The sequence below is a fragment of the Gossypium raimondii genome, chromosome 1, assembly GCF_025698545.1.
Source record: "Gossypium raimondii isolate GPD5lz chromosome 1, ASM2569854v1, whole genome shotgun sequence".
In the NCBI taxonomy this organism is placed as follows: Eukaryota; Viridiplantae; Streptophyta; class Magnoliopsida; order Malvales; family Malvaceae; genus Gossypium; species Gossypium raimondii.
In genome coordinates, this window is record NC_068565.1 from 3,562,102 (window position 1) to 3,685,742 (window position 123,641).

At 32.4% G+C, this 123,641-nt stretch overlaps 14 protein-coding genes and 3 pseudogenes across 23 annotated transcripts; 12 read left to right on the forward strand and 5 right to left on the reverse strand.

Annotated features, from left to right (window-relative positions):
- Positions 1-3,520: 3,520 nt before the first annotated feature.
- LOC105776288 (potassium channel SKOR-like) lies at positions 3,521-4,266 on the reverse strand (annotated as a pseudogene).
- Positions 4,267-8,787: 4,521 nt separating this feature from the next.
- LOC105776256 (rust resistance kinase Lr10) lies at positions 8,788-9,909 on the reverse strand. The gene has a single exon (XM_012598830.2). It carries the CDS (start codon positions 9,835-9,837, stop codon positions 8,809-8,811), a length of 1,029 nt encoding a protein of 342 aa, XP_012454284.2. The 5' UTR covers positions 9,838-9,909; the 3' UTR covers positions 8,788-8,808.
- Positions 9,910-16,213: 6,304 nt separating this feature from the next.
- On the reverse strand, positions 16,214-20,750 carry LOC105776233 (rust resistance kinase Lr10). 2 transcript variants are annotated; one of them, XM_052629810.1, is made up of 5 exons: positions 19,906-20,750; positions 19,107-19,186; positions 18,972-19,001; positions 17,053-18,192; positions 16,214-16,506 (listed from the first exon to the last, which is right to left on the reverse strand). In XM_052629810.1, exons 1-4 carry the CDS (start codon positions 20,688-20,690, stop codon positions 17,054-17,056), a joined length of 2,034 nt encoding a protein of 677 aa, XP_052485770.1. In that variant the 5' UTR covers positions 20,691-20,750; the 3' UTR covers positions 16,214-16,506; position 17,053. The 2 variants fall into 2 exon arrangements, with proteins under 2 accessions (XP_052485770.1, XP_012454236.2); XM_012598782.2 differs by having other exon boundaries at positions 19,107-19,213; positions 19,906-20,749.
- An 8,642-nt stretch (positions 20,751-29,392) lies between these two features.
- On the forward strand, positions 29,393-34,231 carry LOC105776306 (C2 domain-containing protein At1g53590). The gene is made up of 12 exons (XM_012598890.2): positions 29,393-29,760; positions 29,883-29,957; positions 30,405-30,548; positions 30,779-30,874; positions 30,962-31,093; positions 31,287-31,439; positions 31,536-31,577; positions 31,736-31,784; positions 31,927-32,019; positions 32,104-32,287; positions 32,570-32,693; positions 32,809-34,231. The coding sequence occupies exons 1-12, from the start codon at positions 29,635-29,637 to the stop codon at positions 33,937-33,939; spliced, it is 2,349 nt and encodes a 782-aa protein (XP_012454344.1). The 5' UTR covers positions 29,393-29,634; the 3' UTR covers positions 33,940-34,231.
- A 198-nt stretch (positions 34,232-34,429) lies between these two features.
- LOC105776346 (ubiquitin-conjugating enzyme E2 36) lies at positions 34,430-36,902 on the reverse strand. Its single transcript, XM_012598948.2, has 8 exons — positions 36,740-36,902; positions 36,483-36,510; positions 36,301-36,387; positions 35,863-35,921; positions 35,319-35,360; positions 35,157-35,230; positions 34,860-34,957; positions 34,430-34,759 (listed from the first exon to the last, which is right to left on the reverse strand). The coding sequence occupies exons 1-8, from the start codon at positions 36,773-36,775 to the stop codon at positions 34,722-34,724; spliced, it is 462 nt and encodes a 153-aa protein (XP_012454402.1). The 5' UTR covers positions 36,776-36,902; the 3' UTR covers positions 34,430-34,721.
- A 3-nt stretch (positions 36,903-36,905) lies between these two features.
- On the forward strand, positions 36,906-41,630 carry LOC105776316 (phosphoacetylglucosamine mutase). The gene is made up of 12 exons (XM_012598915.2): positions 36,906-37,023; positions 37,262-37,289; positions 37,534-37,614; positions 37,714-37,976; positions 38,299-38,418; positions 38,519-38,661; positions 38,742-38,990; positions 39,356-39,774; positions 39,855-40,030; positions 40,512-40,608; positions 40,753-40,967; positions 41,059-41,630. The coding sequence occupies exons 3-11, from the start codon at positions 37,554-37,556 to the stop codon at positions 40,911-40,913; spliced, it is 1,689 nt and encodes a 562-aa protein (XP_012454369.1). The 5' UTR covers positions 36,906-37,023; positions 37,262-37,289; positions 37,534-37,553; the 3' UTR covers positions 40,914-40,967; positions 41,059-41,630.
- Positions 41,631-42,450: 820 nt separating this feature from the next.
- LOC105776331 (persulfide dioxygenase ETHE1 homolog, mitochondrial) lies at positions 42,451-45,790 on the forward strand. Of its 4 annotated transcripts, XM_052629893.1 has the most exons (10): positions 42,453-42,640; positions 42,730-42,901; positions 43,007-43,135; positions 43,328-43,435; positions 43,801-43,935; positions 44,607-44,648; positions 44,757-44,816; positions 44,896-44,949; positions 45,359-45,383; positions 45,495-45,790. In XM_052629893.1, the coding sequence occupies exons 2-10, from the start codon at positions 42,776-42,778 to the stop codon at positions 45,587-45,589; spliced, it is 774 nt and encodes a 257-aa protein (XP_052485853.1). In that variant the 5' UTR covers positions 42,453-42,640; positions 42,730-42,775; the 3' UTR covers positions 45,590-45,790. The 4 variants fall into 4 exon arrangements, with proteins under 4 accessions (XP_052485850.1, XP_052485848.1, XP_052485853.1 ...); XM_052629888.1 differs by having other exon boundaries at positions 42,452-42,901; XM_012598924.2 differs by having other exon boundaries at positions 42,453-42,901; positions 45,498-45,790.
- A 302-nt stretch (positions 45,791-46,092) lies between these two features.
- Positions 46,093-71,918, forward strand: LOC105776391 (60S ribosomal protein L18a-like protein). Of its 4 annotated transcripts, none has more exons than XM_052629901.1 (4): positions 46,093-46,571; positions 70,034-70,106; positions 70,766-70,880; positions 71,624-71,918. In XM_052629901.1, the coding sequence occupies exons 1-4, from the start codon at positions 46,331-46,333 to the stop codon at positions 71,678-71,680; spliced, it is 486 nt and encodes a 161-aa protein (XP_052485861.1). In that variant the 5' UTR covers positions 46,093-46,330; the 3' UTR covers positions 71,681-71,918. The 4 variants fall into 4 exon arrangements, with proteins under 4 accessions (XP_052485861.1, XP_052485860.1, XP_052485859.1 ...); XM_052629900.1 differs by lacking the exon at positions 70,034-70,106 and adding an exon at positions 47,285-47,357 and having other exon boundaries at positions 46,098-46,571; positions 71,624-71,880; XM_052629899.1 differs by lacking the exons at positions 70,034-70,106; positions 70,766-70,880 and adding exons at positions 47,285-47,357; positions 48,025-48,139 and having other exon boundaries at positions 46,101-46,571; positions 71,624-71,862.
- Positions 49,579-51,750, forward strand: LOC105776354 (cytochrome P450 72A15). Its single transcript, XM_012598960.2, has 5 exons — positions 49,579-50,044; positions 50,123-50,340; positions 50,428-50,672; positions 50,749-51,124; positions 51,210-51,750. The coding sequence occupies exons 1-5, from the start codon at positions 49,762-49,764 to the stop codon at positions 51,642-51,644; spliced, it is 1,557 nt and encodes a 518-aa protein (XP_012454414.1). The 5' UTR covers positions 49,579-49,761; the 3' UTR covers positions 51,645-51,750.
- Positions 61,109-74,510, forward strand: LOC105776361 (cytochrome P450 72A397). 2 transcript variants are annotated; one of them, XM_012598973.2, is made up of 5 exons: positions 72,338-72,792; positions 72,872-73,089; positions 73,177-73,421; positions 73,498-73,873; positions 73,959-74,510. In XM_012598973.2, exons 1-5 carry the CDS (start codon positions 72,510-72,512, stop codon positions 74,391-74,393), a joined length of 1,557 nt encoding a protein of 518 aa, XP_012454427.1. In that variant the 5' UTR covers positions 72,338-72,509; the 3' UTR covers positions 74,394-74,510. The 2 variants fall into 2 exon arrangements, with proteins under 2 accessions (XP_052485843.1, XP_012454427.1); XM_052629883.1 differs by lacking the exons at positions 72,338-72,792; positions 72,872-73,089 and adding an exon at positions 61,109-61,133.
- On the forward strand, positions 61,223-62,553 carry LOC105786659 (cytochrome P450 72A397-like; annotated as a pseudogene).
- Positions 74,511-78,511: 4,001 nt separating the features above from the next.
- On the forward strand, positions 78,512-80,750 carry LOC105776386 (cytochrome P450 CYP72A219-like; annotated as a pseudogene).
- Positions 80,751-85,654: 4,904 nt separating this feature from the next.
- LOC105776370 (cytochrome P450 72A397) lies at positions 85,655-89,180 on the forward strand. 2 transcript variants are annotated; one of them, XM_052629874.1, is made up of 6 exons: positions 85,655-86,100; positions 86,182-86,399; positions 86,492-86,736; positions 86,808-87,183; positions 87,269-87,643; positions 88,741-89,180. In XM_052629874.1, the coding sequence occupies exons 1-6, from the start codon at positions 85,818-85,820 to the stop codon at positions 88,915-88,917; spliced, it is 1,674 nt and encodes a 557-aa protein (XP_052485834.1). In that variant the 5' UTR covers positions 85,655-85,817; the 3' UTR covers positions 88,918-89,180. The 2 variants fall into 2 exon arrangements, with proteins under 2 accessions (XP_052485834.1, XP_012454439.1); XM_012598985.2 differs by lacking the exon at positions 88,741-89,180 and having other exon boundaries at positions 85,663-86,100; positions 87,269-87,819.
- Positions 89,181-92,150: 2,970 nt separating this feature from the next.
- LOC105776378 (cytochrome P450 72A15-like) lies at positions 92,151-94,393 on the forward strand. Its single transcript, XM_012598996.2, has 5 exons — positions 92,151-92,544; positions 92,627-92,844; positions 92,973-93,217; positions 93,301-93,676; positions 93,804-94,393. Exons 1-5 carry the CDS (start codon positions 92,262-92,264, stop codon positions 94,236-94,238), a joined length of 1,557 nt encoding a protein of 518 aa, XP_012454450.1. The 5' UTR covers positions 92,151-92,261; the 3' UTR covers positions 94,239-94,393.
- A 1,258-nt stretch (positions 94,394-95,651) lies between these two features.
- On the reverse strand, positions 95,652-96,758 carry LOC105776400 (hypothetical protein). The gene is made up of 3 exons (XM_012599033.2): positions 96,603-96,758; positions 96,029-96,148; positions 95,652-95,941 (listed from the first exon to the last, which is right to left on the reverse strand). Exons 2-3 carry the CDS (start codon positions 96,120-96,122, stop codon positions 95,799-95,801), a joined length of 237 nt encoding a protein of 78 aa, XP_012454487.1. The 5' UTR covers positions 96,123-96,148; positions 96,603-96,758; the 3' UTR covers positions 95,652-95,798.
- A 4,369-nt stretch (positions 96,759-101,127) lies between these two features.
- On the forward strand, positions 101,128-104,030 carry LOC128039852 (uncharacterized). Its single transcript, XM_052628554.1, has 3 exons — positions 101,128-101,529; positions 101,650-102,590; positions 102,959-104,030. The coding sequence occupies exons 1-3, from the start codon at positions 101,128-101,130 to the stop codon at positions 104,028-104,030; spliced, it is 2,415 nt and encodes an 804-aa protein (XP_052484514.1).
- Positions 104,031-110,996: 6,966 nt separating this feature from the next.
- On the forward strand, positions 110,997-111,621 carry LOC105776450 (defensin Ec-AMP-D1-like). Its single transcript, XM_052629910.1, has 2 exons — positions 110,997-111,068; positions 111,341-111,621. The coding sequence occupies exons 1-2, from the start codon at positions 111,014-111,016 to the stop codon at positions 111,511-111,513; spliced, it is 228 nt and encodes a 75-aa protein (XP_052485870.1). The 5' UTR covers positions 110,997-111,013; the 3' UTR covers positions 111,514-111,621.
- The last annotated feature ends 12,020 nt before the right edge of the window (positions 111,622-123,641 follow it).

The following is a 123,641-nucleotide window of genomic DNA, read 5'->3' on the forward strand; positions in this document are numbered from 1 at the left end:
GAAGAAGTCATCTTTTTCCCAATTATGCCATGTCATTCTCACTCATATGCCCTAGGTATATATGCCAAAGTTTAGTAATATCATCATCTGACAAGGAAGAGGATGCGACAGCTGTATCACCAGTAACAATAAAACTTTGCAAAACATATAACTTTGCAGTTTTTCTCTGCCATTTCATTACAACGAGGGAACCTTTGGAAATCTTTAAAAACTCCACTTTCAGTTGTGTATTTGTACCCTTTTGAATCAAATGCACTCAACGAAATTAACTTTCTCTTCAATTTTGGAACATGTCGTACGTCACTAAGTGTCTGACAAGTCCATCAAACATCTTAACTTTAATTGCTCCAACACCTACAATTCTACATGAAGCATTATTTCCCATCAAAACAACACCTTCAAACACTGTTTCGTAAGTTGTAAACCAATCCTGATTGGGACTCATGTAGAAGGTGTAGCCCGAATCAATGACTCACTCCTCGCTCACTTTAGAATTGTAGATAGAAACGACTAAAAGTTCACCATCGCTGTAGTCTTCTACAACATCAATTTTACCAAAATTTTCTGGTTGTTTTCCATTTTGATTCGCAACCTCCCTTTTGATATTGTTTTGTAGCTTATAGCACTCAGATTTAATGTGCCCTTTCTTCTTGCAGAAGTTACAAGATTTACCTCTGTTTGAAGACTTTGATCTACCTTTAGATTTACCGTGAGGATTCCATTCTTGTGTCGTTCCATGATCATTATCAACATTCCGATCTTATCTTCTATGAACAATGTAACCCTCTCACTGAGAGTTAGTTTTAACTACAAGATGTTTCATCTTATCATATAAGGTTAAAGAATCATAAACCTCATCAATTGTGAGAGACTCAAGGCTATATAAAATGGCATCTCTAAAGGTTGAATAAAACGGGGACAACAAACAAAGTAGAATCAACTCTAGATCTTCCTTATCATACTGAACCTCCATGGCTTCCAAGTTTGAGAGAATTTCTTTAAACATTGTTAAGTGTTCGTGCACAGACGCACCTTCCTCCAAACGATGAGCATAAAAACGCTGCTTCATATGCAGCTTGCTAGTTAGAGTTTTTGACATAAATATTTGTTCCGACCTCTTTCATAATCTAGCGGTGGTATTCTCCTTTATCACATCCTGTAAAATTTCATTAGACAAGTGCAGATGTAACTGTGTTAACACGTTTCGATCCTTGCGGTTCTTCTCTTCCACCGTCAATGTTGAAGGCATCTTATCTATCCCTAGCAGGGTTTCCTCTAAGTCTATCTGTGCAAGAACTACCTGCATCTTTATCTACCACAACGCGAATCTGGTTTTGCGATCCAACAGCGAAATTTCATACTTCAAATACGCCATTACCGTGATTGAGATGAACAAATCGAAAGCTCTGATACCAATTTGTGAAAATAGAATGTCGATAATGATAATATATCACAAAGAAAAGAGAAATAAAAATAAAGAACACACAGATTTTTACGTGGAAACCCTTTCGAAAAAAACCACGGGCAGGTGAGAAGAAAATTCACTATGTAGAATTCGAATGATTTACAAGAGGAGTTTCGACTATATCTATTTATAGGTTGAAAAAACCCTAATTCTAATCAAAGTCAAATATATTATGCTAATAAATGGTAAATATATTATACTCATAAATATTAAATCTTCTAGAAAGAAGATATATTTTGTTTAACTTGACTTGCAAGCAATCTCTTAGAATTTGGGTCACAAAATAACATTTTTAACCATACTGAAAACCATTTTTAATCAAATATAAGTACTTAATATTTAATTAAATTAAAAGAAAAGAGATCAATTCTAAAATTATGTATGGACTTTGATTTAATTTGCAATTGTATATATAAATTTTAATTTGGTGTAATTATACACGTGTAACTCTAATTGTGGTTCAAATATATACTTGAAACTTTAATTTTAATTTAACCATAAACATTTAAAGAAATAAAACATCAATTTATTTTTATATTGAATAAATATAATTATTTAAGTGTGCAATATATAAATATAAAATGATGTTATATCAATAATTGTGTTAATAATTTATAAGAATTGGATCATATCAAAATTTCATATATAAAATTATTAAAATTTATATATAGAATTGTACATTAAACCCAGTGCATGTATACATAATTAATAGATTGTACATAGGAAGTAAGTTTTGCTTAGTGTAATATAACTGTCATTCAAGATTACGCATTCATTTCAGACAAAGCACACCATTTGAAATTCAAGTTTTGATTCAGATTCTTTCTTTTCTTTTTTTAATAAAATCTCTATGAAAGTTTTTATTTCTTTAATTCCTTAACGGTAGTGATTTTAGGTTATGGAGAAAAGGAGTGAAAAGTTGTGATTTTTGTGGAAGTGGGTATTTTTCTGTTTTAATAGTTTTAGAAATGGGTTTGATGGAGATTTCAATAATGCTTCATGTTGGATTAGTTTTGTTGCTGCTTTGGATGCTTTCTCAATTCAATCTTTGCCATCCACTTGCTTATTTCCTGTCTCTCGTCTACCTCTATTTGGTAATTCATTCATCTTCTACTAAGAATAAAAATTGAATCTTTTTTTCTTTATTTTTGAACTTGGATTGAACTTTTTTGTATTGTTTTTGTTACAAAAATTCCTTTTATTTCTTTGTTCATCAAAGGTTCATGAAATGTATGTGACGAGATTGAGGAAGAAATTGGAGTTGGAGGAAATGCACAAAGAAACTAGACATGTCAACAACAAAACAATAATGCCAACTGTAATGGGCCAATTTTGGCCTAGACCTAATAAACCAAATTAAAATAAAAAAATAGAAATCCAATTTTAAATGTCCATTTACATTGGGCCAGCAAGGCCCAAATCATAACCCAAACCAACATTAGCCCAATACCCAATTACAAACCCAAGCCCAAAACAAAACTAAAAATTAAAAACCCCTAGGCTGCAAGCCTTAGCCGCCGCCTCCAACTACCTTCAGCCAAACCGACTGCCGCCACTCCCCACGCGCAGCAGTCACGCACAACCTCCCCCACGTACACCTCGCCTCCAGCTAACCTGCGCAACAAATGGCAAAACAGACGCAAAAAAATTGCGAAAATTACAAACAGAAAAGTAGCGAGGCAACAACAATCGCAAATAACAGAATGTAAATAGCTTTTTGATTTTATTTTATTCGGCTATATAAAGCCTAATAAGAACTGAAATCGAGCAGAGAATTTGGAGGAAGAAAGAGAGGAGAAAACAGATAACAAAATTCTTCTGTAATTCGATAACCTCCTTCCCATGCAGCACTTGCATATTTCAAGCAAAAGAAAACATAACAAACAGTAACTAATACTCACCAAAACGCACCGTCCAATTAACAACTAAAACTCACCGTTTAACTAATACCCAAAACTCCCCGTTTTCAGTAACTAAATCAATTTTAGCTAATTCTTTTTCCTGCTATTATTCTATCCCGTAACAATACTCCCTCCCACAAACACATCCTTGACCTCAAGGATGAAGATGAGGAAATTTGGACTGAATAGCAGATAAAGGCTCCCATGTTGCATCTTCCAGTAACTTGATCAAATTCTTGTTGCCACACATCTGGGCTTCATCAAGTGGAGTGTTTCCCCATCTGTCTTTGGAAAAAAAACACTAGCCCCAGCCTCTACCAAAAGCTTTACCATGATATATAAGCCTTCAGAGGCAGCTACATGAAGGGGGGTTCAATGGTCGTAATCTCTAGAGTTAGGATCAACTCCATTAGACAAAAGCCTTCTCAAAAAGTTTGAGTCCCCCTTTGCCACTGCCGTACACAGATAACTACCAGTATCATCTATGTTTAAGGAAGCTCCTTCTTTAATTCGTAAAGCAGCAAGATTGTCGTGACCATTTTTTATTGATTCTAGCAAGGGTGTATTTCTGAACTTATCTTTAAGATTGATATCTACCGAGTGTCGAATAAGAAAACTTGTAATATCTTCATATCCTTTCGATGCAGTAAGATGCGAGGGAGATTTTCCATCACAATCGGTTTTGTTAGGATCAGCTCCCACTCGTATCAAAATTTTGAGCTGATAAAAATCTCCATTATATGCAACACCATTCACCCTCAAAGCTAGCTCAGCTTCTTGTCTTCCGATGTGAAATGAAATGTTCGATTCCAGTTGCTTAACTCAGAGATTGGATTCTTTTCCCTCCAACACACCATGACAAACAAAATAGAGTTGATCCACAACATTTCCCTGTTCCATTATTACTTCTCCTGAGAGAAAAAATTCTTCATGGAGTCTAATAACAATCTGATTAATAAAATCTAAAGAGCATTCCTTGAAAAGAGATGCATTTTCAATGTATGGCAGGTATTAAGATTGGGAAATCTTAGCTCTGATAGAGATGGGAACATCCTGAAGAACGACAGCCTCAGTTCATGTGCTTTCGTACTGTAAACGCAAGTGGCCTTTGATCTGATTGCGGTGATCCCTTTCAAGTTTATTTCTATTCATATACTTAATAACATCTGCCATTTTATCTCTGAACTTCTCTTTCTTGGATCCTTTTACGATTAATGCTGTCATGTTACCAATGAGATAGGCACCAAGAATCATGTCAAAGGAGACATATATCATAATGAATATCATTTCCCTCATATTGACTGCATGTATGTCTTCATATTCCATGTCAAATGCCAGAGCAGCATTTCCCGCAACTGTATGGCCATGGTCCCCAGAAAGTCCAGATGCAATAAAAATACCCTGCTATTGTGCCCTTTGAAGCTCTTGCTCTAGTTCTGTAAGCCTGAGTCGACTACTCTCAAGCTGCTGGACATAGGTTTTTTTCCTCAATCTACTATTCCTTGCAGCTTCTCGATTCTGAGCAAGCCTGCGAAGTGTCTTTTGATCATTACTTTTTGACTTGGATTGATCTATCGTTTTCACCATTACAGCTCCATGTTGAACTCCATGAAGCTGGTTTTTATGGTTAGTGTCAACATCAGTCGAAGTGTCAGTCTGTTGGCTATAATCGGCAAGGCCAGAGTCAGCCCAGTTCTTAATTTGGCCATTTCCCAAGAAGGCACCCAATGTTGCACCCTTCTGGTACATGAATTGCCCTGTATCTAAACACCCCATTCCACTTGAAACTGTCGCTGTTGCACCAATGCTCGTGTTCAAGGCACCATAGTGCAAGGTATTAGCAACAACACCAACATTGTTGGATTTTAAACTAGAAATGGAGCCTTCTTGTTTCAAGTTGACCAGCTCCCTTATCGAATCCCAAAACGGCTTACATCCAAAACGATCTTGAAGGCTCTTTATATACGTCGGCCAAGACGGCATTTGCAAGCCTCCATTCCTCTGAGAATAGAAATGATGCCATTCTAACGCTTTGCCTTCTAAGTTCAACATCACCATGCGGACCTTACTCACTTCAGGTATGCCTTCCGCTTCAAAATACTATTCCAATTTGGTCCACCATACTCGAAAATCATTTCCATCGAACTTAGGACACTCTAATCGACTGGTTTTAGTAAAAACTCCTACTTCATAAGAAGGATCTCGCACATGCACACTACCTCCATCCGTGACAAAGGGTTCCGTCTGTCCTTGTGGTAAGTTAATGGTTTTAGGTAAGAACCCAGGAGGAGCTCCCAAAACCCTCTTTCCTTTAACAACTGCAGCATTTACCGATGAACCAGTTGGTGGTGGCCCGAAATACTGAACCAACAACGACTGTAAGTCACCTCGAAACTTCGTTTTGAACTCCTGTAGTCGAGATTCCATCTTGGCCTCCAGATGCGCGATTTCCTCTTGGATTTTTGAGATTTCCTGCTACATATTGCCCACCTCTTTCTGCAACCTCGTAGAAACACCATCGCCGGCCATCAAAAGGGATCGTGAAAGCTCTGATACCTTTGATAAGAACTAAAATCGAGCAGAGAGTTTGAAGGAAGAAAAGAGAGAAAAGGAAGAAAGAGAGGAGAAAACAGATAACAAAATTCTTCTGTAATTCGATAACCTCCTTCCCATGCAGCACTTGCATATTTCAAGCAAAAGAAAACATAACAAACAGTAACTAATACTCACCAAAACGCACCGTCTAATTAACAACTAAAACTCACCGTTTAACTAATACCCAAAACTCCCCGTTTTCAGTAACTAAATCAATTTTAGCTAATTCTTTTTCCTGCTCTTATTCTATCCTGTAACAAAGCCATTACAGAGATTGTAAATGAGGGGACGGGAAATAAAAAAGAGTTCAGTCATTCAAACAAAAAATAACCAAACAGATCGAAGAAAAAAAAAACAAACGTGCAAAGGTCCTCTTTATTTTCTTTTTTTTCCTCTCCTTATTTTTCCGTTTTTGAAACTGTTTATACATACAAATATTTCTTTTTTTAAAATTGTTTATACATGCAAAGGTATTTCAAAAGTGCATGAAAAGAAAAAACTTACCCCTTCTCTTTGATTTCACAAAAAAAGCCGACTTTTGACATTCAGGCCACCATAAATGGCGGCACCGACGCCGGCAATTGGTGGCCAGCACGGCGGCGACTAGCCGGGCCGACAACCGGAGAAGGGGATGGTTTAAAGAATGGGAGAGAGCTTCTCGAGTTTTTTTTTTTGAAACAAGAGACTAAATGATTATTTTTGGAAAAATTCTGAGTTAAATAGGCATTCAAAACGACGCCGTTTTGACTTGACCCGCGCGCGACCCGACCCGTTCCAGGGGGAATCCGCGTGTTTTTGCCTTTTGGGATATTTTGCTTCTAGTCCTTCCGCCTTGTTGAGTTGTTTTAATCTAGTCCTGATTTCACCTTTTTACTTCTTTTAATTTTACCCCACGAATTTCGTTTTGTTACATGACAGTTCATTGTGAAATTGCGCGCATAAGGACCAGGGATAGTTTCCCTTTCGGACCCCATTGTTTTACCGTGTTGTATTTTTTATCCTTGTCAGCCTTTTTTATCATTTACAATTTATAGCCTTTGATTTCACTTAAACTTTAATTAAATCCCTTACTTATTTAATTTAGCTTTGTACTGTTTTATCTTATTATTATTTTATTACTTATTTCGTTATCAGCAATTCAGCATTGCGTTTTATTTTAAAATTTACATTACTCATATTAGTTTTATATATTGATTTATTTATTATTCTTTATTTTTTAAACACTTAAATTTAATATTATTTTTTACTTTTTTATATTTATGTACTTCTTAAATACCTAAATGAAGTATTGTTTATATCTGCTGTATTGGTTTTATTCATCTATTTATTTATCATTCTTACTTCTAAAGTACTTACGTTTTATGTCATGTATATTCATTTTATTTATTTGCTTGTTTATTTATTATTCTTGTGCTTTTTCAAATATTTAGATTTAATATTATTTTCACTCCCTTTTCATTAGGCACCCTTTGTCTTTATTTTTATTTTTACTTTCGAGTTACTTTGTCGTTAATGGCATAAATTAATTTTCTTATTATTGCTATTTCATATTATTATTACTATAGTATTTACCCATTTATTTGTTATTTATCGTTCTAATATATTTGTTCTCCTCATATAATCTTTTTAGATAAAAAGAAAAATTTAAATCGAAACAATGTTCATTGTTTTTGGAATTAGAAAGGTCGTACCCTAATTTACGGGGTTTCGATTTTCTTGATAAATCCACATACACGAATCTTTTCAAACATAAGTTTTTAAGAGATCTCGGGAATTAATAAAATATCGCGTTTTAACTTAGGAGACATGATTTCTTTTCCAAACCCAAGATAATCGAATCAAATATCTGTAAAAAAAATAAACTTTTCGGTATTCATTTCTCATATTGGGAATTCAAGACATTGTGTCCTAACTTACGAGACATAATTTTTTTCTCGATTAACGTAAAATATGCCCTGTTCTCGAAAAAGGTTTCATTTTAACAAGGGATCGTATTTTAAAATCTTTTCCAAAATTTCAACTTTCGACACTAAGACACTAATTAATCAACTAGGTACCAATTTTCGGCGTTACGAGGGTGCTAACCCTTCCTTGTACGTAACTGACTCCCAAACCTGTCTTTCTTAATTTCGTAGACCAAAAAGCGTTTTAATATATCAAATTAAAATAACCACTATTCGAGGTGGCCTGATCACACCTCATTAATAAGGATTGGTGGTCACTCCCATACTCATTTTTTTATTTTTTGTCAAAATCTAAATCGATCCCGTTTTACAAAAAATGGTGTCAACACCAACATTCTCAAACGCAACAACAAAAATGTTTTCAAAAAGGAAATAGACATCACACTTAGAGTATAGAAACACTTGGATTGTAACCATGAAAAACGAAATAAGATATCCAACATCCTCATCACATTGGGTTTCCCTCTGATTCATTAGTAGCCTCTGCAATGCAATAACACGATTAAAAGTTATTGTAGCAATAACTTTTATAAATATTAAAAAATTAACTTCCAAACACATTGATCACGTCTAAATCTAATCTAAGTCAAGGTTGGTCTAAACATGAAAATTCTAACCAACTCATCTCAATTCAATTCAACTAAACCTAAACTAAATTGACACAAAAATCTATTTATATAATTTACTTTTAACTTATATATAATTTTAGTTATGATTTAAATTTATACATTTAATATTGAACAAATAGTCAAATTAAAGAAAATTGGTAATTATGAACAATAACTTAACACATAGGTAATTAATGAAAATAATATAATATATATACGTAGGCAAAATAATATAAAGCTAAAAAGTGAGATAATGAAGTAAAATGTTTCTAACCTTATGCAATATTTGAACTCGCTATAGTAACACTATCCAATGGTGTACTTGGCTCATCATTAGAGTTCTCATCAAGAGGAAGTTGATGGAATGGTTTAGGAGGCATCTCAAGGAGTTCAACATTAGATTCAAGCATCTTCAACACTTTATTCATTGAAGGACGATCAGAAGGCAATAATTGTATACACCAAAAGGCAGTTATTATCATCTTCTTCACCATTACTTTTTCATCGTCAGAAACATCTCCTAGCTCTATGTCCTCTCCTTGATCTAATCGGTCATAAATCCAAGATGGAAAATAGATCTGACTAGTGTGGTCAGCAAATGCATTCACATTCTTTCTCCTTCCTACCATTTCCATCAGTAACATTCCAAAACTATAAACATCGGCTTTGTATGAGATGCCTCCAAGATTTTTGTAAACCAATTCAGGAGCAATATATCCTATCGTTCCTCGTGCCGCAGTGAGAGAGACAATGCTATCATCTACTGAATACAATTTAGCAAGACCAAAATCGGAAACTTTTGGGTTAAAATGCTCATCAAGAAGAATATTGTGTGGCTTGATATCAAAATGTAGAATTTGCATGTCACATCCTTGATGCAAGTAATGAATTCCTTGAGCTACCCCAAGCACAATATCAAACATTTTTTTCCAGCTCAAAGTATTCTTATTTTCTTCGGTAAATATGATTTTATCTAAAGATCCATTAGGCATGAAGTCATATACTAGAGCTTGCTTTGATCCCTCCACACAAAATCCAATAAGTTTTGCCACATTAGCATGATGAATTCTTCCAATAGAAGCAACTTCATTTATGAAATCTTGACCATTACCCTTTGATTTGCCCAACAATTTTATTGCCACGTGATGTCCACTACGAAGTTTTCCTTTAAATACTGATCCATAATCCCCTTCACCTAATTTATCGTTAAAATTTTTTGTCATTTTTTTAATTTCTCTATAGGAATACCTTATGGGAACAAAATTATTTTGACTTTGAAGGAACTCTTCAATCATACCATCCATAGATAAGTGTCTTCTTCTCCATTTGCAAATAATAAGAGCAAGCAAACAAATGATCCCAGGCAGCGACCTCAATAAAATAACTCCAACTTTAAAAAACACAATGTAAGTCGTCAGTAGTTGTGAAATTAATCAAATAATATATAACTTACATTCTGAAAAAAAGGTATATACTGTGATAGTTTGATGCTCTTTTATAATTAACTAGTACTTGAAAGAGTGTCATATTTCACTACTTTATGGAGTTAATTTAGAAATAGCAGTTAAGACTATTAAATAACATAGTTGATACCTTGTGTTTACTCTTCTATACCAAAAATGAAAAACTTTGAAGGGCCATTCAGAACCCAAGCAAAATAAATCTGAATTATATGTTATGTTTTTGTCAATAGCAGCTACACCTCAACAAATTCAAACTCAGAACTTTGCACACAAAGGAGTAAATCATGCAAAGTGAAGACCAATTATTCTACCCTCACACATTCGAATATATTTGACTGGTCGGGTCATGAAATTCACCCAAATCAACACATTCATAACCCCACCTAATTAGCAAATTGCAAAGAAAGAAAATGAATCTGAACCATGAATTTTCATAAATGATAAAAAGATGCAAGAGAACCCCCGCAAAAAAAAAAAAAGAAAAAGAAATGATAAATTCAACAACTAACTTAGTTGAATGTTTTAGCAATATGAATATTCACCGAAGTTAGAACCTGTGAAAGTTCTGTAGATTGTATTCTACTTGACAAAAGAAAATCCATTCATACAAGAGAAGAAGATTGTATTCTACATCCCAACTCCTTAAAGAGTTCTGTAGATTTTTTAGTTTTGCAGTGAAATTAAATATAAACTTGTATAATATGATAGGCTCGTCGGTTTTTTGTTTTTTTCCAGAGTATTGTTTATTGTTGTTTCTCTACCAAATCTAAATTTGTATCTGAAATTAAAGTACCTGTTATTCCAAAAACATCCCAATAGTCTCCTGTAAAAGAAAAGCACGAATAAAAACAAAATATAATTATTTCGACAACGGAATGAAGTAATAAATCCAAAGCATTACTAATCAATTTTGGGTATAGCATACCGATATGTGCAAGGCTGTTCATATAGCTTGTGAAGAGGTCTCCCAATCCTGACAATCTGGATTATATATTCAACAAATCAAACTAAAATTAATAAAGGAAAATAGGTGTAAAAAAATCAATTGAATTTGAAGCAAAACTCTGTATTTTGTTTTGTGGTATATCTTATTCTAAATATTCCTTTTTTTCAGCCAATAAATTTTATTAAAACCGCAAGAGGAAACTGACCAAAAGGCCATTCATACACACCTAAATCACCAATAACTCGACAACAAGTATGAAAGTTAGAATCCCAAGAAACATAAGAAAACAAATGAACAAGTCAGCATAGAAGAAAACTCCACCCAAAACCCAACATTGAAGAAGAAACAAATCGCATCATCTATCCCATATTTTTAACCAACCTTATTCTAAAAAACATTATACTAATTATTTACATAATTTTTTTGTTTGTAAAAAGTATGCAGCATCTTTTACGGTATAATAATTTTACATAACCAAAGTTATTTTATATGATGAAAGGTGAGACAAATTTTATTCAAATTAACTAATCCAAAAATATATATTATAGCATTAAAGGATGTAACAGTGAATCATATTCAAACATAATATTATGTTTTTTTAATCATGCTGTTGTTTATATTAAGCACTTTTAAAACATTTTTTCTTTTATTTATCCTTCTGAAAAGAAACTTAAATTTTAAAAATCTGGATTATATATTCAACAAATCAAAGCAAAATTAATAAAGGGTGTAAAGAAAAATTCCAAATTTGTTTACACAAATCAATGGAAGGTAATTTAAAACATTATATCATGTTTTGTGGTGTATACTCATTGAAGGGCGATCAGAAGGTAGTAATTGTATACACCAAAAAGCAATTATTATCATCTTCTTTACCATTACTTTTTCATCGTCAGAAATACCTCCGAACTCCAAGTCCTCTCCTTGATCCAATTGGTCATAAATCCAAGATGGAAAATATATTTGACTAGTGTGGTCAGCAAATGCATTCACATTCTTTCTCCTTCCAACTATTTCCATCAATACATTCCAAAACTATAAACATCGGCTTTGTATGAGATGCCTCAATGTAAAGCGATGATTTTATAGGTTTCGTGCAATTCATAACATAAATAATGCTAACCTCTAACCTTCTATCATAATAATTACCATAAGGATAAATATAAGAATAAGAAAAGAATCTACAAAAGTAACTAAGAGGAAGGGAGTTGCAATCATCCGTGTCCAACAATCAACCCCTCCCAGAGTAGGCTGTCGAGGAGCCTCCTGCACATCATAAATAGCACGAGTTGTACGCCCCAAAGCATTTGCCAAGGACCATCAAGATGAAGGTCAATAACATTTGTGTAAATTTGGAGTGCTACCTTACAGCCAAAACTAACAGAATAGTGACTGTTTGGATTGAAATGCCAATTATGAGTCAGTTCGGAGTCGGATACAAGCAAAGTAGCATTCGAAGCATCCGTTGCGCATCATAGGAGATAGAAGACCGTGAGTTACATGATTTCATTTTGAGTATTGAAAATTGAAAATAGGATAAGTACCAACCACTAATATATTATCAGCAAAATCTCCCAATTGAAAGAACAATAGATGCATCTATACTATGTTTAAAAGTTTAATAGAGTTTATGGTTATCTATCAATGAGGTATCAACTCAATTGTAAAATCATTAAAATCTTATTATTTTTAAAAACAAAAAATATTATATTGAGAGTATTTTTATTTTTTATTAAACTTTATAAAAATACATCAATTTAATAGAATTTGAACCCAAAACATCATAATCCTTGTACAGACCCAATTTCTGCCCGGCCCACTAACAAAAAGAACCCAAAACCCACAAACCCAATAACCCACCTAAACACTAACCCATACCAGCAGACCCAATTACAAGGCCCAGTGGCCCAAAATTTTAAAATCATTTCAGAAACCCTAATCCCCCTAACCCTAGCCGCCTCTTCTGATCTTTCTGCTACTACTGCCGCCATCACCTACCCTCTGCCACCGCCACTGTTTCGCCCACTTGCACCACCTGCTCCACCTGCAAAACAAAGGAGAACACGCAAGCAAAGAAGGACAAAACAGTAGAAACAATAATAAAATAAATTGTGTAAAAATGGCTATATAAAGGCCATTCAAACGAATTGTAAGGGGTTCGGCCCCTCTTTCACTATTTCAAGAAATAAAAAGGGCAAAGAAAACGGATTCAAGAAATTTTTCTTTTGGTATAAACTCTATTTTCTTTTATTTATATTTTTCTCTTTATTTTTCTTCCATCCGAAACTGTTTGATTCTTTATTCTTATTTTTATTTTTCTTTTATTTTTAAAAACATATATGGCCAAGTTCGTCGGATTCTGGGCAGTGCTGGAGAGGGGGAGAGGATATTTTTGAGAAGAAGAGTTTTTTTTTTTTTAATGAAAGCTGAAAATGATTTTTTTGGGGGAAACCTTGACTTTTATAGGCCCCCCAAAACGACGTCGTTTTGGGCAAGCCTCTTAGGTACCAAAACGGCGCCGTTTTAAGGCCGGCCCGAAAACCGACCCGACCCGCCTGAAGGATCCGCGTGTTTTCGACGGAAGGGATAATTGCGTTTTCAGGCCTTCCGCTTTTAAATAATTTTGCAATCAAGTTCTTTCCTTTTTTTAAAATTCGCCCTATATTTTATTTTCATTCACAATCTGGTCCACTTTGAAATGCAGTGTTTTGGAGGGTGGGGATTATTTCCATTTTGGTCCCCCTCTTTCCGCGCGTGTCACAATTTAGTCTTTTCAGTCTTTTTTTATTTGAAATTCGCTCAGTATTTTTATTTTTACTTCGATTTAGTCCCTTTTTTAGTAGTATTATTATTATTATTATTAATTATTGCTAGTTTTATTTTCCTTAAACCTATTCGTCACTGCTTTGATTAGTATGTTAACTTGTTTCATTATTATTATAGCTTTCTTTTTTATAATATATGTACATGTACCTATGAATATTTTTTATATATATATGCATACATAATTATATACATATATATACCTTATAATATTAATGCGTACATACTTTTATTTATTAAATATTTTTATACTCTATATTTTTATACACTTGTATATATACAAACATCTATGTTTCAATTCATATAAATATATGTACGTATACATAGTTATGTGCTTTATGTACCTATTATAATTTGTTTACATGTTTATATATATCTATACATATATTTTTATATTTCGTGATAGTTATATGTACACATATACATGTAAATACTTATATTTTATGCCTCATAATATATATTTTCATATTTTCATATTTTATGATTTTCATCTATTTTCCTTTATTGTTATTGTAATTTTCATGTGTATTTGTTTATTTATTTATATGTCTATTTTTTATGTTTTAGTTTTTTTTTTATTTGTTATGATATATGCACAATTAATTTAGTTTATTATTTGTTTTGTTTTGTTTTATTCACACAATCATGTTCAATATTCCATTATGCATATAAATATCATATTTCAAAAGGAAAATATTTCTAAATGAGGCAATGTTTTGCGTTTGGAAGTTCGAGAAAACATGTCCTAAGGTGCTGGGTGTCGATTTTTCTCGTTCAACCAAATAGCTTAATATCCTTTTAAATTTTTAAAATAAGGCAATGTTTTGCGTTTGGAAATTCGAGAAAACATGCCCTAAGGTCTTTGGGTGTTGATTTTCTCGTTCAACCAAATGGCTTAATATCCTTTTAAAATTTTTAAAATAAGGCAATGTTTTACGTTTGGAAATTCGAAAAAACATGCCCTAAGGTGCTGGGTGTCGATTTTTCTCGTTCAACCAAATAGCTAAACATCCTCTTGAATTTAAATTCATGCCATTCGAGTTTTTAGGATCGTATTTTAAATTTTTTTGAAGTTTTCAGTTTTTTGACACTAAGACATTAAGTAATCAACTAGGTACCAATTTTGGGCGTATCGAGGGTGCTAATCCTTCCTCGTGCGTAATCGACTCCCGAACCCGTTTTTCTGAATTTCGTGGACCAAACTTGTTGTTTTAATAAAATCAAATCGTTTATTAAAAACAACCACTTTTTGAGGTGATCCGATCACACCTCATCAAAAAGGATCGGTGGCGACTCCCGTTTTCGTTCTCATTTTTCAAAACCCAAGTCGACCCCATTTTCCATCCAAAAAAATGGTGTCAACAATCCTTATTACCTAAATTTTACCATACCAAACAAAGCCACATTTAGCTTTTGTATCATTTTTTAAATAATCTAATATATCTTTATTTAATAAGTAATAATCCCATATGCATTAGAGAGAGTATTAAGTTGAGTTATTAAATTTAGGGTTTGTTATATTCTAACGGGTTATTTTCAATTCCATTGAAATGATTTATAGGTGATAACTTTTACAATTTAATACGATTAATTTTATTATATTACAATGAAAAACAAAAGAAAAAGAAGAATTTAATATGGTTCAAAGTTTTTAAATAAATCTGGACCAGACAAACCTTTACCATTAATCTATTCCAACTTCAGTGAGAACGACCAAGACAATGCAAGTCTCAAGTCCTGTTTGAAACGCAAAAGCATTCAAGTGGTTGGGAGCAGCAAGCCTGATCCCTTTTGTCCTTTTGTGTTATGTAAGTCAATTGTAGAGAACGATTGTTGGAATTTTCTAAAACGTAAGTTAATAGTTAGAACCCTTGAGCAACGCACATTCCACCCCAACCCATGCATAACGTTAGACGAGACTCAATGTCTCATTGTATACATTTTTAATTTTATTCAACAACTACATAAGTATATTTTTAAATGATTTTTAATATAATTACATGTATTTTCATCTATTTTATATGAATTTAAAATATTACAAATTAAATATAATTAATATAAGATATAAGTTCTATTTAATTAAATTCAAATTCAAATTCAAATTTTAAATTATCCAATAATATAAATAGTAGACATAAATTTAAAGAAAAAATTGGGGTTTAGTTGAGAAATTACCTCTCAAATTCAACTAAAATAAATAAAGAGAGTTTAACTGGAAAATTACCTTTCAAATTTAACTGAAATATGAAACATACTCAATAATAAGGGTATCAATTCAAAGGTATAAAGCTACATAAATTCTTAGTTATGTCTTTGAAATATTTTCACAAAGGCATGTGCAAAACTTTTGATTCTAAGCAAATTCATTGTCTCAATATTACTTATTTAAAATCAAATCCACATTTATTTTTAAACAAAATCCAACAATGTATTTGGCTCATCCAACAATTTATTTTTAAATGGCATTTATTTAAAAAGAACCAAATGAGAATTATTATACAACTTTATAAAGTCGATGACACATCCAACATTTAAAGCACAAAGAAACTAGATTGGCCAACAACAAAACAATAATGCCAACATTCTCAAATACCGCAACAAATTTGTTCTAAAAACAAAAGATAGCGCATCGCACTTAGAGCGTAGAAATACTTGAATTCAATCATTGTAACAACGAAAAAGGAAACAAGACATCCAACATCCTCATCACAATGGATTCGCCTCTCACCCGCCAACAACGTCTGCAATGCAATAAAACAAGAAGAGGCTATTGTGGTAGCAACTCTTATAAATATTCCAAAATTAACTTTTAGATGCATCAGGTCTTAATCTAAGGTAAAGGGTTTATCCAAACATGAAAAATCTAACCAACTCAATTCAATTCAACCTAACCTCAACCTATCTATATAGTTTACTTTTAATTTATATATAATTTCTATTATGATTTAAATTTAAATATTTTTAACAAAATTTTAAATACTTAATATTGAACAAATAGTCATATTAATGAAAATTTGTAATTATGATCAATAACTTAACACATAGGTAAAAGTGTTTTTTTTTTACTTAATAATATTATTAGCAATAGTACGTTATTAATTGTATATGAAAATAATGAAGCTTAAAATTAAAATTTAAAGACAATGCCATTGTCAAATTTACTCAAAATTTATTTTTAACTATAGTTATCTATGTACATATGTGACACACATAATAAGATGCTAATATATATAAGGCAAAATATTATAAAGTTAAATGGTGAGATAATAAAGTGAAATGTTTCTAACCTTATGCAATATTTGAACTTGTTATAGTAACAGTATCCAATGATGTACTTGGCTCATCATTAGAGTTCTCACAGCTATGAATCTCCATTGATGTTTCAAGCGGAAGTTGATGGAATGGCTTAGGAGGCATATCAAGGAGTTCAACATCAGATTCAAGCATCTTCAAAACTTTACTCATTGAAGGACGATCAAAAGGCAGTAATTGTATACACCAAAAGGCTGTTATTACCATTTTCTTTACCATTGCTTTTTCATCGTCAGAAACATCTCCCAACTCCAAGTCCTCTCCTTGATCTAATCGGTCATAAATCCAAGATGGAAAATAGATCTGACTAGTGTGGTCAGCAAATGCATTCACATTCTTTCTCCTTCCAACCATTTCCATCAGTAACATTCCAAAACTATAAACATCAGCTTTGTATGAGATGCCTCCAAGATTTTTGTAAACCAATTCTGGAGCAATATATCCTATCGTTCCTCGTGCCGCAGTGAGAGAGACAATGCTATCATCTACTGAATACAATTTAGCAAGACCAAAATCGGAAACTTTTGGATTAAAATTCTCATCAAGAAGAATATTGTGTGGCTTGATATCAAAATGTAGAATTTGCATGTCACATCCTTGATGCAAGTAGTGAATTCCTTGAGCCACCCCAAGCACAATATCAAACATTTTTTTCCAGCCCAAAGTGTTCTTATTTTCTTCTGTAAATATGAGTTTATCTAAAGATCCATTAGACATGAAGTCATATACCAGAGCTTGCTTTGATCCCTCCACACAAAATCCAGTAAGTTTTGCCACATTGGCATGATGAATTCTCCCAATAGAAGCAACTTCATTTATGAAATCTTGGCCATTACCCTTTGATTTGCCCAACAATTTTATTGCCACGTGATGCCCACTACGAAGCTTCCCTTTAAATACTGAGCCATAACCCCCTTCACCTAATTTATCTTTAAAACTTTTAGTCATTTTCTTAATTTCTTTATAGGAATACCTAATGGGAACAAGATTGTTTTGGCTTTGAAGGAACTCTTCGATCATATCATCCATAGATAAATGTCTTCTTCTCCATTTGTATGTAACAAGAGCAAGCAAAAAAATTATCCCAGGCAACGACCTCGATGATATAACTCCAACTTTAAAGAAATACAATGTAACACGTCAGTAATTGTGAAATTAATCAAATAATTTTTAACTTACATTCTCAGAAAAAAGTATATAGTGTGATAGTTTTATGTTAACTAGTATTTGAGATATTTCACTAGTCTATGGACTTAACCGAGAGTAGTCCGAATTATATGTTATGTTTTTGTCATTAGCAGGTATATCTCAACAAATTAAAATTCAGAATTTCAAACACAAAAGGAGTAAATCATGCAAAGTGGATACCAATTCTAACCTCACACATTCCAATAGATTGACAGGGTCATGACATTCGCCCAAATTAACACATTCGTAACCCCATCCAATTAGCAAATTCTAAAGAAAGAACAGGATTCTTAACCATGAAGGATACTCAACTGTTGTCTCTATTAAAAATAAACTTGAGGAAGGACAAATTAAAAATATAATAACCTTCAAATTTCATAAATGAAACAAAATCTAGAACCACCAAAAGATGCAAGAGAACCCCCCAAAAAAAAGATTTGATAAACTCAAGAGCTAACTTTCTTTACTTGACAAAAAAAATATTTTTTCGTATAATAGAGGAAGATTGTTTTCAGCATTCAAACTCCTTAAAGAATGCTATAGATTTCTTAGTTTTGCAGTGAAATTAAATATAAACTTGTATACTATGATAGGCTCCTTATTCTTCCCCCCCCCCCCCAAAGAATATTGCTAATATCTTTTCTTAACTAGTGCTAGAATTTGTATCTGAAAAAATGCAAATCTGCAAATCCAAAATTAACAATACCTGTTATTGCCAAACAGAGAATATAAGTTCCTGTAAAAAAACCACGAATAAAAACGAAATATCATTATTTCAAGAGAGCAGCGAAATAGTAAAATCAAAGCACTTCTAAATTCTAATGAATTTTGGGAATCATACTTCTTGGCATAGAATCGTTGATATCGTAGTAGACATGGGGGCCGTGGAAAAGGAAATATACAAAGCTGTCCATATAGTTTCTGAAGGCAAATTTCAAGTTTGACAATCTGGATTATATATTCAACAAATCAAAGTAAAATTAATAAAGGGGTGTAAAGGAAAATTCCAAATTTGTGTAAAAAAATCAATGGAAGGTAATTTAAAACATTATATAATGCTTTGTGGTATATACTCAAAAAAAAAAAAATACAACAATTCTTTACATATGTTTGCTTGTAAAAAGTACGCAACATGTATTACAGTATAAGAGTTTTAGGTAACTAAAATGATTTAATATAATGAAAGGTGAGACAAAATTTATTCAAATTAATTAATCCAAAAGTATATATTATTGCATTAATAGAGTTTTGCCAAAAAATAAACTCATCCTCAATGGTGGAATATTTACGTACTACCAACTAAATTGAAAATTCATCAAAATTTAAAAAGAAAATAAAAGAGAGACATTATGTTCGCAGAATTTAGAAACATTGTGGTTGTAAAAACATAATCAAATATAATTGTCCAAAAGAAGACAAAACAGCAGAGGCAGATACTAAATTAGAAATGCTTTTAGTTCATTTGATTGTTAGATGTTGATCAATTTTAGATGCAAAATCATGATTCTTAATTACCATCATAAAATTTAATTGCGAAAAAAGTAACATAAAATAAAACAAAACAAAAGTAGATGTTATAACTAAAAATTCCAGAATGATGCACACTCAAAATGCAAACTTAAATTATTAAAGAAACTTACATTTCTTTAAACGACGAAACTTTAACTTTATTTTTATAACAACTCTGGTACCTGCACGTATTCCATTTGACCCAAAAACCCTCTAATAGTTTTTTGTAGATATCCAGTGTAGACATGCCTATTATATTATCAATCATAATTGGAACCTCCGCTTCGATAGTGCAAGCTTGATTGATATCAGATAGGTGGGTGTTTCCATTTAAAAAATAGAAATGAGAAGTTGGAAGGGAAGAGGAAGTATTGGATTTGATGGTACAACGAGAAGCCTCAATATAAAGTGATGATTTTATAGGTTTGGAGCAATTCATAACATAAATAATGCTACCCTCTAACCTTCCACCATAATAATTATAATAATTATAACTAGAAGAAGAAGAAGAAGAAAGAAAAAGGGAAACAGATGATTGATCATAATGGTAATGATAAGGAAGTACAGAACTAAGAGGAAGAGAGTTGCAATCATCCGTGTCCAAGCTCGCATCGACCATTCGTATTGTATAATTTTCGTAAATGATTTGTTGGACAGAGAATTTCCCTCCTCTCCCAACCAAAGTGGTGCGATTATTGTTCTCACACTCAAATTCAAAGCCATAATGACCACAGTGGGGAGGTTGGTTTTTTAATCGGAATGGAAAACTGATATTCAAATTCCCACAGAAAGTAGAGCCGCAGTCTTGGTTAATAAGACTCCTAGCAAAACAAACAGCAGGAAATAGAATTACAAATAAAGCAAAAGAGAGCATTAGGTGACGGAACAATGGCAGTTTTGCTTTTAATTTTGGCATGCTAAAATTTTGGGTGAGGAAGAAGAACAATAATGGGGGTTAATGATTAAGTTTCTAACTAAATCAGGGAAATATATAAGAAAACTTGAGTGGAAGAAGAAGCATTAATGAGGACAGAAGACTTTGACTAGTCTTCAGCTTTATTTGGGATGAATATTTTATTTTCAATAAATTGTTTACACCTTTTATTCTTTTATCTTTTTTCTGGGAAGAGCCATGGTTATCACAAGCAAAAGAAAAAGGAATTTTAATATTATTCAAAAAAAAAAAAATTTGGACCATATGCTTGTAGTCGTAGATCAACGTTTATGACCTTAATAAATTCCAATTACAATGAGGAGGACCAAGACAATGCAAGTCTTTAGTCTTCTTTGAAACACAAAAACATTTGTTGCATCTTTTGTAACTATTTGTTGCATCATTCTAAAAAGTAAGTTAATAGTTAGAAGTGTCAAGCAAGGCGACTCAATGCCCAATTGTATAGATTCTTTTTATTTTATTCCACGAATACTTCACTACTTTTCAAATAATTACATGAATTTAAAATAAAACAAATTCAATATAAGATATAATTTCTATTTATTTAAGTTTAAATTCAAAACTAAATTCTATTTCTAAATTTTAATTATCCAAAATTAATTTAAAAACTTAAATTTAAAAATACATTAAGAGACTTCAAATTCCGTTTTATTTTAAATGAAATCGGTTTAGTAAAGAGGTGACTATGGATCAAGTCAAGCCGAATCGAAGTTCAGTTTCAAAAAATTCCAAGTCCTAGAGCCTATTTTTGATCCAACTCACCCAAAAGCTCGTTTTCTATTTGAAAATATTAAAAATATTTTTAATTGATATTTTACATATTTTTATAATTAAATTTAAATTTTAATAAAAATTATTATTTAAATTAAACTATAAAAATATTTATCCAAATCTGACCCAAATCGAATTAGGCCGGGTGGGCGATCCGATCATGACAGGAAAGGAGAAACAAGAAAGACGAAGCCTAAACAGGCAGTAAATTCATTTTAATTCTACATACATTCCATATTATTATTTAGGGATAATATAGTTTTTGACCCTAATCTTGATAGTTAAGTGGACTTTAGTACATATATCTTTTTTGTTCTACTTTGACACTCGAACTTCAAATATTTTGGTTCCTAAACTTGAAAAATATAAAAGTTTTATGATGCAACTCTGTAAGATTGTGTTACATCATCACTTAAAAATTAAAAAAATATATAAATATTTTTAATTAATATCTTATATATCTCTATAATTAAATTTAAATTTAAAAAATATTTTTTATTATTTAAATTCAACTGAGATTAAATCAAAATAAAATGTAAAAATACTTATTCAAATCTGACCCAAATTGAGTTGGGCCGGGCAGGCTACCCAGTCATCTCAAGTCTACTTTAGCACAGGTAAGTAAAGTTGAATCATTAGATTGGGATATATGTGTGCTTCGGGTAAATACTTATTTGGGCTGAATTATTTGGACTTCAATTATGAATTTAATTTTTTACTAATATGTGTGAGAAGCCCATTCTTTTATGAATTTTGGGCCACTTCGGTTTCGTCTTCAGGAATTAAACATTCATAAAAATCTAAAAAAATTTATTAAATTATTATTTATTAATTAAACCAGTTGATTATTCAATCGGTTTGACCACTAGTTCTTGATTCAACTCATTTGATCGGTTCAACTACCCAACTAACAATAATTAAATGAATGATTCAACATCCATAAAAATCTAAAAAAGAATATTAAATCAATTACATATGTTCAATAGCCAAGTTTTTTTTTACTAATTTCAAACAATTTTTTAATTTAATTGATTCAACCATTTTGTTCAAACTAGGGTGTTCGCAAAAGTCTCGACTCTCCTAAAATGGAAAAGTTTTTATTTAAGTCATTTAAAATTTTAAAATTTTAAATTAATAAAGGTAAATTACACTTTGGCCCCATAAAAATATAAAAATTTGATTTAATCCTTTAAAATTATAAATATATAGGCTATTAAAATGATGAAATTATATTTTTGCTTCGTAAAAATTATAATTTAATTTTGACCCCCTTTTTTTTTGATTTCACCCCTAATTCAAACCATTATACTAGTTGGTTCTTAGTCTAATCAATCCAACCAACCAATCCACTACTATTCCAGTAAAATTGGTCATATCATCAAATCTTGATAGAATCCAAATTTAAAGGACCAAAATGGATCTAACTTGAAAGCAGTATTGAAACCTGTCTTTCTTGTTTTCTCCGTCTCTTAAAACCCCCGACCTTCGTTTTTTTTTTTAGTCTTTGAGTTCCTTAGAGAGTTGGTTCATATTTTAGGATATTGTTTCATGCTTTTGGCTTGCGAGTTCTTTGTATTGTAATGGTATTTTTTGTATTAGTGTGAGGAGTATTGTGGTGTTATTTTGCTATCCATTGATTCGTTTTGGGTGAAGGTTTATTTTGAGCCTTTGTGTTTATATGGAATACCTTATCTTCGAGTTCTGGGTTTTCCTTTATATATTTCTATCAGTTCGAAAAAGATGGAATTCTAGATTTGATTTGGAGATAAAATTGTGTTTTATTTTTGTGTACTTTCCTGATTTTTCTAAATAATATTTTTTTCTGCTTCAATCCAACTACAATACTTGCATTATAAACAACTATTTCATTGAATTTCTTTTTATTTTAAAATACTTTTAAACTGTTTTTTCTAGAGATTCTCTAAAATTTTCTATTAAAACTTTATATATTTGGTAAAAGGATTAAGAAAATTCCTGGACTTAGTGATGGATTGCATTTCAACCCTTTTATCGAAAAAAATTGACAAATTAATTTTTACACATTTCAAAACATGTAAATTTGTCGCTCGTTAAAATTTTTCTACATTTTAACCCATTCATCATTTCCTTTGCAGAAAAATAGTTGATATACCATTAGAACATGAGCCTCAAGCATTATAAATGAATAATAATACCTCGGTATATGAAGTAGTTATGTTACATTTGATAGGAATATCAAAGGAAAATTTTCCGTTTATTTTAAAAAGATTTTATTCATTTTCTAATTGTATATATAATTTATATTAATTATTTTTATTTTAAGTCTAATTATTTTAAAACATATTTATGAAATAAATTTTTTGGTGTTATTAATTAAACATCAATTGGAGCATTAATATTGTAAGTCTTCCGTTATTTAATATTTAAATAATATGAAATTGAACATTTAAACGTAAAATATAAAATCATTCTTAATAATTTATAATAAAGGGAATAATAAAACAGATGATTAGATGAAATCAAGAATCAGGTTAAATTCACACCTGAACATGGAAATATTTGTGTCGATATGATTTATAAACAGGGTTTAGCCATGAATACTTTTTTGTGAGAGGCAAAATCAAAATTTTTCTTTTCACTTAAAAACTTAATATTTTAATTTTTCCTTAATTTTGTCCATTCAAACATGTTAAGACTGTTTGGTTTGGTTTGCCTGTCGGTACGTAAGCTTATTCATGCAAAAGTGTGCTTTTATCAATTAAAAAAAACAGCGATAAGGTAAAATGTCAGTTTCTAATAGGGTCTGACTGCAGCATCGACAAACGAGAGCAATAGGATGCTATCCTATTTTCCTCCAATAGCATATTTATTTGTCATTAATAATTAATTTTATTTTAATTGTAATAAAAAGTTAATGACATAATTCATCGTTTACAAACACCATCTTCATATAATGTTTAAATTTTCTTTTAGATCATTTATGATTGTAATTCTTGAACACATATGACATAATGGATGATTATTTGGTATTGCTGATAGTAAAATTTTTAATTTCATATATAGATTTGAAAGTTTGATATATATTTTAAGTTGTATTTAAAAAATAGGATATATGAAAATTTTCAATCTCACTTATTGAGTTAATTAATAATCCATAAAAATATTACTTTGTATGTTTTAATTATTAATTAATTTTAGATATTTGACTTCTATTAATTTAAATGTTTTAATGTTTTTTGAAAAGGTGACTTGTTAAAAAAGTGTGTATTTAATTTTTCATAAAACAAATTATTTGTACATAATCATAAATTGGTATAAGAAGACTGTACAATCAAACCTAAGACATCAAAGCAATTAAGCGGATTGATTGTTAATTTCAAATGTTTAAATTTGATAGTCAATCAATTTAAAGATATAATGAGATGTAATTTTGTAAATTAGATATCTCAATCTTAATATTAAGTGATTGATGACTCTAAGCTACTTAAAAATAAGAAGACAATCAATCTTCACTTTAATTTGTATGACGCAAAGTTCTTAAAACCATTTCAAAGAATGATCAAGAAATAATAGATACAAGATCTAATTAAAACATCAAGTAACAACCCGACCAAAACCCACCAAAGAGATATCCAAAGTCTCAAATCTGGAATTAAATGATACGAGCCAAGGAGGTGACACTCAAAGGTTTGTCTTTCCTAGTGGTCCAATCATTCGAAGTAAGGCACGACAATTAAAATTAAAGATGAATGCTTTTGTCCAAGACTTTATTGCTACAATTTTAATTCATCATATTTGTGACATTGACAAATACGGGAATGCAATTCACTGGACCAATCTTAGAATAGTGAAAGCCCATAAATTGGTGGATTAATCTTTTATCTATCTTATTATTATTATTATTATTTACTTAATTCTCATTGGTTGGGACACATCATTTATGAGTTAAGTAATTTTATTGGTTAGGTTATTATTTATTTATTTTCTTAGATAATTTTAAAGAGTTTTATTAGGATTCAATTACTCTTTAAAGAGTTTTTATTAGGATTCAATTACTTTTGAAAGAGTTTTATTAGGATTCAATTACTCTTGTAATTTGCCTATAAATAGGCTTGTAAAAAAGAAGAGTATTTGTTTTTTTTCAAATTTGTGTGAGGCAAATTTTTTTGTGAGTAAGTGATTCCTCTCTTACTATTTAAATTGGAATTTGTTACTTTCGAGGGTATTTCGGAGTTGCAAATATTCAAATTTCTTTCCTGTTCATCGGTGTTTCTAGAGGTTCTTCTTCTAGGGGTTTCGTAGGGAGCCGCTCAATCATTGGCGTTTTTGGTTACAAGTTAACCAAGGGTTCTATAGGGCAAATCTATCCTTTTTTTTATTATTTAACTAATTTTATTTATTCTCGTTTTTTTATTTCTAATTTGTGTTTCTCTTGTATCTAGAACCGGGATTCCGCATCATTAAAGGTCAACGTAACTACATCATACAAAGAAATGCTCCCACCACTCCACTTCGAGACATGCACAAAATCTGATTTCTTCGATCACTACTTGAAAGAGTTGATAATTGTCATATTTAGAATTATTTTAATATAGTTTTTATAGTATTTTAGGAGTAAAATATTTTTTTATTATAGTTTATAGTGTTTGAAATTAATTAAATTTTATTTAATTTTCCGGATTTATTAGCTATATTTTCTCCATTGTAAATTTGAGATCAAAAAAATGAAAGAGTTGAAATATAAAGTAAGAAACGATGAATCTTCTACTCCACTGGATCAACTTTACAGTGAAACATATTTTAAATTCAGAAATTTTGATAGCAATTATTCCTTTCACCATAATTTTTCATTTGGTGGAGCTGCTAATAAAAGTAAAAAGAAACAAAAGAATAGAGAATGGGTTTGATCAATATTTTATGGTTGATTTTTTATATATATACTCGAATCTATGTTTCTAAAAGATCTCTTAAAATATTGAAAAAAAGTTTAGTTAGCAATAAATACGCATTTTTATTTTTAAATTATTGGTTCAATCGATTAATTTAATTAGAGATTCATATATTATTTATGATTTTAATATAAAAACAAACTTAGTTAACAGTTTGATCCATAAATATTGTAAATTAAAAATATAACATCATTTTCACTTTTTTCCATCATCACCCAAACTTAATTAAACACGAAAGAAATAATGGCATGTTTGCACATGATGTGTAAGGAAGAGTTAGATACAACAAAATACAAGAATGTCAACTTCCCCAACGTGATCCCCATGTGAGAACAAATTCTTCTAATCCGTCATGTTAATTATTACTTTTATATTTTTGTTACACTTTAAAAAACATTATTATATTCTCTTATAATTTTTTTAAATTGTATCCAAATTGAAAATGCATATTACTCTTTAGAAAAGGAAAAATTAAATTGATGATTATGGGGGGCATCAAATCACAGCTCCGACATAATTAAAGGGAGCCGACAGTCATTTTCCGACTTTATGTTCCCCCAGAGAGAAAATATCCAGTGCAACTGATTCTATTACATCAACAATGACAGGAGGAGATGTTGAAGTCATTCCACGTGGATCCCCATGTTGACGTCAGAAGATACGGATCCCACAAGCCTCCGATATTTAATAAATGTCCCCAAATCTTATCCATACGTAACAAATGTAGCAACGCGTAACCTACACGTGATAGAAACGTGGCATCCAACCATCAAAGCTGCCAGTCCAAATGACGAGAAGTCGTCGAAAAAGGGAGATTACAATAACACAATGGCATCCACTTGGAAAAATAGTCACAAAACCGTGTATCATTGGTGTGTAAAATATAATTTTTTTATTATCAAGTAAAAGTTTGTCTTATGAATGTGTTATTTTATTATATTAATAATTTACCAAATCCGGTTGTCAAAACAACAAAAATACCTAATCCAATTCCAACCAATTATATCTTCACTAATCTTTTAGTCATACCTTAAAAATGCTCTCAACATTGATGAGGGTAAAATAGATTACTTAAAGCACCGAATTAATAATCGGTGGAGAGAAAATAAAATAAAATTAATTAATTTTCCTATATAGATCCGAAATAGAAATCAACCAATTTTTCTGTATAGATCCAAAATAAAATACACTTCTAATAAGGTATTCTATTGAATCAAATATACTATAAATGTCTTAAAAGTTAAGATTTAAGACCATAAGTACTACTAACAAATCTGCTAGTATTAATTAGAAACGAGTAAAATGGTTAATCCTCATGTCGTTATGTACTTAGACAACCCAAAATCCGATAATATTTTTATTAAAAAATTCAAAAATATGCATTTTAAGGTATGAGCTCACATATTCCATATACTCTATTTGAATTCTATCTTTAAGCTTATCATTATCCTTTTATGTGTCTTAACCTTATATCTTGCAAACTTTTATTCACTTTCAATAAAAAATCATTTCAATCTATCACTGTGTTATAGTGACTGACAAAATTACTTATTTTGGTTAGGTATAAATAAGGTATATAGCATGAAATTACTAATATAATTTTATGAAGCACTGATGTCACCAATTAAGTGCTATATTGAATTTTGTTAGAATATTGTAGGTGTTACATATTGTTATGTTGAGTGGTACAAGTATTTGTGTACACCATAAGAATTGTGATTATGTTGGTAATTTTATCTTATAATAATAATAATATTTTATTTGAAGATTTAGTAGTAACAAATATACAGACTATATTTGTATTGGAAATTAGATTATATAGAGTGAATTCTTGAAATGGACAATTTGAAGGACATTCAACTAATAGAGAAACTTATGTCTAATACATCTCAGTTTGTAGTGGCTCGTGATGTGAAAATGTTGATTCATAAACAATGAAAAATTAAGGTTCAGCATGTTAACAAGGAAGGTAACAGAGTTGCAGATGCATTGACTAAACAAATTCTTGGTTGGGAGATATGTCTTTATAGTTTCCTACAACCATTCGTGTCTTATCTCTTGTTGATGATGACTTAATCGAATATGGCAAGAACAATATGACTTTGATGTAATGAATCACAACAATAATTAGTGTATTTACTGTGTAAATAATTTTTATGAGTTTATATATTTATTGTTTTATTTTTTATTTCAAAAGTGCAATATTTCAACACAAATAATTATGAACAACCACTCAAAAAGTTATACTAATTAAATATTTTTAATTGTAAATTGTAATATAGTTAATGACAGCCCATTAAGAATATGTACTCTAGAGTCTTAGCCTTCACTAGATATAGTTGAAGAGTCATCTTATACATAAATGAAAGTGGAACTGAAAATTTATTTGTAGCTAAAATGGTCAATAATTTCTTACAATGCTCAAATTAAATGTATTACAACGTAAATTTATCTTTTATTATATTTTGATATACTACCATAAATGTTTAAATCCAACTTCACTTATTTTCTTTTCCAAATAATTTTAAAAAATTTAAATTATTCAATTTACATAAAAATTTCAACTGACATTAATTAACACGCCTAAACCTATATCTTTCAGATTGACAATAATACTAAAACTAATCGAGAGATCGACTATTAAGTTAAAATATTGATTCCAAAATTTGTAAATATTTAATTATTCTAAAGTAAAAAATAAAATATTAGCTCCCAACATTTTATCCCACAAAAGTAAAATAAAAATAAAAGATTACGTTTCCCCAAATACTTTTTACATTTCCCAACCAAAAATGCAATTAGTTTAGTTTGCTTCGGTAATACGGTAGCGTTTTCCTATAAGGAAATCAGTCAAACTCCATCACCATACTCAAAACGATTTTTTTAATTAAATATAATTACTTAATATTTAATTAAATTAAAAAGAAAAACAACTCTGATCAATTGTATATAAGAAGAAAGTTTTGCTTAGTGTAATCTAACTGTCATTCAAGATTTACGCATTCATTTCAGACAAAGCAGACTCTTTTGAAATTCAAGTCTTTGGTTCAGATTCTTTTTTCTTTCTTTTTTTTGAAGAAAATCTCTATGAAAGTTCCTTTTTTAATTCCTTAACGATAGTGATTTTGGGTTATGGAGAAAAGGAGTGAAATGTTGTGATTTTTGTTGAAGTGGGGGTTTGTTTTTCTCTTTTAATAGTTTTAGAAATGGGTTTGATGGAGATTTCAATAATGCTTCATGTTGGATTAGTTTTGTTCCTGCTTTGGACGCTTTCTCAATTCAATCTTTGCCATCCAGTTGCTTATTTCGTGTCTCTCATCTACCTCTATTTGGTAATTCATTCATCTTCTTCTGAGAATAAAAATGAATCTTTTTTTCTTTATTTTTGAACGTGGATTGAACTTTTTTTATTGCTTTGTTACAAAAATTCCTTTTATGTCTTTGTTCATCAAAGGTTCATGAAAGGTATGTGGCGAGATTGAGGAAGAAATTGGAGTTCGAGGAAAAACGGCAACAATTTAGGAGAAGGGTGATTCTCCAAATTCTTTTTTTTTTTTTTTGCTTTACTTTTAAGTTCATAAAAAATATTGATTTATGCTGATTGTTATTGTATTATTTATCAATCATTTTGGATGTATTTTTCCTTCTGGGTAATTTTAATTCTGATACTTATAGTTTTTCTTGTGTTCTACTGTACCAGATCTTTTTTCTTCTTTAATGGATGTTTTAGCTTTCTTTATTTGGTTCAAATGGTTACTTTTTTTGCGGTCAATTTTAGTCTTTTGGATGTTTGAGAGAAATGTTTAGAATCAACCTTTTTATGAAAACAAGAAAAAGCATATGCTTTGCAGCTTTTTATGTTGTTTTATTCTCTTTGTGTAGTAAATATAGGCAGATTGAAGTTTTAGAATCTTAATTTTGAATTCTGATCTTGTAAAGTCTGTACCTTTAATGCTTTGTTGGCCTTTTTCATTAGGTACTTTCGGATTCCGAATCTGTTCGGTGGCTAAACCATGCTGTTGAAAAAATATGGCCTATTTGTATGGAACAGATTGCATCACAGAAGATTCTGCTTCCCATCATACCTTGGTTCTTGGCTAAGTACAAACCTTGGACTGCTGTATGAATTTTGCTTCTCTTAGTACTACTGTTTTATTGGCTTTCTCTGGAAAATTAGTACATAAAGATTCTGATTTAGTAAAATGTTCAATTTAGTGCAAGAATTATGAACAATTTGTACTTTTTCAAGACTTGCATTAGCTCCTATGAAGTTACTCTTTAATGACCATCAGATGATTATTTTTTGATCCATTTTGGGTGTGTTCGACTGAAATGCTGCTATACCTGCAGAAGAGAGCTGTGGTTCAGCATTTATATTTGGGAAGAAATCCACCTTTGATCACGGAGGTGAGAGTTCTTCGTGAATGCTCTGATGATGACCACTTGGTATACCTTCTCCCTAACTCCTCTCTGTTGGCTATGATTTCTTGTTTCAATTTTGCGGATGATAGAACTTTCAATTTCTCGTTGCAGGTACTGGAGTTGGGAATGAATTTTCTCACTGCTGATGACATGAGTGCGATTCTTGCTGTGAAACTACGGAAAAGACTGGGATTTGGGATGTGGGCAAAGTTGCATGTAACAGGCATGCATGTTGAAGGAAAGGTATTAATAAAAGTGGAATGGTATTATTAGCTATATTCAATTTGCACATTAAAAGAGTTTGTAGTCAGTCCTAAGCAGTTGTTAATCGGAGGAATTTGCATGGCATCGCATAGTTCGGGCCCCATCCTGCCCCCTGCAAATTCTCAACTTTATTGACTTACTGTAATTAACTGGCATTTACTCCGTGTTTCAGGTTTTGGTTGGGGTGAAGTTTATCCGGAAGTGGCCTTTCATTGGTCGTCTGCGAGTATGCTTTGCTGAGCCTCCATATTTCCAGATGACTGTGAAACCTATCTTTACGCATGGACTTGATGTTACGGAACTTCCAGGGATTGCTGGATGGCTTGTAATAACTCTTTTTCCTGAAATAAATATTCAACTTATATTTTATCTTCTTTTCCTTCCTCTCAATCTTATTGTGTATCCTCTTTTGCTTGCGTAGGACAAGCTTCTCTCGATAGCATTTGAGCAGACACTTGTTGAGGTTAGTTTTCCTTAACTCTGTTTGCTATACCATGGCATAAATTCCATCTTATATTCCACAAATGCATATTGTAGTTTTAGAATGCACTTACAGGTTTAAGTTACCGGCAACTTGCTTCTCTATCGAACTTTAGCTCCAAATATTTGTTTATTTTGCAGCCCAATATGCTGGTTGTGGATGTTGAGAAGTTTGCTTCACCCATTCCAGGTGATTTTTTCATTATTTTCCAGTATTTTGTTGCTCTTATATTTTACTTATAGCTCGTTTCGGGTCATTAACTCACTACCAGTTCAGCTGTTTCCACGAGCCAATTTTTCTCATTCACCTTTTTGTTGGTTCTGTTCGACAGAAAACTGGTTTTCTGTCGATGAGAAGCAACCTATTGCTCATGCCAAGGTTGAAGTTATTGAAGGATCTGACATGAAACCTTCAGATTTAAATGGTCAGTTTTAAATCCATTATCTTACTTTTTCCATCATGTAAAATGCATGGTTTTATGGTCATTGATTGGATATAAAATTTTCAGGATTGGCTGATCCATATGTGAAAGGGACACTTGGCCCATATAGATTCAGGACTAAGACGCACAAGAAAACTTTGTCTCCGAAATGGCACGAGGAATTTATGATTCCCATCTGCTCCTGGGAGGCACCTAACGTACTGATTATTGAAGTTCGTGACAAAGACCATTTATATGATGATAGCCTTGGGTTTGTCTCTGAATCTCTAAAATAACCATATTGCATGATCATGTTTGAAACCTTCAAACAAAATTTCTTTTCGTTTATGCCTATTTTGCTTTTTGAGCGCCACTGCATTTTCAGTTTGTGCACTATGTTGACAACCCTTTCCAATATGCATTAGCTCATCTTAGAAATAGTGCCCTTTTAGATGTTTTTGATCCGTGATATATGACACCACTATTTGTTTTTCAAATTCCTTATGACTTGTTTAAGACTCTCAAATGGTGTACTGATTTGCTGTGTTTACAGTAAGTGCTCGGTAAATATTACTGAACTTCGGGGTGGCCAGAGACATGACATGTGGTTGCCTCTTCAAAATATTAAAATGGGAAGACTGCATCTCGCAATAACTGTTCTCGAAGAGAACGCTAAGGTAATTTATTCTATGATCCACAATAAACTTGGAAAGTTTTAAATTGTAACCTTGCGTGCTAATTATGATTATGAGTTAAAATGTGCCGAGAAACTTAAAAAGGATGTGTGGACAGTTTACGCAGGTAAGTGATGCTGCTGCAGTTGATGCTTTTGACGAGGAAGCCTTAAACACGGAAGATATACAAAACTCATTTGCAAATATAGATGTGAATAATGGTTTATTCTCGCCTACATCTTCAAAGAAATCTCCAACCCTGCCGGATCATTTAGAACCGATAGATGTTGAAGGACAAGAAGAAACTGGGATATGGGTCCACCACCCCGGAAGTGAAGTGTCACAAACTTGGGAACCTAGGAAAGGGAAGGGTAGAAGCCTTGAGACACAGGTTCATAAAGTGCCTAATAGTTCATTTGGCAGCACCATCTCAGCTGCATCTGGATCCTCTAAAAGTGATGACAGCAGCGCCGAGGAAAACCATAATCCTAAGAATCGAGTCAACAGAGTTAAGCAGGGTTTACGGAAGATCGGTTCTGTATTTCATAGGAGTCCCAAGAACGAGGGTCACTCAGGCAACCTCGGAGAAGTTCCATCTCCCCATGAAAACCTCCGAGCAGTTAATGACAAGGAGATTTTGGTGAAGTTTGTAGTCGATGACAATCTTTCGGCTGATAAGGTCTCAAACGAAGGAAGCTCGAGTCCTGGAGCAGAAAGCCCTGGAAAGATGAAAGACATGGCGAAGAGTATTCTAAAACATGCCGAGAAATCTGCTCGTAGCATAAAACATGTTCTTTCTCGTAAAGGGTCGAAAAAATCACGCAATCTATCATCTGTGGAAGAACAAGAGTTTCCAATAGAATCTGACGACTCCTCCGATGATGATGAATCTTTGTCATCCCCCGGAGTCAAGGGAATACCAATTCTTTCGAATCACATGCCCGGCTCCATCGGCAACGACGATACTCAGGAGCATGTCATTTTGACAGATTCAAACTACCAGTTGAACCCTGAAACAAATGTTAAGGAACAAGTAGAGAAAACAAGCGTTGAAGGACACAACAGCATAGATGACGAAGATGTGAACAATCCCATTAAGCTCGGTAATGGAACGAGCAACATAGATGACGAAGATGTGAACAATCCCATTAAGCTCAGTAATGGAACGAATGAACCACCCTTGAAACCAAATCCTTCGGAGAGTGGGAAAAAGGTAGAAGACACTCCTCAAACAGATACCAAAGTTTAGGTTCAGTGTTTGTATGTGCATCCATAATAGAAGACTTTGAAAGAGTTTTGAAGAACAGTGGGTATGGTCCAGCAATATAGAGTTTTAGATGGATAAGCAATACATAATACATTTATACGTGTTCCCTGTAAAAATCTCCTTTGTTTGATTTCTCATATTTGTTATATACAGCACATCATCTTTGTAGAGTTCCAAAATGAAAACAGTTTGTACAACTTGATGGTTTTTAAAACTTCTATTCAAGTTATTTTATTTATTTATTTTAATTTAAAATTCATAATTTAATTGTCAATCATATGTCAAAATTGGGCGTTAATAACTGATTTTGATTTTAAGCAAGGATGACTGCATATTTTTACATCCAAAATACAAGATAAATTAAAATAAAAGTTGGTAAAACTTGCCAAATATTGTCCCTAACACATGGGTTTCCGAATATTCCAACGAGATAAATTGAAATAAAATTAATCACCTACTTTAGTCATCAAAATTTAATGAAATAACAATTAGATTTAATTATGTCGTTTAAACATTTTGCTACATTTGAGAATAATCCCTTAGTTTGAGCATTTCAGAGTTTTGGAGAACAATGTATATATTATCTTACAAGCTCAGAGATGAGACTGTACTTGCTCCCAGCTCGAAACCGAAATGATTTATAACAGGTTGCAACCGGAAGCTTTGCTACTATCAGACTCCTTCAAACATTAATTCTTCTGAATTTCCGCATTATGTTGCATAAAAATGTTATTTCAAGAGAGCTAACATTTCCACCAATCGTATTATGCACTGTTCGCATACAAACGGGTCCATTCCTTAGCTGCAAATAGTTAAGGAAACCAAGAACATCAATAGTAAGAAGCATGGCATATCATCTTTGATTCTAGTAGTCATCTAAGATTGCAACCACAGGGTTTTACCTGTCTCGACGGCTTCGGCCTCGTTTGTTTTCCAGTGCTTAGCAATGTTTTCCGAGAGTGGATCATCAGGATTAGGAGCACTCAAGAGTGCTTGAATGCTAGCAATAACGATAATAATTTCAGTATTAACCTAAAACTTGATTAAGATACCGCAATAACTTAAATAACATCTTCAACCCAGACATTAATGAAACCTCTTTCCAAGTATTAATATGTACATACGAAAAAGCAGTGAAGTCTTTCATGCAGAACAGAAGCTACATAAATAGGGTTACGTTGCACAAAAACTTATAATACCTCAAAAGTACAGTTCGAATCTGGAGAGCCGGACTCCATTTGTCTTTAAGAATATCGAGGCATATTCTTCCAAGCTGCAAGAAAGCTCAATCCTTAGAAGCCAACAAAATACATCTTTAACACCATAAAACAAGGACAAAAGAAGGAACAGGTAGAGCTGACCTTATCGATGTTAGGATGATATATCTTTGTAAGAAACCGGACCTGTTATACCAAATTTGTTCAGGTGGATAAAAATACAGAACATACCAAAAAGGGCAAAACCAATGGAAGATGAAAAAATTCTGAGAAACAAACAAGTCAATCACCATACTAGTAAACGTAAGAACAAGCAGTTTGAAAAGCCAGTGCATATAACATACTATTAAATGTTCATTTCCAATTAATATTTTCCTCTCAAATGTCATTAAAAGCAAATAATGATATAGAACCAAAACTTCACCATGTTGAAAGGAGAATCATACATATTTGCCATACCAATAAAGTAAAAGAGAAATTCTGTTGAACCTGAAACTACTGGAACCGATAAAACAACGTTCTCTACATGCAAACTAGTGCATCCCTAATTCATATTAAAATCCAATATATAACATTTTCAGATGAAGTCGATCAATATTGTATATCAAAGGAACATCAATCGAGCATATCCCAACATATGCAAAAAAACATGAAGGTCATACTTGAAGAATAAGTCAACGTTGATTACCTTGGGAGCTGCCATGGGATATTCTTCGGGCAAAAATAGTTCCAACTTGAAAACCCCTCCTAAACAAATAACCCAAACAAGAAAATTCATCATATTCCATACATAATGGAAAATGATAAAAAGGTGATGAGATATTACAAAGCATGCTAATTGGCCTTAAATTTCAACACAGAAAACACGGGTCCCTTTCTTTATCTTTAAAAGATGGAAATGAAGTAATATAAACGCTGCATAATCATTTTCTCAAAAGAAAATAAAAAAAGAAGCAAACTTTAAGCATATGGAGGTTATTTTAATGACTAAAAATTGGCTATGGTGTCAATCTTTATGTATTAAATCAGCTGAGACCGAACTATTATACAATAGCTTCTAAAATTTTACAGTTCTAACACAATGAAAAGTATCAGCAACCATCAGATTAAAAAGAAAATCAACTACCTTCATATGGAGATTGTGTTGGACCAAGGATCATCACATTAAAATATCGCATATTATCCTCTGATGGTGAGGCATTAATTCCAGGCGCTGTATTTAAGGGGGAAAAAACAATAAACTCTTTTATTTACCAGGAAAAGAAACCCAGAAAATTCAACAAGAAAAAAAGAGAGCATAGCATTTACCAGGTTCACTGAGGAGACGCTGAGTTTCCTGTTTAGATCAAAGATTAAGAAACAAAAATTAAGCATGAAACATTTACAAAATTCACAGAAACAAACTAAGAACACTTAAAATAATTTGCTGAAGCTTTTGATTCATTAAAACCCAAAACAATTCAGCTACCAGATCAAACTCTAGAAACCCAGAAAAAAGAACACAAAAATTATGAGGCTTCTCATGAAGAAACCGAGAAGGATCAGAGTGAGACCGAAAAAGGAACCTTTATGATTCTTCGAGGGAGATTACTGTTGGCCATTGGCGAGATCGATTGCAAGAAAAAAAAGAGAGGGTTTTTGGGATTTAGAAATTGAGAGAAAAAGAAAATAAGAATCTTTTGTGTATATATTAGTACTATGCCCGCCACGCGAGAAAAAGTAAAATAAAAAGGAAATTATTTAATGCGTTAAAAATAATATTAAAAGGAAATTACTTAACATAATGTTTATGTATAAATATAAAAAAATAATATATATACTAGTAATCTCGTTCGAAAAAAACATTCAGGTCCCTTTCGATCTCACTTTGATCCTTTTCGGTTACTTCTTAGAAGATTTTTTTTTTTGGTTTAATTTTGTGTGTTCTTCTTTCTGGGTTTCTGGAGTTTGATTTGGTGACTGAATTGGTTTGGGTTTTAATGAATCCAAAACTTCTGCAAATTAGTTTCAGTCTTGTTAGTTTGTTTGCGTGAATTTTCTAAATGTTTATTGCTTAATTCTTTCTTCTTAATCTTTGATCTAAACAGGAAACTCAGCGTCTCCTCAGTGAACCAGGTGAGTACTCTGCTTTTTAATTTAAAATTTGAAATTCTTGTTGAATATTGTTTGCTATCGTTTTTCGGTTTAAATGTTATGAGCTGAAAAAAAGTTAAAAATTTCTGGGTTTCTTCTCCTGGTAAATAAAAGAGTTCATTGTTTTTTCTTTTTCCCTTAAAGAGTTGATTGCTTGCTCTCATATACACTTCAACTTAATGGTGAATTAATTTTGTTTTTCTGGTATAAATTTGATCAACCCCAGGAGTTTGATACATTGACACCATGAAAGAGGAACAACGCTTACTTCTTCTCCACTCATCTTCACTCTTCTTTCCTCCTCAAGGTCTTTCCTTTCCTTCAAAAACCAAAAGATACTTCTTTTCAATTTTGTTGCTAACAAAAACAATTAACTTTTTTATATTACTTTTTTGGTTTTTTATAGGAGTGAAGCTATCATATGGGACAGCAGGGTTCAGGGCAGATGCATCGATCCTTAAATCAACAGTTCACAGAGTTGGGATATTGGCTGCTTTAAGATCACTCAAAACCCAATCAGTTGTTGGATTGATGATCACAGCTTCACACAATAAAGTTACTGACAATGGAGTCAAAATTGTTGATCCAAGTGGTGGAATGCTCACTCAAGAATGGGAACCTTTTGCTGATCAACTTGCCAGTGCCCAAACTCCTGAAGCCTTACTCTCAGTGAGTAGCCTCTTCTTTATGTTTTTGGATGCGCGTTTTATTTGCTTTATCACCTTACCACTGAGACAAGGTCAGTTGAGAAAGCAACAATCGTTTTGATACTATAGTTTATGTTTGTTTGATGAGCAGTAGTGAACTGAAGGTGTAATAGTTTTGTTTAAGCTCAAAAAGTATGCTAAATTTTAGTGTTGTTGTGTATTTGATATAAATGGAGAGGGATTTTTAGGAAAGGGATGGTGAGTTTGAAGAGCGGATTTAAATTCTATGTTAAATGTGACTAGAAATGAATATTATACTTATCAATTGTTTGTTCATACAACAGCTCATAACAGAATTTGTAGAGAAGGAAAAAATTCCATTAGATGGAGTGCAATCTGCAGAGATATTGTTAGGAAGAGACACCCGGCCTAGCGGAGAATCCCTCCTTGAAGCTGCAAAGCAGGTACACTTTTTTCAATCAACAGGGGATTGCTGAAACTTTGATAATTTTCATTGTGATGTTAAATGCATCTATCATTTGCTAATATCTGTCCATTTTTTAGGGAATAAGTTCAATTCTTGGAGCTATTGCTCTTGATTTAGGAATTTTAACAACCCCACAGCTGCATTGGATGGTTCGTGCTAGGAATAAAGGCATGAAAGCGACAGAACCTGCCTATTTTGAACAGATTTCAAGCTCCTTCAGGTTAGTTGAAGCTTCAGGGTTTTTTGTAGCCATTTTTTAGCTTGAAATTATACTACTTACAGTAATGTACTATTGTTTAGGTGCTTGGTAGATTTGATCCCAAATGAAACCAAAAGCAGCAAGATGGATAACACAGTTGTGGTTGATGGGGCTGATGGTGTGGGTGGAGAGAAACTTGAAGTTTTGAAAAGTATGTTAACCAGTTTAGTTATCGAGGTTCGTAATACTGGTAAAGGTGGGGGTCTATTGAATGATGGGGTTGGTGCCGATTACGTACAGAAAGAGAAGGTTGTTCCACGTGGATTTTGTTCCAATGATGTTGGATTAAGGTGTGCTATCTCTTCAGATTTGGGAGTAAATTACTGTTATCAACTGTTTATAAGCTAATTATTCTTGCATCTCACTGAATTGTTGATCAAAGGTTAAAGGCACATTAAACATGTAACAAATTTGTGATATTCTTTTCTTTTTGTAACTAGTGTGTATAATTAACAATTTTTCGATGGTTTGGTAACTGTCTAGTTAGCAATGCTTCAGGAAGTGATTACTAACCAGACACTTGATCATTCATTAACTAGTACAACAACTAGTTTGGATAATTGATTCATGATGGTATTTGACAGCTTTTTTACCATGATAATGTTTCTAGTGTATGTTTTGAAATCTGGTTGTGCTCTTAACTATTGTTTCTCAGGTGTGCAAGTTTGGATGGTGATGCTGATCGCCTTGTATATTTTTCTCTCCCAACTAGCAGTAGCAGAAAAATTGATCTTGTTGACGGGGACAAAATATTATCCTTGTTTGCATTGTTCATCAAGGAGCAACTAAGTATTCTGACCAAGGAGGGCACTGAAAAACTTGATAATAGTTATCATGCTCGACTTGGTGTTATACAGACAGCTTATGCTAATGGAGCATCCACTGATTATCTCAAACAATCGGGTTTGGAAGTCATTTTTACTCCTACAGGGGTAAAACACTTGCATGAGAAAGCTGCTCAGTTTGATATTGGAATCTATTTCGAAGCCAATGGTCATGGCACTATCTTGTTCTCTGAATCCTGGTTGTCTTGGTTAGAGGCCAGGAACAATGAACTAGGTTTGGCGTCTGAAGGTAATTTATGAATAAAGTCCTTTTCTATAGAAGAATTATCTATTATAGTTTATCGAGTATTATTGTCATTTTTTTCTCAGGATCCGAACAACAGAAAGCTGCTCTAAGACTACTCTCTGTCAGTAAATTGATCAACCAAGCTGTTGGAGATGCTTTGAGTTGCTTGCTTTTGGTTGAGGTTATTTTGCAACATAAGGGTTGGTCCATACATAAATGGAATGAACTTTACCAGGATTTACCTAGTCGACAACTTAAGGTCAGTTTTCTTTATCACTCTTGGAAAAGAAACAAGGGTAGTCTTTCTCATCTATAGAAGGGATCATATCTACCTTTTCTTGCTAGTTTTCCATATTTTGACTAAGACCTTTTCTTTTGTACGTTACACCTAAGACATCTTAAAACTCGTTGAAGAGATGGACCGTTTGATTTTCTATATGAAGGAGAAAGTATGCTTCACGTCTGTTGAAATTGAAAAGGATTCATATCGTCCTCAATAGAGAGGCTGAGTTTGAGGGCTTCTAACCAAAACTACTAGAGTTTGGCTAGTATAAGCATGCAACATTAGCTTAATAATATTAGATTTACTACATGAGAATGAGAAAAAAGGGGAAATCTTTGATACAACTGATTTCCGCATGCTGCATCCTCTTTATAATGTTTTTCTTGTAAACTCTGCTATTGTGTAGTCTTACATTAGCAATGCTCAAACTATTTAATGTTTCCATTGCTTGTGCTAGGTCAAAGTTGTAGACAGAACAGCCGTTGCAACAGCAAATGCCGAAACTGTAGCTATTAGTCCCCCTGGCATTCAAGAAGCCATTGATGCTGAAACTGGTAACATTTTTGTCATTGATCTCTTCTCAATGCATGTTTTGGTGCTTATGCTTAGGCTTATTTTATGGGGGAATATTTTTCTCTTAAATCTCTTTCGAGGCTTCGTGTATATTAACTATTTCTGAAAACTCATACAAAATGCAGCGAAGTACCCTAAAGGCCGGTGTTTCATACGACCATCAGGTACAGAGGATGTCATTCGTGTTTATGCAGAAGCCTCCACCCAAGAAGCTGCAGACAGCTTGGCCGGTTCTGTTGCCAAAATTGTTGATCGTTTTCTAGGTTTTAGCAGCTCTCAGCAGTAGCTTCCCTAATCTTTCACATTATAACAGAAATCACAAATGGAGACGCAGATTACTGTGGGTGCTTTATATTTATGCTTTGTTTTGAAGGTAATATATTTTATTATACTTTTTTATAACATTAAACTTTGTCATCTTACTTTTACAGGCATTGATTTCAAATTGAGTTTTCCCCACTACTTTGAACACTACAGAGTTCCTTTTCTGTTCGGTATCTACTCGTTTATGTGAATGCTTCCCTGTGCGGTAAAAGTACCCCACAATCTTTCTCCTTCATCCCTTGCCCTTCATTGTACTGGTTGATGAAATGGTTAACTCCTTTGGTTGACAATTCCGGCTCCAACCGAGTAATCCATTTGGTGATGGGCAAGGAACACATTGGTTTTCCTCCCATCTGTGCCCCATAATGAGTTCCTAGAGAAGATTGTAATGTCTCTTCCCAAGCATGTGAAACGACCTTGTCATAGTAGGTAAAAAGCCTTCAGGTTCCCGTCGGCCTTGTCAAAATGAGAACCGTTAGCCGATCAACTTCCCAATGCCCAAACTCTTGGAAGCTCTCCTCTCTGTGGGTAACATTTTATGTTTGTGGAAGTGGGTTTTATTTGTTTTATAGTAATTCACTGAAATTATATCAAGAAACTATTGGAACATCCGGAAATATATTTGAGCACCTCCAACTTCTAATAATTAACAAAAAAAAAAAAAACCTTTTGTGCTACAGGGTACAGTCTTTTTTATATTCAACATCACCATAAGCATTACTTTTCAACATCAAATTATGTTTATCCAATTCCTCAAGTAAAAGGTTAACCAACGAGGAATCAAAAAAGAAATGCCAGTCCTTTATCATTAAATATTTAAAGTGTTAATAAACAAATCCATCCACCAATCCATCAAAAACAATGTGAAACTGAACAATGATATACCATTTCCCTGAGATCCTTCCCATATAAGTCTTGAACAGCATCACACTCCACCAATCTATCTCCTTCGCTCACTTCACACAAAATTTCCATTGTAAGAACAAAAATTTTATTTACTCGAGTTTAAAAAGGTTAAAAACAATTAGTTTAACTTTTTAATTTTAAATTGAATCGATTGAATCGAATAGTTTGATCTATGAACAATTAACTAACAAATAAAAATATATCCCGTCACATAATTATTTTAAGTGTGTTATTTCAAAATAAAAATCTTAAAGTTTTGATAGTTATAAAAGGAATTATTTAGTTAATTATTAATAATCCACCAACATGACATGTTATAGTATATGATCAAAAATATTTTCCTCTAAAACTATTTAAAATAATTAATATAATAAAAAATATGTCTCCTTAGTGGGGGTTTTAAATTTTAATTAATCCGATTTAAATAACTATATATAAATATTATTAAATTTTAAATATAAAATAAACCGAATTTAAATTCAACCAAACCGGTTCATGGGCCGGATACGAGCCCACCGTTTTTCTTCAACAAACCGCGAAAGAGCAGATAGCGAGAGTGATGTTTATAGACAAACGGCCGAGAGAATGACAATACACTCACCAGTCACCAAACCAGCAAACCAAACAAAGGATAACATTAAAAATGAACACTTAGAAAGATATCTTCTAGATTTTGCTTATTAAAGCTTTGATTTGATCGTTTCCTCGATCTCATTTTATATTTTTAAAATTAGTCTCAAACCCAAACCACCCCATTCAGCGGAATTGACAATGCTGCTTAACGTGGGTACTTTCATAAGATCAGCTACTCGATTTTCTCCTTTCATTATACCCCATTCTTCTCCTTCATCTCCTTCTTCGTTTTGTTTCAGTTTCTCTCCAAAGCAAACCGTCTCTTTTACTCTACAATCATCACAAATGGCGTCTTTTACTACGTTATCTCAATCGCCTCCAAAGCTATTGTTTCGTCAGTTGTTCGAGAAAGAATCATCTACTTATACTTACCTCCTTGCTGATTGTTCCCACCCGGATAAACCAGCGCTTGTAAGTGTTTTTTTTTTCTTAATGAAAATAAAATCTGGGTTTTGTTTGCTTTTGGGGTTTTTTTTTTATTAGTATTTGATATATGGTGAAAATGGGTGTGTGCAGTTGATTGACCCTGTAGACAGGACTGTTGATAGAGATTTAAATTTGGTTAAAGAATTGGGGTTGAAACTTATTTATGCTATGAACACTCATGTACATGCTGATCATGTTACTGGAACTGGCCTCATCAAGGTTTTCCCTTTCTCACTTTTACTCTACCCTGTTCTCTATATTTTTGGGGTTATTAGAGAAATAAAGTCTACTATCAGTCAATTTTGTTACTTAAGACTTGAGACTGTTGAACTGGATAATTCAGGTTCTAGTCATTCAGGGGATGTTATTGTCTCTTAGATTGATGTATATGAATGTGATTGTTCCTTTTAGGGCAAGGTGCCTGGTGTCAAATCCGTTATTTCAAAGGCCAGTGGTTCCAAGGCTGATGTTTTTGTTGAACCTGGTGACAAGATCTCTTTTGGGGATCTCTTTCTTGAGGTAGGCCCGTCTACGCAAAACTACTTGTTCTGTCAGTTTCGTTGTATGGATCTTTTTAAACAATTCGGGAGAATATAGCTATGATGTTGCGGTGGTTTACGTATTGCTGGTTCATTATGAATTCTTTGTTTTTTTTTTTTTTGAAGAAAAGCTTCTAAAAGATGAAAAAGAAAATAGAGTTAGAGATGTGAGTATACTGTGTAGGTAACCATGACCAGCATTCCAATGGTTTTGTTATTTAATTGGTAATTTGGTTTGTTGTTTTGATTACACCCTAACTTCCAATGTGGTTTAACGGGCATTATTGAATGATGACCATTAGGTCTACTGCAGTACTATCTTCTATAATATGGTAATAATTGCAGGTTCGTGCTACTCCTGGTCATACAATGGGTTGTGTTACCTATGTCACGGGAGATGGACCTGATCAACCTCAGCCAAGGATGGCTTTCACAGGAGATGCTCTGTTGATAAGGGGATGTGGGAGGACAGATTTTCAGGTATAATGTCTTGAAAATGTTATTGCAGCTAATCGCAAAAAAATGGAACGAATTAATATTAATGTCATTAATACAAAAGGAGCAGTCTAAATTAAAATGTTAAGCATGTAAACCAATCTTGGCTTTTCTTATGCATTTTAAAATTTTTGTATGTCCCCATGTGATGTTTGGATTAGGAATGTATATTTATCCACTGATATGTGTCCCAGGAAGGGATTCTTGAACCGATAATTGATTGTTTTTGCATTTAATTTGCATGCCCTATTTGTATTTCAAACAATAGGACCGATGCGTAGATATCTAACTCTTGGTTACCTATTTGTCTAGTCTACTACTTATCGGTGCTTACCTTGTTACTGTGGTTGCACATAAAGTGTTTGTCATTCACAAGCCTCATGGTAAACTAATCAGTAATTAAATCATCCTTGAAGTAAAAGTTTGAACTATCAGGGCTATACTTTTTGCAACGGATTTTCAGTCGTGAGTACATAAATGCTGGTCTTATATGCTGGCAATTTCTTTCCATCTGGATGTCATTGTCATGGATATTTCTGTCTTCCAGGATTTTTGTTATACTTAAGTTTTTAAGATAATTTTCTCTAATGCATAATTTTCTCTAATGCTCCCACATTCAGCAGCCATTGACTAGCACTGATTAACGCATTTTGCAGGGTGGAAGTTCACAGCAACTCTACAAGTCAGTGCATTCACAGGTAAGGACAGGGGACTTTTTATGGTCCCATTCTTTGAGTTCTCAAAATTTTATTGTAATTGTCAAATTTTGAATAAAAATTATGGACTTATTTGTTTCATGGATCCAGATTTTTACATTACCGAAAGAGACATTGCTATATCCAGCTCATGACTACAAAGGATTCTCAGTAAGATATAAAACTTTATTCCTATCATTTCTTACATATATAATTGATTGCTTGATTTTATAAACCTCATTGATTATAGGTAACCACTGTGGGGGAGGAGATGCTATATAATCCACGCTTGACAAAGGATGAGGTATTCTTTCTGGAACCATCCATCTTCATTTTTTCTTTGGAAAATGGCTTGCTACTTTTGACAATAGAAAATTAAGAGTGCCTATTTTCATTTCAGTGATAAGAAAGGGTTTCCTTTTGTCCATGAAGTCTTTTATGATCTTGAACTTGTATAAGCTGCATATAACTTCTGTAATTAAAATTACATATGCATTGAACATTTCTTGCTGAGCATTGGTTTGATTCTCTTGGATGGGACTATTCCAATGAACATCGCCATGGTAAAACAGGAAATCATGAAAAAGCATGACATCTCAATACCTTCACGCATTTGATTGAAGATTACTCTTTATTATGGTCATAGAATACTAGTTTCAATTTGTCCTATCAATATGTCTGATTATGTTATTTGTTGAATACCCTTTTTGCAGGAGACTTTCAAAAACATCATGGAAAGTAAGTTGATGCTCAATATATCCAGTCTATAAAGATTATTAAAAAAAAAAAGCATCCTCGGGTTTTTTCGGATTGCCGGTTCTAATTTCTCCTCTGTTTTTGTTGGTGCAGCAGATCTTAACTTGGCATATCCTAAGATGATTGATGTTGCAGTGCCAGCAAATATGGTTTGTGGGTTGCAAGATTTGGAACCTAAAGCCAACTGAGGCTTTGCTGGATCATCCATAAGTGTGCACAGATTTTAGTTGTATTATAATTCTGGATCTTAATATCACTGGATATGCTAAATAAAATGGCTAGAGAAGCCACGTGATTGCAAGGAATCCATAAATTATATATATACTATATCATATTGTAATCATGTAATATTGTCGTCCTTCTATCTGCATCAACTTGTGTTGTTCATACATACCCTCCTAAGTTACCGAACTATCTAAACAAGACAACACCATGATATATCATATATCCTTTATTATTGGACCAACCATATTCAGCCGTATCCTTTACATTTCTGAATTCGATCAAGTAGAACTTATTTGTAGGTATAAGCTATGATTTGAATTTGATTTCAAGATATATAACGAATTGTACAAATTTGTTGGATTAACTTTGATTTTAATTTCAATATTATAATATGAATTCAAATTAATATTAAAAAATTTCATTAAAAATTAACTCGTGAATTCTTTTTTCAAAATAAATATTATATTAGAATCAATAACTTAAACTGACTCGATTAACCGAAGCGAATAAGGAATAATTTAGATTCACAAGATGTGTCATTTATAGCCCAAATTAAAATGTAATAATAAGTTAAAATTGCCAAACTGGGTATGACAGGCAGTAGGCAGCTTCCTGAACCCGATCCTAACGCTCAATTTTCTAGAGTTGATTGATCACCATAACCAGATCCCATTTCCCAATCTAGAATCTCCCTGGGAGGAGAAATGAGTAATGAAGATAGAAACAGAGGTGTAGCTGTAGATAAACAGCAGCATAACCAATATGGAACATTCCAAGGAGTTGCCAACTACCCTCCTCCACGGCCTCCACGTCGCCACCACCACAACCCGCATCCGCACCAGCACCAGCACCAGCAACAGCACCATGGGCCAACTATTGGGTTTCCTCCACCTGCCTCTATCGCTCCTCCTCAGTATTACCCCCAAGCCTACCAGACCGTGCCGGGTATTCTACAAATATGAAAAAACCTTCTTCTCTTTTTATTAGCTTATCGAAATGAAGGATTTTGAGATTTGGGTTTTTGTTAGATGGATGGTTAATGATATTTTTTAGATGAAAGATACAAGTTTTTTAATGTTTTAGAAGAAAAGGTGTTTCAATATTAGGAGTTTTTTAGCAGAGAAAGAAGATAAGTAAATGCATAGAGATACATTAGCAATATTATTTGGATTTGGTTGTCTAATGTATTGAAGAATTTTTAAAGTGTGGGAAGATTCAAAGTTCTTTCTATTATAGCAGATATATATATATATTAATGGTTTAAGAAGAATGGAAGTCGGTTTCAAAGGAAGATGAGAAATAAAAGCATTTATATATACGATATGTCATTAATTCATAAACCAAATATATAAAATATGTAAAAGTGTCAGGGGTTAATCATGGTGTTTTGACAATCCGGTTACCTTCAACTTGAAGAAAACCTTAGGTTTCTAAAATTTATGTGAAGAGTTAGAATGGTATGCTTCATGGATCTGAATAACTAGAACAGTGTAAGAGTGGTATATTGTGTCAAGTTTGGTTTCTTGTATATAATTGTAAATAAAACAATGTTACATGAGTTAAAATGAATGTTCAACCAATTTAACAAAGCCAGCATTATGTTGATCAAAATTTTTAATTCATGTTGAGGTTTCTTCCGTGATATCTTTGATGTCAAGGTTATGATGTTGCTGAAGCAACACCTGTAAGAGATAAGCTACCGTGCTGTGGCATTGGATTCGGATGGTTCTTGTAAGTGTACATAGTTTTCTTTGTTTTTAAAGAGTTCTTTACATATGAAGTAAAACTAGTAGCAACTTGATGTATATGTCATTATGCTTTAACTTAAGCAAATCATTTTCCTTTATCTCTAATTTCCATTTCTTTAAAAGAAAAAGAGGGAGTTTTGTAGTTTACAGTTTGGACAAATGGAAGTTAATATAATGCACTATTTCGATGGAGATATCCAATCATATTGGATGAAATGTTATAAGAAACCTGTGAGTTCATATTGGGTTTACTTTATATCATAATTAGATTGTTGAGCTGGCTGTCAGACTTAGATGGTATTTCACGTTGCTACATGTTAAACTATACCACTTTCACATTCATACGTGAAATGGCTGGGATTTAGTGCCATTCTACTTAGCAGCCTCGTGTAATACACAGGTGAAATGTTTATGTCTTCATGTCACCTTAAAGTTCCCATTTCCATGACGGTATTGTTAAGTAAAGACTGGTACATCCCCAAAATACGGAAATTGTTTTGGATGTATACTACTTTACCATGCATGATTTTCTACAAGTTTGCATGATATTTTATTATTATATTGGTCGTTATTTTCTGTACTCGCAGCTTCCATTAATATATTTTTATGAATTTTGAACTTTCTTGTTTAATAAGTATACTGCTTTGAAGGTTCATCATTGGTTTCTTCATTGGGGGCCTTCCCTGGTATATTGGATTCTTTGTTTTACTTTGTGCAAGGATAGACGACAGAGAGAAAGCAGGATATATTGCTTGCACAATTGCCGTGAGTATCTTTTCTATCAGTATTTTTTCTTTTCCAATTTTATGAAAGCCATCCTTCCTGCCTTGTATTGGTCATCAATTTAACCATTATATATATATGTATCTTATGTATTTGTACCATGTTTTATCTTCAATGCAAATATAAGTTAAACTACAAAGATTGGATTGTTAAAAAAAATTTAAAATGTTAAAAAAATTGAAATTTTTGATTTTGTAAGAATGATAGAAAACCAAGGCCAGTGCTTGCATATGTTATCTACTACATGCACAATCGGGTCGATGTCTGTCTATATGTTTCATGTTTAGAAATCGTGTTCAATTGGGTTACGATATGTACTATTGAAGTGTCAATTTATAATTTCCTTATCAAGATTACACATTTTTTTGTTAATATTCGGAAATCACTCAATGGTTATAAACCCTGCTTGGATACTGTCCACAAAGTCTAGTTGGAACATCCCTTGTATGCTTTGTCCTTTCTAAGAACTTTTCCTTTCCATCATTCTCGCTTCTGTTTTTTTTTCTTCCCTCTACTTTAAGTCATTATCTAACGTAGATATCCCTTGTATTCTTTGTCCTTTCTATGGCAATCGAGTCAATTGATGGCAAGCCAAAAAAAAAAAAAAAGAGCAGCTATCCTGTCTTAATCGATTGCCATCCCTCCTGTTAAACACCATTAAGAAAAGGAAAATTTTAGTTAAGCTTTAAAACAGCCATGTTTTAACAATGTTGGTGATGGTGCTTGTGCAGGCCCTTCTTGCTACAATTACAATTATTCTTAGTGCAACAATTAAAGCTGGTGGGTGATAAAGCACACCTCTTTTGACTGAGAGATGTATAGGTTCCCAAATAATATGTATATGCTCCCCCCACCCCCTTTTATTTTATTTTATTTCCAGTAAGTTATTGTTTATTATAATTTGCAGCAAATGTTTTTATCATTATTTGTTGGTGAATGATGATAAGATTAAACTTTACTTTCTTAAGCTCCAATTCTTTGGACGTTGGTGATTTTTATTATAGTTGAGTTATTAATATAATTTATGTCGCTTAAAATTTATAACTGAAAATATAAAATTTAAATTTTACTTCAATTTATTTATATTTATAAATGGTTAATTCAAACTTTTTTTTCCTCATTATATTTTATATTTAAATTAACATTTAAACTATTTTTCATTAGCAATGTTGTTATTAATTATATTTATTAGCACCAACATCAAACTTACTAAAAATTAAAATTTTAACTATTTTAAAAAAATATTTTTAGCTATTTATCATCATAGAGAAAAAAAGGTGATGTCACCACGCCTCATGCTTCGACACCACAAACTAGACTCTCATCACCTGTATTTATCATCGATTCAAATTCCAGAACTACCTAAAAATATATCTTCAAACTTCCTCTGGTTAAGTTCATTGATAGTCAACTTACTATTATTTCTAAAAAAAAAAAAAACAAATAAATTGGTTAATAGTAATAACAATGATTCAATTTTATTCTTACCAGTATCTGTCCTTTAGAAAGGGGCTTATAAAAGAGATAGAGGTGAGTAAACTTGAGCTTCAGCTTTCCACAAACACCTTAATTTGAAGACACAGTTCTCTCATACTAAAAAAGACATGGAAGTTTACCTTGTAATTAGAGATTTGGTTTCATTGCTTGTTGTTGGGCTATTAATGATATGGGGATGGAGAACTTTAAACTGGGTATGGCTGGCCCCAAAAAGGCTCGAAAGCTGCTTGAGACAACAGGGTTTTGCAGGGAATCCTTACAGGTTCCTTTCTGGTGACATAAAAGAGCTCTTCACTATGAGCAGACAAACAAGAGCGAAACCTATGCCTCTTAGTGATGATATTGGGCCTTATGTTGTTCCTTTTCAACATCAAACCGCTAACCAGTATGGTATGTTTTTTTATTTAATCTGCAATTTATGATAATTCTTTGTTATTTACGTATGGAATTTATTGGGAGGAAATGCAGGAAAGAATTCATTTACGTGGTTTGGTCCAAGACCAAGGGCGAACATTACGGACCCTGAAAAAATAAGAGAAATACTTAACAAATTTAATGACTTCCAGAAGATACGTACCAATCCTCTGCTTAATTTGCTTGTAAGCGGCCTTGTTAACCTCGAAGGAGACCGATGGAGCAAGCGTAGAAAAATCATAAACCCTGCATTTCATCAAGATAAGTTGAAGGTATAGAATAGTGATGGGTAATCAGACTTTACAGAAAACATCATACTTAAACCTATGCTTTTCTGATTTAGAAATAATTGGATGCAGAATATGTTGCCAGCATTTTATCAAAGTTGTAGTGACATGTTAAGCAAATGGGAGAAGATGGTGTGTACAGAAGGATACAGTGAGTTAGATGTGTGGCCTTATCTCGTAGATTTGACAAGAGATGTGATTTCCCGATCTGCTTTTGGAAGCAGCTTCGAAGAAGGCAAACGAATTTTCCAATTACTAGAGGACCAACTCGTTGTCACAATCAAATTAATACAAACTGTTTACATTCCAGGATGGAGGTAACCGTCAACTTAGTTTACTTGAAAATGGTTGCAAATGTTGGAATTGGCTAAATTCGTGTTTGTTTTCTTGAAGGTTTTTGCCAACAAAGACAAACAGGGAGATGAAGATGAAACACAGAGGCATAAAAGAGTCGCTTAGGGAAATGATAAAGAGAAGGGAGAAGGCAATTAAAGCAGGGGAAGAGAGCAATGAGGACTTGTTGGACATACTTGTGGAATCCAATATCAGAGAAATGGAAGCAAAGAATATGGGGATGAGCATTGAGGATGTGATTGAGGAATGCAAGCTGTTTTACTTTGCTGGCCAGGAGACCACTTCGGTCTTACTGGTGTGGACTATGGTTTTATTAGCAAGGTATCCCGATTGGCAAAGTAAAGCAAGAGAGGAGGTTTTGCATGTTTTGGGTGACAGTAAACCTGATGCTGATGGCCTTAATCGTCTCAAAGTTGTAAGTCCCTAGCATGTCTTTTGAAGGTCCGATCAATGAGGTCGACAACTCAAAAACTTTGTTTCTTTTTACGCTAATTCTACAGGTAACAATGATATTGTACGAGGTTCTAAGGCTGTACCCACCGGTGGTTGAGCTAGGACGTTCCGTTCCAAAAGAAATAAAACTGGGGAATTTGTTGTTACCAGTAGGAACAGAAGTTTCGGTTCCGATCCTGCAGATCCACCATGACAAAGATCTTTGGGGTGACGACGCACGGGAATTTAAGCCAGAGCGGTTCGCGGAAGGGGTTTCCAAAGCAACAAAGAGTCAAGTCACGTTTCTGCCATTCGGATGGGGTCCTAGGATCTGTATTGGCCAAAATTTTGCTTTGATGGAAGCCAAAATGGCGATGGCTATGATTCTCCAACGCTTCTGGTTCGAGCTTTCCCCTTCCTATGCTCACTCTCCTTACAGCAGGGCAACTCTTCGTCCACAGCATGGTGCACAGATAATTTTACATAAACTTGGCTGTAATTGAATTGTTATGTAAACAAATCTTTGTGAAAACATAGCGTTTTAGTGTATCGTCAAAGTCCGGTATCTGTAATGGTACAAATTCGATGAATGAATAGTAAATTTTGAGATGTTTGGTGAAGTCCGAAATAATATGCAGAAATTGAGCGTCTGTGGTGGACATAGTTGAGGGACTAATGTGGTAATTATCAATCAAATAATTCGGTACAAAGACTTATATGGAAATTAAAGCAGGGGGAGTTGAAAATGACTACTCTGCTTTGGGCATCAATTTAGAAAGATTTAAAGTTCAAATGTGTTATTAGTTAAGGGATTTGTTTTAAAGAGGGAATGACAATTAAACCTCATGGTTGATTTGTGCAAGGAACCGATGATGGGATGATTATTCTTAGTGGTAAAAAAAACCATTATGGAGGTTATTACACTTGTTATCATCGGCTTAAAATTCGATTGGGTTCAGGTCGGATTATATCGAGCTTGTAAGATAGTTCACCGACCAAGTTTGCATAATAAAATACCTAAATGAAAAAAATTTCTATTTTAGAGGAACCAGAGCCCCTACCAACTCCCGGTTCAACCACTAAACAATAGCCATATCATATAAATAAATACCACCATCTAAAAGACTAAAAAAAAACACTTAACAAAGGATAAATAGATAGATGTTGGATAAGTGTCCAAAATATGATCTAAGTGAAGATACGTGGGGTAGGTGTTACGGAAATGTGAAGACAAGAATCCCACTAACGTATGGGATGTGTACAGTTGAATGTAGGAAGCTAGTAAAAAAATTTTTTTGGGTCATATAATTTGTTTAGCATATATTTTTATAATTTTTAAATATCATTTTGGAGTTGAATTATAATTTTTTTATATATTATCTTAAAATTTTAAGGAGTTAAAACAAAATTATTTTATTTTCAGATGGTCAAAGTAGAGGTGATAATGGGTTGGGCTATTCGGCCCGGCCTGACGATTCACCCGAAAAATAGGAGGGTTTAGGTAAAAATATAGGCTCGAAATATGGATTTGAGCAAAAAAAGAGGCCCGTTTAGAAAATGGGCTAGGCCTCGAGTAAAATTTTTTGGGCCCAGGCCTGACCTGAATTATATATTAAATATATATATTTTATTTTTAATCAAATATACTTTTGTTTTATTATTAATTTGGTTATTATTTTAGTTCTAATTTGTTTCAATTTTAATATAACCAGTTTTTATTATATTTTCAATTTGTGTATTGTTTTAAGAATTGTTTTAGTCTCATTATTTATTTATTTTTTGTTTTAATATTTGTTTTAAAAATTTTTATTTAATGAAATAAGCTAAAAAAATTAATATGGGCTGGGCCAGGCCAGGCTCGGGCCTAGTAATTTTCTTTTGGGCCGGACTTAGATAAATTTTTAAGTCCATATTTTGAATTGGGTCCTAACCTAAAAAATAGACCTAAAATTTTATATGGGCCCAGCTTGAACCCGACTTGGCCCATGATTACCTTTAAGTCAGAGCTATCCTCGTTTTGCATTTCTTTGAGATTCAGCCTTATCTACTATTGATTGCCCTCTCAATTGAGGTTTGAGTAGAAAGATTTGGTGAAGCAAGCTAAGCTATCAATCAAGGTTTGCATAATTATTTAAATGTAATTCTAATATTAAAATAATTTTTTTTATTAATATAGTATCAACAAGCATTAAATGTAATGATCATATACTATTACATTTTCAAGAAGAGAAAACATGTTTGAACTTTAAAAACGACGTTACTAAAAACATTATCACAAATCTTGAAATATAAAAATATTTTTTAAATATAATAAAAATTAATTTTAAACCTGAGCTGAATAAAATTCTAATTTTAGTTAATGATACCAACAACAAATCAATATTCTAAGCCCGAGCCCGGCTCATTTTTTTAATAAACACCAAAAATTTATTTTGAAAATAAAAAAAGTATTTTAAAAAAATTTTAAAATTAAAAGAATAAAAATATATATTTATTATATATTCAGGCCGGGCCGGGCCGGCCCCGGGCCAAAAAAGTGGTGCTCGAGACCCGACCCATTGTCTAAATGGGCCTCATTTTTGCCCAAACCCATATTTCGGGCTTATATTTTTACCCGAACCTCTCATATTTTGGACGGATCGTCGGGCCGGACCAGGCCGCCCGACCATGAACACCTCTAGGGCAAAGTCACTCAATGAATGCATGGAAAGAAAGAATGCAACTTGGTGACAGCTTTTGTTGGAGTTATATGCTTTTTTTTACATAGTGGAACTTTCTGTGGATTTTCAAGTTTCATGAACTTTATACCCTATGCTTTACGTGAAAAAAATCATTGGACTTAAAAGTCTACCAAAAGTTTCACTATAATAAATAAATAAATAAATAAATAACATTGCTACAAGACTACAACATAAAGTTACAATAAGAGCTTATAACTCAACAAAGGCTATCAATAAATAATCTCAAGCAAGCTAAAGAGAAATGTTGAGAGTACCACTCAAATAGTGATTGACTTTAAAAATTAAAAACCCGAAGTTATAATATCCCAAACGAAATCAAACCATAAACATTAAATTTTTCGAGTCTACTAGATACTGTAAAAAATTCAGCTCCAACGGACACCAAATGAACCTATGATTGAAGAAAATACGAAAACTAGTCTGGCTAAATCAATCTGCCAAACTTACTTTTTATCTTATCTTTAATTTGCTGTGAAATTCAAAACTACGTGTAATACCCAATTTATGCCCGGCCCATTTTGTTAAACCAAATAAAAAAGAAAAGAAAAACAAAATATTTAAATTTAGCCCAAATGTCCATTTACACAGCCCAATTACAATTGCAAATAAAAAAAAACTAAAACTAAACCCGATCCTAAGCATCAGCCCAAATTCGACCCATGCCCAAAACGAATTCAGATGCAGAAACCCTAGCCCAGCCTCAACGCAAGAAAAAGTCGGAAGCCCTAATGGTTGGTGCGCCGCTCCTGTAACAGCCCGATTTTGGGTCTAGTCGGAACAGTGGTTTTGGGACCACAAATCCGACGAGAAAAAAATGTAATGGCCTGAATTTTCAGAGGTGTCGGAATGGTGATTCGAGATCACTAAATTCGAAAAATGGGTAGAAAATATTATTAATTTAGTGAGTATAAGTTAAATGTGAAGTTAGGAAAATTTTTGAAATAGTGAATAGTACACTAGAAATAAATATTAAAATAATTAGAATCGAAAATGAGGTATCGAGACCTCGGGGATTTTAAACCTAGCCATAAATATTTATGTAGTGTTAAAAAGTTAGTATTAAAGTTTCGTTAAGAAATTTTAAAGTTCCGATAATTAATTGAACAAAAAGGACTAAATTGTAACAAATACAAAATTATGAGAAATGATTAAATAGCTTAAATGATAAAAGGAAGAGGGCTTAAAAGGCAAATAGACCCAAGGGCTATTTGGGCTGGACGGCAAAGGCATGAAATCAGCAACAAAGTAAGGAGAATTAAGGGCAAAATTGGAATATTGCAAAATTTACTTAATAAAGTTAGGACCAAAGTGGAATTATCTAGATTTCTCTTTATTTTTCTGCATTCTCATTAGCAAAAACACCATAGAAGGGTTTCCTTAAGCCGGTTCTTCCTATTTTTACTGCAGATAAGTTCAATTCTTGATTATTTCTTGAAAATTTTGTGTTTTTGTGACTTTTACAACTAGGCCCACTTATTGTATTCATTAGTTTTTGATTCTATGAAAGAATTTGAAAGTTGCTATGAATACATGCTGGAAGTATATGATGATTTAGCATGGAATTAGAGCTTTAAATTGTTCATATGCTGATTTTATTGAAAGAATTGAATAGAAAGTGAATGTTTGGGACCTAATAGTAAAAGAGTTTGAAGATAGAGTTATATGTGGAAATTCTGAGTTTCAATAGTTGTGAAACAACTTATAATGTCTAGGTAAATTATTAATTGAGAAAATTAAATTAATTGAGGGGTTAATTGAGAAAGGACCGAATTGTATAAACTGTGAAATTTGGGGCAAAAAGGAAATCAACATTTTGCACTAAAGCAGTTTTGGACAGCAGCAGTAGTATAAATTTGAAAAATCACCAAAAATTTTGGGAATTGAATTAGAGGGTGAATAAAATATGAAATTAAAGCTTATTGAGTCTAGTTTCTTATAAAGGAAACGGTGTAAGCAATGGAATTGTAAATCATGAGATATAATAAATTTTGCGAGACAATGTCAGAATGATTTCGGGTTCCCCTATTCTGACTTTGGAAAATCATTAAAAATTGAAAAAAAATTATGAGTTATAATTTATATGATTAGAATCCTTAATGAGTCTATTTTCAAAATAAATAAATGGAAACGTCATAAAAATTCTGTACAATTAGATAATTCATTTTTAGTGAAGAGTGGTCGGAACTGTCAGACAGCAAAACAGGGGAAACTTTAAAGAATAAAATGTACTATTTGGCTGAACCAAAAATTCTGAAAATTGTATGGTAAGAAGGTATGTGAGTCTAGTTTCAGGGAAAATTAAGGGATCTTAATTTAGAGCTCTGTAGCTCCAGATAAAAATAATTTAGTGACTCTAACTCGGATAAACAGCTTTGAATATACATGTGAGTGAATAGTGAAATTATAGCTAGTGTTGTTTAAGTGTGTTATACACAATAAGGATGTGGAATGGAGAGGAGGAGGAGGAGGAAAAATTGGGAAATATATGAATGATTTGTGTATAATTGGTCATATGCTTAATTATAATTGATAAACGATGAAATAGAAATGATGCATATATTTGTGCAGTATTGGTCATGGTTTAAGCTCATGTGGCAAAATAAAGTTTATAGTACGGGTGTATTGTATTTTTGGTATATGATTTGGCATTAAGTAATGTCGTGAATGGGTATTGAATTAACACATGTTGGAAAGTTTGATTCAGCACGCGTCGAGCCTCCGCGCCAAAACCACGTGAGCCTTCGTACACTCCAACTGGCCTCCGTACCTGCAACAAACAAAAGTAGACAAAACAACAGCAAATGATAGGAAGAAAAGGTAGTAAATAGTGAAGATTTTTCTGTAATTTTCTTTGGATTTCATTCTGTATTTTCGGCTATAAAAGAGCCATTAGGAATATTTGTAAAGGAGTTTTTTTTTTACCCTCACACACAAAGAGAATATACACGCATACAAGATCAATATAGAGAAAAAAATAAAAAAAAATACAAAGAATAGAAAATCAAGTTTCGAAGGTGATTCTTTGAAAAATCCTTTTCGTTTTTCTCCTTTTTCCTTTTTCCTGGATCTTTTGTTCATTTCAAGTAAAAAAAGTATAAAAAGGAAACAAGTTTAGAGGAAGGAGGTTTACCTGGACGCCGGACCTCGCTCGCCTCGTCGAAATCGAAGGCTGAGAGGGGATAAATCGGTTTTGCGACGGAAGGAAAGGGGGCTAGGGTTCTTCTTTTAATTTTAAAAAAAAAATAGAAAATGTTGCTAATTAGGTTTTAATGGGGGGATTTATGTGTGTTAAAAAAACGACGTCGTTTAGCGACCTTTGACCCGCGCGGTGACCCGACCCGAGGAAAGGATCCGCGCGTTTTGGGTCTGATGGGTTTATTGCGCAACAAGCCCTTCCGCATTTGTTTTTCGTTTCAATCCGGTTTTTATTTGTTTTTTAATTGCTCTCTCATATTTAGTTCCAATTTCAATTGGGTCCATGATTAAACGACATCGTTTTCATTGATTGGGTTTGAAGGCCTAGTTTTGTGCGTCTAAATTGCAGCAATGGTCCCCCTGATGTGCAATGGTTCTCGATTTAGTCGTCTCCACACTTATTTCAAAGTCGTCCCTGAGATTTTGTTTTATTTTTGAAATTTTCCTTGTCTTCTTTTAATTTATAATGCTATTATTATTATTATTATTATTGTTGTTGTTGTTGTTGTTATTATTACTATTAATATAGGTATTGTTATCGTGTTAGTTTATATCTATTTATTTACTTTTATTTTATTATGTATTATTATATAATGCTTTTATCATGTATCATTTTATATATTTTCTATGTTAATCTAATATGATATATATATATATATATGTATTTTGTGATCTTATTTTATAATACTTTTTTAACCCATTTATATGCCTTTATGTTTTAAAGATTTATAATATTTTGAGCAAAACTATTATATATATAGATATACAATTTATATTAGACCATTTTTATCGTACATATACGTATATATAATTTATATTTTGAAACCCTATTTTATTATATTTTATGCCTCTATATACATCATTATATGTTTATTATTCTTTATATTAAACCTGTCATTTCACTTATATATTTTTAAAACCAATATGTATTATTCTTTCTTCCTTGTTATTTTTATCTCTTAAAATAGATTGATAATTCATTTAATTTTTGAATGTTGTATGACCGAGATTATCGTTGCCATTCTTGTTCAAATTTATCCATTGCTTGTTCATATTATTTGATAATTTATCGCTCACTAGCATGTACCGTAATTTACGAATTATCAATTTGAATTATGTACTACCATTCAATCGCATTACATTTGTTTGGAAAACATCGAAATCGTTTTGCACATAAACCTTCAAAATGCTCGGTATCCAAAATTCTCGAGAGGATTGTGTCCTAACTTACTAGGCTTCAATTCTCCTTCTTGATTTTAAATAACCGAATACCCCTTTTTCAATTTGAACATAGAAATTCCAAAATAAAAAAAAACTCATTCTCGGGAATTTGATGCGTTGTGTCCTAACGTATTGGATATGACATATTTTTCTCGAGACGAGGATTTTTCTAACAAATAAAAATAAAGACAATATTTGATATTTAGGAATTTTGTGAAATCGAAGCCTAACTTACTGGGTTTTGATTTTTTCATTTGACCCAAGTCGGATATCCTTCTCAAATGCATAGATTTTAAAAAATCAAAAGATAAACTTAATTTCGAGGATTTAAAATGTTACACTCTAACTTACTAAGTGTGTCAATTTATTTCTTTGAAATAAGTGAGTTTCATCATCCAATTTATTTTATTCAAATATTCTTTTCCAAGGATCGTATTTTAAAATCTTTTCAAAATTTCGACATTAAGACATTAAACAATCAATTCGGTACCAATTTTGGGCGTCACGAGGGTGCTAACCCTTCCTCGTGCGTAATCGACTCTCGAACTTGTTTTCTCAAAATTCGCAGACCTAAAATTATTTTCAAGGTGATCCGATTACACCACAATAAAATATCGGTGGTGACTCCCATTCCTATTTTAAAAGTCGATTCCCGTTTTTCAAATATAAAAAAATGGTTTCGACACTACGGTTTTGTTTGTTTCACTTAGAACAACTTTCAAAAAGTTAATTTTGAAAAATGGATTGAATTTTCAAAATAGATGATATTTTATTGTGTTAAAATTTTATTCGTTGTTTGAAAAAAAAATTTAAATCATTTTCTTAGAATTATTTTTAGTGAAACAAATATATCATAAATATATTTGTTATAAAATATTATATTAATAATTTTTTGACAATTAAAATATATTTTGTGATAAGGTAATATTTTATAATAATTAATATCATATATACTTAATAATAAATCATGTCTAATTAAAATTTAATTTCAATTAAATATATTAATAAAGCTACATTTAATCATATTTTATATAATTAAAATATTAATATAAATATTTTCAATAATATATTAAAGAATATTTAAAATTTAAATTTATTATTACTAAGATTAATTATTAAAATAAAATGTACTATTAAATAATTTATCCAATGATAAGTTATATTGATAATTTATTATATTATTAAATATAAATAATTCAATATGTATGTTTAATAATATTATGTTATAATATTTATTACTAATATTTTAATATTTTTAAACAACCATATTTTAAAGATGGTGGTGATGGTGATGGTGCAGGCCCCTTGTTACAATTACAATATTTTTAAGTGGGATGCATGTAATATATTGTTAGGGTTTTAGAGTGTGTCGTCTTTAAAAGGGTTAAATTATATATTTATATAATATGATTATTGTTTATAAACATAATATTGTAGATAAGTTTATATGTATGTCAATATGTATCCTACTCTAGGGTTAATATGTATTTTTTAGATGTGGGTTCACCTATATAATAGTATGAATCCATCATGCGGTCTCATGAAATATACAAACACATATCGTGCTAACACAAAGTACGAACAATAAAAAGTACAAATCAAGACCCAATTGAATAATTAAATAACGGATAGGTAATAATGAATATCATAACATTCACTATCCCCTCTTTTCCAGTGAGTTATTGTTTATGATAAATTTGCAACAAATGTTTTTATCATTATTTTGTTGGTAAATGATAATAAGCTTAAACTTTACTTTCTTAAGCTCCTTCAATTCTTTGGACGTTAGCGAGTAAACTTGAGCTTCAGCATTCCACAAACACCTTAATTTGAAGACACAGTTCTCTCATACTAAAAACGACATGGACGTTTACCTTGTAATTAGAGATTTGGGCTCATTGTTGGGTTATTAATGATACAGGGATGGAGAGCTTTAAACTGGGTATGGCTGGCCCCAAAGAGGCTCGAAAGGTGCTTGAGACTAGAGGTGATCAAGGGCCGGGTTAGGCCCGGTCTAGAAAAAAATTTAGGCCCATTTTTTAGGCCTGAATTCGGCTCGGCTCAAAATATGAGCTTAAAAATTTGTCTAAATTCGGTCCGAAAGAAAATTGTTAAGCCCAAGCCTGACCCATATTAAATTTTACAACACCAAAAAAGTATATTTAAATAAAAATAAAAAATATATATTTAATATATAATTCGGGCCGGGCAGAACTCTGGCAAAAAAAATTTTACTCGGGGCTGGTCTGTTTTCTAAACAGACTTCGTTTTTTTGCCAAAATCTATATTTTAGGCATATATTTTTACCCGAATCTTCCTATATTTTGGGGTGAGCCGTCGGGCCAGACTGGGTAGCCGAACCAATGATCACCTCTACTTGAGACAACAGGGTTTTGCAGGGAATTCTTACAGGTTCGTTTCTGGTGACATAAAAGAGCTCTTCACTATAAGCATACAAACAAGAGCCAAAACTATGCCTCTTAGTGATGATATTGGGCCTTATGTTGTTCCTTTTCAACATCAAACCGTCAACCAGTATGGTATGTTTTTTTATTTAATCTGCAATTTATGATAATTCTTTGTTATTTATGTATGGAATTTATTGGGAGGAAATGCTGGAAAGAATTCATTTACAAGAATTGGTCCAAGATCAAGGGTGAACATTACGGACCCTGAAAAATAAGAGAAATACTTAACAAATTTAATGACTTCCAGAAGGTACGTACCAATCCACTGCTTAATTTGCTTGTAAGCGGCCTCGTTAACCTCGAAGGAGACCGATGGAGCAAGCATAGAAAAATCATAACCCTTGCATTTCATCAAGATAAGTTGAAGGTATAGAATAGTAATGGGTACTCAAGACTTTAAAGAAAACATCATACTTAAGCCTATGCTTTTCTGATTTAGACATAATTGGATGCAGAATATGTTGCCAGCATTTTATCAAAGTTGTAGTGACATGTTTAAGCAAATGGGAGAAGATGGTGTGTACAGAAGGATACATTGAGTTAGATGTGTGGCCTTATCTCGTAGATTTGACAAGAGATGTGATTTCCCGATCTGCTTTTGGAAGCAGCTTCGAAGAAGGCAAACGAATTTTCCAATTACTAGAGGACCAACTCGTTGTTACAATCAAATTAATACAAACTGTTTACATTCCAGGATGGAGGTAACCGTCTACTTAATTTACTTGAAAAAGGTTGCAAATGTTGGAATTGGCTAAATTCGTGTTTGTTTTCTTGAAGGTTTTTGCCCACAAAGACAAACAGGGAGGTGAAGATGAAACACAAAGACATAAAAGAGTCGCTCAGGGAAATGATAAAAAGAAGAGAGCAGGCAATTAAAGCAGGGGAAGAGAGTAATGAGGACTTGTTGGACATACTTGTGGAATCCAATATCAGAGAAATGGAAGCAAAGAATATGGGGATGAGCATTGAGGATGTGATTGAGGAATGCAAGCTGTTTTACTTTGCTGGCCAGGAGACCACTTCGGTCTTACTCGTGTGGACTATGGTTTTATTAGCAAGGTATCCCGATTGGCAAAGTAAAGCAAGAGAGGAGGTTTTGCATGTTTTGGGTGACAGTAAACCTGATGCTGATGGCCTTAATCGTCTCAAAGTTGTAAGTCCCTATCATGTCTCTTGAAGGCCCGATCTCTGAGGTCGACAACTCAAAAACTTGGTTCTTTGTTTCGCTAATTCTACAGTTAACAATGATATTGTACGAGGTTCTAAGGCTGTACCCACCAGTGATTGAGCTAGGACGTTCCGTTCCAAAAGAAATAAAACTGGGAAATTTGTTGTTACCAGCAGGAACAGACGTTTCGGTTCCAATCCTGCAGATCCACCATGACAAAGATCTTTGGGGCGACACCGCACGGGAATTTAAGCCACAGCGGTTCACGGAAGGGGTTTCCTAAGCAACAAAGAGTCAAGTCACGTTTCTGCCATTCGGATGGGGTCCTAGGATCTGCATTGGCCAAAACTTTGCCATGATGGAAGCTAAAATGGCGATGGCTATGATTCTCCAACGCTTCTGGTTTGAGCTTTCCCCTTCCTATGCTTACTCTCCTTACAACATGGCAACTCTTCGTCCACAGCATGGTGCACAGATAATTTTACATAAACTTGGCTGTAATTAAATTGTTATGTAAGCAAATCTTTGTGAAAATATAGTGTTTTAGTGTATCGTCAAAGTCTGTCTGTAATGGTACAATTCCGATGCATGAATAGTAAATTTTGAGATGTTTGGTGAAGTCCGAAATAATATGCAGAAATTGAGTGTCTATGGTGGACATAGTTGAGGGACTAATGTGGTAATTATCAATCAAATAATTCGGTACAAAGACTTATATGGAAATTAAAGCAGGGGGAGTTGAAAATGACTACTCTGCTTTGGGCATCAATTTAGAAAGATTTAAAGTACAAATGTGTTATTAGTTAAGGGATTTGTTTTAAAGAGGGAATGACAATTAAACCTCATGGTTGATTTGTGGAAGGGAACCAATGATGGGATGATTACTCTTAGTGGTGAAAAAAAAACTATTAAGGTGGTTATTATAGTTGTTATCACCAGCCTAAAATTTGAATAGGTTCAGGTCGGATTATATTGAGCATGCAAGATTAGTTCACGGACCAAACTTGTATGATAATAGGTATTCACAAAAAGATATCTATAGTTTCCAACAAAGTCACATGTGAGATCGTGCATTAGAACCGCATAAACATGTTTTATGTTTAGAATATGATATGTGTCTATGTGTATAGAATCTACCTAATATATCATATTAATGAATAGTATCAATTGCGGAGCCAAAAAATTATTTGTGAGGGGTCAGAATTAAATTGTATATTTTTACAAAAATAAAAATTAAATTTCACTATTTTAATAGTTTATTTATTTTTAATTTTTAAATGATTAAATTAAATTTTATAAATTTTTAGGATCAAAGTATAATTTTATCATTACTAATTTAAAATTTTATAAATTATAAAAAGTTTATATGAAAAGTTTTCTATTTTAGGGTGGCCAAAGCCCCTGCCAACTTCTGACTCGATCACTTGCGGTTAGTTGGGTAAAGACTCAAGAAAAATAGCGGTGTGTTTGGATGGACAGTGTGTTTACTTGCGGTTAGTGTAAAAATAGCAGTGGCGGTGAGATTAGATACTATAGCAACACTGTAGCGTGAGACAAAAAGTAAGTTAAACGCACTGCACTGCACTTAATCGTCTATCTAAACTCACCATAAGTGTCTAAAATATGATTTAAGTGAAGATACGTGGGGTAGGTGTCATGGAAATGTAAAAAAAAAAGAATCCCACTAATGTATGGGATGTGTACAATTGAATGCAGGAGTGAATCATTTGGGTAACATTTGGACAAGAAACATAATGAACAAAATGAAAGGAGAGGAAGCTAGTAATAAAAGATTCTTTTGGGTTATATAATTTGTTTGGCATATATTTTTATAATATTTAAATATCATTTTGGAGTTGTTGAATTATAATTTCTTTTTATGTTTTAAAACATAGTTATTCTATTTTTAGAGGTCAGAGTAGAGGTGAGCATGAGTCGGGCTACTCGGCTCGGGCCGAAGGCTTGCGCAAAATGTGAGAGATTTGGGTAAAAATATAGGCCCGAAAAATGAGTTTAGACAAAAAAAATATAAGGCCCGTTGAAAAAACAGGCTAGGCCTTGGGTAAGGCATTTTGGCCCCAGACCCGGCCCAACCCAAATTCACTAAGGGCACGTTTGGTTCGCTGTATTGGAATAGAGGCGTAATGTAATAGATGCGTAATGGAATAGAGACGTAATAGCAAATCAATTGTTTGGTTGAATGTAATGGAATAGAGGCGTAATAGTATTCTTATATTTGGTTGAATGGAATAGAGGTGTAACAGCATAAGGAAAAAAGTTAAAATGACTAGAATACCCTTAGCAGAAATTTGTTTAGATAAATGATTATTGTTATTGTTATTAAATTTTAATAAGATTATTAATATCAGTAATAAATAATTTAATCATATTTTAACATAATTATTATTAAATATAATTTAATAAAAATATATAATTTAATAAAATTCTTAATATTAAATAAAATTCTTAATATTAAATATTCTTAATATTAAATTACTAAAATCATAATATATAATACTATAAAATATAATTTAACATAATTATTATTAAATATAATTTAATAAAAATATATAATTTAATAAAATTCTCAATATTAAATATATTCTTATATGAATTTACTAAAATCATAATATATAATACTATAAAATATAATTTAAAATAATTATTATTAAATATAATTTAATAAAAATATATAATTTAATCTAAAGTTTGAATGTGTATTTACCTAGCAAAAATCAATGAACTCTCGTGTACTATAACCTTAATAATATATGATGTATAATTAATATTTCGTGACTAATTAATAGCATAGAGATAAATACAAGAATGACGAATTTATAGTATACGATTAAAATGCTAATAATTTATAGTATACAATTAAAATATTATAAATAAAATAATAGTAAATGATATATAAGATAAATTAACATATAAATAATTCAGATATGTAAAGAATATGGCTGAATATGGTTGCTCCAATAATAAAGGATATATAATATATCATGGTGTTGTTTTGTTTAGATAGTTCGGTAACTTAGGAGGGTATGTATGAAGAACACAAGTTGATGCAGATAGAAAGACGACAATATTACATGATTACAATATGATATAGTATATATATATAATTTATGGATTCCTTGCAATCACGTGGCTTCTCTAGCCATTTTATTTAGCATATCCAGTGATATTAAGATCCAGAATTATAATACAACTAAAATCTGTGCACACTTATGGATGATCCAACAAAGCCTCAGTTGGCTTTAGGTTCCAAATCTTGCAACCCACAAACCATATTTGCTGGCACTGCAACATCAATCATCTTAGGATATGCCAAGTTAAGATCTGTTGCACCAACAAAAACAGAGGAGAAATTAGAAGGCGATCCGAAAAAACCCAAGGATGCTTTTTCTTTTCTTTTTTTTTATAATCTTTATAGACTAGTTATATTGAGCATCAACTTACTTTCCATGATGTTTTTGAAAGTCTCTTACAAAAAGGGTATTCAACAAATAATATAATCAGACATATTGATAGGACAAATTGAAACTAGTATTCTATGATCATAATAAAGAGTAATCTTTAATCAAATGCGTGAAGGTATTGAGATGTCATGCTTTTTCATGATTTCCTGTTTTACCATGGCGATGTTCATTGGAATAGTCCCATCCAAGAGAATCAAACCAATGCTCAAGAAGAAATGTTCAATGCATATGTAATTTTAATTACGAAGTTATATCGACTTATATGAGTTCAAGATCATAAAAGACTTCATGGACAAAAGGAAACCCTTTCTTATCACTGAAATGAAAATAGGCACTCTTAATTTTCTATTGTCAAAAGTAGCAAGCCATTTTCCAAAGAAAAGGGAAGATGGATGGTTCCAGAAAGAATACCTCATCCTTTGTCAAGTGTGGATTATATAGCATCTCCTCTCCCACAGTGGTTACCTATAATCAATGAGGTTTATAAAATCGAGCAATCATTTATATATGTAAGAAATGATAGGAATAAAGTTTTATATCTTACTGAGAATCCTTTGTAGTCATGAGTTGGATATAGCAATGTCTCTTTCGGTAATGTAAAAATCTGGATCCATGAAACAAATAAGTCCATAAATTTTATTCAAATTTTGACAATTACAATAAAATTTTGAGAACTCAAAGAATGTGACCATAAAAAGTCCCCTGTCCTTACCTGTGAATGCACTGACTTGTAGAGTTGCTGTGAACTTCCACCCTGCAAAATGCATTAATCAGTGCTAGTCAATGGCTACTGAATGTGGGAGCATTAGAGAAAATTATCTTAAAAACTTAAGTATAACAAAATTAGACAATGACATCCAGATGGAAAGAAATTGCCAGCATATAAGACCAGCATTTATGTACTCACATTGAAAATCCTTTGCAAAAGTATAGCCACGATAGTTCAAACTTTTACTTCAAGGATGATTTAATTACTGATTAGTTTACCATGAGGCTTGTGAATGACAAACACTTTATGTGCAACCACAGTAACAAGGTAAGCACCAATAAGTAGAAAACTAGACGAATAGGTAACCAAGAGTTAGAGCTAAAACAGACAAACAGAGCTACTATCCAATGAGCTAAAACATACAAACAGAGGTATATTTTAACAATGAAAATAATCGATTGCCTTAAACACCATATAGTGTTCCAATCAATCAAATTATAGCAGGCATTAAAACCTTTCCCTTTCGTTAATTCACAACTATTAGCTTCATTAATCAAATCCTATGTACAGTTGATCGATTGAAAGTGTAACATTTCAAAGACGAAATTTAAACACAAAACTGGTTAACATTGAAATTACATGTAAATATAACCTAAAAAACCAAAAAATTAATCATATTTTCAGATTTCAGGCCGAAATGGAATGAAATGAAAGGTAAATCCATTTTTTCCTCAAAAAAACAAAAATAAAGAAATAATATTTCAAGAACAGATCATTAAATTCATGGTATATATAAAGAAATTTAATTGAAATCAAAGGAATAGAAGAAGGGAAAAGCGTACTTGGAACCATTGCTGCTACTCTCTGTTACTCTGTTACCTCATACGATTCGTTAAAGGGTTGTTAGGGTTTGTTAAAGGGTTGGTCAGGATAGAAGCATGAAAAGGAGGGAGAAGGTTGGAAGGAAATGGGAAGAAAAATGAAAAAAAGAAGAAGATGCTGCAACGGCTTGGAGGGTAAAAGAGGACCGATTAGGTAATCCTTTCTTTTCGAAGGGATTACAAATCGGCGCTGCATAAGGGAAAATGGGGAATCGGTGCGCTGCGTAATAGGCCCGTATTAAGGCAATACAGCCAACCAAACAGGGTAATCAGTGGGGCCACGGATTAGGGGTGTATTGGCTAATCCAATACACCCAACCAAACATGCTCTAAAGGACAAAAAAATTTGATTTTTTAAATATTATTTTCTCTCTATTTTGCTATCATTTTACTATTATGTTGCTACTATGTTATTGTTATTTTTGGATATTGTATAAAACTTATTTTATTGTTAATTTTGTTATTATTTTAAAGACATTTGTTAATTTTGTTATTATTTTAGAGACATTTGCTTGTTAAGTTGCATCTATCTTAGTGTTATTTAAGTATACATATTTTTTAAAATTTATTTTCAATTTATTGGGAAATATTTATTTTGATGTTTTTAGTATTTTGGGTGTATTATATATATTAAAATTATATAAAAATTAATATGGCCGAGCCGAGTCAGGTCCAGATTTTAGCATTTTTATTCAGGTCGGGCTTGAGCAAAATTTTAAGCCCATTTTTTGGGCCAAACCAGGCCTGGGCTTAGCAAATGGGCCTAAATTTTTAGTCAAGCCCGACCTAAACCCGATCCGGCCCATGCTCACCTCTAGATCAGAGCTGCCCTCGCTTTGCATTTCTTTGAGATTCAGTCTTATCTACTGTTGATTGCCCACTCAATTGAGGGTTGAGTAGAAAGATTTGGTGAAGCAAGCTAAGCTATCAATCAAGGTTGGAGAAAGCTTAGGAGGTCACAATGCATAATTATTTAAATGTAATTCTAATATTTAAATAAAATTTATTAATATAGTATTAACAAGCCCTAAATGTAATGATTATATACTATTACATTTTAAGAAGAGAAAACATGTTTGAACCTTAAAAACATCATTATTAAAAATGATAATTAAAAATTTTAAAATATAAAAATATAATTAAAATTAATTTTAAACCCGAGCTGGATAAAATTCTAATTTTAGATAACGATACTAATAAGAAATCAATATTAAAATGAAAATGAAAAGTAATTTAATATAATTTTTGAGTCTTGGGCAAAGGCACTCAATGAATGCTTGGAAAGAAATAATGCAACTTGGTGATAGCTTTTGTTGGAGTAATATGCTCTTATTATAGTTTTATGTTTTATCTTGCAAAAACAACATATTGGAGTTTTCGGCATGATTTTTTCTTAATACTTTACATGAAAAATAATAATGGGACTTAAAAATCTATCAAAAGCTTCACCATAATAATAATAATAATAATAATAATAATAATAATAATAATAATAATAAATTGCTACAATATTACAACACAAAGTTACAATAAGAGCTTATAACTCAACAAAGGCTATCAATAAATAATCTCAGGCAAGCTAAAGAGAAATGTTGAGAATACCACCCGAATAGTGACTGACTTTAAAAGTTGAAAACCCAAAGCTATAGTATCTCAAACTAAATCAAACCATAAACATTAAAATTTTCAAGTCTACTAGCTACTGTAAAAAATACAGCTCCAACAGACACCAAATGAGTCTTTGATCGAAGAAAGTACAAAAACTAGTCTGGGTAAACCAAGCTGCCAAACTTACTTATCTTATCTTTAATTTTGCAGTGAAATTAAAAACTAAGTTTTTGTTTATTTCACTTGGAACAACTTTCAAAAAATTATTTTTGAAAAATGGATTGGTTTTTCGAAATAAATGATATTTTATTGTGTTAAAATTTTATTCGTTGTTGGAAAACTTTTTTTAAATCATTTTCTTAAAGTTATTTTTAGTGAAACAAACATAACATAAATATATTTGTTACAAAAAATTATACTAGTAATTTCTTTTGACAATTAAAATTTATTTTATGGTAAGACAATATTTTATAATAATTAATATCATATATATACGTAATAAAAATCATGTTTAATTAAAATTTAATTAAAATTAGATGTATTAATAAAGCTACTCCTCCACAACCCGCATCCGCAACAGCACCAGCACCAGCACCAGCACCAGCATCAGCACCATGGGACAACTATTGGGTTTCCTCCACCTGCCTCTATCGCTCCTCCTCAGTATTACCCCTAAGCCTACCAGACCGTGCCGGGTATTCTACAAATATGAAAAAACCTTCTTCTCTTTTTATTAGCTTATCGAAATGAAGGATTTTGAGATTTGGGCTTTTGTTAGATGGATGGTTAATGATATTTTTTAGATGAAAGATACAAGTTTTTAATGTTTTAGAAGAAAAGGTGTTTAAATATTAGGAGTTTTTAGCAGAGAAAGAAGATAAATAAATGCATAGAGATACATTAGCAATATTATTTGGATTTGGTTGTCTAATGTAATGAAGAATTTTTTAAGGGTGACCTGAGTAGGTGTGGCAAGATTCAAAGTTTTTTCTATTATAGCAGATATATATATATTAATGGTTTAAGAAGACTAGAAGTCGGTTTCAAAGGAAGATGAGAAATAAAAGCATTTATATATATGATATGTCATTAATTCATAAACCAAATATATAAAGTATGTAAAAGTGTCAGGGGTTAATCATGGTGTTTTGACAATCCGGTAACCTTCAACTTGAAGAAAACCTTAGGTTTCAAAAATTTATGTGAAGAGTTAGAATGGTATGCTTCATGGATCTGAATAACTAGAACAGTGTAAGAGTGGTATATTGTGTCAAGTTTGGTTTCTTGTATATAATTGTATCGAAAACAATGTTACATGAGTTAAAATGAATGTTCATCCAATTTAACAAAGCCTGCATTATGTTGATCAAAATTTTTAATTCATGTTGAGGTTTCTTCCGTGATATCTTTGATGTCAAGGTTATGATGTTGCTGAAGGGACACCTGTAAGAGATAAGCTACGGTGCTGTGGCATTGGATTCGGATGGTTCTTGTAAGTGTACATAGTTTTCTTTGTTTTTAAAGAGTTCTTTACATATGAAGTAAAACAAGTAGCGACTTGATGGATATGTCATTAAGCTTTAACTTAAGCAAATCATTTTCCTTCATCTCTAATTGCCATTTCTTTAAAAGAAAAAGAGGAAGTTTTGTAGTTTACAGTTTGGACAAATGGAAGTTAATATAATGCACTATTTGGATGGACTATGGAGATATCCAATCATATTGGATGAGTTATAAGAAACCTGTGAGTTCATATTGGGTTTACTTTATATCATAATTAGATTGTTGAGCTGGCTGTCAGACTTAGATGGTATTTCACGTTGCTACATGTTAAACTATACCACTTTCACATTCATACGTGAAATGGCTGGGATTTAGTGCCATTCTACTTAGCAGCCTCGTGTAATACACAGGTGAAATGTTTATGTCTTCATGTCACCTTAAAGTTCCCATTTCCATGACGGTATTGTTAAGTAAAGACTGGTACATACCCCAAAATACGGAAATTGTTTTGGATGTATACTATACTTTACCATGCATGATTTTTTACAAGTTTGCATGGTATTTTATCATTATATTGGTCTTTATTTTCTATACTCGCAGCTTCCATTAATATATTTTTATGAATTTTATCATTATGCTGGTTTGAAGGTTCATCATTGGTTTCTTCATTGGGGGCCATCCCTGGTATATTGGATTCTTTGTTTTACTTTGTGCAAGGATAGACGACAGAGAGAAAGCAGGATATATTGCATGCACAATTGCCGTGAGTATCTTTTCTATCATTATTTTTTTCTTTTCCAATTTTATGAAAGCCATCCTTCCTGCCTTGTATTGATCATCAATTTAACCATTGTATATATGTATCTTATGTATTTGTACCATGCTTTATCTTCAATGCAAATATAAGTTAAACTACAAAGATTGGATTGTTAAAAAAAGTTTAAAATGTTAAAAAAATTGAAAATTTTGATTTTGTAAGAATGATAGAAAACCAAGGCCAGTGCTTGCATATGTTATCTACTACATGCACAATCGGGTCGATGTCTGTATATGTTTCATGTTTAGAAATCGTGTTCAATTGGGTTACGATATGTACAATTGAAGTGTCAATTTATAATTTCCTTATCAAGATTACACATTTTTTTGTTAATATTCGGAATCACTCAATGGTTATAAACCCTGATTGGATACTGTCCACAAAGTCTAGTTGGAACATCCCTTGTATTCTTTGTCCTTTCTAAGAACTTTCCTTTCCATCATTCTCGCTTCTGTTTTTTTTTTCTTCCCTCTACTTTAAGTCATTATCTAACGTAGATATCCCTTGTATTCTTTGTCCTTTCTATGGCAATCGAGTCAATTGATGGCAAGCCAAAAAAACAAAAAGAACAGCTATCCTGTCTTACTCGATTGCCATCCCTCCTGTTAAACACCATTAAGAAAAGGAAAATTTTAGTTAAGCTTTAAAACAGCCATGTTTTAACGATGTTGGTGATGGTGCTTGTGCAGGCCCTTCTTGCTACAATTACAATTATTCTTAGTGCAACAATTAAAGCTGGTGGGTGATAAAGCACACCTCTTTTGACTGAGAGATGTATAGGTTCCCAAATAATATGTATATGCTCCCCCCCCCCTCCCTTTATTTTATTTTATTTCCAGTAAGTTATTGTTTATGATAATTTGCAACAAATGTTTTTGTCATTATTTTGTTGGTGAATGATAATAAGATTAAGCTTTACTTTCTTAAGCTCCAATTCCTTGGACGTTGGTGATTTTTTTATTATAGTTGAGTCCTTGTATGGTATTAATATAATTTATGTCGCTTAAAATTTATAACTAAAAATATAAAATTTAAATTTTACTTCAATTTATTTGTATTTATAAATGGTTAATTCAAACTTATTTTTTTCCTCATTATATTTTATATTTAAATTAACATTTAAACTATTTTTCATTAGCAATGTTGTTAAGAATTATATTTTTTAGCACCAACATCAAACTTACTAAAATTAAATTTTTAACTATTTTAAAAAAAATATTTTTAGCTATTTATCATCATAGAGAAAAAAAGGTGACGTCACCACGCCTCATGCTTCGACACCACAAACTAGACTCTCATCACCTGTATTTATCATCGATTCAAATTCCAGAACTACCTAAAAATATATCTTCAAACTTCCTCTGGTTAAGTTCATTGATAGTCAACTTACTATTATTTCTAAAAAAAAAAACAAATAAATTGGTTAATAGTAATCTCAATGATTCAATTTTATTCTTACCAATATCTGTCCTTTAGAAAGGGGCTTATAAAAGGGATAGAGGTGAGTAAACTTGAGCTTCAGCTTTCCACAAACACCTTAATTTGAAGACACAGTTCTCTCATACTAAAAAAGACATGGAAGTTTACCTTGTAATTAGAGATTTGGTTTCATTGCTTGTTGTTGGGTTATTAATGATATGGGGATGCAGAACTTTAAACTGGGTATGGCTGGCCCCAAAAAGGCTCGAAAGCTGCTTGAGACAACAGGGTTTTGCAGGGAATCCTTACAGGTTCCTTTCTGGTGACATAAAAGAGCTCTCAACTATGAGCAGACAAACAAGAGCCAAACCTATGCCTCTTAGTGATGATATTGGGCCTTATGTTGTTCCTTTTCAACATCAAACTGCTAACCAGTATGGTATGCTTTTTTTGTTTAATCTGCAATTTATGATAATTCTTTGTTATTTATGTATGGAATTTATTGGGAGGAAATGCAGGAAAGAATTCATTTACGTGGTTTGGTCCAAGACCAAGGGTGAACATTACGGACCCTGAAAAAATAAGAGAAATACTTAACAAATTTAATGACTTCCAGAAGATACATACCAATCCACTGCTTAATTTGCTTGTAAGCGGCCTTGCTAACCTCGACGGAGACCGATGGAGCAAGCGTAGAAAAATCATAAACCCTGCATTTCATCAAGATAAGTTGAAGGTATAGAATAGTGATGGGTAATCAGACTTTACAGAAAACATCATACTTAAACCTATGCTTTCCTGATTTAGAAATAATTGGATGCAGAATATGTTGCCAGCATTTTATCAAAGTTGTAGTGACATGTTAAGCAAATGGGAGAAGATGGTGTGTACAAAAGGATACAGTGAGTTAGATGTGTGGCCTTATCTCGTAGATTTGACAAGAGATGTGATTTCCCGATCTGCTTTTGGAAGCAGCTTCGAAGAAGGCAAACGAATTTTCCAATTACTAGAGGACCAACTCGTTCACATAATCAAATTAATACAAACTGTTTACATTCCAGGATGGAGGTAACCCTCAACTTAATTTACTTGAAAAAGGTTGCAAATGTTGGAATTGGCTAAATTCGTGTTTGTTTTCTTGAAGGTTTTCGCCAACGAAGACAAACAGGGAGATGAAGATGAAACACAGGGACATAAAAGAGTTGCTTATGGAAATGATAAAGAGAAGGGAGAAGGCAATTAAAGCAGGGGAAGAGAGCAATGAGGACTTGTTGGACATACTTGTGGAATCCAATATCAGAGAAATGGAAGCAAAGAATATGGGGATGAGCATTGAGGATGTGATTGAGGAATGCAAGCTGTTTTACTTAGCTGGCCAAGAGACCACTTCGGTCTTACTGGTGTGGACTATGGTTTTATTAGCAAGGTATCCCGATTGGCAAAGTAAAGCAAGAGAGGAGGTTTTGCATGTTTTGGGTGACAGTAAACCTGACGCTGATGGCCTTAATCGTCTCAAAGTTGTAAGTCCCTAGCATGTCTTTTGAAGGTCCGATCAATGAGGTCGACAACTCAAAAACTTTGTTTCTTTTTTCGCTAATTCTACAGGTAACAATGATATTGTACGAGGTTCTAAGGCTGTACCCACCGGTGGTTGAGCTAGAACGTTCCGTTCCAAAAGAAATAAAACTGGGGAATTTGTTGTTACCAGTAGGAACAGAAGTTTCGGTTCCGATCCTGCTGATCCACCATGACAAAGATCTTTGGGGCGATGACGCACGGGAATTTAAGCCAGAGCGGTTCGCGGAAGGGGTTTCCAAAGCAACAAAGAGTCAAGTCACGTTTCTGCCATTCGGATGGGGTCCTAGGATCTGTATTGGCCAAAATTTTGCTATGATGGAAGCCAAAATGGCGATGGCTATGATTCTCCAACGCTTCTGGTTCGAGCTTTCCCCTTCCTATGCTCACTCTCCTTACGGCAGGGCAACTCTTCGTCCACAGCATGGTGCACAGATAATTTTACATAAACTTGGCTGTAATTGAATTGTTATGTAAACAAATCTTTGTGAAAACATAGCGTTTTAGTTTATCGTCAAAGTCCGGTGTCTGTAATGGTACAAATTCGATGCATGAATAGTAAAGTTTGAGATGTTTGGTGAAGTCCGAAATAATATGCAGAAATTGAGTGTGGTAATTATCAATCAAATAATTCGGTACAAAGACTTATATGGAAATTAAAGCAGGGGGAGTTGAAAATGACTACTCTGCTTTGGGCATCAATTTAGAAAGATTTAAAGTACAAATGTGTTATTAGTTAAGGGATTTGTTTTAAAGAGGGAATGACAATTAAACCTCATGGTTGATTTGTGGAAGGGAACCGATGATGGGATGATTATTCTTAGTGGTAAAAAAAACTATTGTGGAGGTTATTATACTTGTTATCATCGGCTTAAAATTCGAATGGGTTCAAGTCGGATTATATCGAGCTTGTAAGATGAGTTCACGGATCAAGTTTGCATAATAAAAATACTTAAATGAAAAAATTTCTATTTTAGAGGGACCAGAGCCCCTACCAACTCCCGGCTCAGCTACTAAACAATACCCATATCATATAAATAAATACCACATAAAAAAAACTCAAAGAAAAACACTGACAAATGATAAATAGATAGATGTTGGATAAGTGTCCAAAATATGATTTAAGTGAAGATACATGGGGTAGGTGTCACGGAAATGTGAATACAAGAATACTACTAATGGGATGTGTACAGTTGAATGTAGGGAGCAAAAAGAGGAGTGAATCATTTTGGTAACATTGGGACAAGAAACATAATGAACAAAATGGAAGCAGAGGAAGCTAGTAAAAGAAATTTTTTGGGTCATATAATTTGTTTGGCATATATTTTTATAATTTTTAAATATCATTTTGGACTTGAATTATAATTTTTTTATATATTATCTTAAAATTGTATAAATTTTAAGGAGTTAAAACAAAATTATTCTATTTTTAGATGGTTAAAGTAGAGATGATAATGGGTTGAGCTATTCGGCCCAGCCTGACGATCCACCCGAAAAATAGGAAGGTTTGGGTAAAAATATAGGCTCGAAATATGAATTTGAGCAAAAAAAGAGGCCCGTTTAGAAAATAGGCCGGGCCTCAGGTAAAACCTTTTGGGCCCAGACCTGACCTAAATTATATATTAAATATATATATTTTTATTTTTAATCAAATATACTTTTGTTTTATTATTAATTTGGTTATTATTTTAGTTCTAATTTGTTTCAATTTTAATATAACTACTTTTTATTATATTTTCAATTTGTGTATTGTTTTAAGAATTATTTTAGTCTCATTATTTATTTATTTTTTATTTTAATATTTGTTTTAAAATTTTTTATTTATTGAAATAAGCTAAAAAAATTAATATGGGTTGGACCAGACCGGGCTCGGGCCTAGTAATTTTCTTTTGGGCCGGACTTAAACAAATTTTTAAGCCCATATTTTGAATTGGGTCCTACACTAGAAAATGGACCTAAAATTTTGTATTACCTTTAGGTCAGAGCTATCCTCGTTTTGCATTTCTTTGAGATTCAGCCTTATTTACTTTTGATTGCCACTCAATAGAGGGTTGAGTAGAAATATTTGGTGAAGCAAGCTAAGCTATCAATCAAGGTGTGCATAATTATTTAAATGTAATTCTAATATTAAAATAAAATTTTTATTAATATAGTATCAACAAGCATTAAATGTAATCATCATATACTATTAAATTTTCAATAAGAGAAAACATGCTTGAACTTTAAAAACGATGTTACTAAAAACATTATCACAAATCTTGAAATATAAAAATATTTTTAATATAATAAAAAATAATTTTAAACCGAGATGAATAAAATTCTAATTTTAATTAATGATACCAACAACAAATCAATATTTAAATTAAAATTTATCTTAATTTAATATAATAAAATTGGACCTGAATATTGAATTTTTGAGTCTTGGGCAAAGTAGAGGTGCTCATGGGCCGGGCTGGGTCGGGTTTGGGAAAAATTTCGGCCCGCATCCTAGGCTCGGGCTCGGCCCGACCCAAATATGGGCCTAAAATTTTGTCTAGGCCTAGCCCGACCCGGCCCGACTTATTTTTTTTAATAAACACCAACAATTTATTTTGAAAATAAAAAAATAAAAAAAGTATTTTAAAAATATTTTAAAATTTTTAAAAAATATATATATTTATTATATATTCGGGCCGGGCCAGGCCCGAGCCAAAAAAGTGGCGCCCAAGGCCCGGCCTGTTTTCTAAACGGGACTCATTTTTTACCCAAACCCATATTTCGGGCCTATATTTCTACCCGAATCTCTCATATTTCGGGCGAACCGTCGGGCCAGACCGGGCCGCCCGGCCATGAACACCTCTAGGACAAAGTCACTCAATGAATGCATGGAAAGAAATAATGCAACTTGGTGATAGCTTTTGTTGGAGTTATATGCTTTTTTTTTACGTAGTGGAACTTTCGGTGGATTTTCAAGTTTCATGAACTTTATACCCTATGCTTTACGTGAAAAAAAATCATTGGACTTAAAAGTCTGCCAAAAGTTTCACTATAATAAATAAATAAATAACATTGCTACAAGACTTCAACATAAAGTTACAATAAGAGCTTATAACTCAACAAAGGCTATCAATAAATAATCTCAAACAAATTAAAGAGAAATGTTGAGAGTACCACTCGAATAGTGATTAACTTTAAAAATTGAAAACCCAAAGTTATAATATCCCAAACGAAATCAAACCATAAACATTAAATTTTTCGAGTCTACTAGATACTGCAAAAAATTCAGCTCCAACAGACACCAAATGAACCTATGATCGAAGAAAATACGAAAATTAGTCTAGCTAAATCAAGCTGCCAAACTTACTTTTTATCTTATCTTTAATTTGCTGTGAAATTCAAAACTAAGGTTTTGTACTTAGAACAACTTTCAAAAAGTTAATTTTGAAAAATGGATTGAATTTTCAAAATAGATGATATTTTATTGTGTTAAAATTTTATTCGTTGTTTGAAAAAAATTTAAATCATTTTCTTAGAATTATTTTTAGTGAAACAAACATATCATAAATATATTTGTTATAAAATATTTATATTAATATTTTCTTTTAACAATTAAAATATATTTTGTGATAAGGTATATTTTATAATAATTAATATCATATATACTTAATAATAAATCATGTCTAATTAAAATTTAATTTCAATTAAATATATTAATAAAGCTACATATAATCATATTTTATATAATAAAATATTAATATAAATATTTTTTAATAATATATTAAAGAATATTTAAAATTTAAATTTATTATTACTAAGATTAATTATTAAAATAAAATGTAATATTAAATAATTTATCCAATGATAAGTTATATTAATAATTTATTATATTATTAAATATAAATAATTAAATATGTATGTTTAATAATATTATGTTATAATATTTATTATTAATATTTTAATATTTTTAAACAACCATGTTTTAAAGATGGTGGTGATGCTGATGGTGCAGGCCCCTTGTTACAATTACAATATTTTTAAGTGGGATGCATGTAATATATTGTTAGGGTTCTAGAGTGTGTCATCTTTAAAAGGGTTAAATTATATATTTATATAATATGATTATTGTTTATAAACATAATATTGTAGATAAACTTTTATGCATGTCAATATGTATCCTACTCTGGGGTTAATATGTATTTTTAGATATGGATTCACCTATATAATAGTATGAATCCATCATGCGGTCTCATGAAATATACAAACACATATCGTGCGAACACAAAGTACGAACAATAAAAAGTACAAATCAAGACCAATTGAGTAATTGAATAACAGATAGGTAATAATGACTATCCCCTCTTGTTTGAATTTATTTTATTTCCAGTGAGTTATCGTTTATGATAAATTTACAACAAATGTTTTTATCATTATTTTGTTGGTAAATGATAATAAGATTAAACTTTACTTTCTTAAGCTCCTTCAATTCTTTGGACGTTAGCAAGTAAACTTGAGCTTCAGCATTCCACAAACACCTTAATTTGAAGACACAGTTCTCCCATACTAAAAACAACATGGACGTTTACCTTGTAATTAATGATACGGGGATGGAGAGCTTTAAACTGGGTATGGCTGGCCCCAAAGAGGCTCGAAACGTGCTTGAGACTAGAGGTCCAGGCAAATTTTTAGGCCCATTTTTTAGGCTTGGACTGGGCCCGACTCGAAATATGAGCTTAAAAATTTGTCTAAGTTCGGTCCAAAAGAAAATTGTTAAGCCTAAGCCTGGCCCATATTAAATTTTACAACACCAAAAAACTATATATTTAATATATATATTTGATTAAAAAGTATATTTAATTAAAAATAAAAATATATATTTAATATATAATTCGGGCCGGGCCGAACTCGGGCCAAAAAAGTTTTACTCGGGGCTGGTCCGTTTTCTAAACAGACCTCGTTTCTTTGTCAAAATCCATATTTTAGGCTTATATTTTTACCCGAAACTTCCTATTTTTCGGGTGAGCCGTCAGGCCGGACTGGGTAGCCCAACCAATGATCACCTCTACTTGAGACAACAGGGTTTTGCAGGGAATTCTTACAGGTTCGTTTCTGGCGACATAAAAGAGCTCTTCACTATAAGCATACAAACAAGAGCCAAACCTATGCCTCTTAGTGATGATATTGGGCCTTATGTTGTTCCTTTTCAACATCAAACCGTCAACCAGTATGGTATGTTTTTTAATTTAATCTACAATTTATGATAATTCTTTGCTATTTATGTATGGAATTTATTGGGAGGAAATGCTGGGAAGAATTCATTTACGTGGATTGGTCCAAGATCAAGGGTGAACATTACGGACCCTGAAAAATAAGAGAAATACTTAACAAATTTAATGAGATCCAGAAGGTACGTACCAATCCACTGCTTAATTTGCTTGTAAGCGGCCTTGTTAACCTCGAAGGAGACCGATGGAGCAAGCATAGAAAAATCATAACCCTTCATTTCATCAAGATAAGTTGAAGGTATAGAATAGTGATGGGTACTTAAGACTTAATTTACAGAAAACATCATACTTAAATCTATGCTTTTCTGATTTAGAAATGATTGGATGCAGAATATGTTGCCAGCATTTTATCAAAGTTGTTGTGACATGTTAAGCAAATGGGAGAAGATGGTGTGTACAGAAGGATACAGTGAGTTAGATGTGTGGCCTTATCTTGTAGATTTGACAAGAGATGTGATTTCCCGATCTGCTTTTGGAAGCAGCTTCGAAGAAGGCAGACGAATTTTCCAATTACTAGAGGACCAACTCGTTCTCACAATCAAATTAATACAAACTGTTTACATTCCAGGATGGAGGTAACCCTCAACTTAATTTACTTGAAAAAGGTTGCAAATGTTGGAATTCGCTAAATTCGTGTTTGTTTTCTTGAAGGTTTTTGCCAACAAAGACAAACAGGGAGATGAAGATGAAACACAGACATAAAAGAGTCGCTTAGGGAAATGATAAAGAGAAGGGAGAAGGCAATTAAAGCAGGGGAAGAGAGCAATGAGGACTTGTTGGACATACTTGTGGAATCCAATATCAGAGAAATGGAAGCAAAGAATATGGGGATGAGCATTGAGGATGTGATTGAGGAATGCAAGCTGTTTTACTTTGCTGACCAAAAGACCACTTCGGTCTTGCTGGTGTGGACTATGGTTTTATTAGCAAGGTATCCCGATTGGCAAAGTAAAGCAAGAGAGGAGGTTTTGCATGTTTTGGGTGACAGTAAACCTGATGCTGATGGCCTTAATCGTCTCAAAGTTGTAAGTCCCTAGCATGTCTCTTGAAGGCCCGATCTCTGAGGTCGACAACTCAAAAACTTGGTTTCTTTGTTTCGCTAATTCTACAGTTAACAATGATATTGTACGAGGTTCTAAGGCTGTACCCACCAGTGATTGAGCTAGGACGTTCCGTTCCAAAAGAAATAAAACTGGGAAATTTGTTGTTACCAGCAGGAACAGACGTTTCGGTTCCAATCCTGCAGATCCACCATGACAAAGATCTTTGAGGCGACGACGCACGGGAATTTAAGCCACAGCGGTTCACGGAAGGGGTTTCCTAAGCAACAAAGAGTCAAGTCACGTTTCTGCCATTCGGATGGGGTCCTAGGATCTGCATTGGCCAAAACTTTGCCATGATGGGAACCAAAATGACGATGGCTATGATTCTCCAACGCTTCTGGTTCGAGCTTTCCTCTTCCTATGCTTACTCTCCTTACAACATGGCAACTCTTCGTCCACAGCATGGTGCACAGATAATTTTACAAAAACTTGGCTGTAATTGAATTGTTATGTAAACAAATCTTTGTGAAAATATAGTGTTTTAGTGTATCGTCAAAGTCTGCCTGTAATGGTACAATTCCGATGCATGAATAGTAAATCTTGAGATGTTTGGTGAAGTCCGAAATAATATGCAGAAATTGAGTGTCTTGAATGGATGTAGTATTTAATGGTGGACATAGTTGAGGGACTAATGTGGTAATTATCAAACAAATAATTGCATATGGTACAAAGACTTGTATGGAAATTAGAGCAGGGCGAGTTGAAAATTACTACTTTGCTTCGGGCATCAATTTAGAAAGATTTAAAGTACAAATGTATTATTAGTTTAAGGGATTTGTTTTAAAGAAGGAATGACAATTAAACCTCATGGTTGATGTGTGGAAGGGAACCAATGATGGGATGATTACTCCTAGTGGTAAAAAAAAAAACTATTAAGGTGGTTATTATAGTTGTTATCACCGGCCCAAAATTAGAATAGGTTCAGGTCGGATTATATTGAGCTTGTAGATGAGTTTGCATGATAATAGGTGTTCACAGAAAGATATCTATAGTTTCCTACAAAGTCACATGTGAGATCGTGCATTGGGACCGCATAAAAATGTTTTATGTTTAGAATATGATACGTGTCTATGTGTATGGAATCTACCTAATATATCATATTAATTAATAGTATCAATTGCGGAGCCAAAAAATTATTTCTGAGGGGTCAGAATTAAATTGTATATTTTTACAAAAATAAAAATTAAATTTCACTATTTTAATAGTTTATTTCTTTTTAATTTTTAAATGATTAAATTAAATTTTTATAAATTTTTGGGATCAAAGTACAATTTTATCATTTCTAATTTAAAATTTTATAAAATATAAAAAGTTTATATGAAAAGTTTTCTATTTTAGAGTGGCCAAAGCCCCTGCCAACTTCCGACTCGATCACTAAACAATATAAATAAATAAATACCACCATCTAAAAGACTCAAGAAAAACACTCAACGATAAATAGATAGATGTTGGGTAAAGATACGTTTGGATGGGCGGTGCGTTTACTTGCGGTTAGTATAAAAATAGCGGTGGCGGTTAGATTAGATACTATAGCAACACTGTAGCGTAAGACAAAAAATAAGCTAAACGCACTGCACTGCACTTAATCGCCCATCCAAACTCACCCTAAGTGTCCAAAATATGATTTAAGTGAAGATACGTAGGGTAGGTGTCATGGAAATGTAAAAGACAAGAATCCCACTAATGTATGGGATGTGTACAGCTGAATGTAGGGAGCAAAGAGGAGTGAATCATTTTGGTAACATTTGGACAAGAAACATAATGAACAAAATGAAAGGAGAGGAAGCTAGTAAAAGATTTTTTTGGGTTATATAATTTGTTTGGCATATATTTTTATAATTTTTAAATATCATTTTGGAGTTGAATTATAATTTCTTTTTATGTTTTAAAACATAATTATTCTATCTTCAAAGGGTTAGAGTAGAGGTGAGCATGGGTCGGGCTACTCGGCCCGAAATGTGAGAGATTTGGGCAAAAATATAGGCTCAAAAAATGGACTTGGACAAAAAAATATAAGGCCCGTTGAAAAATGGGCCGGGCATTGGGTAAGGCATTTTTGGCCCCGGGCCCGGCCCAATCCTAATTCACTAAAGGACAAAAAAAATCTGATTTTTAAATATTATTTTCTCCCTATTTTGCTACCATTTTACTATTATGTTGCTACTATTTTGTTGTTATTTTTTGGATATTGTATAAAACTTATTTTATTGTTAATTTTGTTATTATTTTAAAGACATTTGTTAATTTTGTTATTATTTTAGAGACATTTGCTTGTTAAGTTGCATCTATCTTAGTGTTATTTAAGTATACATATTTTTAAAATTTATTTTCAATTTATTGGGAAATATTTATTTTGATGTTTTAGTATTTTGGATGTATTATATATATTAAAATTATATAAAATTAATATGGCCGAGCCGAGTCGTGCCTGATTTTAGCATTTTTATTCAAGTCGGGCTTGAGCAAAATTTTAAGCCCATTTTTTGGGCCAAACCAGGCCTGGGCTTAGCAAATGGGCCTAAATTTTTAGTCAAGCCCGACCTAAACCCGATCCGGCCCATACTCACCTCTAGATCAGAGCTGCCCTCGCTTTTCATTTCTTTGAGATTCAGTCTTATCTACTGTTGATTGCCCACTCAATTGAGGGTTGAGTAGAAAGATTTGGTGAAGCAAGCTAAGCTATCAATCAAGGTTGGAGAAAGCTTAGGAGGTCACAATGCATAATTATTTAAATGTAATTCTAATATTTAAATAAAATTTATTAATATAGTATTAACAAGCCCTAAATGTAATGATTATATACTATTACATTTTTAAGAAGAGAAAACATGTTTGAACCTTAAAAACATCATTATTAAAAATGATAATTAAAAATTTTAAAATATAAAAAATATAATTAAAAATTAATTTTAAACCCGAGCTGGATAAAATTCTAATTTTAGATAACGATACTAATAAGAAATCAATATTAAAATGAAAATGAAAAGTAATTTAATATAATTTTTGAGTCTTGGGCAAAGGCACTCAATGAATGCTTGGAAAGAAATAATGCAACTTGGTGATAGCTTTTGTTGGAGTAATATGCTCTTATTATAGTTTTATGTTTTTATCTTGCAAAAACAACATATTGGAGTTTTCGGCATGATTTTTTCTTAATACTTTACATGAAAAATAATAATGGGACTTAAAAATCTATCAAAAGCTTCACCATAATAATAATAATAATAATAATAATAATAATAATAATAATAATAATAATAAATTGCTACAATATTACAACACAAAGTTACAATAAGAGCTTATAACTCAACAAAGGCTATCAATAAATAATCTCAGGCAAGCTAAAGAGAAATGTTGAGAATACCACCCGAATAGTGACTGACTTTAAAAGTTGAAAACCCGAAGCTATAGTATCTCAAACGAAATCAAACCATAAACATTAAAATTTTCAAGTCTACTAGCTACTGTAAAAAATGCAGCTCCAACAGACACCAAATGAGTCTTTGATCGAAGAAAGTACAAAAACTAGTCTGGGTAAACCAAGCTGCCAAACTTACTTATCTTATCTTTAATTTTGCAGTGAAATTAAAAACTAAGTTTTTGTTTATTTCACTTGGAACAACTTTCAAAAAATTATTTTTGAAAAATGGATTGGTTTTTCGAAATAGATGATATTTTATTGTGTTAAAATTTTATTCGTTGTTGGAAAACTTTTTTTAAATCATTTTCTTAAAGTTATTTTAGTGAAACAAACATAACATAAATATATTTGTTACAAAAAATTATATTAGTATTTTCTTTTGACAATTAAAATTTATTTTATGATAAGACAATATTTTGTAATAATTAATATCATATATATACTTATTAAAAAATCTTGTTTAATTAAAATTTAATTAAAATTAAATATATTAATAAAGCTACATATAATCATATTTTTATAATTAAAATATTAATATAAATATTTTTCAATAATATATTAAAATATTAAAATTTAAATTATTATTACTTAAATTAATTATTAAAATAAAAATTTAAGATTAAATAATTTATTCAATGATAAGTTTTATTAATAATTTATTGTATTATTAAATATAATTAATTAAATATGCATATTTAATAATATTACGTTATAATATTTTAATATTCTTAAACAGCCATGTTTTTAAGATGCTGGTGATGGTGATGGTGCGGGCCTCTCTTGTTACAATTACTATAATTTTTTGTGCAATAATTGAAGTTGTTGGGTGGTCAAGCAAACCTCTTTTGACTGAGATGCATATAATATACCCGCATGTCCCCGCCTCCTAAAATTTAAATTTGCTATTTGAATCTTTAAAATTTTTAAAAATTTTAAATTCATAAAAGTAAAATTATACTTTGACCCTCTAAAATTATAAAATTTAATTTAATCTTTTAAAAATTATAAATATATAGACTATAAAAAATTAAAATTTCATTGGGCCCCTAATATATTGTTCAGGCTTCACCCTTGATACTGATGTTGACTATTTTAGAGTATGTGTCTTCTTTAATAGGGTTAAATTATATATTTATATAATATAGTTATTGTTTATGGACGTGACATCGTAACTAGGTTCTTATGCATGTCAACATATATCCTATTTTAAGGTTAACACGTATTTTTAAATATGAATTCACCTATATAATGGTATGAACCATCATGCAGTCTCATAAAATATGCGAATATATGTCGTGCGAACACAAAGTACAAACCACACAGAATACGAATTAAGACCCAATTGAATAATCGGATACGAATCAGTAATAATGAATTTCATAACAGCCACCAACCCCTCTTTTGTTTTAATTTATTTTATTTCCAGTAAGTTATTGTTTGTGATAATTCACAACAAATGCTTTTGTCATTATTTTGTTGGTAAATAATAATAAGATTAAACTTTACTTTCTTAAGCTCCTTCAATTCTTTGGAAGTTGGTGGTTTTTATTCTAATCTTATTTTTTTATTAATTTCTTTTTATAATAAATGTGTTTATAGATCAGGTTGGATTATAATTGAATCATTGTCGGTATTAACATAATTTATATCGATTAAAATTTATTCGACTGAAATATAAATTTAAAATTTTACTTCAATTTATCTTAATTTATAAATTGTGAATTTAAATTTATTTATTTTCTCTCATTATATTCAGTTTTTCGGATCATATTTGGCCCAGAACAAAAACTAGAACAAAAAACAAATATATATGTTTTCCAAAAATTAAATTGTTAACTTCAAAAAATATATTTTTAGCTATTTATCATCATAGAGAAAAACAAATAAGGTCACCTCGCCTTATGCTTCAACACCTCAACCTAGATTCTCATCACCTGTATTTATCATCGATTCAGATTTTTATTTTTACTATATTCTAGATCTACCTATAAATATATCTTCAAACTTCCTCTGGTTAAGTTCATTCATAGATAGGTGAGTAAACTTGAGCTTCAGCTTCAACAAACACCTTAGTTTGAAGACACAATTCTCTCATACTAAAAATATGGAAGTTTACCATGTAATTAGAGATTTGGTCTCATTGCTTGTTGTTGGTTTATTAATGATATGGGGATGGAGAGCTTTAAACTGGGTATGGTTGGCCCCAAAGAGGCTCGAAAGGTGCTTGAGACAACAGGGTTTTGCAGGGAATCCTTACAGGTTCCTTTCTGGTGACATAAAAGAGCTCTCAACTATGAGCAGACAAACAAGAGCCAAACCTATGCCTCTTAGTGATGATATTGGGCCTTATGTTGCTCCTTTTCTTCATCAAACTGTCAACCAGTATGGTATGTTTAATTATTATTTAATCTTCAATTTATGATAATTCTTTGTTATTTATGAATGGAATTTATTGGGAGGAAATGCAGGAAAGAATTCATTTACGTGGATTGGTCCAAGACAAAGGGTGAACATTATGGACCCTGAAAAAATAAGAGAAATATTTACCAAATTTAATGACTTCCAGAAGGTGCGTACCAATCCACTGCTTACTTTGCTTGTAAGCGGCCTTGTTAACCTCGAAGGAGACCGATGGAGCAAACATAGAAAAATCATAAACCCTTCATTTCATCAAGATAAGTTGAAGGTATAGAATAGTGATGGGTACTTAAGACTTAATTTACAGAAAACATGATACTTAAATCTATGCTTTTCTGATTTAGAAATGATTGGATGCAGAATATGTTGCCAGCATTTTATCAAAGTTGTTGTGACATGTTAAGCAAATGGGAGAAGATGGTGTGTACAGAAGGATACAGTGAGTTAGATGTGTGGCCTTATCTTGTAGATTTGACAAGAGATGTGATTTCCCGATCTGCTTTTGGAAGCAGCTTCGAAGAAGGCAGACGAATTTTCCAATTACTAGATGACCAACTCGTTCTCAGAATCAAATTACTACAAACTGTTTACATTCCAGGATGGAGGTAACCCTCAATTTACTTGAAAAAGGTTGCAAATGTTGGAATTGGCTAAATTCGTGTTTGTTTCCTTAAAGGTTTTTGCCCACAAAGACAAACAGGGAGGTGAAGATGAAACACAAAGACATAAAAGAGTCGCTCAGGGAAATGATAAAAAGAAGAGAGCAGGCAATTAAAGCAGGGGAAGAGAGCAATGAGGACTTGTTGGACATACTTGTGGAATCCAATATCAGAGAAATGGAAGCAAAGAAAAAGGGGATGAGCATTGAGGATGTGATTGAGGAATGCAAGCTGTTTTACTTTGCTGGCCAGGAGACCACTTCGGTCTTGCTGGTGTGGACTATGGTTTTATTAGCAAGGTATCCCGATTGGCAAAGTAAAGCAAGAGAGGAGGTTTTGCATGTTTTGGGTGACAGTAAACCTGATGCTGATGGCCTTAATCGCCTCAAAGTTGTAAGTCCCTAGCATGTCTTTTGAAGGTCCGATCAATAAGGTCGACAACTCAAAAATTTGGTTTCTTTTTTCGCTAATTCTACAGTTAACAATGATATTGTACGAGGTTCTAAGGCTGTACCCATCAGCGACTGAGCTAGGACGTTCCGTTCCAAAAGAAATAAAACTGGGAAATTTGTTGTTACCAGCAGGAACAGAAATTTCGGTTCCGATCCTGCTGATCCACCATGACAAAGATCTTTGGGGCGATGACGCACGGGAATTTAAGCCAGAGCGGTTCGCGGAAGGGGTTTCCAAAGCAACAAAGAGTCAAGTCACGTTTCTGCCATTCGGATGGGGTCCTAGGATCTGCATTGCCCAGAATTTTGCTATGATGGAAGCCAAAATGGCGGTGGCCATGATTCTCCAACGCTTCTGGTTCGAGCTTTCCCCTTCCTATGCTCACTCTCCTTGCAGCATGGTAACGCTTCGTCCACAGCATGGTGCACAGATTATTTTACATAAACTTGGCTCTAATTGAGTAGTTATGTAAACAAATCATTGTGAAAATAGTGTTTTAACGTATCGTAAAAACTCCGGTGTCTGTAATGGAACATTTCCGATGCATGGATAGTAAATTTTGTGATGTTTGGTGAAGTCCGAAATAATATGCAGAACTTGAGTGTCCTGAATGGATGTAGTATTTAATGGTGGACATAGTTGAGGGACTAATGTGGGAATTATCAAACAAAGAATTGCATATGGTACAAAGACTTGTATGGAAATTAGAGCAGGGGGAGTAGAAAATGACTACTTCTACGGGCATCAATTGAGAAAGATTTCCGGTGCAAATGTTAGCAAATTTTTGAGCTTCAGCCTTAAACATTAGCAAGATTGCAATACCGGGATTATCTAGTGTTGGTTGCCCACTCAATTGAGGGTTAAGTTGAAGGATTTGTTGAAGCAAGCTAAGCTATCAATCAAGGTTGGAGAAAGCTTAGGAGGTCACAATACATCATTATTGCATAATTATTTAAATGAAATTTAATATTTAAATAAAAAATATTAATATAGTACCAACAATATTCCATTTCTTTTAACCAAGTGTTTCTAGATTATGAAATTCATTAATGATTTGTAAAATATATTGATGCGATCCCGGCCGCATCATGTTTCGATACAACTCGACGACCTCAGAATTGACCTAAACTCTAGGGGCCCAAGTGCAAAATGAAGCTTAATTTCAGCTCAATGAGCTCAATTCTAGCTTCTTCAAGCTCGTCTAGTTCAACCCAAGCTCATTTAGCTTAACTTCAACCCATTTTTAATTTGTTGGAATAAGTATTTAGTTGCTGGAATAAATTACTCATCTTAGTTAATTGAGTTCATCTTAGTTAATTAAGTTGTTGGAATATGTTACTCATCTTAGTTAATTTAGTTGCTAGAATAATTTATTGTTGCATGTGTTTTTAAGTTTATTAAATTCAGTTAAGTGTTAAATGTGTTTATTTACAGTTTATTAACTAAGCTTGTTAAGTCTAATATGTGTTAAAATGTGTTTAATGTGTTTGTTTGTAGGTGACTAATCAGTTGGAAACAGTTATGTACAAGGGCTGTTACAAAGTGTTAAATGCGACTATTCATTTGGAATCGGTTACATACAAGGGGCTATTACATTATTTAAAGGAGAGCATTATACATCATTTAAAGGAGAATTTAAAGCTTTTCCTAAACTTTTTGGCTGCTCAAGAATGAAATCTAAGCATTCAAGCTTATTAAATCAACTGAATTAGAACATTAAATGATCTTATTGATAGTTGCTGTTATTTAGGCCTAGAATTTCAAGAGTTTGTGCTTAGTGACTAAGTTAATTTCAGCTCATTATTAGCTCATTAAGCTGAACAAAAGTGACTATTCGGCTAGGCCTCATTTAGCACTATAAATACTTGTAATCAGCTCATTGTAAAAAAAACTTTTTGCTGAATTTATGCTAAATTTGAAACTTGTGAGATTTCCAATTCTCGTTGTTCTTTCGAGATTGAATTGACTTATCAAGTTTTCTTGTGGCATCATTCTTTCTTTTGTTTAAACCGAACTTATCACCTTTTGGTGTGGCGTTCATATACATTTGGTTCCTATCACTTTTGATAGTGGGTAAAGGTCCTTGCTGTTTTCTTTAAACCGTAAATCACCTAAGAGCTATTTTGAGACTCGGGTCAACAATCTAATATTGTTGGTTCATTCTCGGTCTTAGCCAAATTATCCATTATTTACTTAACCATTTTACCTACTACCATTGTTTGAAGCCATTTATCCTATTTTGTTTCATTTAACTGAAACGAACTTATCCTTACTCAATTCACGATCGGGTAATCTAAACGACTCGAATCATTCCGAAACGAGTTCGTATCATATATCCTCCATTCTTATTGAGTGGGTGTAATGAAAATTCTCCTATTTCTAATTGTGATAAAGTAGAGACTCTCTTTAGAAAAAAGGCAGCAACATTTTTCAATTATTAATTGAACACCTTGGTGAATTTTCGTTTTTTTTCTTTTTTTCTTTTTACGGTTCAATTTTCGTTTGGGTATTGTAATTTCAGGTTAATCATTGTTTGGTTGATATTCTCAACTTCAATCTTTAATTTACTTGAGATTATTAGTTGATTGTTTTTGTTGGAATCATATGATTTTATTGTGTATTTATGTTTTAATCTTTTAGAAAGAAGTTTTTATGTGGACTTTCAAGCTTCGTAATTTTTATTATTTGCTTTACGTAAAAAAAACTCGTGGGATACAAAAATTCACAAAAAAACTTGCTATAAGATTACAACACAAAACCATAAGCTTATAACTCAACAAAAGCTATCAATAAATAATCTCAAGCTAGCTAAAGAGAAATGTAGAGAATATCACCCAAACAGTAACTTGCTTTAAAAGTTAAAAATCCAAAGTTATAGTACCCCAAACGAAAATCGAATATTAAACATTAAAGATCTTCGATTCTACTAGCTATTGTAAAAAAAAAAATTCCAACGGACACCAAATAGACCTTTGATCGAAGAAAATACGAAAACTAGTCTGGTTAAAACTACATGCCAAACTCACTTTTTCTCATTTCTTTAACTTGCGGTGAAATTCAAAACTAATGTTATATTTTTTCACTGAAATTAACTTTAAAAAAATTATCTGAAAAAATGATTGATTTTTCAAAAAGATTGATATTTTTTATGTTTGGATGATTTTTGTAAAATATATTTCGTTGTTTGACAAATTTTTTGAAATAATTTTCTTAGAGTTGTTTTAGTAAAACAAACATAAGATAGATATATTTGTTACAAAAGATTATAGTAACATTTTCTTTTGACAATTTAAATTTATTTTATAACAAGATGATATTTTATAATAATTAATATTATATATAAACTTAATAATAAACAATATCTAATTAAAACTTAATTTATATTAAATATATTAATAAAGCTAAGTATAATTTAAACAAATACTCATGTTTTATATCATTAAAATATTAATATAAATATTTTCAATAATATATTAAGAATATTATTTAAAATTTAAAATTATTATTTTAAAATTAATTATTAAAATAAAATGTAATATTAAATAATTTATCAAAATGATAAGTCATATTAATAATTTATTAGATTATTAAATATAAATAATTAAATATGTATATTTAATAATATTGAACATTATAATATTTTTATTAATATTTTAATATTATTAATATAATAATATTGGACTTGATTCAAGTTAATTTTATATAAAAAAATAAAATTACATGTAAATGAACTCATTTTCAAAAAATAACTTGTACTTTTAAAAAGGTAAACTAATTTACAGAAAAACAAACTTATTTTCTGTTAATCTATAATTTTTTGTTAATCAAATTATTTTCATGAAATAAATATAAAAAATACAAAAAAAACAGTTTCCATATTAACACTCAATACTAAACTGTCATTTTCCTCCGCTTCCCTAATTTGTATGTAGCAGTGAACGTTTGATCGAATCGAGTAAAAAAAATTGAGTTGACGAGTCATATTTTATCATCTTAACTTGATTTGAAATTTTTTTAAATCAAGTCAAAGACTAAGAGCACATAAATTTGAAACCTTATCTATTTGAATTTGTTTTAAAAAAAAAGAAAAAAATACTTTAGCATGATAAACTTGAATTGTGAATTAACTTATTTAGGTCCCAAAATTATTATTTTATAATTTTTTAAAAATATAAATTTTAAAATTTTATAAATATTTTGAATTGAATTTTTGTTGAAAGAGAGACCGATCTATCATTTTCAAAATTAAAAAAGACCAAACTATATTTACAGTAATTTATTATTCAATTATTTAAATTATATAATTTAACTCAATTTAAAATCGAAACTCGAATAACTCAATTTTTAACCCGAAATTTATTTTTTAAATTTTTTAAATCAAATCGAATTTTGTTCGCCCTACATCAATAACTTTGTATCCATATCAAGCTTTTTTTTAAGCTATATATATTATTTTAGAGAATACATGGTCACCACGGTTCAATGATTGAACACCACTCCACTCTCCACTTTTTTTAGATAAGTCTTTGGCCTGTGTGGTTTATCCTCTTAATTTTTTGAGGATATCATTTACTAAATAATTTATTTTTTACATAAATTTTAATATATATTAATAATAAATTAATTCAATTGGTAATATTTAACTATTCTCATAACTCATTTTTAATAAAGAAAATAATAAAATTCGATTATGATAAGGAGGTTTTATTTTTAACAAAAATTATTTTTATATTTCTAAGTTTAAATCTAAATTTATACAAGTTATTCTTTATTTTATATCTAATTATTGTAAAACATAAATAATATTTTTTTTTCCTTTTCATGCTACCAAACAATCCATTAATCATTAATTATATTAAAATCTTTGACTTATTAATATTTATGGAAAGTAAATCGGATGCTAAAGAAATCTTAGTCAAACCAAAAAGAAAGAAGAGATAGAGGTGGGCAAAGCTGAGGTTCAGCTTTCATAAACACCTTCATTTGAAGACACAGTTCTCATACTCAAACCAAAAGACATGGAAGTTTTCCTTGTAATTAGAGATCTGGTTTCACTGCTTGTTGTTGGGTTATTAATGATATGGGGATGGAGGGCTTTAAACTGGGTATGGTTGACCCCAAAGAGACTCGAAAGGTGCTTGAAACAACAGGGTTTTGCAGGAAATCCTTATAGGTTCCTTTCTGGAGACATCAAAGAGAGCTTCACTATGAGCAGACAAACAAGAGCCAAACCTATGCCTGTTAGTGATGATATTGAGGCTTATGTTGTTCCTTTTCTTCATCGAACTATCAACAATCATGGTATGTTCTACATTAATCTGCAATTTCATCGTGATATTCAGATTTCTTTTTTTATGTCTGAAGTTTATTAGGGGATATGCAGGAAATAATTCATTTATGTGGTTTGGTCCAAGACCAAGGGTGACAATTATGGACCCTGAAAAAATAAGAGAAATATTTACCAAATTCAATGACTTCCAGAAGCCTCATTCCAATCCACTGGTTAGATTCCTTGTAGGTGGCCTTTCCAACCTCGAGGGAGACCAATGGAGTAAGCATAGAAAAATTTTAAACCCTGCATTTCATCAAGATAAGTTGAAGGTATGTTGTATTTGCACTTTTTTTCCTCTTTCAATTCAATCATTTTGACTTACCTTAATCAATACCTTTAGGAGACTAATTTTCATTTCTAATATATTTATGTACTTCTGGTATGGAAATAATTGCAGAACATGTTGCCAGCATTTTATCAAAGTTGTAATGAGATGATAAGCAAATGGGAGGAGATGGTGTCTAAAGAAGGGTACAGTGAGTTAGATGTGTGGCCTTATATCGTAAATATGACAAGAGATGTGATTTCCCGAGCTGCGTTTGGGAGCAGCTACGAAGAAGGAAGAGGAATTTTCCAACTATTAGAGGACCTAACCTCTCTCACAATCAAAGTTTTTCAATCTGTTTACATTCCAGGATGGAGGTAAACCTGAACTTTATCTTCGAGTTTTAAGGAAAATGTTACAGATGTTGAAATTCGAATCTCGGGTGTTTGTTTTCTTGAAGGTTTTTACCCACAAAGACTAACAGGGAGTTGAAGATGAAACACAAAGACATAAAAGAATCGCTTAGGGAAATGATAAAGAGAAGAGAGAAGGCAATTAAAGCAGGGGAAGAGAGCAATGAGGACTTGTTGGACATACTTGTGGAATCCAATATCAGAGAAATGGAAGCAAAGCATAAGGGGATGAGCATTGAGGATGTGATTGAGGAATGCAAGCTGTTTTACTTTGCTGGCCAAGAGACCACTTCGGTCTTACTGGTGTGGACTATGGTTTTACTAGCAAGATATCCTGATTGGCAGACTAAAGCAAGGGACGAGGTCTTGCATGTTCTTGGTGACCGTAAACCTGATGCTGATGGCCTTAATCGTCTCAAAGTTGTAAGACCCCTTCTCCTAAATTCTCTCATTATTATTGCACCGAATATATAAAATTAATCATTTTACTACTCGTTTTTCCAAGTTAACAACTAAAAAACTTGGTTTCTTTGTTTCGCTAATTCTACAGGTAACAATGATATTGTACGAGGTTCTAAGGCTATACCCAGCAGTCGTTTCGCTAGCACGCTCCATTCCAAAAGAAATAAAACTGGGAAATTTGTTGTTGCCAGCCGGAACAGAACTTTTGCTTCCAATCCTGCAGATCCACCATGACAAAGATCATTGGGGTGACGACGCACATGAATTTAGGCCTGAGCGGTTCGCCGAAGGGGTTTCCAAAGCAACAAAGAGCCAAGTCACGTTTCTGCCTTTTGGATGGGGTCCTAGGATCTGCATTGGCCAAAACTTTGCCATGATGGAAGCCAAAATGGCGATGGCTATGATTCTCCAACGATTCTGGTTCGAGCTTTCCCCTTCCTATGCTCACTCTCCTTGCACCATGATAACACTTCGTCCACAGCATGGTGCACAGATAATTTTACATAAACTTGGGTCTAATTGAATTGTTACGTAAACAGCTCTTTATAGTCATCATTACTCAAATAAGTGAAAATCTAGATTAAATTGCGTACCCATCCGGTAGGTCGGGGATTTGGATAATATTTTGGGAATTAAATTATAAAAATTATTTACGTAAAAAAATTATACTTTTTGCTACCTGAATTTGATTTTCATGTTTAAATTACTTATTGAGTTTGTTTTTTGATTTTCGAATTTGACTTCCGTCACAATTTTGATAAAAATAACCTTAGCAAACACATTAAAATGAAATAATATAAAATATATATTAAAAGTGAAAATATATATAAATTTAAAGATAGTGTTTTGGCGTTGAATTGCAAAATAGTGGGATTCTTTTATTGAACATTGAGGACGTAAATATTGTAAATAAGTAGAATGTTTCATGAATATTCTTTTTTCTCTCCATCTTTACTTGAAATAGAAAATCAAAAGTTCAGGTTGATGAGGATTATGAGTTCATTTTTTGGTGATAAATGATAAAACTAAGGGACTAATCATCAACCGCGATAAAATGTCAATGTAAGGGGTAATGGTGATGGTCAACGTATCAATGTGATGAGATATTAAAGGCCTTAATGTTGCTTGATCGGAGAGGGAAAGAAAAAGATATAGAAAAGATTCTGCAATTAAACTCAACTTCAGCTTGTGCATATTATTAATGATCTGGAGATTGTTGTTTCTTGGTGCATTAATTATTGCATTTGATCACGAAACTCTCGAGATTTGTTAAAAGAAATGAATACGTTGAAGAATGAAGTTGGTGATACATGTTCTTTTTGTTGTTGTAGTAATTAGTATTCATTTCTACATCGTCTTTAGATAGTTGTATTAGGATTAATTAATATTAACTTTTAGATTCAATTTATAGCTTTAGGATTTAACTTAGAATTAAGTTTAGATATACAACTACACTTGGAACACATGACTTAGTATTCCTTTTATCGGTATATCTTTTATATGCCTTTGTCATGACATATTTTGTGTATACTACTTCTATTGACATGTCATGATCACCTCCCTCACATCACACTTTCTTTGGTATTCATTGGATGCTCACATTATTATATTATTGATTGGATATCATTTTCTATGTCATATAGCCTCCTAGAATTTCATGTTCAAACACGGTGTAAATGAATGATATCAAGTATACTTACTGAACGAATGCTTCTTGCTTGCCTACCTATATGCTTTATTCATTTAAGCATGCATGCCTTCCATATTTTACTCCTTATACTCTTCATAATTGATATCATAAGCTTTTGAAATCCATTTTAGGTATCAATGTGTTTTCTATGACATATTTCTTAATAACAATTTGTGCCCTTTTAGGTACTTAACTTCATTCCATAATCCAAATTGATCCTGCCCTAGCCAATAAAAAAGCACCACATTGCCACCTCAATAAACTATAATTAAATAAAAATTTTATATTCATGGAAGAAGTAAATTTATGAAATTGGTTAACTTGTGGAGAATGAAGTCTATTCTACAAAATCAGAGTTTTAAGATACCAAAGCAGCAGGCAGCTTTCATTGAACTAGCAATGTCCCTGCATACCAAGCATCTCAGTCAGACCTTTCAGTCTCTCGGTTCCTTCACTAATCAGGAAGCGAATCTTTTGCCTATCCTTGCAATCTCGATTGGTCTCCATCTCTTGTCTAATGACCTGTTTCAACTCAGCTGCATAAACCCATTTCTTTTCAGGCAATGCAAACTAAAACTTGGTTTTTAAAACTCACAATCCAATTCAAGCAATAAGATCTTCACCTCTAGAATCATGAGGAGCCTTTCGAGCAGCCCGTAGAGCTTGTCTATAAAGCTTCAGCACTCGAGCACGAAGCAGGAAGCCCTGCAAATCCATGGAGAGAACCACAACTGATTCTCTCCCTTCGAAAAGAAAACATTGCTTCAATATCTAATGTCCAATTTAAAAACTGAGGGGAACAAGGTTTGGCTTCTTTGTAAATCGCCTAAAGATCAATTCATTTCCAAGGAAGAAAGTAGTGAATTTGTTTACAGAGCAAAGAATCAAACTCCTCAGTCGAATAACTATTCAAGATTAAATAAATAAATAAAAATAGAAAATGAGAATAAATTTAGGGCAGTTTCTCTGAACATAAACATGAGAATAATCACAAAACATGAAAATTCTTGAGGCTGCCCCATAAAAACTTAATCTAGGCCGGGTGAAATTGAATTCTCACGTCAATTTTTTTACTAAGCAAGAACTCATTTGGAACGGCCAATTCTTCAAGAACGATAAAAAGATCGTCTTTTCAAAAGGAAAAACACACACTTCATTAACATAAAAAATTGAAAATCTCATGGAATGTATAATTACCTTTCTGAGAACCTTGCAAGAGTAAGAAAATTTACTTGCAAAAAACCGAAAGGAATTATTTTAGGGTTTGATTTCTGCCGGCAACGGAACAAGAGCGGCACTGCTTATAATAAACTTCGCTCTGTTCTCTCAAAGGCATTCTGGAAAACCCTAGATCGGCCTTTAGTATTTATAACCTGATTATTTAGCTCCTTTCCCCTTTTTGTCCCTTGACTGCCCGTTGAACTTTTTCTTTTGAAATAATTTCACTAAACGTCCCCACACTATGGGGTCAGATTTTAAATTAGTCTCAACATTTTAAAATATTTTAATTGAGTCCAAATTATCATACTGTTCCAATCAAGTCCATACGGTAGCGATTCCATTTTCTGTTATATGTCTTTGGGGGAGATGTGTTACCATCTAGTTGGTACACAAATTTTTTATACTTTATTATTATTTTTTCAGTAATCTTTTATTATTTTTTTATAAATAAATAGTTTATATGTTATAATTAAATTACTTTTAAAATTTATAATTAATTAAAAACTATTTATTTGCATTAATTCTATTAAAATATTTTTAATTTTCTTTTTATAAAAAAACATAATACAATTAATAATTTATATATTAATTTAAATTAAATTTCAAATTATTTATTAAAATATATTAATTTATTAATTTTATAAAAATTATTTTATGTGTTTATTATGAAAAAAGAATAAAGGGGTCGATTGAGTCTTAGGTTGATTGACATGAGTTTTGTTGCCAATGTAGAAGGATGTGAGTTTGAGTGCACTGAAGCGTATTATCCTCCTTTTATGGGTTGGAGAGAGGCTATGAGTAGTTCTAAACATTATGTTAAAAATAGTATATATGATCAAAATTCAGAACCTATAATGAAAAAAGAGAGATGTGTGGCATTGAGATTTTGATATGTCATTAATAAACATATAATAGAAAAATTAAGGGTGAACTCTAAAAATAGTCAAATCAGTTATGTCTTTAGTTCTATTTTGGTCATAACTTTAATTTTTTCGATTTAGTAACTCATATTTTCGAAATCAAATGTTTTACTTGCTCTTTCATTAGTTATCGTTAGATGAGTGAGGAAAAGGTGGTATGAAACTTTTTTATTGGTCTAATAACAAATTTAGCGCTCCAATATTTACACAAATCTAAAAGTTCAACAAATTTAATCCTTAATGTTTATGAAATTTATCACTTTACTTCTAATTCTAAAAATTCAACGGGGGAGTGACTAAATCGAGAAACTTAATAGGTGGGAGACCAAAATAGAACTAAATACATAGCTGGATGACTATTTTTGTAGTTTACTCAAAAATTAATAAAATGGCTGATGGAAAAACATGATTAGAGGGATACTGATAATTTTGTAACTTAATTAAAACGTTTTAAATTTGAGACATCAATTTAGAATTTGAATATATCTTAGCAACATCTAGGGTAATTCGGTATTTTCTTTTTAATTTTAATTTTTAAAAACAGTCTAATTCTATTTTTACTCTTAAACTATGTTAAAATTTGGGATTTAATTCCTTTACATTAATTTGGTTTAATTCGCTTTTTATGCTCAAATCGAAAACATACAAATAAAAAGAATGCATGTTTGAAAGTTGTTAGGACTTTGATATTACAGATTTTATATTATTTATTAAAATAAATTATAGGAAAGTTATTTCTCCTAATACACTTTTTACGAGTATCTCGATACTAATAAGTGTCAAGTTTAATATAAATTTTTTATCAATTAATTTCTTCAAGATCGAAAAGAGACAATGACAAATTTCGTTTTATATATAGACTCCTATTGATATCGAATTAGCTTACCATTTTGATTTTTTCCTCCCTTTCTTATTATATATATATAAATAACACAGAACTCTAACTATACTATAATCTCTTTGTGAGTATATCTTCAAAGGAAAAACTCCTTAGAAAATTTGTTGAGAGCTTGACTCTATTTGTAGATGAAAGGTTGTGTATAAAAAGACTTGAAATGTTACGTGGAGTTGTTGCAAAATAGACCGAATAATAAAAATTAAATGAAAATGAATTTCCCTCAAAATAAAAATATGAAATATTTTGATTTTATTTGAAAAATAAATAGTTTCATTTCATCTTCCCTTTATTTTGTTTTGGATTGTATAGCATTTTAGGTGTTTTTTATGCCAATGTTTTTACCTATAAATAGAACCAAACTCTTAACAATTTTTGAGGCTTTTAGGAGATTCTTCTATTAAAGGAATGACATAAGAAAGCTTATAGTTAAAGTTTTGTGTTATACAATTTTCAATAATACTAGGCTATATAAAAAAAAAGAGTTTGCCGTATTGGCACGGGATTCTGTCTGCCGTATTGGCACGTTTCTTTGTTCTTTGTTTCTGCATCTGAGATTCTTCAATTCGTTAGTTGCAGATCTGTTTGTTTTATGGATTAAGTCGCTTTCTATTCGGCTGTAAAGGTGCAAAAGGTGAAATGGAAGAAGCAATGGAGAATTTGAATTTGATGGATGATGAGGAGGATGCTTTTCAAGAGGATGAAAGAGCGGTGGGTCGTGTTAATCAACTTTGCCTGGTGGGGCGGTGTCTAACAGATAGTGTTGTTCACTTCCCGTCATTACGCAACACGTTGGCAGATCTTATTACGCAACACGTTGGCAGATCTTTGGCATCCAATAGGAGGGATTTGTATAAAGGAGATAGGAGAAAAACGGTATCTTTTCCAATTTTTTCATGAGATCGATATTGAAAGGGTTATTACGGGGACTCCATGGTTTTTTAATACTCATTTACTTATTTTGCAAAAAGTACCTGCTGAAGGGAACCCAGCGGTGATGGAATTAAATCACTCGAAGTTTTGGATCCAAGTTCATGACTTACTGCCGGGATTGATGAGTGTTTCGATGGCCAAACAGTTTGGTGATTTCTGTGCCAGGTTTATTGAGTATGATGCGTCCATCCCGACTTTGGGAATTCAACATTATATGCGTATTCGTATCTGTTTAAATGTTGCTACCCCGCTGAAGCGAAAAAAGAAAGTTTTGATAGGGAAATCTATGGTGGTTTATGCTAGGTTTAAGTATGAGAAATTAAGTTTATTTTGCTTTATTTGCGGAAAACTGGGGCACGAGGAAAGTTACTGTCCTGTTAGACTGACTGTTGAACCATCAAAAATAGTCTTTGGCTGGGATCTATGGTTGCGTGCAGTGGTTAGGCGTCGGAATATGGCGGTAAGCAGGTGGCTGCGAGCAATAGATGGATCTCTGTTTAGTGAGGAAAATTCAGCAGGTGTCATGTATGGTAGTATAAGGGGTTTTGGTAGAAAATTGAATCCTAATCTAATCCCTTTAGGTCCTGATCCAATTCAAGGTGGTGGTAGAGTTGTTAAGAAGCGTGATGGGTGTATAGATAATTTGACTGCAAATGGGATCGTTCAGGGGGAAGGAGTTGGATTTAGAGGAGGAAAATGAGCCATTAGAGTTGTCTGAGGGGAAAAAGCATTAGCGAATAGTGGAGAGATCACGCGTTCTGTGGGAATCTAATGAGGGATCTGGATCTATGAATGTTTCGGCTAGCTCTGAAAATCAGAGCAGCCGGGCTCGATGAAAATCCTAAGTTGGAACGTTCGTGGTTTGGGGAGACCACGAACGATTATAAGGCTCAAAAACAAGTTAAGAGCAATTAATCCCCGAATTTTGTTTCTCATAGAGAAAAAATTATGTTCAAAGAAAATGGAGTTTGTAAGATTGAAGTGTGATTTTGAGAATGGCATCGATATTGGTGCAGTTGGTACGAAAGGGGGTCTGTCGTTGGGTTGGAAAGAAAATATGTTGGTCAAGCTTAAAAGTTTCTCTTCCTATCACATTGATGTTGAAGTTCATGATAATGAGTGTGGAAATATTTGGAGATTCACTGGTTTCTATGGACACCCAGATGAAAGACGCAGAGGTGATTCGTGGAATTTGCTACACCAGTTGCATCAAGATCAAGATCTGCCTTGGGTGGTGATGGGGGATTTCAACGAAATTATGGATTCCTTTGAGAAGAAGGGTGGTCGACTCAGACCATTTGGGCAGATGAGGGATTTTCGTGGGGTTCTTGAAGACTGTTGCCTTAATGATTTAGGTTTTGTTGGCAGATGGTTCACATGGGAACGAGGGCGATTTGCATCGACTAATATAAGGGAACGTCTGGATCGTGGTGTTGCTTCACTGAATTGGATGAATACTTTTCCTGGGTATCGACTGGAACATTTGAGCCACTCGTTTTCTGACCATTGCCCTCTTCTTCTGGATACTCAAGAGGGAGTAGGGAACCATCAGAACAAGTATGAGAAGTCTTTTCGATTTGAGGCCAAGTGGTGTTTAGAGGGCTCGTTTGAAGGTATGATTAGGAGATGGTGGGAAGAGGAATCTGGAGGTGTACTGAGTAAGTTGAAGAAAATGGGTTATCAATTACTAAAGTGGGGCAAGGAGAATAGTGTTGAGGAATGAAGGAATCGACTCTGTTTAGAAGATTGACTAATGAATCTTTACAATCAAGATCCGTCAGATGAAGTTCTAGCTGAGATTATGGAGGTCCAATTGAGGCTTAATTTGGAAGCTGACAAAGAGGAATTATTTTGGGAGCAGCGTGCGCGAGTGAATTGGCTAAAGAATGGGGATCGTAATACCAGCTTTTTTCACAAGGTAGCTGTCCAACGTCACTATCGTTGTAGAGTTTTTGAACTGGAAGATGGAGTTGGAAGAAGTACTAATTCCACTGAGGAGTTCCTCCAAATAGCTACTGACTATTTTGGTAAGCTTTTTACTGCTTCAGAGTCAGGCTCGAATGAGCATTTGCTTAGCTTAGTTGAGGAAAAAGTTACTTGTAGTATGAACGAAAGGCTCTTAAGACAATTCACGGAGGAGGACATTGCATGTGCAGTTAAATCCTTGGCGCCTTTGAAAGCCCCTAGGTTAGATGGGTTTCCGGCCCTCTTCTTTTAGCGTTATTGGCATATTGTTGGGCCTGAGGTTACACATTTTTGTTTATCCGTTTTACAGGGACAAGAGGATTTGAGTGCTATTAATAAAACGCGCCTTATCCTGATTCCAAAGGTTGGAAAATCGAGTAATATGACTCATTTTAGGCCTATCAGCCTTTGTAATGTCATTTACAAAATTATAGCAAAGGTATTGGTATTGAGGATGAGCGAGATACTGGGGACTTGTATTAATGAAGCTCAAGGGGCCTCTATTCCAGGTAGGCTTATCTCTGATAATGTGCTGATTGCTTATGAGATACTTCATTCCCTAAAAATGAAGAAGAGAGGTAAGAAAGGTAATTTTGCGCTTAAGCTTGATATGAGTAAAGTAAATGATCGTGTGGAATGTGATTTTTTGCCAGGTATGATGAGGCACCTGGGTTTTCATGAGGATTGGATTGTTCTTATCATGTGTTGTGTATGCTTTGTCACGTACTCTGTTAGTCTCAATGGAGCTAGCGGGGATTGGTTTACACCATCGAGAGGACTCAGACAAGGAGACCCTCTCAGTTCTTATTTATTCTTGATTTGTGTTGAAGGGTTTTCGCTGCTCATTCAGGAAGCTAAAACTAAAGAGATGATGATGGGGGCACCTATAGGTAGAGAGAAGTTTTCGGTCAACCATTTATTTTTTGCAGATGATTGTGTTCTTTTTGGTGATGCCTCTCGTGAAGGAGCAGAAGTAGTTCGGGCCATTATTCATGAATATGAAATGGTCTCAGGGCAAAGAGTGAATTTTGAAAAATCCCACATTTATTTCGGTGCAAATGTCGACTCTAGTGTTCAGGAGGATATCGTTAATCTATTTGGGGTACGTCTCGCCTCAAATCCTGAAAAGTATCTTGGTTTGCCTTTGATGGTGGGTAGAAGGAAAAAGTGGGCTTTTGCTCATTTTGTGGACCGATTCAGAAAACGGGTGGAGGGGTGGAGTATGCGTTATCTGTCTATGGGGGCAAAGAGGTTTTCATCAAATCAGTTTTACAGGCTACTTCAATTTATGCTATATAGTGTTTTTTATTGCCAAAATCATTATGTAAAACATTGGAAGGAGTAATGAATCGATTCTGGTGGACGAATAACAAAACATCGAAGGGGATTCATTGGAGTTCGTGGGATGTTCTGTGTAAACCGAAGTGCTTTGGCGGAATGGGGTTTAAAAATTTATTCTTGTTTAATAAGGCCCTTTTAGCGAAGCAGGTGTGGCGTATTTTAACTCAGCCCCATTGTTTATTAGCCAAGGTTTTAAAAGCCCGTTATTTCCCTCTTTCTACTATACTAACAGCAAAGGTTGGTTCTTACCCTTCATTTACCTGGAGGAGTATTTGTAGTGCGCGAGACCTGATCAGTGATGGAATCTTGTGGCGTGTGGGTAATGGTACAAGTATCAACATTTGGAATGATCCCTGGCTGCTTGGAAGGGAGAACAACAGAATCCCGGTTAATGAAATTAAGCCTCATTGGTCAACGGTGAATCAGTTAATGAATGAAGTAGATAGTACCTGGAATAGAGAGTTGATTCACAATCTAGTGGATGATGTCACTGCTAATCGAATCTTTGCCATTCCCATATCTGAAAGCCGACCAGAGGATATGGTGGTATGGAAGTATGAAGGCTCAGGTGAGTATACTGTTAGGAGTGGGTATCGAGTTCTCATTACAGATTATTTACAGAGCAATATACACATGTCTTCTACAAATGAAGAATATAACAATTTTTACATAGATCTATGGGCTTTGCATATTCCAGAGAAAATAAAAATACATGTCTGGAGATTGTTCAATAACATGGTGCCTCACTATGAGAACTTGGCAAGCCGAACGCTGTGTGAGGAGGCTGTGTGCCCACTGTGCAAGGAAGATTTGGAAACTACAGAGCATTTGTTGGGGTTTTGTAGGGTCCTTCAAACTATATGGACATCGTTGCAGGTTCAAACCCCCCCTTTGGACGCTTCTCTGGATTATAAGGCTAATTTTGTTAAAACATATCTTGAAGCAGAAGGTCGACAAAAAAGGTTTATTGCTTTATCTCTTTGGTGTTTATGGTTTCACAGAAATAATTTGATTCATGAGGGGACTAAGTTCTCTGTGCCACACCTATTGGGGTTTATCAGGGGCTATGAGCGAGATCTATGGCTTATTCGTGAGAATCTATGTGTTTCTACTGCTTTTATGAGAAATGAAGTCTGGAGGCCTCCTGACTATGGTTTAATTAAATTTAATTTTTATGCGTCGTTTATTCCAGGAAATAATTTTGCGATAATTGCAATCTTAGCCAGAAATCACAAAGGGGAAGTTATAGAAGCAGTCACTTATCTGGTGGAAGATGTGGACGACGCTTTCGTGGCGGAAGCACGTGCTTGTAAAAGAGCGCTGATCCTCGCAAAATTGAAGGGCTTTTGACGGTTGATTGTGGAAGGGGACTCTCTAATAGTTATTAAAAAACTGACCAAAAATGAGGAAGATAGATCGATTATTAGGCCGATTGTTCATAATATTCATAGATTGCGCCAGGGCTTTGATGAAGTCTCTTACCAGTTTGTGAACCATCCGCTTAATGCTGCAGCCCATATTTTGGCAGTGGAAGGTCGGCATCGGAAAGTGTGTGGGGCCTGGGTTGATGAAATACCGAAGACTGTGCGTTTGGTGGTGGAGGAAGATTGGTTGCGATGGTGCCAACGGATCTAAGGTCCATATGTTCGCTTTGAGTTAGAAAAGGTTCATTGAATCTCTAATTTTGTCTGCAAAGTGCTGCTGGCTTTCGAACTCTGATTGATAATACCGAAGGAAATGAAGCCTGTTGTGGCTGATAATGGAGATTGAAAAGTTTTGTTGCAGGCTTACGCGTCTTCTGCTTATTAATGTTTCGTTACTTTTTAGGCTTAGTTTTAAATTTTCTTTTATGTTGGACAGCTGTGATTTTCTTTGCTGTATTTTTGTCTGTTTTTGTGAACTTTTAGCTACTCTTTTGAGCCTGTTAATGCTAATATCAGTCATTTTATCAAAAAAAAAGTGTTGTGTTATACAAGGATGGATTTAGGGGTGATCAATTTGATATAATTATTTTTGTTATGAATTCTCAGTTACATGAAATGAATTCGCACTTCAGTGATAATGTAGTAGAGCTGCTAGCACTTGGCTCTGCTTCGGACTCATAATATGAATTTAAAATTTTTTAGGTTGAAGGTATTTGCAAGCTAGTGAATAACATTTATCTAAATGATTTTACAAAGCTAGAAATGCAACATATGAAGATTCAATTGAAGTACTTTGAAGTTGATGCTCATAAGAGCTTAGAGTTGAAGAAAGTGTTAATGATCATAAAGTTGTATCAAGTGTTAGCAAGGATAAAGAAATTAGAGATTTATCTTCTTGTTGCTAGAATTATTCATCTTGTGCTAACTCTTCTAGTGCCTATTGTAATAATAGAACAAGTATTTTCAACCATGAAAATCGTGAAGACGCCTTTAAATAAAATAGAGGATGATTTTCTTTCTTACTTGGTGGCATAAATGGAGAAAGATATAGCTTGACAATTTTCAACAGATTCCCCCATTGATGATTTTGACTTAATGGAAAATCAGAAAGTACAATTTAAGATCAATTTTAAGAGATAGTGTTTTAGTTACTTCAATTTATGTTTTCTTTGTAAGTAGATTATATTAACATTTGAATCAAATCCTAGATCCACCCTATTGGTTTTTTTAATAAAATATCCATCCCTATTGTCATATACACATATATATATATATATATATAAAATAAGAAAGAAACAAAAGAAAAGGAAAGGAAAGGAAAAAAGTTTAAAAATAGTCAAAACTAAATTTGACATTAATAGAGTCAAGTCCATTTAAATAAATAAAACAAAACTTGAAACCTTAAAACCCCAGATACTAAGGTCTAAATTTAAACTTGTCAATTGACATTCTCTTTTTTATTGAGGAATTTAATAATTAAAACCTATATTGAACTTGACGCCCATGAATATTGAGTTACTTCAAAATTAAAGGATTTGTTTTTCATAAACTTAATTTGGGAAATAATAAAAATTTCCCTATATTCAAGTAAAAAAAAGCTTGAATAACTATTATCAAATTAAGAAAATTACAAACCATAATGGACTAATAATTGATATGTTTTTAACTTAAAATGGAATAGATCTAGATAGAAATCACATATATTGAGATTTAAATCAAAATAAATTAAAAAAGTTCAAAAAATTTACATAAGATAAGACTCGAAATTAGACCATCAGATTTTTACAACGTCAACCTTACCAACGTAGTCAGACCAGACCTTATTGGCAAAATGATAATACTATTAGTGGGTTATTAAAAAAAAAAACTAGTTCAACATTGTTAAATAGTTATTTATTAATTTGGAAATAATAATTACATTATAAATGTGATGATGAAATTAAGTTAAGTTGAAGTAAATAAATTAAATATAACTTTATAAGTAAATTAAGAGAAAAGGTTTTATTCAATGAGTGTATATAATCATCATTTCGCCAAGTTATATATTTATATGCAAATTAATTAATTACTCAGGTTAACAAAATTTATTTCCTCTTAAGAAGTAACAATCCATAGTTTTTTTTTACTTTTAAATATTTTTAAGTAAATGTTGATGTGGCATGCCATATTAGCATATTTGTCACGTGGCATGTCACATGTAAGTTTCACAATACTTTTGTTAGTCATTTTAATGTTAGTTAATGATTAACGACAATTTTCATTAACTAAAAAGTTTAATTAATTTTTGTCACTTAGAACTCAATTACCTACACTTGTTCCCTAAAAATTCAATTAATTTCATTTATCTTTTACTAAGAGCTTTTAAACCACTCTACCTTACTTTAAAAAGTTCATATCATCCATTATTATTTTCTAGTTTTTAAGCTTTCGAGCCATAAGTAATTATAAATCATACTCATTTGATTAACAAAATTTCAACTTCATTTTTTTCCATCTTCCTAAAATAATAAAATAGCAAAAGGATTTTATTGCAATATCTAGTAATATATTTTAACTTGAATTGTGTAAAATATCAAAAATGTTAATTGAGCATTTTATTAAGGGTAAACTAAATAAAAATAGTCACTTTTGTTTGTCTTAGATTACATTTTGGTTACTTATGTTATTGTTTTGTTACAAAGTGGTCACTTTACCGCTAAACTCCGTTACCTTCCTAACGACGGTCCTATGTAGCAGTCCAAATGGGTTTTAAATGCCAACTTGGATGTCCTACGTGGCAGTACAAATTAAACTGATTTAATTAAAGATCTATTTTCATTCCAACAACTGGACATCCAAGTTAGCATTAAAAAACCATTTGGACTGCCACGTAGGAGTGTCGTTACAGAGGTAACGGGGTTTAACAATAGAGTGACCATTTCGTAACAAAATGATAACGTGACTAAAACATAACATTTCAAACATAAGTGACTAAAATGTAATCTGAGACAAACAAAAGTGACTATTTTTATAGTTTACCCTTTTATTAATAAATATAAAAAGAAATCATCATCACAAATTTTCTTTTCTATTTATAAACATTTACAAAAGCGAAAAAAAATGCTACAAATCACTCTGAGTGGTTATAATATGAATAGATATGATTTAAGTGATTTTTGAAAACAACACATGTGGGTTGATCCCTTTTTCTCTACAACTAATTCAACACTATCCCTTATATAAAGGCATCACAATGTTGTGGTTTCATTGCATCAACAACTCTCTGTCTCTCTCTGTCAATAAGTCTTGCTCATTAATAAGTTCTATAATAAAGTTCCAAATGGATCGTTCCTCTCTTTCAGTCTCAGTTACTTTCTTTCTTCTGCTGATTCTTTTAACCACAGGTTTTTCTTTAACCCTTTTATTAATTTTTTGATTCGTCAAGAATTTAAGATTTCATAAAATGTATTTTCGTATTTAACATGTTCTTTGATTTTCTTGCATTTATTTATTATGATGCAATCGTGTGAAACGAAATAGAGATGGGACCTATGTCAGCGGAGGCTAAAACATGTGAGACTCAAAGCGGTAAATTCAAGGGGATGTGCATGAGTTCTACCAACTGTGCTAGTGTTTGCAAATCAGAGCCTGGTTTTGACGGTGGACATTGCCAAGGTTTTCGTCGTCAATGCGTTTGCACTAAGCCTTGTTAAACCACTAAGCTTTGTTAGATCAGTAACCTATTATATTTCATTGTCACCAAGATTTCCCTTTTTTTTTTTTTTTTGCTTATCATGCATTATGTGCTTGAGAGTTGAGAGAAATAAGACATCTCCAACATATTTTGTATACCAATAATTTTGTTATTATAATTAAATAAATCTTTTATGATGTTTATATTGCATATGAATTAACTTCAAGATTAATTTTATAATTTTTCGTGTACATATTAAATTAATTAATCATCTTATTTTAGAATACAGAAAATGGGTTTGCACGAAATATATGAAATGAATCACAAAGTATTTGAACTATAAGTCATACTTAATATTCAAACCTCGCGGCCGAGTCAAAAAATTTCAAACAAAGAGTTATATTATTTATAAATTGAAAGATTTTTATTCTTTCAAACTCTCATTAATTTATCCTTATTTTGATCAAAGGACAAACCTTTAAAGTAAATATTAATTAAGAACTATATTAATAATATATGAGCTAATATTTTATGCATCGTGGGACTCATCCACGGTTAATTTATCACAACATGCCACTTTTATTAATGAGAAAAATAACTATGTAATCAAATATTTATAAATAAATATTGATAAATTTATTTAAATTTAATTGAAAATTAATAATATTTTTTGGATAAGTATTTGTATTTTATCCAAGAAGTAGTAAACAATAATATTTTGTGCAACAAACCAAAGAATTAGACTACTTCTTGAATTCTTGCTAACAGATGATCCACAAAAGTTGTAATTCTACTAAATAATCTACCATTTCGCACTAGATGAATGCACATAAACATTCCAAGCCAACATAAGAAGATATGAGATAAGGGACTTACACTTAAGATGAGTTATTGCCCAACATTGTTCTTGATCCAACAAACCAACCATTATCCCAATGCCACACACTTCCAGAATTAACTACCAAAGCCCGCAAGAATATTCACATTCAAAGAAAATATGGTTCCGAGATTCAAGACCAGAGGAGCATAGCAGGCAATTCCTTTCACAGCAATCCCTATAGGTAGACTCTTAACAGAGACTACTGCAAGCTCCTTAAAACTTAAAATCCTTTTTCAATTCTAATTGCTGGCTGAATTTGGCTCAACTAACCAAAAAGAACTCCCACTTAAAACATAATTTTGAACCCAAGCAACCCAAAAAGACCCTTCTGAAGCAAGCAAGGAATGAACTAATTGCAATATGCAAGCTTGGTTCCATTCCTCAAGACAATTGAATCCCAGTCTTCCTTTAGACTTGGGTAAGCAAATATTCCTCCAACTAACCCTTGCACTAGTAGCTTAGATGTTGCTACCTTTCCAGAAGAACCAAGCACACAACTGGTTAACTTACTTCAACACAGACTAGGGCAATAGAGATTACTTACTCCAAAATTCTGCCTACAAAACTTAAATGAAGATTTTATTAAACTACAACAATGAAAATTTCTAAGTTTCTCAGTCAATTTTAAAAACTTTAAACTGTAACTTCACATAATCCAATTAATTAATTATCTCTCATTCAATTATTCAATTTATGTAATTAGTAACACATGATTCAATGATATTAACTAGACCATTTCAGTATCTAACTAAGTTAATCCCTCTTCCCCACTAACTATATCCCTCCACTAGGCAAGTTGGGTGAAGTCACCAAGAACAAACTTATTGGGTCGATTAGGGCATCAAGTATATTCTTATTCTAGCTGCAAATTAACTTGTTCGTTAGTGCTACTAAAGTTAATTATAATATATTCAATTTAGATCTAAATCTTAATTTTCTTTTCCAAGACAAATAAAGATTATCAAATTAATGCAACTTGGTGATAAAGTAGGCAAATTAAATAAGCATATAACTGAATAAATAATTAGCACGGATCGAAAAAATCAAAGAGAAAATAATTTAATTAACTAAACAATAGGATCTATTGTTGTTCCAAGAAAATAGAGTTTAGTTCATAATAAGTTGAAAAACCACACAAAAGATATTTAGAACAGACTTTCATACAAAAAAAAGATAAAAATAATCTAGAGATAAAAATAGTAATAGAATTTATGTCGAGCATCCATATATCTTTTTCTTCTTGTTTTTTTCAAGCTTAAAGTTCCCCTTAATGTGAGAGAGTTGATTTTTAGCCTCCAAGTGATTTCTTCTTCTTTTCCTCCTTCCTTTTCTCTTAAATCTCATCACCATTATATTAGGATTTTAATTGCACCGCTTCACTGCACGCAAAACGATACTAAAACAACTCTAAATATGAGGGTTATTATGGTGTCAACTACAACAACAAAATGAACATTTTCAGCTATGAAAATCGTGAAGATAATGCTTTGAAATAAAATGAAAGATGATTTTCTTTCGAGTTACTTGATGGCATACATCGAGAAGGACATTGCTCGACAATTTTAAACCGATTCTTTCATTGATGACTTCAATTTAATGAAAAATCAAAGAATACAACTTAGGATGTTCAACTTTAAGAAATAATGTTATATCTTAAGTTACTTTGATTTATGTTTTCTTTTAAGTAGACTATGTTAACATTTAAAAAGTAATAAATTACTATTTATTGCTAGATCATACTTATGTTTAGCCCCTTGAATCAAATCCTAGATCCATCCATGATGGGTTTTTTCTATATAATAAAAAGAAAGAAAAGAAAAGACACAAAGAAGTAAAAATATAGTCAAAATGTTAAACTAAACTTAACATCAATGGGTGTCAAGATTCATTTAAATAAATAAAACAAAACTTGACACCCATGAGTATTGAGATCCTAATTAAAATTTGTCTATTAACATTCTCTTTCCTCATCTCCGGATCTTGAAGAAATTCATTAATAAAAAGCCTATACTAAACTCGGCACCTATGGGTGTCGAGATACTCCAAAAAGTTAAATTTTGGAAAATAAATTTTATAGAAACTTAGTTTGGGAAACAATAAAAAAAATCCCTATATCCAAGTTTGAAATAAATTTGAATAACTATTATCGAATAAAAGAAAATATGAAGCATAATAAATTATTAATTGAAATATCTTCGATCCTAAAATGAAATAAATTTAAACAGAATTCACATATTTTTAGATTTAAGCAATCCCTTTTTCTCGATAACTACCTCAACACTAACCCTTATATAAACCCATCCCATTGTTTTATTTTCATTGCATTAACAACTCTCTCTCAATTAATAAATTCCAAATGGATCGTTCAGTTTTAGTTGCTTTTCTTCTTTTATCATTTCTTCTAGCCACAGGTTTTCCTTTAACCTTTTTCAATTTATTGTCTTTTCAATTAATTTCTTGATTTCTCATGATATCATAAAATATTTGTATTTAACTCATTCAACTAGGCATCACATAATGGAATATTTAGGGAAAAGATGTTAAATGTACCATGCTTAATTTATGTATATTTCTTTAAAGAAAAAAAATGTGTTTTCGTATTTAATATTGACTCTTTTGAATAACATGTTCTTTGATTTTCTTGCATTTATTTGTTATGATGCAATCGTGTGAAACGAAATAGAGATGGGGCCTATGTCAGCGGAGGCTAAAACATGCGAGGTTGAAAGCGGTAAATTCAAGGGGATGTGCATGAGTTCTACCAACTGTGCTAGTGTTTGCAAATCAGAGCCTGGTTTTGATGGTGGACATTGCCAAGGCTTTCGTCGCCGATGCTTGTGCACTAAGCCTTGTTAGATCAACAATCTATTATATTTCATTGTCACGAAGATTGCCTTTTTTTACTTATCATGCATTATATGCTTGAGAGTTGAGAGAAATAAGACATCTCGAACATGTTTTGTAAACCAGTAATTTTATTATTAGAATTAAATTAATCTTTTATGATGTTTATATTGCACAAAAAATATTAATATTGATGGTCAAAAAAAATTCTCAACATTAATTTTAAAATATTTTATTTTGGTCAAAAATAAACATATTATGTGGATTGAATTTTAATTCAATTGACATAATAAGAACTTTTCTTATTTGCGAATCCCATCACCATTAGACATTAGATCTCCCTTATCAACCCAAATTTCACTATTTTCCTCACTACAATAGGGGCATAAATGGCTGCCACAACTGATACAAATTAACACCTCTGCCATATAATAGTAACAATCCCAATACATTTAATATCCTATCATCATCACCCTTCCCCTCGTTAGCCCCAACCGACAGTACTAAATCCTTAAATGCTTGGAGAATTCTATCCACCTCTTTGGTACCATCTTCCTTATCACCACTGAATGTATCCATGGAAGAATTCATATCTGTATCACAGCCACAGTATTGATTAATCACACTGGATCGAATTCATTAACAAAGACACTGTACCGCTCATTCCCAACTTGAAGTTGAATAATCTCATCAATACGATAAGAACAATTTGTTATAATTTGTATATTGGCTTTCATAAAAGAACTAGGTTGCAAAGTCCCTTCATCAACAGAGACGAATTCATCCCACCTTGCCTAAATGTTCTGGAATGTAAAAACATTCCAAGCATGAATAGGAACGCCCCTACAGGCAAGCTACACTCTTCGACTCTCTACCTTAATTTTATCCGACCACCACTGCTTATGCATGAAGCAACTATCTAGGATGGCCCACTGATTTGCTTTGACAAACTCCAACATCTCCACACTCTCGAACACCACCAGGATCATAGACCCAGATAGTCTCATAATCGTTTCTCCCCTAATACCCTTTTCATAAATATCTTTCTCTAGCTCATCAATTCTATAGAAACGTCTGCAACACCCAGTCATACTTCTATGCAAAACATGAAGTTTCTCCACATCTATCACACCTGGAATGATCTTTTCATTGTCCGCTATAACCTTCTCCCTGGACTCTTCTTCCGCATGGATGGAGTTCTCTTGAGAGCTTAACTCCTTTAAGACCTGTTTCTTTCTCTAGAACGATGAACAAGTTTTGAATCTCACCAAGTTAACAATGAGTCAATGATTAAACATTCAAAACTCGTCCATTCTATCAATGGTCCTTCTCGCATCCTCCATACAAGCGTACCTGATGAAACTAAATCTTTTTCCTGATCTACTCTTTTTGCGTGGCATGAAAGCATCCAACACCTTTCCATGATATCCAAACAATTGCTTCAGCCAACGCCAATTCATCCCATCCGGGATATTACTAACAAAGACCGTAACACAGCCCATCGTCTCTAAGATCATCCATATAGTTTTATCTCACTTCCTTTACCGCCTCCTGTTCCTTTCCTATTTAGTTCATGCTTTTGGCTGAGTTTCAGTGACTCGTTCTTTAGCTTAGCTTTGTTGCAGGTATTAGAGGTTGGCTTTCTTGACAGTCCTGTCATTGTCCATCAATATGCTACTATTTTTCATTGACCCAACGAGATAACTCAGAGTCAACTCCATCCTACCCAAATAATATTTGATACACATTTTACTCTTCAATTAAATCTAAACATATATCTTATCACTAGTCTCACATGTTCGCTCCATTAATTAGTACAAAATGGACTCTCCGTTCAGTTTCAATTGCTGTTCTACTCCTGTTGGTACTTCTAGTAACAGGTAATTCGAATAGAATGTATGTTGTGCGGAAGCGTGTAAAAGAGTAAAATTATTGTACTAAAAAATCACACTAAGTTCAATTCCCAGGAAAGAGAGGTGGATCACAAGGATCGCTTAAGTACCAGGTCTTTCCTAGCCAGAATATCTCTCAATCGTAATTTAATAGCACAATAAATCACTACAATCACACACACAATTCATGCAGAATAATACAATAAAGAACACAAGAATTTAACGAGGTTCAGCAAATTTTGCCTACGTCCTCGGGCACTACCAAATATATTTCACTCCAAAATACAAGTGAGAATTTACAAAGAGAGAGAGAAAACAATGCCTTAAGTAGAGAATGGCAAGTTTGAGATACAGAATGAGAGATGGTTATGCCTATTTATAGTTGAGGTTCAGGGATCAACTTGCAAAGTCACTTTACAATTAGGGACCATATATTGCAAATATCTCAGATTTTATTATGCCAATATCTCGATACCCATATCTTTGACTTTCCAATATTTGATACCCATATCTTTGACTTTCCAATATTTGATACCCATATCTTTGACTTTCTATTATTTGATACCCATATCTTTGATTTTTCATAAATATGGGTAATTCCCAATAATCTCCACCTTTAAGATTTGATTCGAGAAATCTTATCTTCACACAATTCTCTCTGCCTTTGTCAACAACACTTGATAGTGCCTTCTTCAACTGTTAAACATGCAGAATATTGATCAAGTTCAAACAATGTTCGAACTTGATTGTTGTTACCACCTTGGTCATCATATCTGCGGGATTATCTGCAGTCTTAATCTTCTGAAGGTGAATTTTCCCCTCATCAATAATTTCCCGCACAAAATGGAAACGTACGTCGATATGCTTTGTACGTACATGATAGACTTGATTCTTTGCTAAATGAATAGCACTTTGACTATCACAATACACATTAATATGCTCCTGAACCAATCCTAAGGTTTTAACCATACCTTGTAACCAAATAGCTTCCTTCTGACCTCTCATTATGACCATGTATTCAACTTCCGTGGTTGACAATGCAATCAGAGACTGCATGTAGACTTCCAACTTATTGGTCCTCCAAGAAGAGTAAACACATAACCAAGTGGTTGATCTTCGTTTGTCCAAATCACCAAGCATAATCGAATCAACGTACCCAACAACACCTTTACCAAGTGTAGTATCCTGCTTGAACAAGTAATCCAATATCCATGGTCTTATGAATATACCGTAGAATCCATTTCACAGCTTGCCAATGTCCTTTTCCAGGATTATGCATATACCTGCTCACTATACTAACTGCCTGTGAAATGTCGGGTCTTGTACACACCATTGCATACATCAAGCTACCTACTGCATTAGAATACGGAACTTGTAACATGTATTCTTGTTCCGTATTTGTCGAAGGAGATAGTTGTTCAGAAAGCTTGAAATGAGAAGCCAACGGGGTACTTACAGCTTTAGTCTGCTCGTTCATGCCAAACTTCTGTAGTATCTTCTTTAAATATTGCTTCTGAGACAAACTAACTCTGCCATGAGCTCTATCCCTACATATTTCCATGCCAGGGATCTTCTTAGCTTCACCTAGATCTTTCATCTCAAACTCAAGGTTGAGTTGAGTCTTCAATCTCTCAATTTCAACTTTACTCTTAGATGCTATCAACATATCATCAACATATAATAGCAAGTATACGAAAAATCCTTCTTGTAGCTTCTGAAAATACACGCAATGATCAAATTTACTTCTTGTATACCTTTGCCCTTTCATGAACTGATCAAATCGCTTGTACCACTGCCTCGGAGATTGTTTCAATCCATAAAGCGACTTTGTCAGTTTGCAAACCCAATTTTCTTTATCAGCAACCTTGAATCCATCTGGCTGAGTCATATAGATTTCCTCTTCCAAATCACCGTGTAAAAATGCGGTATTCACATCGAGCTGAACTAGTTCAAGATCATATTGCGCAACCAAGGCTACCAAAATCCGAATAGACGAATGCTTCACAACTGGAGAAAATACTTCATTGTAGTCTATTCCTTCTTTCTGAGCGTAACCCTTTGCTACCAATCTAGCCTTGTATCGAACTTCATTTTTATCAGGAAATCCTTCCTTCTTTGCATATACCCATTTGCATCCAATTGCCTTCTTTCCTTTAGGTAGTGTCACCAACTCCCAAGTCCTATTTTTATGAAGAGACTGCATTTCTTCATTCATAGCTTGCTTCCACTTTACACTATCAGAGTTACTTCTTGCTTCTGTGTAAGTAGAAGGAACATCATTATCTGCAATTGGAAGTGCATAGGCCACCATATCATCAAAGCGAGCAGGCATACGAATCTCTCTTCTTGGCCTTCTATATGCAATTGAATCATGTTGCTGTAGAAGTTCTTGGGTCGAAACTTCTTCATCATTTGTTCCTTCAATATTAGCTGGATCATCATTAACCTTTTCAAGCTCCACCTGCTACAAAGTGCCACTGGTTATGTTATCCTTTTGTGAATCATTGTTCTTCATCATGGTTGATTCATCAAAAGTCACATCTCTACTGAAAATTATTTTCTTTGTATCAGGACACCAGAGACGGTATCCTTTTACTCCACTAGTTATACCCATGAATAATGCTTTCTTTGCTCTTAGGTCTAACTTAGATTCTTTTACATGATAATATGCAGTGGAACCAAAAACATGTAAAGAATCATAATCAGTAGCAGGTTTACCAGCCCACCTCTCCATAGGAGTTTTTCCATTTATTGCAGCTGATGGCAACCGATTAATTAGATGGCACGTATATGTAACTGCCTCAGCCCAAAATTCTTTGCCCAATCCAGCATTGGACAACATACATCGAACTTTCTCCAGTATAGTCCGATTTATATGTTCTGCCACCCCATTCTGTTGTGGTGTATCTCGAACAGTGAAGTGTCGTACAATACCTTCATCGTGACATACTTGTAGAAATGGATCATTCCTGTACTCAGTACCATTGTCTGATTGAAGTCGTTTGACTTTTCGACCAGTCTGGGTCTCCACCATCTTCTTCCATTTCAGAAATACATCCAAAACTTTATTTTTCCTTTTCATTAGATACACCCATACTTTTCTTGAATAATCATCAACAAAAGTAACAAAATAGTGCATACCTCCCAAAGAAGCCACTTTAGTAGGTCCCCACACATCACTGTGAACGTAGTCCAGAATTTCTTTTGTATTGTGAATTGCTGAACCAAATTTTATCCTCGTCTGCTTGCCCAGAACACAATGTTCACAGAATTCCAATTTGCAAGAATTTGCACCTTTCAACAAACCTTGCTTCGCCAAACTTTGCAAAGCTTTTTCACCAGCATGTCCCAATCGCATATGCCATAACCTGGTAGCCTCTGAATCTGCATCTTTCGTAGAAGCTGTTGATGTTGATCCAATAACTGTACTTCCATTTAAATAGTACAGATTATTCCTTCTTGTGCCTTTCATCACCGTAATACCCCAGCTACTACCTTTAGTAATCCATCTCTCAAAGTGATTGTGAGCCCTTTAGATTCTAGGACCCCTAATGAGATAAAATTTTTCTTCAAGCTAGGTATGTAGCGAACATCTGTCAAGACTTGAATTGAGCCGTCGTGATTCTTCAATTGGATTGTACCTACTCCCATTGTCTTACAAGCGCTATCATTGCCCATAAAAACAGCTCCATCTTCTAGTTCTTTAAGACTAGAAAACCAGTCCTTATTAGGACACATATGGTAAGTACATCCTGAATCCAAAATCCACTCATCTGTATGACATGCCATTGCCACGCCAACCAAGCTAAAGTCTGACTCCTCATCATGCTCCGCTACACATGCATCAGAAATAGCTTTACCCTTTTGTAACTTAGGACAATTCTTTTTCCAATGCCCTTTTCACGACAAAAGCACATTCATCTTTGGCGGTCTCCTTTGGACTTACTCCTTCTACAGATTTGTTCTGCTGTGAACGACCTCTTACTGTTAAGACTTCTGTAGTTGTATCTCTGTGATCTTTTTTATCTTTCTTTCGAGTCTCAGATCTATACAACGCACTACAGACTGCATCAAATGTGATTGTATCCTTCCCATGAAGCAATGTGGTGGTAAGATGATCATATTCATCAGGAAGAGAATTCAACAACAGTAATGCCTTGTCTTCATCTTCAAATTTCTCATCCAAATTTAGCAAGTCTGCTAAAATTTTATTGAATGAGTTCACATGGTCATTCATCGACATACCGGTGCATCGTGAATCGATAAAGTTTCTTTTTCATATAAAGCCTATTTTCAAGACTTTTGTTAGAAACTTTTCTTCCAAGTGTACCCCACAACTTCTTCACGATGTCTCCCTCATGATGAGTACTACGCTCTTTGGCCAAACATAGGCGAATTGTTCCACATGCCTGTCTATTGATCTTGGCCCACTCCTTGTCATCCATCTTGTCGGTTTTTCTTCAAGGGCTATATCCACTCTTTGCGACATAAGACATCCAGATCTCACATTGCCACATACCAAAATTATTGATACCATCAAATTCTCTACTTCAAATTTCGCATTGGTCACGATGAGTCTTTGACGATGACTTTTCCATTTTTTCTCCTCAATCCCAACTACTGACGTGAACAAAGGCCGTGAACGATCGTATTCCCAAGTACGAATCTAGCTCGATACCAATTGTTGTGCGAAGCGTGTAAAGAGTAAAATTATTGTACTAAAAATCACACTAAGTTCAATTCCGGAAAGAGGTGGATCACAAGGATCGCTTAAGTACCGTGTCTTTCCTAGCCGAATATCCTCAATCGTAATTTAATAGCACAATAAATCACTACAATCACACACACAATTTATGCAGAATAATACAATAAAGAACACAAGAATTTAACGAGGTTCAGCAAATTTTGCCTACGTCCTCGGGCACTACCAAATATATTTCACTCCAAAATACAAGTGAGAATTTACAAAGAGAGAGAGAGAAAACAATGCCTTAAGTAGAGAATGGCAAGTTTGAGATACAGAATGAGAGATGGTTATGCCTATTTATAGTTGAGGTTCAGGGATCAACTTGCAAAGTCACTTTACAATTAGGGACCATATATTGCAAATATCTCAGATTTTATTATGCCAATATCTCGATACCCATATCTTTGACTTTCCAATATTTGATACCCATATCTTTGACTTTCCAATATTTGATACCCATATCTTTGACTTTCTATTATTTGATACCCATATCTTTGATTTTCCATAAATATGGATAATTCCCAATAATGTATATTTATATTTAATATTCACTTATTCGAATAATATATATATTGCGTGGTTTGATGATAAAATTACGTGAAATGAAATAGAGATGGTACCTATTGCTGTGGAGAGTGGGACATGCAAGACTCCAAGCACTAAATTCAAAGGCATGTGCAAAAATTTTGCTAACTGTGCTAATATTTGCGAGGGGGTGCCAGGTTTCAGCGGTGGACATTGCCAAGGCTTTCGTTGTCAACCAAGTCTTGTTAGATGTGCAATCTATATTATATTCCATTGTGCTGTGTGCTTGAGAATTGGAGAGTATTAAGATGTCTTCAACATATTTTGTATATGAATTTTTTATATTAATAATAAATGATCTTTTTATAATGTTTTTGTTGCAATTGTATACACACAATTGTATATGAATTTATATTTAATATTAAATGATCTTTTATGTGTTTGTTCGATCTTCGGTTTGTTGGATTTCTTTACTGATTTTAAAATTGTATGGATCGGCCATACGAGTAATAGAGTTGTGGATTGCCTTTGTAAACTTGCGTTAAATAAATGTTGTACCCTTTCTTTCAACATGGAGCATCTTTACGATATCCATGACTTTGAAATTGTTGATTCTTGTTAATATGAGGTAGTGATTTTCGTGCCCATTTTATAAAAAAATCAAACACATACTCATCTAATAAAATTTTTATTTTTGTTTAAAAATTAAAATTATATTTTTTATTTAAATATCATATTACTAGTTACATATTCATCCTAATCACCGATTCTTATTTATAAGCTAAAAGTGTCCACGATTAGGTTAAGGGCTTCTATACATTAAACATAGTAACATATTAAATTTTATTGTATAAAAATGTATTAATTTTAATCTAATTTGACATTTTAATAATAAATATAAAATAAATAAACTTGAATAATTATATAAAATATTCAACAAAATTTTAAAAACCAAAAGAAAAAACCCGCAATATATAGGCTAAGTTGTTGTGGTGTAAATGAAAGTGATTTAAGACCACTAGAAAAATAACAAATGTGGGATTCATCCTTTTTTCTCGATAACTACTACGATCTCAATGCTTATATAAATGTATCTTAATGATATGCTTTCATTGCATCAAAAACTCTCAATCTCTCTCTCTCACACATATTCACACTTTTAATAATATTTAAAATGGAGAAATCTTCCCTTCAGTGTCATCTTTAGTCCTTCTTATGTTGGTTCTCCTAGCAACAGGTTTTTCTTTAATTTTTAAATTCTTGTCATTTAATTTATTATTTAATTCACTACAAATTCAAAATTTTCATACAAAATATTTGTATTTAACGTGCTCAAATGATCATAAATCTAAGCATGTCAACTCTTAAATTATATATATACATACAAATTTGATATTCACTCTTTGACAAAATAGTAACCGGTGACAATAAATATGAAGTTACCACATTAACTATATAAGGTGCCTATGGCCCCATTTTTCTTTGAGTAGTTTTATTATTATTTATTTACTTAATATATGTGCATATATTAAAGCTAACCATCCTATATGTTTAAATATATATATTTATTTATTTATTTGGCATTCACTCTCACAATACGTATGCATCATTATGAAATGAAACAGAGATGGGACCTATGACAGTAGAAGGTAGAACATGTGAGACCAAAAGTAGTGAATACAAGGGGATATGCTTATTTGATGCTAATTGTGATAGTATTTGCAAAGTAGAGCCAGGTTTCGATGGTGGGCATTGCCATGGCTTCTTTCGCAGATGCTATTGCACTAAACCTTGTTAGATGAGCAATCTATTAAGATTTCATTATACTTAAAAGATTGCCTCATTTCCCCTTGTTATGTGTGTGCTTGAGAGTTGAGAGAATAAGATCAACAATATATTGGTGTACATTGAATTATATTACTATTAAATATATCTATAATTTTTATGGATTTGTGCGACCTTGATCGGTGCTGGCATAAAAGTTGCATCAGCGAATCATCATTTATTGTCAATCAGTATTCACAACAAAGGTTTCCATAATGGTTAATGTTGGCCCATCAAAGAGGTTGTCAATCAAATTTTGTCCAAACGGATTCACAAAATAGAATCATAATTATAAAGAGATAATATAATGGAGAATAAGATTAGAGTAGCTCGATGTGTAAATTAATGACTTGGATTATGAAAGGGAGACGCGTGGAGAAGAAATGAAGAAGAAGAATAAGAGTGGAAAATAAAGAAATAAAAAAGGAAAAGAGAGTAGGGAAGTTAAAATAAATTAAAATTAAAAAAAGACTGCTCATGAAGAAAAATGATAGAGATTAGCTATATAATTTGATCTAAAATTTTCATTTAAAATAATGATTTAATGTGCCATATTCACTTGCTATTACTTCGTTAACAACTCATTAAAAAATACAATAAATTAATACATTAATGACTATATCGTAATTTTTAATATTTAATGTTCAAATTATAATTTAAACCATACATAATTGATTAAATATATAGTCTACCCAAAGATTTATCGTAAGTATAATAATATTCTTATTCAATTTTTATAAAAGTTTTATTTTTTGACAATATAATTAGAGATCTCATTTTAAATTGTGATTTCTCAAATTAATATTTTTTGCTTAATTTGCTACCTATGTTTATAATGATTATTTTGAAATTTGAATTTGTCAATTTTCTAATTTAGTATCTAATCTTTTTTTATCAAATTTAGTTCTCAAAACTTGGCATTTTTCTAATTTGACTTTTAATTTTTATCTAATTTAATATTTAAACTCAAAATTTATATAAATTACTCCAATAAAATTCTTATCTTTAAATGTTTCTGCAAATAGTTTATGTATTTAATGTTTAAATGCATCACATTTTTAAAATCTTAGATTTACTTATTGAATTTCATGCATGCTAAATTGCTATCATTTAGAGTTTAAACTTGCAAAATACTATATGTGCAAGCTTTACACCTAGAACATCTTTTTGGAGGAAAATAGGTAGAAAAGTCAACAATCTATAGGAGGATGGGATCTTGAGGAAAATGGATGCAGGAAGAAGGAGCGGTGATGATAAACACAAGGAAAGTAAAAAAAAAAAAATGCTCAATTGGTCGAAGCTGATGTGCAGGACAAAGCAAGAGCGAGAGCATTGGAACACAATGAATATGTCTGTGCTGAGACGCGGAGGGGAAAACTTGAACTCAAACATTCTTGAAGATATGGAAGTGATCGACAGTAGATTTGAGAATGAAAATATCCATTGGTTGGAACGCAGCTTGGTAGGGTGAACTGTGAAATAAAAAGCATTGCAAGAAATAGCTAGAATTATGACTGAGATGATTGACTTGCTTTGCATGCTTGGAACCTTGGGACTTTTTAGAACATAGCTCATAAGTATGGTGAGTGGTTAGGAGTTGACTTAAACACGAGAAGCTTTAACACTTTTGTGAGGGGTAAAATCCATGTTCTAATAAATCAGATTTACAAGGTTATAGTCAGGGAAGCAGAGCCAATTGTTATGGTTAACCAATGTGATTGTGTGAAGAAAAACAAGGATTTGGCCGAAGGAGAAGATGAAACAAGCTCAGAAGCAAACGCTCCAAGTGAGGAAAGTTCTAGCGGTAACCACCTTTCTGTAACAGATGAATGTGAACAGTCAATTAGAAGGAGAGTGAATGTGGAAGATGATGATGACGTGGAAAAAACCAATCTCTCATTCAATTTTAAAAACTTTAAACTATAACTTCACATAATCCAGTTCATTAATTATCTCTCATTCAGTTATTCAATCTATGTAATTATTAACACATGATTCAATGACATTAACTAGACTCTTTCAGTATCTAACTAAGTTAATCCCTCTTCCCCACTAACTATATCCCTCCACTAGGCAAGTTGGGTGAAGTCACCAAGAACAAACTTATTGGGTCGATTAGGGCATCAAGCATATTCTTATTGTAGCTGCAAATTAACTTGTTCGTTAGTGCTACTAAAGTTAATTATAATCTATTCAGTTTAGATCTAAATCATAATTTTCTTTTCCAAGACAAATAAAGATTATCAAATTAATGCAACTTGGTGATAAAGTAGGCAAATTAAATAAGCATATAACTGAATAAATAATTAGCACGGATCGAAAAAATCAAAGAGAAAATAATTTAATTAACTAAACAATAGGATCTATTATTGTTCCAAGAAAATAGAGTTTAGTTCATAATAAGTTGAAAAAACCACACAAAAAGATATTTAGAACAGACTTTCATACAAAAAAAAAAGTAAAAAATAATCTAGAGATAAAAATAGTAATAGAATTTATGTCGAGCATCCATATATCTTTTTCTTCTTGTTTTTTTCAAGCTTAAAGTTCCCCTTAATGTGAGAGAGTTGATTTTTAGCCTCCAATAGTGATTTCTTCTTTTCCTCCTTCCTTTTCTCTTAAATCTCATCACCATTATTTTAGGGTTTTAATTGAACCGCTTCACTGCACGCAAAACTATACTAAAACAACTCTAAATATGAGGGTTATTATGGTGTCAACTACAACAACATAATGAACATTTTCAGCTATGAAAATCGTGAAGATAGTGCTTTGAAATAAAATGAAAGATGATTTTCTTCCGAGTTACTTGATGGCATACATCGAGAAGGACATTGCTCGACAATTTTAAACCGATTCTTTCATTGATGACTTCAATTTAATGAAAAATTAAAGAATACAACTTAGGATGTTCAACTTTAAGAAATAGTGTTATATATTAAGTTACTTTGATTTATGTTTTCTTTTAAGTAGACTATATTAACATTTAAAAAGTAATAAATTAAGATTATACTTATGTTTCGCCCCCTTGGAATCAAATCCTAGATCCATCCATGGTGGGTTTTTTTATATATAATAGAAAAGAAAGAAAAGAAAAGACACAAAGAAGTAAAAAATATAGTCAAAATGTTAAGCTAAACTTAACATCAATG

Coding starts and splice junctions, on each gene's coding strand:
- LOC105776256 (XM_012598830.2), bottom strand. CDS start 9,837: ATGGATGGTATGATTGAAGAGTTCCTTCAAAGTCAAAATAATTTTGTT.
- LOC105776233 (XM_012598782.2), bottom strand. CDS start 20,690: ATGCCAAAATTAAAAGCAAAACTGCCATTGTTCCGTCACCTAATGCTC. Junction 19,214..19,905: donor GTTTCGTCGTTTAAAGAAAT/GTAAGTTTCTTT, acceptor TATATAATCCAG/ATTGTCAAACTTGAAATTTG. Junction 19,002..19,106: donor CAACGATTCTATGCCAAGAA/GTATGATTCCCA, acceptor GTTTTTTTACAG/GAACTTATATTCTCTGTTTG.
- LOC105776306 (XM_012598890.2), top strand. CDS start 29,635: ATGGGTTTGATGGAGATTTCAATAATGCTTCATGTTGGATTAGTTTTG. Junction 31,440..31,535: donor CAGGGATTGCTGGATGGCTT/GTAATAACTCTT, acceptor TTGCTTGCGTAG/GACAAGCTTCTCTCGATAGC. Junction 31,785..31,926: donor GTTTGCTTCACCCATTCCAG/GTGATTTTTTCA, acceptor TCTGTTCGACAG/AAAACTGGTTTTCTGTCGAT.
- LOC105776346 (XM_012598948.2), bottom strand. CDS start 36,775: ATGGCCAACAGTAATCTCCCTCGAAGAATCATAAAG. Junction 36,511..36,739: donor TCCCTCGAAGAATCATAAAG/GTTCCTTTTTCG, acceptor TGATCTAAACAG/GAAACTCAGCGTCTCCTCAG. Junction 35,361..35,862: donor ATCCCATGGCAGCTCCCAAG/GTAATCAACGTT, acceptor TTGGTATAACAG/GTCCGGTTTCTTACAAAGAT.
- LOC105776316 (XM_012598915.2), top strand. CDS start 37,554: ATGAAAGAGGAACAACGCTTACTTCTTCTCCACTCATCTTCACTCTTC. Junction 38,419..38,518: donor TCCTTGAAGCTGCAAAGCAG/GTACACTTTTTT, acceptor TCCATTTTTTAG/GGAATAAGTTCAATTCTTGG. Junction 38,991..39,355: donor TCCAATGATGTTGGATTAAG/GTGTGCTATCTC, acceptor ATTGTTTCTCAG/GTGTGCAAGTTTGGATGGTG.
- LOC105776331 (XM_052629888.1), top strand. CDS start 42,629: ATGCTGCTTAACGTGGGTACTTTCATAAGATCAGCTACTCGATTTTCT. Junction 42,902..43,006: donor ACCCGGATAAACCAGCGCTT/GTAAGTGTTTTT, acceptor GGGTGTGTGCAG/TTGATTGACCCTGTAGACAG. Junction 43,936..44,606: donor GTGGGAGGACAGATTTTCAG/GTATAATGTCTT, acceptor CGCATTTTGCAG/GGTGGAAGTTCACAGCAACT.
- LOC105776391 (XM_052629901.1), top strand. CDS start 46,331: ATGAGTAATGAAGATAGAAACAGAGGTGTAGCTGTAGATAAACAGCAG. Junction 46,572..70,033: donor AGCCTACCAGACCGTGCCGG/GTATTCTACAAA, acceptor TTTGATGTCAAG/GTTATGATGTTGCTGAAGGG. Junction 70,881..71,623: donor ATATTGCATGCACAATTGCC/GTGAGTATCTTT, acceptor GTGCTTGTGCAG/GCCCTTCTTGCTACAATTAC.
- LOC105776354 (XM_012598960.2), top strand. CDS start 49,762: ATGGAAGTTTACCTTGTAATTAGAGATTTGGTTTCATTGCTTGTTGTT. Junction 50,341..50,427: donor TTCATCAAGATAAGTTGAAG/GTATAGAATAGT, acceptor AATTGGATGCAG/AATATGTTGCCAGCATTTTA. Junction 50,673..50,748: donor GTTTACATTCCAGGATGGAG/GTAACCGTCAAC, acceptor GTTTTCTTGAAG/GTTTTTGCCAACAAAGACAA.
- LOC105776361 (XM_012598973.2), top strand. CDS start 72,510: ATGGAAGTTTACCTTGTAATTAGAGATTTGGTTTCATTGCTTGTTGTT. Junction 72,793..72,871: donor TCAAACTGCTAACCAGTATG/GTATGCTTTTTT, acceptor GAGGAAATGCAG/GAAAGAATTCATTTACGTGG. Junction 73,090..73,176: donor TTCATCAAGATAAGTTGAAG/GTATAGAATAGT, acceptor AATTGGATGCAG/AATATGTTGCCAGCATTTTA.
- LOC105776370 (XM_052629874.1), top strand. CDS start 85,818: ATGGAAGTTTACCATGTAATTAGAGATTTGGTCTCATTGCTTGTTGTT. Junction 86,400..86,491: donor TTCATCAAGATAAGTTGAAG/GTATAGAATAGT, acceptor GATTGGATGCAG/AATATGTTGCCAGCATTTTA. Junction 86,737..86,807: donor GTTTACATTCCAGGATGGAG/GTAACCCTCAAT, acceptor GTTTCCTTAAAG/GTTTTTGCCCACAAAGACAA.
- LOC105776378 (XM_012598996.2), top strand. CDS start 92,262: ATGGAAGTTTTCCTTGTAATTAGAGATCTGGTTTCACTGCTTGTTGTT. Junction 92,545..92,626: donor TCGAACTATCAACAATCATG/GTATGTTCTACA, acceptor GGGGATATGCAG/GAAATAATTCATTTATGTGG. Junction 93,677..93,803: donor GCCTTAATCGTCTCAAAGTT/GTAAGACCCCTT, acceptor CTAATTCTACAG/GTAACAATGATATTGTACGA.
- LOC105776400 (XM_012599033.2), bottom strand. CDS start 96,122: ATGGATTTGCAGGGCTTCCTGCTTCGTGCTCGAGTGCTGAAGCTTTAT. Junction 95,942..96,028: donor GGCTCCTCATGATTCTAGAG/GTGAAGATCTTA, acceptor GGGTTTATGCAG/CTGAGTTGAAACAGGTCATT.
- LOC128039852 (XM_052628554.1), top strand. CDS start 101,128: ATGAATCTTTACAATCAAGATCCGTCAGATGAAGTTCTAGCTGAGATT. Junction 101,530..101,649: donor AGGAGGACATTGCATGTGCA/GTTAAATCCTTG, acceptor TCCGTTTTACAG/GGACAAGAGGATTTGAGTGC. Junction 102,591..102,958: donor CTGTCTATGGGGGCAAAGAG/GTTTTCATCAAA, acceptor GAGTATTTGTAG/TGCGCGAGACCTGATCAGTG.
- LOC105776450 (XM_052629910.1), top strand. CDS start 111,014: ATGGATCGTTCAGTTTTAGTTGCTTTTCTTCTTTTATCATTTCTTCTA. Junction 111,069..111,340: donor ATCATTTCTTCTAGCCACAG/GTTTTCCTTTAA, acceptor GAAACGAAATAG/AGATGGGGCCTATGTCAGCG.